Source organism: Patagioenas fasciata, chromosome 14 (assembly GCF_037038585.1).
Source record: "Patagioenas fasciata isolate bPatFas1 chromosome 14, bPatFas1.hap1, whole genome shotgun sequence".
Taxonomy (NCBI): domain Eukaryota; kingdom Metazoa; phylum Chordata; class Aves; order Columbiformes; family Columbidae; genus Patagioenas; species Patagioenas fasciata.
The window spans coordinates 18613806-18749863 of record NC_092533.1 but is presented as its reverse complement, the minus strand read 5'-3'; the positions used below and the strand labels follow the sequence as shown (position 1 = coordinate 18749863).

Below are 136058 nucleotides of genomic sequence, written 5' to 3'. Positions count from 1 at the left end.
CTCACTTTCAGCTTTTCCAATTTTACTCATCTTGCTGATTTTCAGTGTACTAGATGATGTAATTGGCTAATACGGTGCCACCCTCATCACAATTAGTGGCTAATTAGCTTGAAGGCCTTCAATTGCAAATATAATACATGCTATTACTGTAAAATTGAGACAATGTGGAATTGCTGTTACTAACCGTTTCTTTACAGTTACCTCTCAAAAAGTGCTGCTTCTGTACATCTGATCTTTTGGAAGCACGAGAATTATTCTGTCCCTGCCAGGAAACGATCAAGCCAGTGTTAGAGCACAAACTGTACGACTGCAGCTGATCTGACAGTTTATGAACTCGTGTTGCTTTAATTACTTTTTATGTAAAAAAATAAGCACAGTAATTCGGGTTTCTTGTCTCCTGTATTTGACGTTTATTTTCATAAAAGGTTTCAAGTGTTAACAGTTTAGATGCCATGCTCAGTTCTGTAAAAGGACTTCGTTTGGTTAGATTGAAAACATTAACTTCTGAGGCCCTTGAAGATGGCAACCAGTAATCCTGTAAGTAGGGTTCTTTTTAGCACTTTATTTTAAAACCTTGTGGTTCTTAGTTTCCTTTGGTACGAAGACCTATTGAAAGGATATCCAACATGAAATATCTTTCCAGGTATGAGAAATACCAAATTCTTTTGACAGAGTAACTTAAGTGGCCAGCTTCTTCTGTAACATGTAAAACCATCTTTTGGGGTTTTTTAGGAATATGCTTTGACTTAAACTACTAGTGCACCATAAAATATTTGAAATGGGATCATCTGTTTTCTTATGACCCAAGGTTGGGCTTTGTTTCTAGTCTCAGAAATCATGTCACCCCAAGAATTCTTCTCTTTCTCTCCTTTTTTTCCTCTGCTTTGCATACCTGCAAGTTACAGAATTCCATAAAATTGAATCAAGTAGAACTTTGAAAGTAATCTGATCTGAACCAAAATTTACGGAAAGCAGAAAGGGAATGCTCTTCTTAGCTGGGACAATATAAACTTATTGCAGCATCAAAATCTAATTTTCCCCACCTTCAAATAAAAATTATAGAGTATTTTTTTAAAGTGTGTCATAAAGCAATGTGTAGGTTAAGCCTGAGCGAGGGGTTAAACACCCTTGGTGTAACTTAATCTGCTAGACTAGTCCTCTGTTTTTTCTTTTTCAGCAATTGTCTTAATTGCTTCTCTAATGTGATGTAATCAATGTAACTGAAATCTTAAGATGCAGTTTGCTTTCTCTCTGTGAAGTAAATCATGCCCTAGTTTTTTTAGGCGTTTTGTCAATCCCAACCCCTTTATCAAGGAGTGAGGCGTTAGGTGTGGAGGGATTGTTTTCTCTGCCAAAGAGAAAGGCTGATGCAACACGAGCAGATGAATTTGGAGGTTAAACGCTTGAAACAGTGATACATCTCAGAGGGAAAACGTGGCTGTGTCCCTAATAGAGGGCTGTCTAAAATTAGCTGCTTAAATTTGGCCTAATTTTCTGAAGAACAGTGCGTCCTCTTGCTTGCATCGATTGAGGCAAAAGGTAAGCTGAGTTTTAAGAAACTCGGTTCAGATTTTCTCTGGCTTAACTTTGGGTGTTGGTGTCTGTAAATATGGAGTGCCTGGAACCCTTCAGATTGGGGAGGGGCAGGGACCGAAGGGAAGTGTTTAATACAAATTTAATAATGTAGATATGCACTGTTGTTCCTAAAACTTTCCCTAGGGGAAAAAGAAATAATAAATCCTAAGTTATATGCCAGATCTCCCTTTTTGCCAGTTTAGAAGTGTTTGAAGTGTAATGAGCATTACATGTACCCAAGCTTTGGCTCTAGTTTGCAGATAACTTCTACTTCTGTTTATAATATTAAATGACATGTTAGGACAGCCTTAAAGCCTGTTCTATCAGGCAGAATCGGCCACTGAGGCTTTACAGATTGTGCACCCAAAGTCAGAAGGTTTTTTTTAGTGTTTAAAAGACAGTTTTTTAGTGTAGTACTAAAACTTGGTAGAAAGTTTTAAACTGAAGAAACTTCAATAGCTTTGCTTGGGGATTTTGGTTTTTTTTTATCCTAATTGCCAGCGCATTTATTAATTTCTAGTTTCAGAGCCCCCATCTTGTACAGTTAACAAGAACAAGTGGTGCTCTTGTTTTACATGGTAAAATGAGTGAAGATTTCATCTCGCTTCACGTTATATTTCATGTATCGTGTGGTAATATTGTAGCGTAGCTTAATGACAGCACTTCACGGTAGACTTTAAATCCAGGTTTTTCTCCTTTGTGGAAAATGTAAGTTAGGCCTTTAGCGTATGGAAACACTACAGTGACCCTCAATAGTGTCTGGTATCCAGAACGGAGCAGTCCCCGTGCCTTCTCTCACCTTAAACAACCAACCCCCTTCAGAATCAGAATAACCCGCAGAGAAAAAGTAGAAAGCCCTCATTCCTTTGTAGTGCTAAAGCCAGAACTAGACGGAGGTTTCCTGGCTGATTTGGTTTAATTCTCTTTAGTACCATCTTGATTTAGGTCTCCTTTTTTTCTTTAGTATTCCCCTCAGATGGTCAGATATTTTTACATGTCACCTGTATACTCGTAGTTTGTCCTAGCTATGCACTTTCATTGCCTTTAGTCTTTCCTTTCTGATTTCCTTGCAATTCCTTGGCTGCTTTATGGTTCTAAAAACTGGAGTGTTTAGTTTAAATGTTCTTTAAAAGTCTGAGGAATGAAGCAGAGAGAGCGGAGGAAATTCTAAAATTGCTGAAGGAAAAAACTATCAGCATCAAGCTGTAAAAGTTGAAGCTGTGATGACACACATGTGCTGTAGCAGTGACCCGGGTGAGCTTTGCACCTCTGAGGCAGGATCAAGCCCATATAATGCAAGACATTTTCATCAGACACCTTTCACTTGGGTTAGGAGTTCAGAGGTAGGTCCAGATTCAGTGGCTCTTTACAGCACAATAAAATGAGATTTGGATTATCTCTGTCTCTATTTTCGATACTTCAGATTAGAGGAGAAGGTACTGCACTGTGTAATGTTATTTTGTTAAATTGGCTTGCTGTGGGTGGCTGTTAATTTTTAATTATTTACTTTGCTGCAGGAGTGGAACCATCATATCAATGGAGCGACTCACAGCCGACGCTGTCAGCTGCTGCTTGAAATGTAGGAATTTGAAGTACAGTAAACATTCCTGTGGTGTGGGGCAAATACAACTACAGAACGATCAATTATGTTGCACAAAAGAGGTTTATAAAACACACTGTGCCCTGTAGGGAATAGAATCATGGAACAGTTTGGGTTGGAAGGGACGTTTGAAGGTCATCTGGGCCAGTGTCTCGCCACCCTCGGTGTCAAAACAACTTCATCCATGTGTTCACACTGAACCTCCCCTGAATAAAAACATGCAGCTTCAAAAGAGCATCTTCAGAACAAAGAAGGGATCTCAGTTCATAATTTTGGGTCCTAATGATTGATATGTAATGGTTTAAACAGTTGAATCTCAACAGGGGGAGTATACTGTAATTTTTTTACTAGTCACTTGTCTAACGTTTTCATGTAAAACTGCAATATGCATTATAAATTCAAACATGTTATATATAGCAAGAAGCTTCTCATTAAGAAGAGCACCTCTGGCAAGAGATTGTGCTCCCGTCTTGTCGCGGTCAGTGTTAGCGTGTCTCTTATCTGTGCTGACATGGGAAGGTATTGCTGCTTGTATGGAAATTATTTCATAGGTAGAGATTCTCATTTTCTTACCTATTCCTTTTTTGTGTGTCTTTTAAGATACCCAGAATGGAATCCTGACAGTGATTCAGGACATGGAATGTAAGTAGTAATGAATTTTACGATATTTGTAATGGTTTGTGTGAAGCAGAAGATGTTCTTAACACTTGCTGTGAAACAACACACCTCGTTTTCTTTGCCTGGATACCTCCCTTTGTTTTCTACGAGCTGAAGCGCAGCAGTGAAAGTAGCTCAAGCTAACTTTGCCTTGGCTGCTCTACAGAAGTTAGGGGTGTTTTTTGAGATTGAAAGCTTCCCAGGTTTTTTGTTTAAAATGAACGTGTTTTTCCCCCTCTTTCTAGGGGTGATCCCTTTATGTTACAGCAATCCACAAACCCTGCGCCAGGGATTCTGGGACCACCACCACCTCCGTTCCACCTTGGAGGGCCTCCTGTTGGGCCAAGAGGTAACATCAGCAGCTTTTACAAGACCTAGATTCTTGGGGGTTTGATTCTCTTGGTTTTTCTTGCCTTATTTTATTTTTTACCAGTGTCTTTAAACAACAAAACACTCACTTTTTTGAACAGCAGAACTGAAATACTTCAGTCCCTCTGTGGCCAGAGACTGGTACTTGGATCCCTCACACGTATTTTTCCCCTGTCTATAAGTTTTTAGTGTCTGTCTTCTGTTGGTGTTTTTGGTTGTGTTTTTTTGTGAAACTTAAAATAATTCAATGTCCTAAGCGTTTTTTCCCCCCTTAATTTTGTATAGATTTGAGAAATAGATTTAAATAGCAACTGAGAAATGGGAAGATAGATGGTGTAAGCCTTCTCTTCCCAGGAAGGCAGGCTAAGAATCAGGTTCTTGCTTCTCCCTTTTTAAATGGTTCGAGTGACTAAAAGAGCAAAATTTGACTTTGACTTGGAGCCAGACTGTCTGAAAGGCTTTTTTCAGGTGTTTCCTAGTAAAATAAGCATTATGATAGGATTGGTTTAGGTTTAGAAGCAAAAGTAGGAATCTATTCCTACACCAAAAACCTCAGTTGTACAAAATGTATCTGTTAAGGAGACCTCATATCTTTTGTGTATGAAGATGTTTTGCTATGGCAAATCTTAGTCTAAAACAGGAGAGAGTTTTCTTATTTTTTCAATGGGTTTATTCTCCACTGTTTCTACACCTCAGTCTGTGCAGCTCTGTCTCTTAATGTTGAATTGAACAGGATGTTCAGGAAGGAAGCTCGGAAATAAATTAAGTCTTGTCAGACGGATGAAATGATTAGTGTTTTAAACTTGATGCCGTTCTGTTTTAGTATTACAAGTGACTTGAATCTCTTAAGAACTTGTGAAAAGACATGTTAGTACCAGTCTTACAGGTTGAACTAAGCTTGTTCATTCCTTTAATTTCTTAAAGGAGCTGGAAATGGAAATATGCAAGGACCGAGACACATGCAAAAGGGCAGAGTGGTGAGTATTAAAAATTGATGTGTTTTCTTGTTTTTACAAACCCACAGTTTTAGGTACATATGCTTTTTGTTTGCTTTCCTGAAGATCTGTTTGAACAAATGGATTGTCTTTAAAAGGCTTTATTATTTATTTGCATGGAAATGCTGAAGCTTTGCAATAAGGTTGAGGTTTGTTGTGCCAAATACTCCACTGGCCATATTTAAACACTCTTTATGACGAACATACAGAATGGCAACTTTGGCACGGCAGTGTCTTCCTCTCTGGAAATCCCCAGAGGTTCTATGCTGTTCTATATGCATCTCGTTTAGGTTACTGCTGAAGATTTAAAATCGAAAAGTAAATAAATAGTAGAGCAGAGCCTTGCAGACTTTCTTTTTAGGTTAGCTGATGCACATCTCCTGTTCATGCTGTGTCTGTATCCTTTGTCTTCAACAGGAAACAAGCAGAGTTGTTCACATCATGGATTTCCAGAGGGGAAAGAACTTGAGATACCAGCTGCTTCAGCTTGTTGAACCGTTTGGAATAATTACCAACCACCTGATTCTAAACAAAATCAATGAGGTGAGATGGGGCCCTTCACTGCTGCTGCTGGCTCTGCTTGGTGTCTGTAGTGTGCTTAATGGCGGAGCTTAATTATTGTGAAATGACTTACTTGGCTACCAAGCAAGATGACACCGAGGTCATGTGTGAAAGGAAGAGTGACTGCTGTGTTTCTTTCCTGAAATGCTGTAATACTGCATTTTAACTTAAGTAGTTTAAAAATCCTTAGTTTTGGTTGTTCGTAGTTTTCTTGAAAGTACACTCTGCTTTCAAATTCTGTTCTTGTTCTAATATACTCTGAAAACTTATTTGGGCTTAATTTGTATTATGCAATGTCATATTTTGAAGTGTGGAAAAAGTCAATATCGTAGAGAAAAAACAGGCAGCAGTTGAATGTTTTGGATCCAAATCTAGGTGGAATGTAAACCAACCAAGTAGTTCTGTTTGCGCACCTAAATAAAGTATGTGCCGTTCCTGCCAAGTTCTGCAGGGCACTTCAAGTTGTAGCCAAAAGGCGGCTTTTGTTTTTGGTGCAGCTGTTTTTACAGGAAAGCAAAGAAGACCTTGACATTAAAAACAGTGATAATAACAAAATAGTACTGGTTCTTGGAGGAGTAGCAGCGCTTAATTTGTTTGTATGATTCCAGGCGTTTATTGAAATGTCAACTACCGAAGATGCCCAGGCTGCAGTAGAATACTATTCCACAACACCCGCGCTGGTGTTTGGTAAACCAGTCCGAGTCCACTTGTCACAGAAATACAAAAGAATAAAGGTAAAACATTCTGCCTTATTTTAATCTGGGGCACACAGCGTTGCGAGGCTGTTGTGTTTAAGTTATTCTTTATGTACTTCACAGCCCTATCAACTCAATCAAGGGACAGTCACTAATTTATACTTATGTAGCATGTACTACAAAAAATTAATACCCTTTTAAATTTTAGAAGCCTGAGGGTAAACCTGACCAAAAAAATGAGCCACCAAAACCAGAACTTGGCCGCGTGATTCACCTCAGCAATTTACCTCATTCTGGATACTCTGACAATGCTGTCCTCAAACTGGCGGAACCCTACGGGAAAATTAAGAACTACATCCTGATGAGAATGAAGAGCCAGGTGAGTGAGCATCGCGGCGCACGCGGTGATGATTTGGAACTCGGGTTTTTAGCTGTGAAGAGCTGACATGCCTTTAATGGGGGTGTGCGCAGACTTGCTGCTCCAGCACAGATATGGGAATTATTGGGGGTGTAGGTGGTGTTTGCTGTCCAGCTTCCTGCAAAATGTTACTGGAATGGGACCTGCATTTAAATTAAAAAAAGGGAAAGAATAGACCTCAGCTGAGAAAGGTATATTTAGCTTTGAGGCTTATTTTTTTTTTGTTATGTAGATTTCTGGGAGTCTTAGAACATTCTTAAGGCTGTAAAAACATTACCTATGAGATAGAAATATATACTGCTATTACATATTCCTTTAATTACCCCTTATTTTTCATTCTTTAAACAAAGGCAGTTGGGCTGTGGCACTCTGAACATTTAAAAACCCCTGAAGATGTATATAGTATATGCCATGTATATGGTAAAGTGCTTTGGATGTGCGCGTACAATGATTTCTATAAATACACAGGAGTTTAAAGTATTTAGTTCTGAATTTTTTTTCAGCTTTGCTGTCCCAGTTTGTTGCTCCCTAGAGTTAAATAGGAAATTCCAGTGCTTTTTCAGAGTGGTGAGTGCCTGAATCCCCTAATCACAGAATCACAGAATCGAGTGGGTTGGAAAAGACCTCAGAGCTCATCCAGTCCAACCCTTGGTCCAACTCCAGTCCATTACCAGATCATGGCACTAAGTGCCATGTCCAGTTTCAGTTTACAAACCTCCAGGGCCGGTGAGTCCAGCACCTCCCTGGGCAGCCATTCCAATGCTGACCACTCTCTCTGCACAGAATTGCTTTCCAGTCTCCAGCCTCAGTTTCCCCTGGCAGAGTTGAAGCCCATGCCCCCTTGTCCTATTGCTGACTGTCTGGGAGAAAAGCCCAATCCCCACCTGGCTAGAACTGCCCTTCAGGTTATTCTAGAGAGTGCTGAGCTCACCTCTAAGCCTCCTCTTCTCCAGACTAAACAGGCCCAGCTCCCTCAGCCTCTCCCCATAGCTCTTGTGTTCAAGTCCCTTCCCCAGTCTTGTTGCTCTTCTCTGGACCCGCTCCAGCACTTCAATCTCTCTCCTGACCTGAGGGCCCAGAACTGAACACAACACTCCAGGTGTGGCCTCCCCAGTGCAGAGCACAGGGGAAGGATCACTGCCCTTGTCCTGCTGACCACGCTGGTTTGGACACAGGACAGGATACTGTTGGCCTTCTTGGCCACCTGGGCACACTGCTGGCTCATGTTGAGCTCCCTGTCAATTAGTACCCCTAGGTCCCTTTCTGCCTGACTAATGTCACACTTGGGGAGTGAAAAATGACTGGAATCCATTGTGTGACCCCCAGGAAATCCTGCCCGACCTTAATTCACCAGAAACACCAACCCACTTGCTGTCCAAGTTGTACGCAGAAACAGCTCTTCTCTATCTGCCCGTGATCCTTTAGCCCAGATGCGTTTTTAAAAGCTTGTTCAGCAGACTTAGTGGTCGTAGGCTTGTTTCTTGGAGGGACCCCTCACAAAGCAGGGCCGACAGACCAGCAAATGCTGCCTTTCTGTGTAAGGCTTCTCTCAAAAAATAAAATACTATTTAATTTGTTTAATTTCAGAGCTTTCTATGGGACGTATTACTGAATTGAAAAGCTGGGGTATATAGAGCACTTTGATAAATGTAAAAATGTATGGCTTTGAGAGGATGGATCTAGTTGTATCTCACAATTTTGTTTCAGCATTTGGAAATGCTATGGTTTAGGTTAAATAGCTTTGCCTGCAAAAGTGTAGTAGTTCATAGTTGTCATTAGTGTCTATTTTCATCTTTTCAGGCTTTTATTGAGATGGAGACCAGAGAAGATGCTTTAGCAATGGTTGAGCATTGTGCCAACAAAGCGCTTTGGTTCCAGGGCAGATGTGTGAAAGTGGATTTATCTGAAAAATACAAGAAACTGGTGTTAAGGGTAAGTAGTGGGTTTAGGTTTTTAATTGTAGTCAAAGGGGTAAAGTGAAGACAGCTAGTGCTTGCTGAGAATTTTCAAGGATTCACTTTGGTATTTTTTGAACTACCTGAGTGCAGTTACTTAGCATGGGTGGTGTTACAAGGCCTAGAACAAAGTACAAGGATTTTCCTTTCAAATTAAACAAAACCCAGCCAGATTTTAATGAAAATACCTCAATTTAAAATGTTCTGTAATGTGAGTTGTTTTTTTCTCACTCTCCTCTGAAAATGATCAGTGGGTAAAATCAAGCTGGGTGGCAGAATGGTGTCCTCAGGCATTCGATACTTAGTGCTTTGCTTTGCTTTTCACAGCTGCTGGTGGTTTTGTCCATTTTGTTGTACTCTAGTGTACAGAAAAAAGATGAAACATTAGTAGGGATTACTCCTTAAACTACCAGGTTTTACAACAGAACATGTTTCCTGTGTTGGTCACCATCCAAAACCTCTTTCGTTTAGCACCAGGAAGCTTTTTGATCCCTGTTGTGGACGCGAACCCCCAGCTACCTCGATAGATTGTCTTACCTAATTTTTAAAAAGAAGCTTTGTCAAAACTTGGGATGTAACTGCACTTTGCATGTGTAGCTCATATCACAGAGGGAGGTGTTGGCCAATAGTGGGTTTTTTTGTTTGTTTTTACATAATACCAGGCTAATACTCTTGCAATTGCAAGACTTTCTCTATGAGCCTAGGACATTACATAGGAAAGGAGGAGAAATCTGAACTGTCAAGATGTCTCAAACATAAGCTTTCTATTGTGGAGTATGAAGGAATTTTACTGTTGCACCTGATAATGCACCAAAAATAAATGCTTTGTGCAAATTCAAATACTTAGGCAATGCATTGGATCGTTTTCCATGTTACTGCCATATAAGTGGAATTTCCTATTCGGTAACTCACAAATAAGTGAAATGTGGGTCTGCTGAGGCTTTCCGTGTCGCCCACTGCTAACGCTGGGGAGAAGGGAGAGATTCACACTGATTTGTGCCGTCTGTGAACACGGGCTGTTCTGGAGAGGGATGTCCCACTGGATAACTGATAATGACTGTGAGTAAAGGTGGGATTTCTAGGTTGGGAAGGTCCTGTCTAACATAACAGCAGGTTGCTAATTGATAGGTGGTAAAAGTACTTGTGGATTAACGTCGTTGGGAGCGCTTGGCTAGATGGTGCGCTCTGGTCTGATTTAATGCTGTGACTGTTGTGTAAATCATCATTACTGTGACTTACCATTTTTTTAATTGCATTTTAGATTCCAAACAAAGGAGTTGAACTGCTGAAAAAGGATAAAACTAGGTAATTAACTGTTGCTGAAGCATAAAATTGTTTAAAAGAAATACGAAAATACCTTACCCAGAGTATAGAAATTATACAAAAGGAGTCAGGCAGTCTCTAAGATCCAATTATTCTTTGTTGTATCCTGAGATGAACTGTTTCTAGTGCTACCTGCCCTCCTCCTCAAATGCTGGCGTTTTCACAGCCTCTTCAGGCAATCTTTTCCAGTCCCTAATTAGCGTTGCCTTCCTTCAGTTTACACTCGTGAGCAATTGTCCTGTGTTGTAAGGACTGGTCTTCCTTGCAGCCTTTTGCATATTTGAAGAGTGGTATCTTTCCCTCAACCCTTCCCTTTTTGAAACTAAAACACAATCTACTTCAGGCTTGTCTAGAAAAATATAACTACGTCTTTTTAGGCATTTCTGGACTCTGTTCAGATTTACAAGCAGGTATTCTTTATTCTTTACAGAAAGAGAACGTATTCTCCGGACAGCAAAGATTCTCCAAGCGATAAGAAATCTAAGACAGATGCTGCTCAGAAACCTGAAAACGATGGTGCGGAAGCTAAAGCGAAAGAGGAGAAACAAGACGATGCCGCTGAGCCGTCGGGCACTAAAAGCAGCGAACAGGCTGACCCAGACGAGCCGAGTTTGCTCCTGGAGTCAGAAGACGAGCTGCTCGTGGATGAGGAGGAGGCGGCAGCGCTGTTAGAAAGCGGCAGCTCAGCGGGAGACGATGCGGATGTCGCCAGTTTAGCTGATGTCACTACCGAAGAGAAAAAGGAGACAACCGATGATGCGACCGCCAAAACCGAGGGGAATGTTGCAGCCAATCCAGCGGCAAAGAAAAAGCTTAAAAAGGTAATTGTATAGTAAGGTACCTGTGTGGAAAAGCCCGTCTAACTTAAATAGCACACCGCAGTGTTCCACTGCAGAGCTTTTTCTGTGGGTCTTTAAGACACTTGTCTTAAGACAGCTGTCTGAAGAGAAATGGCTGTTAAAGCTCCTGTGGAGAAGATGGAAGATCCCATTGGATGCAACTCACACATGAAATGAGTTACAAATCGCTGTTTCTGTTTTGACAGCACTATTCACTTGTGGGGTTCTACCCATGTTGCTTCCTGGAGGTTTTCTTGCCTTTCTCTCTGCCCTTTTAACACTGAGCAGCCAGGGACTGGTGTTTGCCCACAGCAGTTTCTTGTGAGACCGGCTCTGGTTACTCTTGAATGTTACAATTCTGTGCTCAAAAAATGACTTATTTGGGACTTGAGGCTCATTTAGACTTGGACAGAATTGTTTGCATATCTTTATGCTTAGCTGAAAAGGTGGACAAGTCCATTTGTGGTTCACCAAGGCCTATTTCCAGTTGAGAAAAGATAAATTACTCTGTCATAGGTCATAGGCTACTTGCTGTGAACTTTTTTCCTCACCAGATGATCCCACACTCATGTGTTTTGGGTTTTGTCATGTTTAAATCATATGCAGTTGTGTGGAGTAGCAAAGTTGCAGTAATGTTATTGACTTGGAATGTTGCTTTGCACAAAAGGCACGTTCCTTGTTATGAAAGAACAAAGTGTGAGCGGTTTTCAGTTTTGGGGGATTGTTCTGTCAGGAGGTTCATTGCATGGTGTTGGAATCAATGCTGCCAATGCAAATGCAGTGATTATTTCTTAATATGAGGGTATTTTTTGTTATAACTGACTTGAAACCCGAACCGCCTTCCTTGAAAAATCTACGTTCTTAGAGCACAGATGTGAAGCTAAATCTGTTTCAGTCCTACTCAGATTGCTTGAGTAACATTTTGGATGAGTGAGGCAGGTCTTGAAGGACAAATTTAAGCGGTTTTCCAGGGAATTTGGAGAAGATGTTTCTCTTCTGAAACTTAAGACAGTTGGAGGGGAACACTTAAGAATAAGCTGACATAAGGAAACGGTTTTCTCCACAGCGCTACGTGGGTGGCTTTCCGCGGAGCATGGAGGGTTTCGTCACTCTGGACGAGGTTGGTGATGAGGAAGACTCGGATCATCAGAAACTCCGCAAGTCGGGTCTGGCGCTAAAATCTGCTCCCAAAAACGATGAGAGTTTGGCAGAGATCAAGGTCGACAAGATCGAGGAGCCGGAGCAGGAGAATGAAACGCTAGAAAATGGAACCAAACCCGAAGATAGTTCGAAGGCTGAAAACATTGAAGCTTCTGATCCCACAATGGTGCAGGATGCTGAGAAGAACACCCACGAAAACACAGACACCCAGGACGAGCAGGAAACAAAGAGCATCCAAGAGAAAGCTCTCATTCCGGATGAGTTTCGGATCGGGCCGTACCAGCCCAACGTCCCTGTGGGTAAGGCTGCTTCTGTTCCCTTCAAACACATCGCTGTGCATCGCAGTAGCATTTCTCATTTCATTTGCCTTTTCTTTCTGGCAACATGTTGCCGCTGAGCCTTTCATTGTAGGGCCTCCCGCTCTCCCCCTCCCTTCGCTCCTCCCTAACCCCCTAGTATTTGATTTCTTTTCCCCTCTTATTTTCATACAGTTCTCCATAACACTTTCCTTAGGCAGAAATTAAATTGGAAGAGGTATATTTTAGCAACACATATTCAATTAATAACACAAATCACAATAGTGGTGTTAGTTTAGATTCATACTAAATAATCAGAAACCGATCACAGAATGTTGTTAGTTCTTTTGAAGGAACCAATAAAATGGACCCTTAATCTGAAAGGTTTAAATTTTGTTTTAAAAAGCCTGCACATACTTAGTTACTACCAGGCCCTGGCTTGACTAAACTAAAACAAGGACTTTTACAGATAAAGCAGCTTTTAATGTAAAGTGAATTATGGTTTTAAGATTTAGCTGAAATGACATATGACATATATAGAGTAGATCTCTTAGTTTATTTTGTGGTGTTTACTTCTCTAGGTGTGAATTATGTGGTACCCAAAACAGGGTTTTATTGCAAATTGTGTTCCCTGTTCTACACAAATGAAGATGTTGCAAAAAAGACCCATTGCAGCAGCCTTCCTCATTATCAAAAGTTGAAGGTAAGGCAAAAACTTGTTCATTTTAAATGGTGTGGTTCTTTCCTGGGGGAGTAGATCTGAATGAGAATGGGCTGAGGAAAGAACAAAAGGGCTTTCAGGCAGTGGAAATTGGCTTATTCTAGAACTCTGACTGAAGCCAGACCTCTCCAGGACTTCATCTGCTGAAAATAATCTGCAGGATTCACATTTCAAAGATGGGCCCTAGCAGTTGTTTGTAAATTTGGATCAAGAGGGTGTTCTGATTGAAGGCCAGGCTCAGAAGTAGTGGTGCAGAGTAAATACAGGTAACTCAAATCCCTTCCCGTTGGCCCTTTGAGGGCTTTTTAAAATGGGTCAACGGAGCGTAAGATGTTTTATATTAAAAACAAACCCGTATTTGCAACTTCTGATTTTGTGAGCATGTTTTACAATCTGATTGGATGAGGTATCACATGATTGCATGGCATGAATGATAACGCTGCTTTTAAATATCACCCTGAGAAAGGGAAATGCTACACAAAGTAACAATAATCACGCAGTGTTCACATAAATTGATTTCATACCAGTCAGTGACTGAGCTGAAAACAAACCTGGGGGGCTCTGTAGAAAAGAAGAAGGTGGCGGCTGGGACTCCAGACATTTGCTTCCTCCCTTGAAATAAGGGAGTGACCATAGGGAACCCTAAACAAATGTGCAGGGCCCTGGAAGGCGGATGGCACAGATCAATGGCACAAAGCAAACACCATTAGCAAGGAGTAGGTCAGAAAATCAATTCCCAGGCAGAATCCTATAGCAAGAAAAACCCACCTCATCCATCACCCATAGCTTTTTTTTTCCCCCTTTTATTTTAATTTTTCCATTGAGGTACCTGATTACAGGACTTTAAAGCCTTGATGTAAAAGGGGAAGGGGGGAAATAACCTCAATGTATTAACTTACTGAAATGCAACATGATTTGGTTTGTTTATTCCGTGGCAGAAATGCTTCAGTGGCTTTCTAACATTGGAAGGGTTTTAGAATTGGGGAAGGAAGGGGGGAAAATGCAGATCTGTGGCACAGTGACAAGGCGCTTCTCCAGCGGGAGCTCGTCACTGGGAGAGCAAGGAAACGAACTAAATCGATGAATTGATGTTGCTGCCGAGTGTCATCGGAGTGATGACAAATCCCTCAAGAGTCCCAAACCAACCCGTCTCTGGGGAGGGGAGATGGTTTGGCTCTGGCTTTATCAGTGGCAAATTCCCAGCAGGTAAGTGGCACAACCGCTGTCACAAGCCCAAGATAAAATTGAAATGAATTGCGGTCTGGAAGGCAGAACCAGCAGGGCTGGGAAACGTGTGTTTAGTGAACCTGAGCTATACGTTCGGTGACGTATGGATAACGTGCATCCTAGGAGCTCCAGAGTATGGAGAAGCGCTGGTCTTAGTTGTGACCTTTGCAGTTGAAAGTGACAGATTTTACAACTTGAAAATTTAATTGATGCTTCTATTGTTGATGCTGTGACTGTGAGAAACTCTTGGAATACCTGCAAAATACCATTGCTTTCTCTCAACAGAAAATTCTGGATAAAATGGCAGAAGACCACAGGCAAAAGAAGGAAGCTTAAAAGGATGGATGGATGTAAGGAAAAGAGTGGCTTTGTTTTTAATGTTTATCTTTTTTAAAAGCAGTACAAGTAGTAGGTGGAAATACTGTATTCCTTTTTTGTTCTAGTGAGATAGGCATTAGAGGTCTGTTCATGTGTTTCAATGTTGTAGCAAAAAGCAGACGCAGTTAAGTTAATGACAAAAATTGGTTCTTAATGTGAGAATGGCAACAAGTTTTTGTTTTGACACTTCAAGCTATTAAAGAAAAAATCTTGCACCCTTGTGGAAAGCTCATCTATGGGAAGAAAACTTCATTTCAGTTATGACTTTCACGCTTCAGAAATTGTCTTTCAGTTCCATTCTCAATAAAAGATAAGAAATAACTCTGTATTTTTATTTTATCTAGAACATTCCATATTTCAGTCTGAGCCTGGCAGGTATTTAATTTAGAGTGCAAGGCTGTCGTTGCATTTCACTTTTCAAAAGTCTTTCAATGTAAGTTGCATTTTTAAATGTTGACCTGCAGTTTCTTTTAATGTCATTGCTGTTATATAGCAAATAGCAAAATTAGTGATTAGCTTTACAACTTTGTGATTTTTTTTTTTTTTCCTTTTCGAAGCTCTTGATAGATTTTCCTGTTCAGCTCTTCTGTGTATTTTTAGTGAGAAGTAAATGCCCATTCTCCTCTGACCAGTATTATTTCCTTGAGCTCTTCCTGCTTTTACTTGAATCCTGTAGCTGTCGTACATCTCAAGTATATTCAAAAGCAGCAGTTGAGTCCTGAAATGTACAAAGGTATCTTTATATTCTTCACATGTAATTTTTTCATACCTGCATTTTAAACCCGGTTTTGTTAAAATCTGGTTTTGCATCAAGAACCTTTAGATCTTAATGTACCTGCACATGTGAGATGTGAACAGGAATTTGCATGTGTAACCCGTGTTTATCTGTAGTTTTTGTTATTTACTGCTTATTTGTGAATTCAGATTACTAAAGTGATTTACCAATAAACAAAGCTAGGCAGCAGTGATTTGTTAGAGACGTTCGGCATGTTAACCAGTGTGTCTACTGAGCTCTTCATACAAAGTTGTGCATGTTTAACACCTGTGATTTAGCAGCTTATCCGTAACTTTTCTTTCTCTTTCCTAAAACCTCTTTTGTTTCTGAGCAAATTAAAATGTCACTTGTTAAAACACTGGTAGGTATATTCTGCTGACACTTATTTCTTGAGTTTAATGGTGGTTTTGTCCAAGTTGAAACCTCATCACGTGCGGATAGAAGTGACGAGGGACAATTCTTACACAGAGGATTTGGTGCTGCAAACGGTTTTCCAGTGTGGGAGGCTGAACCCTGGGGAAGTGAATACAGACACAAGGTGGTGTGTTTTGTGGCAGTCCTGAGAACTTGTCTTTCCAGTTGTAACTTGGTGCTGCTGCATCCTCACAAAAAGGGGAGGCGGGTCATCCCTTCTGTGTAAGAATTTAAGTGTAACTTCAAATATCTGGCAGCAGTTCCACTGAAACGCTAATGGGCGGCTAATGCACAGACTATTTAAAAGGCACCTCCAAATTAACGCAGTGACTCACCCTCACACTTCTACACAGATAAGTTACTGCTTTGTATGTCGCAAAGTTTTGCGTTGGTACGAAGTCAATTAAATATAATGCAGTGATACAGTCTTCAAACTACTCCCCAGCTTTCCCAAAGAAAGCACAAGTGGCAGCTGCCCTGCACTCGGCTCTGGTTTGTACTCGGATCCCCGCTTGCTTATGGGGACATTTGTCACTTATCTGTCACCACGAGGCTGCTTCGTTCATCAGCCAAGCAGAGCATTTGACTTCAAAGCAGCCGTATGCTGTTTGCCAGTCACCCCCTTTCTTTCTAACGGTGGCAGATAAAATGTTCGGGGGAGGTGGAGACCTTAAACATTAACTTTCCTTACAACGTGCAGTTAAGATTAATGTACTAAAATATTACAGCTCTCTTTTCTTCTTAAAATACCCTTTGCTTAGCTCTACCTGCATCTGCCACAGCGCTGCCAACCTGTGTTACCACGGGGATTAAACTGCGGGAGGATGTTACATCACATTGAGTGCCTGAACATAAAGAATTCTCAGGTATGGTGTCAGTGGTGTAGTCCAGCTTCAGAACTGAGTCCCTTGCTGCTATCAGCTTCACTTTCTCATACTGGTACATGTCAGATGCCTCTGCATGCATTTTGGAACCTGAACTTTGGAGTCCAAGTGCCACCCTTGAGGCTGCTGCCTCCTTGTGTGTGTTGTTCTGCACAGGGATCGCTGAACACTGGGAAGGAATCTGTTACAGATTTATTAAAATAGAGTTGCAAATAGTTGTGGAAATACCAGTAGTAAGAGCAGAGTAATTTTATTTTTAAGGATGATCCTTGCACAGGTATTTTAAGGGAGGTAGCGTTGAGTGTATGACAGGCCCTAGAGAAAGCTCTGAGGCTTTGAAACAAGCTCGTAATGGTGGCTCATCAACATAAACAGCTCCATTCCAGCAAGGAAACCCAGACTGGGTGTGGAGTTGGTTCTCCCTTACTGTTGATGGAATTGTTGCCTGTGGATTATTGAAGGTGATTTATTCCTGTGCAGCTCAGCCCTTGGTAACACATTTTGTTGCTATTTCCCTGGTTCTTGGGGCAGTTTTCCTGCTTTTTTGGGGCGGGTAGATGCTGAATTTTGACTGCCGGTGGAGTGAGATTGCCTGGGGGGAACAGTGGGGTCTGTCGAGTCTGGTTTCCGAGCTGTGCGGGAGCGCAGGGCGGCTCTGCCCGCGGCCGCACCCTCTCTGCGCTGCTTTAGAGTCATTTCCACCTTACCTGCGACAAAAAGGGGGGAGAATCAAAGGAGAGAATAAAATATTGCTCTTTGGATCCATTTTGTAAATAGGGTTAAAGTCTGGGCACTTAATGTAGACCCCATAAAAACGCGTTCATTATCTCCTGTTTTCCAGTATCGAGCCTTAAAACTGTACGAGTCTAGTGCGGAAACATTCGCTTGGTGGACAGACGTGTTTTCTAGAAAGTGTTATATTCTTTTCCCTCAGTGAAGCCCCGGGCGGGCTGGTGTCCCGCGGGGCTGGTGTCCCGTGTGGTGCCGCGGGCAGCGCCGCCATCCCAGCTGGCGCCACAAGATGGCGGCCGGGCCGGCCCGCCCCGCCGCCCTGCGCTTCCCGGCCTGCCCCGCGCCGCCGCGCGAAATGGCCGCCATGCGGGACTACAACTCCCAGCATGCCGCGCGGCGCAGGGCCGCCTGCGGGCCGAGACGGCGGCGGGACTACAACTCCCGGCATGCCGCGCGGCGCCTCCCCGCCAAGTGCTGTGGCCGGGCGCGCCGCCGCCGCTTCCGGGGAGAGGGGGGGCGGTGTCTATGAGGTCACGCAGGTAGCGGAAGTGACTTCATGTCCGGCGGGCTGCGGCGCTGGGAGGGGAGTGGGGCGCGGAGCGGAGCTGGGAGCGAGCGGCCGAGCAGGCGGAGCAACGCGGAGCAGCGCGGAGCCGGCACCCGCGGCCCTTCACTCTGCGCGCAGGTGAGCTGAGGTGAGGCGGCGGGGTGGGGGCGGACGCGCAGCCCCAGGCCGGCGCTCCCGCCGCGGGGGGAGCAGGAGGAGCCGCCCCCTCCCCTGAGGCGGCGCCGGGCGGTTCCCCCCGCGGGGAGCGGGGCCTGCGCGGCGGGGCCGCCCGTGGCGCCGGCGTTATTGTCTGGGGCTCCATCCGGGTCCTGGCGCTGCGGGGGGGGGGGCGGCGCGGGGGCTGCCGGGACGGACCCGCCGCGGGGGCGGCTCTTGTGGGCGAACAAAGCGGCGGGGGCGGCGGGATCGCTCCGCCCGGGCCCCGCTGCAGCCAGGTGGCCCCACCGGCGACTGCTGCTCCCCGCGTGTGGTCGGCGGTTCGATCCCCCGGCGCTGCTCCCCACACCGCACTCTTTTTTTTTTTTTTTTTTTTTTTTTTTGAAGCTTTGCTGGCACGCTGCTAAATGAAGTAAACTCCAGTGCTACGCTTTGAAATGTTCCTGTCAGCATTGGCGCCCTGAATTTGATTAAAAAATCTATTTATTATACGGAGCGTAATCAGTTTACTTGATAGCCACCACTTGCTAATCTAATTAGATAAGAAACTGCCGGTGCTCCTGAGTAATCACTAATTAATAATCAAGTAACGCTGCCTGCCACAGGAGTTCGAAGCTCTCCTTGCTGCATTCAAACAGCTTTACTTAAACTTCAGCTGCTCCTAAAATCCCACCGTGCTGCTTTTGGTTGCTTAAAGCAAATATCTGAATTTATTTTTCCTGTATTTCTGTTTTAGCGAGGGTGAGGACCTGGGTTTTGCTACACGGAATTAGGCCCCTTGACCTTATCTTTCGGGAGATAAGTAGGAGCGGGTGGATAATCTTCTTTTGGGACTGAGGTTTAAATGCAAAATCTTCAATCCCAAAGCTTTGAATTTTGATGATGGTTGGTCTAGGGCTCTTTGTTGCAGCAAAATGTGGAGAAGTGGGTAAATTAATGGACTTTAATGATGTTTCGGAGTAGTGAGCTCCACGCTTCATATAGAAAATGCTGAGTTAACTGAAACTCCTGTTTCAGAATTTTTAATTACTGACTTAATTCCTAAAAGAAAAATCATGTTTTTTAACATCTTTCCCTATGTATTTACACTGTTCTTCCTGCATTACTTATCCTGTTCTTACTGCATCACCCCCCTCCAAAATCCTGAAACAATCTGGGACTGGATCACTGGTGGAATTCTCTCTATTTTCCTTAGCGCTACTAGTGTTATATTTCCTGTTCTCCTCTAAGGAGCTTTGAGATCCTTTGCTTTCCACCTACTCCCAGATGGCAAGTGGATTATTTTTATTCGCGTTGGTAGTGTCTCCTGTCGCCTGTGCCTTGTTTTTCCGCAGCAGCCGCCTCAGCTGGTGACTTTTTGCAGGACCGAAGCGATGTTTGGCTCTTCTCAGAATCCCTTATGACTGAAAAGCCTGGCTCTAATACCGGCGAAACGAGATTAATCTCGTCCTCGCAAATGAGCACAGAAAGCCAACCGGTTTGTGTCTCAAAACGGTGAAACGTAAAGTGCCCCGTGCAGTAGGTTTTATAACAAGTTGCAGAAAATCAAATTACAAGTGAGGAAGGGACTGGCCTGGGGTTTCCTGGCTGTGCAGGAGAAGTTTTTAGTTGATGTGTTTTCCTGTGGGAAAATGTGAGCAGACTTAGCGCTTCATCAGATAAACTCCAGATGCTCAGGTTGAGCCTCGGATCTTTCTTGAACATGATTATCCGTGTCGTCCTTGGGCAGGGATGGAAAAAGTTGTTTCAGCCCAAACGTGAAACCCGGAGCTTCTCTTCCTGAAGCAAATAACTTGTGTCCTACAACACGATTCCACAAATTAGCCATTTAGACAAACAGATTGGGAGGTTTAGTTCTTATTTTTCCCTTTATGGACTTGTCTGGATGCAGTTTTCTTCAAACAGAAGTTGCCTGGAATTTGACCTGAGTACCTGGTGCTGAGTTATTCACCTCTGTCAGTTCGTTGGTGCAAAAAGCCCAGTGGAATATTAATATCAAGATTTACTCCACAAAAAGGGGTGAAAACACCTTTGTTTGTTTTTAAAATAAGCCTTTTTAGACTCTGAGGTCTCTTATTTCTTTTAGTCTCTCCTGTTTCTTAGCTCGCAAACAGCTGAAGTTGCTGAAAGCGATTTCGAGCCTGAATCGGGGTGTTAAATGCCACGTCTTTTCCTGTTGTGTGTTAAGTGCTGCCAGTAATCCTTTGTAGGTTTGTTTTGAAAGCACATCAGAAAGAACCTGTTTTCTCCTACTAGAATATCCGGGTCTGGCTCTCGTTATTTGTATTTCCTAGGGAGCTAAAGTGGCTTCCGTGCTTGGGTTCGCCTTCGATTTAAAAACCTTGAATAGCACAGACCAGGCAAGTTACTTTTTCTTCGTGCTTTTCTTAATTGATCGTTTGGATGTGATGAGCCCTTGACCTGGTATTAGCAAGAATAACTTTTGAACCAAAACTTGTATTAATTCCATAAGTAACAGGAATGTGATAAGCCCTTGTACTCTAATAACAACGGGGGCTGGATTTTGATACCCTCTTCTCCAAATAAGTAGTTTTTTGATGACAAGGAGCCAAAATGTTGATTTGAGAATGAAATAAAAATATGCAGCTGCATTGTTTCATTGCAAGTTTCTAGCACTAGAAAAACATTCAAGTTTATTTGTTTCAACCTCTTTGCCTCACATGCTTTATATATGATATTAAAAAAAAAGCAACACTGCCAGTATTAGTACTTAAAAATACTCGGCTTTTCCAGTGATGATGTTTGTGCTCAAGCACAGTATAGGACAAACAGCAGCGTTGTCTCATTTACTTCACAGCACAGGTAAGATTTTCAGTTAGCCCCTGAGCTTGGGGCTCTGAACTCAGGGTTCTGGCTTCACACCGGCTGAGGGAAAAGCTGCGATGCTGTTCTTATGGCAAAGACTCAGCCTAAATGTAGGTTTTTGAGTGGAACAGAATGCGATCCCAGCTGTACCCACGTTCCTGGAGCTCAGGACGGGTGCGATGTTGGATATGGGATGCGCAGTAACGCGTTCCAGTCGTGACTCAGCCCATGTTCGTCAGTGGTTCTGCTGTTGTCTTTACCTTCTCAATCAGTGGCTGTTGCTAATGAGGTGGCTGTGAGGGCTGCGGTGCCAGCTCGGAATCGCTGCGTAAGGGCTTCTGGTGAGGTTTCCCAGCGTGGAAGTTGGTTCATATAATCACAAAGAACATTGCAGAGCTGTATTTGGGTAGGATAAAAGTCACACCAAAGTTTCTCCTACGAGTGTCCTTGGAAGTTCCCCCCAAGTGTCACCCACCTCCTGAAACAGCACAGACACAGGGGAGTTGGTTGAAACTCGGCTGGGAGCTTTAAAAGTGTTTTGGAAAACAAATTTTCATTTTGCTTCTCGAACGTTACCTTAAATATTTTTCCACCTGGCAAGTACAAATTCATTCTGGTTTTTTGTTAGTTTGTGGTTTTGTTTGGTTTTTTCCTGTCACTTTCCATTGGTCTGGTACTCGGCATTCGTTGAGGTTTAATTTGGGAAATGAATTTGTCGCTCGAATCAGCGCACAATGGAAGCGGCGTTTGATGTTCTTGTTGCGATCAGCAAAGCTCTGCTCCAGTCACTTTGAGCCTTCCTGGAGCCTTTAGGCGCAGCCTTCCCTTGGGCCGGGCTTATGCCAAAGCAGGGTGATCAGCAAACCTGCACAGCTTTAATGACTGCATTTTTTAATTGCAGACTTCAAATCAAAGGCGCAACCATGAAAGACCCGAGTCGCAGCAACACTAGCCCGAGCATCATCAGCGAAGACGTGATCATCAACGGTCACTCTCACGAAGACGACAATCCGTTTGCGGAGTACATGTGGATGGAAAATGAAGAGGAATTTAACCGGCAGGCAAGCGATTTCCCTCCATAAATACCTCGGGATGTGCTTTACCATTTTCTAGCTGAAGGGAGAGGTGCTGCGGCTTAGCAACTGGGTATCATACTGGGAATCCTTTACAGACAGGGTTTATAGATAGGTTTGCTAGAATAATGGTCCACAAACACCCATTTTTGTAACCTTGCTAGAAAATATGGGATGTGTGGCCTGTTCTAACGCATCCCTTAATTCCCTGCTTGTGTGAGAGGAAGGAAAAGCCATAATTGACAGACTTTATGTGGCACTTTGGAAGGGACAGGCCTTGCTGGGCTACGAGTTTGACACGTGCAGATGTGCCAGTTCTGAGCTGCACACGTCCCTGTGTGTACCTGTCCCCTCAGCGTCGCTCGACAGAGCTGTTGGGTGACAATCCTGTTTGTTGCCTAATCCTTCGGAGTCTCACAGCTGGCCTGGGTTGGGAGCCGTAACTTCGTCTTCCACGTTGCGTCTGGCCCCAGTTTTCTCTCCCGTGGAGGCTGGAACAGCCCTTACCCACTGCCTCTTTCTTAATCAAAACTTGGTCTTTGTGCTCAAGTAGCTGCTTTCTCAGTGTGGCTGCGCTGCCCTGAGCTGGAACAGGCTGTGGCTGCTGCTCGTTCTGTGTGCTGCCAGCAGGGCGCAAAGCTCCTCCGAAATTCAGGTTGCTCAGGAAATCTGAGCTCTCATTTACATGCGCCAGGATGGTCTCAGTGTCCTTTCCTGTTCGGTGGGTTTTTTACCCCCGGGGCCTGTGCTGTGGTTAGCGGCTGGGATGTGTCATTCTTGGGGAAGGAGCTGAGGGTTGTGCTGTGAATAAACTGTTCTTCAGGTCTGGGCTGTTTTTGGAGCAGAGGGAAGGTGGGAGCGTGGGGGGAGAACGGTCGTGTTCAGGCAGGTGACCACCACACGGCAGCCTGCACGAGTTAAACTCGGGCTGGAAAACCGGCAGTACTAACGTCAAGACGTTTGGGAATCAAATGTTATTTTGTACGTGCGGAGCTGCTGTTGGAGGCACCTGGAGGTGCACACAACCACGTACCAAAATGCCGGGAGCGGGGCAAGCCCTGCTGCGGTACAAGCTGGTGGCTGCGTGCCCGCGGCTCTGTGGGACGGGCCGGCACTCCTGGCAGGGACTGGCCTGGCCACTGTCCTTGCTGGAGCATTTTACTGGGGAAATCACCAAGTGGGTGTTTGTGCAGGGTTTGGATGGTCTGGGCGGTGGATCCCAGCCTGTGGTGATGAGTCCCTGTTCCCAAAGCCATGCGTCCTGAGCACCAAGTGAGCTGGTAGGCCCCAGGACCTGGATTTTACAGGAATCCTGTGCTCTGGGGTTAACTTGTTTTGATTTGGTATTTGTGGTGTGGAACTGAATTTCCACTTCAGGACCAAATTGATTTCAGAGCGAAGGATACATAGGAAAACTTGTTTGAGCTTCCATTCGGTGGACTTTTAAATCTGTCCCGAATCCTTTTTCCGCTCCCTCGTGTCTGACAAGTCATTCACACCAGCTTCGATTTCCTCGCTCTCCGCTCTTCAGCGCTGTGATGCAGTACGTGGAAAATCCTCCAGAGCTTGTTTACCCAACAACCGAGCAAAACTTACCTTTCAGCTTTGCAATGCCTGTCAGTTCTGCATCGCTCTATTTGTCCTGCTTACATTACGGCAGGTCCAAATCCTTAACGACAGCTGAGATCACATGGAGCTCCTCAGAATGGTGCTGGTGAGCACAGGGACGCTCCTTGTTCCAGGTGACGGGCACAGGTTGTTTTTCCCAAGAACCTTGCAGGACGTTTTTCCCGGGGAGTGTTCCTGCCCGCGGGTGTTGTCTCCACTTCCCTTCCTCATACTTGCAGTGAGCTCAGTCCAGACTGGTTGGTACAACTGAGATTTTCCCTTGGAACCAAGATTTTCCTCCTCGAGCTCCTGGGTGGTTCTCCTGCCATTCCCTTCTAAGCGCAGCCCAAATTCCTGGGCCAAGGCACTTCTCTACCTTAATAAATCCAAAAGCTGCTTGCTTGTTCTCCTGCAAGTCCTGTTGCGTAGTGAGAAAGAAGGTCAGCCAGGTTTGAAAACACAAATTTGGAAGGAAGACACAAGCTCTTGTTAAGTTTTTTGATGAAGTTTGTTGATCTCGTTGTGTAGATCGAAGAGGAGTTGTGGGAAGAAGAGTTTATCGAGCGCTGTTTCCAGGAGATGCTGGAAGAAGAGGAGGAGCACGAATGGTTTATTCCAGCCCGTGATCTCCCACAAACGATGGATCAAATCCAGGACCAGTTCAATGACCTTGTTATCAGTGACAGCTCATCACTGGAGGATCTGGTGGTAAATTCAGTTTCTCATCCTTTTTCTAAAACTTGACATGTCTCTTTGTCCGAGGCTGATTTTCTGTTGTTGATAAAATCACACGTGGGCTGAGACTCAAACCGCGCCTGGCGCTGGTGGAGGGGAAATGTGGGACGGTTGGGTCAGGGATGTTTCCTTGAGCGATGTCACCTATTCCGTGGTTTTCTTCAGAACCACATGGTGCCTTTCTTAGCCCGTGGCATAAATCCAAGAGGTTTTGGGTATGCATAGCGTGTTACGAAACAACGGCAGCGAGTGGAGCGCGCTGACCCTGTGAAGTGACAGGACCACAGAAGTTTAGTTCGGCACCTGTCAACACTTCAGTGTTGGGTGGGTGCGAGCTGTCTCCTCAGGTCTGCTTTGCATCCTGTGAACTGCGGCAGATCTCTTCCTAGAAATCCTAAGGGGAAAGCGGCTAAACTGTGATTATTCCCCTCTTCCGTGCTGTATAACACTTAATCCAGAGCTTAACTAAAAGGAAGGGGCAGTTAGTGAGTGTTTTCTCTAACAAAACACGAAGTTACTGATACGTAGTGCAAAACCCACACTGTCGCATCGCACGGCTGCTGTGAAATTTAGACGCAAACCCCTACTTTTCTGAACTTATACAGCTACCGGCAGTGGTTTTAGGCTAAATTAAGAACACGAAAACCTGATCCTGCATTACTTGGCGATAAAGAGCTTGTTTTGGAGGTGCTGGCTGCCCACCTGTCGCTGCAGGACACGGTGGAGCAGTTTGTGAAGTGGGAGAACAGTGTAGTCCTGGCATAGAAATTCAAAAAATCAGTGCTCATATACGTGAAATTGCAAGGAGTGGCCTCAGTTCCTGGAACAAGTCTCCTCTTGCTTAAATAAGCAAGAGCTGAAAACCTCATGGCACGTTTTGACAGCTCAGCTCCAGAAACGGCTCTTTCAGCACGAGGCGAAGTTGCTGTGTTTGAGGCGTGCCTGTGGGTTTCTTGTTTCGCATTCCGCGAGCCCTTATCTGACTGAAACGTCCAGGAAAAACGGATAATTCAGGTACTAGCACAGAGGAGTGGGCTTTCCTAGTGCTTAGGGAGACCTTTGGGACATGCAAAACCCCTGTTGTGTACCGGACTGTTACTCTAATCTGTTCCACCTCGAATTGTATTCAGCTGGAAAACGAACCATGGCAAAAACGATTCATCTGGCCTTCTGTTTTTCCCTCCCTCAGGTCAAGAGTAATCTGAATCCAAACGCAAAGGAGTTTGTTCCTGGGGTGAAGTACTTAAATATTTGAGTAGACTGGGCCCTCTCTTGGTGGATGTAGCACAATTTCCACACTGTGAAGCCAGTATTAGAAGATTTAATTGTAAAAGCTCTCTCTTCTTGTCACTGTGTTACACTTATGCATTGCCAAAGTTTTGTTAGTCTTGCATGCTCAATAAAAGTGCTGAGACTGTTATTAAGTAAAAACCTGTCAAAAGTGTAATGGATCCATCCTTGGGCCTGGCTCTGCGGAGGCGGCAGTGAGGTAAGAAGCACCAGTCAAGTTGAGACTAAAGTACCACGTTCATCAAACCTTCTGCAGACTCTGTCTTTTCAAATAGGATTTGCTGAGGATGGTCTGTTTTTACCTAACGATGTGTTAACTGGTGCTAGTTTGCACCCTGATAATGCCTTAACTTAAAAATGAAAGCGAGGATATCTGATTGTTATGCAAATTAGCTAACTTTCCTTTGAAATATTGTTACTAATGTTAATTTTTCCCCTTAAAAAACTTCCGTGCTCCTTTGAAGCAGCACAAGCTTTAACAGCGATTTTACAGACCTGTGCAGAGTCGTAGATCTCAGCTACTGAACTAACAGCCGAGCGACGGGAGGAAGGAATCCCCGTCCTTTGCCGTGCGGTATCATGTTGGAAACGCTTCACTTCCCGATGACGTTAAAGGAGATGTGAGTTTCATCACACTTTCTTCCAAGAACCCGGTTCCGTACATAGCACTGCCTGCGGAACTTTTAGCGTACAACTTTATTAGAGCTGGATTTAACCAAGAAAACCCTAGCATTAGTGATTTGAGTGGTGCTTTTCCCTTGCTTTGTTCAATCATCACTACACAATAGTCTACAGCACGACGACTTTTTTGTTGTTTTTTTTTTCCTTTTAATAAAGCTAGAACAGTTTTGGCTTCTTAAACTTCATATTCGGGTAGGTTAAGCTGCCATACGTGTTCAGTGTGAATAGTGTTTAAGTTGAAAATATTGTAAAAAAATTATATTTTTTCAAAAATATTTAAAAAAATAAAATAATAGTAGAACCGATGCGGTGCCGTCTCGTGAATGCGCGTCTCGCGTGGCGATCTGGTGGGCACGGTGCCCGTCGGGCTGTTTGTCACCCTCACCCCGGATGCTCCGCTGAGCTTGGGCTCGGCTCTTTTCTCTTTTCCTCTCGCTTGGTGCGTTGGTTTGTGCATATTTAATCCCGGGTTGGCTCGGTGGCGCTGGTTCTCAGCAAACGACGCTATATGGAGCGGTGGCTTCGTAACTTTGTCAGGCCCCGCCATTAATCTTGGTTTTGTTGTTTGTAAGCTCTGGGTGAAGCAGATGGGAGCGCTTCAGAAGTGACGCAGTGCTGCAGAACAGGAAGAGCGAGACGAGGCCTTGGCGCGGGTGTTGTGACCACGTTGGGCTCGCTCCGGGTGGAAGAACCCTCGAGGGATTAAGTTGGACCAACTCGTTTTACTGCTGCTCTGCAAAATGCTAATTGCAATCATCTTGGGTTCCTTCCTGAGCGCCACCTTTCCCTTTTCTAACCTGAGATCCGGCCATCCTGGGGTTTCCACTGGCTCGAAAATAGTTTAGACTGGAGCACCTGGAGACTGAGGTTTGGGAAATAACTTACTGTTGTGCCCCAGCTTATTTTTAGCTGGGGTTGGGGCTCCACCAGACGGCCCCAGCACAGCTGCAGCCAGGGTGATGAACCCCAGGCCTTTGGCCACCAAACGCTGGGGCTGGGATCCAGCTGCTTGTGACGCGACCTGGCCATGGGTGGGGGTCTCAGCTTTTGGGTTTTTTTCCCTGCTGTATCCCTGCACAACATGGGGGTTTATTGATGGTGTGAACTTCCTGTGGTGTCTGTGGGGAAAGGGCTGGAGCACAAGTGTGATGGGAGCGGCTGAGGGACTTGGGGGTTCAGCTGGAGAACAGGAGCTGAGGGGAGACCTTCTGATCTCTGAACTGCCTGAAAGGAGCTTGGAGCCAGGGGGGTCGGGCTCTGCTCCCCAGGAACAAGCGCCAGGAGCAGAGGAAACGGCCTCAAGTTGCACCAGGGGAGGTTGAGGTTGGATGTGGGGAACAATTTCTTCCCCAAAGGGCTGTGGGGCATTGGAACAGGCTGCCCAGGGCAGTGCTGGAGTCACCATCCCTGGAGGGCTGGACAGACGGACATGAGGTTCTCAGGACATTGGGCAGTGCCAGGGGTGGGTTATGGGTGGACTCGATGATCCTGAGGGTCTCTTCCAACCAAAATGTTTCTGTGATTGTATCTCCCTTGCAGTCCTGGCCCTGCTGGGTTTGTGCTGGTGACACAGCAGTGCTGGTGACACAGCAGTGCTGGTGCTTTGGCTGTTCTGGCACAGCTGTGGGTCTCGCTCTGGCCTGGTGAGTGAGCTGGGGGTGGGCAAGAAGCCAAGAGGGAATACAAGTGACCTAAAGGGTGTTGCATGCAGTGTGAGGGGCAACGGGCACAGACTGAAACACAGGAGGCTCCATCTGAACATGAGCAGAAACGTCTTTGCTGGGAGGTGCCAGAGCCTGGCCCAGGCTGCCCAGAGCGGGTGTGGAGTCTCCTTCTCTGAGACATTCAAACCCGCCTGGACCCACCTGTGTGATCTGCTCTGTGACCCTGCGTGAGCAGGGCTGGGCTGGGGATCCACAGAGGTCCTGCAACCCAACCAGGCTGGGATTCTGGGATTCCATGCCAGCAACAAACCTGGGCCAGCAGCAGAAGAGGGGGGCTCGTCCCTGGCAGAGCCTGGCTGGGCACCGCTGCACGTGTGGGAGGCAGCGGGTGGCCGCGTTTGCATCGCTTGGTGGTTTTAGGGTGTTACTTTTCCCTTCTTTACTTTCTCAGCTCTCTTTGTCTTGACCCGTGGGTTGTCTCGCTTGTCCTGGGAGCCCGTGGCTGTGCCAGTGCGGACAGACTGGTGGGGCTGTGCAGTGCTGGCTTCAACTTCGGGTTTTAATGCGAAGCCCAAGCCCAGAACTGGGCTTGACCGTTGTCAGCAAGGCCATTGGCCTTCACAGCACAGAAGGGACAAGGGAGCGGTGCAGGACGCGGCAAAAACACTGATACAGCGAGTGGGCTTGAATTTTTAATTTTTGTTTAAATTTGTGATCTTAAAATAGGCATCCTAGTGCCGGTCTGGGTTCTGTGCCCTGCACAGAGCCCACTGGGGACGCAGGGTCACCCTGCCCAAGCCAAGGCACGATGCGGGAATTCCCAGCCCCAGCGGGGGGTTTGTGGTTCCGAGGGCTCTGGCTGGCTCCGGTGGTGGCTAACGAGCTTCAGCAAGTGGCTAACGAGCTTCAGCAAGTGCTGAACAAGTCTCCAGCAGCTACAGCTGGAGGTGGAGCAATGGCACAGGGGGTGAATGTCCTCGGGAGCCGTGGACATCCCCAAGAGCCACCTTTGGGTCTTCCCAGCCGTGTGTTGGAGCCATGCACCAGCAGCCTTGCCTTGGGACTTGGTGGGTGCTCCCGAACCCCGACAGCCCCACGGGAGCTCGGCTCGGCCTCTCTGCGCCGGGGCGCGATCCCTCCCCTCGCTCAGACCTTGGTGCACACTGAGGCCCTGTCCGCCGTGTCCTGTGCGTCTGCAGCCGCCGCACCGCTGCCCTTCGCCCGGGCCTTATACCCGGTGAACACGGGGCAGATGGGCACGTGCCGCAGCCAGCGGCTCCTCCGCACCACGCTCATCCCCACCGGGAAGTCGTAGCTCCTCAGGCTGGCTCTGGCCGCGCTGTCCGCGTGCGCACCCGCCTTCCATTGCACCAGCCCTCGCTCCTCCTGCGTCCCTGCGGCAGCCGGCACCGCATTGGCACAGACCCAGCCCCGCTGTGCCCAGCGTCAGCCCCCTCACCCTGCCATCCCCTTTTGCAGCTCTGAACTAAAATGAATCTGCCCCCAACACCCCCTGCTTCCTCCCCTGGCTCCATGTGCTTTAGTTACCCGGGATGGTGTTGTCCAGGATGAAGGCGATGGTTCCCCCGACGAACATCTCCGTCGTTAGCAGCACCGTCAGTATCTGGTCCAGCTGGGGGACACCTGTGAGAGCACAGGAACTGAGCCAGGCTACGATAAGCCAGATTTGCTTAATTAATCGTTGCTTACCCAGGGTGGGCAAGAGCCCATGAGACCTGCCGTTGTCTCTCCCTGAACACCCAAGATCGGGGCTTTTCATAGCGGGTGGGCACCTGTGTTAATGGCCTTGGGGTGCGAATCCAGGTAGTTTGGCAGCGTCAGCCCGAAAAACATTGCGAAACCCAGCACGAAGAGGTTGCGGGAAGAGTTCATGTCCACGAACTGCAGGTTGGAGAGGCCGACGGCCGTGATCATGCCTGCAGCGGAGACGGCGGCTGCAGCGTGGCCAGGCTGCCCAGCAGCAGCGAGCAGTGTTCGAGCCCGACCCAACCCCTCCAAACCCGTCCTGCATCCCTGGGGCCCCGAATCGCGGGGATACGGCCCAGGGCTGATGGTGACAGTGCTGCGGGTTTGGGGGCGGCTGTGGCTGTGTTACCGAACAAGGTGCAGAACATCCCGCCGAGGATGGGGTCGGGCAGGGAGGCGAACAGCGCCGTGAACTTGCCGATGGTGCCCAGGATGAGCATGATGCCGGCCCCGTATTGTATCACCCTCCTGCTCCCCACCTGCACCGAGACACCAGCAGTGGGTGGTGGCACTTGGACCCCCACCCGAGGGGACTCCCCACCACGTACCTTGGTGATGCCCAGGACGCCGATGTTGGGGCTGGAGGAGGTGGAGCCGTTGCCGGTTCCCAGCAGCCCCGCGATGATGCAGGAGATGCCTTCTGTGAAAATGCCCCTGGGGAACAACGTGACCGGGCTGGTCCTCACCGCTGTGGTGTCCCTGCCCGCTGCCCAGGGTGTCACCACGGTGGCAGGGACCACCAACACTACCTGTTGATGGCATGCACAGGGGGAGCAGGGGCTCCTGCCAGCCGAGCGCAGGAGTAGTAGTCCCCGATGGACTCGATGATGCCCGCCAGCGTGGCGCTGAACATGCCCAGCACGGCCGCCCAGGTCACCGTGGGCAGACCCCACTGACCTGCCCAGGGCAGAGCAGCTGTCAGGGTGGGGGCACTTGGACCACTTTGGGACCCCTGTGTGCTCCCGAGTCCCAGTGATGATAGAATCATTTTGGTTGGAAAAGCCCCTCAGGATCATCGAGTCCAACCATAACCCACCCCTGGCACTGCCCCATGTCCTGAGAACCTCATCTCCGTCTGTCCAGCCCTCCAGGGATGGTGACTCCAGCACTGCCCTGGGCAGCCTGTTCCAATGCCCCACAGCCCTTTGGGGAAGAAATTGTTCCCCACATCCAACCTCAGCCTCCCCTGGTGCAACTTGAGGCCGTTTCCTCTGCTCCTGGCGCTTGTTCCTGGGGAGCAGAGCCCGACCCCCCCTGGCTGCAAGCTCCTTTCAGGCAGTTCAGAGATCAGAAGGTCTCCCCTCAGCTCCTGTTCTCCAGCTGAACCCCCCAGCTCCCTCAACCGCTCCCATCACACTTGTGCTCCAGCCCCTCACCAGCTCCGTTCCCTTCTCTCAACTCGCTCCAGCACCTCAAGGGTTTTCTTGGTGTGAGGGGCCCAGAATTGACCCAGGATTCGCAGTTTGGCCTCCCCAGTGCCCAGCACGTGTTGCACTGGGTCCCCACACCCCTCAGGACACGCGGGTTCTGGGGACATCTGCATGCTGTGGGGCTGCCCAGCACTCACAGGGGTAGGGGACCCGAAACCAGGGGGCCACGGACAGGATCTCCCCCCGGGCGTCTGTCCGGGCCTTGTAGCCGTACGCGTCGGGCTGGCTGGGGAAGACCCCGGTGCGTGTCAGCACGTAGCAGAGCAGCCACACCACCATGACGGCCAGGATGATCTGCGGGGCAGAGATGCATCCCCCACCGCTTGCAAACCCGCGCATGGAAAAAGGGGGGATTTTTGGGGTTCCCCTCAGGAGCCGGCAGCTCTCGGCCGGTCCGTACCGGGAACAGCTTGAAGATCTGGACGCGGAGCAGGACGAAGCCGTGGCCGCGCCGGTAGCCGGGCAGGCGGATGGTGATGTGCCGCAGGTACTGGGCAAACAGCACTATCAGTAAGATGGTCCTGGGGGTGGGGAGAGAAATGAGATCCCTTGTGGCCCCGGCGTGCTCCTGGCTCCAGGGGAACACCCCTGTCCCCTCGTCCCCTGTCCCTGTGCCGTACAGCGCAGCAATGCCCCAGTGGGAGCCGGCCCGCTCGCCCGCCGCCTGGAAGACGGAGAGTCCGATGAGGGAGACGGTGGGGGTGACGGTCAGCGGCCCAATGTAGCTGAGCAGTGCCCCGGGGAGCCCCAGCAGCCCAATGACCACCTCCACCAGGCTGGACACCACGATAGCCCCCTGGATCTGCAGGGAAAGAGGGGCTCAGCATCCCGCTGAGGATTTCGGGGTCCCCAGGGGTGGGGGGGGAGGGTACCTCTCGCATGCGGGGCTGCCACACATGGGAGGTGTTGAGTGGCAGGGTCCAGTTGCCGTAGATCTGCTCTGGGGATGGAGGGGGGTGAGGTGGTCCCGGGGATGGGGGGTGAACCACTGGACACCCCCAGCAACCCCCCTGCCCTCACCTTCAGGGGGGCATTGCCACTTCTCCAGCGCCAGGATGGACTTGGCGGGGACGAGGAAAGCCAATGCACTCGCCTGGAACAGGGGCAGCCTGGGGGGGACGGGAGGGGGACACCTGTGCCTGTGACCCGGGGATGGGCAGGGGGTCCCCACTGGGGCCACAGCTCTACCTGATGCCCACGGTGGTCTGGATGAGGGTGGTGATGCCCACGCAGGTGAAGATGGTGCCGATGAGGTAGCTGACGGTGAGCTGGTCCTTGCCCACGCACAGGCTCTCGGCCAGCAGGAAGGGGACGGCGATGGTGCCGCTGAAGCAGGTCAGGTAGTGCTGGGGGGCACGGGGGGCTCAGCAGGGCTGAGGTGCTGTGGGGACGGGGGGCTGGGGCTCTGCTGGTGGGGGGACCCCCTTCCAGGCCATACCTGGAAGCCGAGCAGGATGCAGAGGTACCAGGGGGGCACATCCTCAATCCTGTAGAGCATGTCCATCTCCGGCCGGGGGGGACCCTTGCCCACCCCGGGGTCCTGGTGTGTGGGGGACACAGCTCAGCCCCAGGGACGGGGAGGACACTGTCCCTACAGGTGGGACAAATTGTCCCACGGGACCCCCTGTGCCCTCAGGGATGGGGGTCCCGGGTGCTGGTGTCCATCTGGTGCTGTTCTGGTGAGTTTGGGGTCCACACCGTGCAGGGGTGTCCCGGTACTCACCCTGCCCGCTGCAGGCTGCTCCTTCCCGGGGGGACATGGCGGGGCAAGGGCTGGGTTCCCGTTCTGGCAGCAGGGCAGGAGCCAGGTCAGTGTTGTCCCACGTGTCCCATGGGAACAGGGACGGGCTCTGTCCCGGGGACACAAGTGCCACCGGGCCACGGCTCAGCACACGCGGCCATCACCTCCCCAGCACCAGCTCTGCCCCCGAGAGGGGTCTGGTCCCAAAACCCACTGTCCCTGTGCGATGATTGGTCCCAGGGGGGTGGAGGGGGTTCCCGGCAGCCCTGGGGTAACTGGGGCACCCTGCAGGTGCCAGCAGGGATGGCACAGCCCGTCCCAGCCTGTCCCCATGCCCCTGGACCTCCCCGCAGTCCCCAGGCTCACCCCATCCTTTGCCAGCCTCAGCTGCACATCGTGTCCCCAAGCTGGACCCCATCGGGGGTCGGTCCCCCTGTCACCCCTTCCCTCCCCACTGCCCCAGGGTGCGGCCAGGGAGGGGACAGGGATGGGGACAGAGGCTGCGTTCACCTGGGGCTGAGCCAGGTCTCCCGAGCGGGTCCCCATCCTCCAGCGATGCGGCCTCGGTGGGGATGTCACCGCACGGGAGGTTTTATGGCCGTGGGAAGGACTTTAGTCACCACCCGGGCCGGGGCGCGGGCGGCGGGCGGGACGGCGGCCATTGGCTGCGGGTTGTGAAACCGGGAGCGCTGCCGTGGGGACAGATCAGCTATTAACTGCTTTAATTCGGGCTGGCACCGCCGCGGGGCCGGGGCGCTCCCGCCATGGGCATTGTGCGGTGAAACATTAGAGCCGGCGGGTTACAGAGTAATTCTTGTCCCACGGGAGTCCGGCGGCACCCGCGGCCATTGGCATCATCCCAGGCACCGAGGGACTGTCGTGCCGGCGGTGACAGGCGATGCCAGCAGCGCGTCCGCCTCCCGCACGCGTCGCCTCTCCCTGGGGACGAAGTCAGCTCCGAAGGTCGCCGGGGCATTAAGCATTAACCGCGCTGCGGCTACAGCTCGTTCTGCAGCGCCTTGGGGGGGGCCGGGCCCCCGGCCTTGCCGTGGGCACAGGCTCCCTTGTCCCCATGGCACAGCAGGTCCCGCAGTGCGGCCGGGCCCCGCCGGTGCGCCCCGTAGATCTGCGCCTCCCCGCGCTCGCCCACGTAGCCGTGGCACATCTTGGACAGCCTGTGAGGAGCCACGTGTGGATCATTGTGCCACGTTCCCCTGCCACAGAGGCGAGGGGACAGTGCCTGTCACCCCCCATTGCCAACCCCACCCCAACTTACCTGCTCGGCCAGGGTCCCCCCGTCACCATCACGCTCATGGGCTCCTGCCCAGGCAGCCCCGGCCCTGCCAGCCGCTTCTCCCCGTCCAGCTCCTGCACCCCGTAACTGCGGGGAGAGCCAGGGGTTGGGAACACCCCGGTACCTGGGGACACCCCGGTCCCTGGGGAGGCCCCGCTCACCTCTCCCAGCCCTGCGAGCAGCTCCTCTCCAGCACCTCCACGTAGTCGGACTCACTCAGTGCCTTCCTGCCCCTCTTCCCCTCTGCCCTGCGCAGCTGCTCCTCAATCTGGGGTGAAAAAGGGCAGAAACAGGCCACTGAGGATGTCTGTGTCCCCAGCACCCTGCTGCCGAGGGGGCACAGGATCTGCACCCCCTTCCTTGCAGCCCCGGCACCGAAGCGCTCTTGCACGGCATGGTGAGGCCATGAGTAGCTGTAAGGGGTTCACTGGCCCCAAAGGGCTTTTTTGTGTTCCCCCAGGGAATCCGGCAGCACCTCTCAGGCTGGAGCATCCCCGAGGGCTCTCACTCCCAGTTTCGGGGTGCCGTGTCCCCGATCCCCACCTGGAAGGCGATGGCGTGGCAGGCGTCACAGCGCAGAGCTTCGGGCATGTGGGGCGAGAGCCGCTCCTCGGGGCTGAGCTGGGGCGCGGGGATGGAGTGGGACGGGGCACTGGGGGGGTCCCCACACATCTCCTCGGCCCCCGTCCCCACCAGCAGGCCCAGGGCCAGCCACGCTGCCAGCGCCAGCCGCATCCTGCCGCGGTGCCGAAAGCGCCGGGGCAGTGGGGGGCAGCTATAAACCCGCGGGCGGTGATGCGCCGGGATGCACCTGCATCCGGTTGATGCCACCACGGCTGTCCCCAGAGCATCACGGTGGGGGGTGGGGTGTCCCCAGCCAACTGTCCCCTCTCTGAGAGGTTTTTGGTGTAATTCAGCTCTGTAATGTCTGACTCCTCTTCCTCCACCCAAGTGGTGGAGGGATGGATGGTGTGGACCATCCTAGGGTGGAGATTTGGGGCTCAGGGCTGGAATTTGGAGTTCAGGGCTGGGGTCTGGGGTTCAGGGCTGGCGTTTGGGGTTCAGGACTGGGATTTTGGGGTCAGGGTTGGGGTCTGGGCTTCAAGGCTGAGGTTTGAGGTTCAGGGCTGGGGTTTGGGGTTCAGGACTGGGATTTGGGGGTCAGGGTTGGGGTCTGGGGTTCAAGGCTGAAGTTTGAGGTTCAGGGCTGGATTTTGAGTTTCAGGGCTGGGGTTTGGGGTTCAGGACAGGGATTTGGGGGTCAGGGTTGGGGTCTAGGCTGGGATTTAGGGTTCAGGACTGGTGTTCAGGGCAGGGGTTTGGGGTTCAAGGGCAGGGGTTTGGGATTCAGGGCTGTGTTTTGAGGTTCAGGGCTGAGGTTTGGGGTTCAAGGGCTGGTATTTGGGGTTCAGGGCTGGGGGCTCAGGGCTAAGGTCTGAGGTTCAGGGCTGGGGATCTGGGCTGGAGTTTGGGGTTCAAGGGCTGGGGTTTGGGCTTCAGAGCTGGAGTTCAGGGTTCAGGGTTGGGGATCTAGGCTGAGATTTAGGGTCCAGGACCGGTGTTCAGGGCAGGGGTTTGGGGCTCAGGACTGGGGTTCAGGGATCACTGTTGACTGCAGAGTCCCCTGCTGCCCCTGGGGACCAGGGAGTCACCCCTTGAGCGCTCCAGGACAGACAGACGGACAGACTGCAGGATCACACAGAATCCCAGGATGTCAGGGGTTGGAAGGGCCCTGGAAAGCTCATCCAGTGCAATCCCCCCATGGAGCAGGAACACCCAGCTGAGGTTCCACAGGAAGGTGTCCAGGCGGGTTTGAATGTCTGCAGAGAAGGAGACTCCACAACCTCCCTGGGCAGCCTGGGCCAGGCTCTGACACCCTCACCAGGATAGCAAGTTTCTTCTCATCTTTCAGTGGAACCTCCTGTGTTCCAGTTTGCACCCATTGCCCCTTGTCCTGTCACTGGTTGTCACCCAGAAGAGCCTGGCTCCATCCTCCTGACACTGCCCCTTTCCATCTTGATCCCCAGGAATGAGTCCCCCCTCAGTCTCCTCTTCTCCAGCTCCAGAGCCCCAGCTCCCTCAGCCTTTCCTCACACGGGAGATGCTCCACTCCCTCCAGCATCTTGGTGGCTGCGCTGGACTCTCTCCAGCAGTTCCCTGTCCTTCTGGAACCGAGGGGCCACAACTGGACACAATATTGCAGGTGTGGTCTCCCCAGGGCAGAGTAGAGGGTCAGGAGAACCTCTCTGACCTACTGACCACCCCCTTCTAACCCACCCCAGGTACCATTGGCTTCCTGGCCACAAGGGCCCAGTGCTGGCTCATGGTCATCCAAGTGCCTCAGCTCCCTGACAGGGCCGCGGGAGCCCCTCACACCCCCCTTTACAGACAATACAAACATGGAATGGATCTGTAGGATTTAATGCTCTTCTCAGCATGTTTATTACTATTTTAGGGAAACTGTGCCACAGCTGTGGCTGGGGGGGCTGGCGATGACCGGGCCATCGTCCCCCTCTGCCAACCAGCCCAGGTCACCCTTGGCACAGGACAGAGAAAGGGGGGCCATGCAAAGGGGTCCCTTTGCTGACCGGGGCCCACGACTTCGAGCCCCTCTGGAGCTGCCATATGCTCACACCAGAAAATACCCTTTATCTCCTGATTTCCATGAGGAGCCGGTGAGGTCTGGCCGGTGCCCGTTACCCCTCGGCACTTTGCCCGCTCCACCGCGGGCAGGGGGTCTGTGGTGCTGACTTTGGGGTTCAAGCCCGGCTGCTCATGAAAGGACACACCAAGCGGGTCTGTCCCCACTGAGAATTGTCACATCGGGAGCCGGGGTCCCTTCTCGGGGCTGGTGGGGGGCTGGCCGGGGCCGGGGCTGGCCCGCATCCCCGTGGGGATGTAGTACAGGCCCTCCAGGTACCCGCAGTCGGGACCCCCCGCAGTGGGTGGCCCCTCACTCTTGGGAGTGGGGCTGAAGGTCCCCGAGAAGCTGGGGTTTTCGGCAGCCGGCAGCTCGGGGTGCACCGGGGAGGGGGCAGCAGGCAGTGGGGGTGCCGGGAGCCCCGGGAAGCCGCTGTAAGGCACATAGGGTGGAGCGTAGACCCCCGGGGCCATGACCATGGGATTGAAAGGAGCCTGGTAGAGCCCGGCATGCGATGCCACCGGTGGGATGAGCACCTCCAGGTACTGTCCCGTCTCAGGGTCATAAAGTGTTTTCAGCTGCGGCTGCCGCGGTGGCTCCATGTAGTAGCATTTCCCGCTGTCGGGATCGACGAGCATCCTCCGGTGCATGGGCAGGTGGGGGGCGAAGGGCTTGGTGGGGCTCTGCGTGCTCTTACTGCTTGGTGAGGGGCCGTCGGTTCCCCTTGGAAGATGGGGGGCGTCCTCGGGGCGAGGCTGGGGCTGGGCTGGGGGCAGCGGCACCGGGCGCTCTGCAGACACCAGGCCCTCGGGGGGACGGGGCAGGAGGGCATCAGGGCCCTGTTTGCTCCAGGGTGCTTCCCCACCTGGCAGGGTCCCCAGTGGGGCGCCGGATGGGTTGGGGACCAAAGAGGAGCCAAAGGATGAGCTGGCCATGTTGGAGATCGATGGGTGCCCAAGGGATGCGGAGACTGGGTTGGTGACCAAGGGGGACCCAAAGGATGAGCTGGTTGGGTTGGGGAGCAAGGGGAAGCCAAGTGATGAATTGGTCAGATTGGGGACTGAGGGGGTCTCAAAGGATGCACTGGATGGATTGGGGACCAGTGGGGGCCCAAAGGATGCACTGGATGGATTGGGGACCAGTGGGGGCCCAAAGGATGCACTGGATGGATTGGGGACCAATGGTGGCCCAAAGGATGCACTGGATTGATTAGGAACCAAGGGGGTCCCAAAGGACACATTGGCTGAGTTAGGGACCAAAGGGGACCCAAAGGTTGCACCACACAGGTTGGGGACCAAGGGAGTCCCAAAGGATGCGCTGGCTGGGTAGGGAATTAGGGGGGTCCCAAAAGACTTGTTGGTGGGGTTGGAGACCAGGGGAGCTCCGAGTGATGTACTGGCCAGGCTGGAAGCTGATGGGTAGCCTAAGGAGCAGTTGGTCGTGTTAGGGACCGTGGGGGCACCAAAGGATGCGCTCATTGGCTTGGGAACTGAGGGGGCCCCAAAGGATGTGCTGGCTCGGTTGGGGACCGTGGGGGTCCCAAAGGATGCGCTGGCTGGGTTGGGGGCTGAGGGGGTTCCAAAGGATGTGCTGGCTCGGTTGGGGACCATGGGGGTCCCAAAAGATGCACTGGCTGGGTTGGGGACTGAGGGGGTTCCAAAGGATGTGCTGGCTCGGTTGGGGACCATGGGGGTCCCAAAAGATGCACTGGCTGGGTGTGGGACTGAGGGGGTCCCAAAGGATGTGCTCACTTGGTTGGGGACCATGGGGGTCCCAAAAGATGTGCTGGCTGAGTGGGGGATTATAGGGGTCCCAAACGACATCCTGGTTGGCTTGGGGACTGAGGGGGTCCCGAAGGACGCACTGGCTGGGTTGGGGACCATGGGCAGCGTTGGCATGGGAGAGGATTTGGGGGCTCTCACAGGAATTGCTAAGTAGTTGGAGTTCTCCGCGGGCAGGTACGGCTCGGTGTCCGCCGGCCACTTCGGTGGGTGCTCCCAGGCTTCCCTGCGCTCCGGCAGCTGCCCGGAGGGACCTTCATCACCGTCCCCGGCTCGAAATGGGGCGGCGGGGGGGCTGGTGCTGCCGGCAGAGCCGCTGCTCCCTGCCGACACCTGCTCGCCCGTGGGTGGCTTCGGCGCGCCGCTCGCCGCCGCTGTCCAAGGCCGTGGGTGCACGTTGCCGCTGGCCGGGGGGACGGCTCGGGGGTCCCCGCCGTCACTGCTGCCGTGCCGCTGCACCGCTGACCCAGGCCCCTCGGTGGCACAGAGCCCCCCGGTGCCACCGCGGCCACGTGCGTCCTTTCCCTCCGTGGGGCTGGGCGGTGGGAGCAGGACGGTCTTCTCGGTGCGCAGCACCGCGCTGCTCTGCGCCGGGGCGGCGTCTGCGGCCGCCGGGGAGCGCCGGCCCACCAGCACATGGAGGTGGGTCTCCACGTGCGGGACCCCCTCGGCCCGCGGCGGCAGCCGGAGCTCGCTCCGCTCCCGGCGCGGGGGCGATGCGGCGGGGCCCTCCGCGGCGGCCGGATCCCTCCGCGTGGCCTGGACCCTCGTGATGTGGACGGGGGAGCCCTGCTGGGGCGCGGCTTGGCTGCCGGCGAGCTGCACGGGACCGTCGGCGTGTGCCGGGGCCACCTCTCGGCCGGTGGCCGCCTGCACGTCCCCGTCCCCTGGCTGCGGCGCCGTCTCCCGCCGGCGGACCGAGGTGCAGTGGATGACGAGCGGGGCGGCGGGCGGCGGCTCCCCGCTGCTCACCGGCGCTGCTGTGTCGGGGGATGCGCCGGCGGCCCCGAAGCAGAGGCTGTAGCTGCTCTTCACCAGCTTGCGCACGTCCCGGGGCTGGGGGACGCGCCCCTTCCCCTTCTCTTCCGTCTTGGGGGGCACGGCCGGCGGGGACCCCCGTGCCGGGGTGCCGGGGCTGTGCGGCCGGGGGGGCACGGCCGGTGGCTTCTCCTCGCGCTGGCCCTGCGGCACCAGCCTCACGTCCTGCGCCCGGGAGGTGAAGAGGCGGCGGGGAGGCGCGGCGGGGCCGTCGGGCTCCACGGGGAGGGTTTGGGGGTGGCCGGGGCGGATGGCTCGCTGCCGCAGGCTGGGCCACGGCCTCGGCGCCCTCTCAAACCGGGGGGCAATGTCCAGCGCCTTCCCCGCATCGGGGTGGGGCTCGAACAAGGCGCGCGCCCGCCGGTAACGGATCCGCTCTGCCGCCGGTTCCTCAGCGACGCCGGGCAGCCGGTGACCCCCCAGCACCTCCTGGTACTTCATCCTCTCGTTGAGTTCGTTGAAGGTCTTCTTCAGCTTGCAGACGCTCTCCCTCGTTGCCTCGCTCAGCACCACCCCCTTGGTGGGACGGGTGGTGGCGTCCCCCGCGGCCACCGTGGCCACCGGCATCCCGCCGCCCCGCAGGTCCTCGGCGGAGAAGCTGCAGTCGGAGCGGGACAGCGAGCTGGACTTGCCCTCCAGGCCGTCGCCCAGCAGGTCGGTGCCGGCGGAGGACGGACCCGAGGAGGTCGAGCTGCCCCGCAGCCCCTTCTGCTCCATCTTGATCCTCTGCTCATACTGCATCTTCTTGGCCAGGACGTTTTTCACCAGGGACGAGGCCGCCCTGGTCTTGCTGGCATCGCTGTCCAGGGAGGCCGTCTTCATGAACTGCTTGTAGTTAAGCCTGAAGTCCTCTCCGATGGCCCTGCCCTTGCTGGGGGGCTCCTTCCTGGCGGGGGGCAGGGGTTGGGGGGCTGGACCATCACCCCAGGGGCCAAAAGCCGTCTCCTTCCTCTCCTTCCTCTTCAGCAGGATCTGGCGCTTGGGGACCGTCCTCTTCTTGCCGTGGCCCTTCCTGGCCTCCCCGCTCTCCAGCTCCACATCCACGCACTCGAACTGCTCCTTCCCCAGCAAGCCCAGCAGCTCCCCATCCACGCCGGTGGGGAAGGGCCAGCCCACTCGGCCATGGAGAGCTGTCACCGCGCCCCGGGTCTCACCGCTGCCCGCCGGCCACCGCCGCGGCCGCCCGCCGTCCTCCGACAGCGAGTTGGAGAGGCTGGAGGAGGTGTGGGAGCTGCACATGTCGAGGTGGGCGCCGGGGAGACCCGAGAGGCTGCGGAAGGCCCTGGCGGTCAGCGCCCGCACCTCGCCGTCCAGCTCGTCCGAATCGCTGGGCGTCCCGCCGAGCATCCCCCCGGGGTTCCGCGGCCGAGCCGGCTCCGCGGCAGTGCTGGTGGCAGCCTGGCGGTCCCCGCCGAGGGCACCCATCCTGCTCCCCGGCGCCGCGCTATTCTTAGCCGCGCTGGACAGCTGAGCCGGCCGCGGGCGGGCGAGGGGGCCGGGCGGTGGGGGGACACCAGGGGCTCCCGGAGCCCAGCGCCCCGGAGCAGCCCCCTCGGCACAACCGACTCGCCGCCCTGCGTCCCGGGGGGGCGTCCCCTCCTCGTCCAGAAACTCCAGGCAGTCCTTGAAGGTCTCGGTCCCCTCCGAGCACAGGGCGGAGTGGTAGGAGGAGACGGAGGAGCCCGACATGCTCTTGGCGAGGTCGTCGCGGGGGAGGCCGGGGAGGTGGCCCTCCTCCTCCGACGCGGACCGCTGGCCGTCCCCACCGCCGCGGAGCCCCTCGCCATCCGTGTCAGCGTGGGGCAGCAGCACGGGGTCCCTCTTCCCGCGGGGCATTGTGGCAGGATGACCCCGGGGGGTGCCGGCCGGTGCCAGGGGACCCTTCTCGGTGCCGGGGACGCTCCGTCAGGGACGCCGGCTCGACCTTCTGGCTCCGTCGCCGTGCGGGCGGCTGGACGCGGCGGGACGGGGCAGCCCCTCGATCACATGGGCCCCAGCGAGCGCCAGCCCGGGGGAGGCGATGCCAAGTGCGTTACGGAGATGCCACTGCTGCCCCCGGCTATAGGGGTCTGCCGGGGGCTGCCAGCCCTATCCCACACCCCCTCACCCCGTGTTGCAGCCCCTCACATCCACAGGAGAGGTCCAGGGTGTCCCTGTGCCCCATGCGGGTACCCGGGCTGTGTCCCCTGGCACAGCGGGGTGGGGACCTGGGGGGCACGGCAGGGCCCTGGGCTGCTGCTCCGTCCCCACCGCGGCTCCTCTCCCAGCTGTGCCACAGGGACAGCGTGTCCCAGGGGCTGCCCCCAAACCCACCCGCCCCCAGAACCTATTGCGGGTGGCCAGGAAGCAAAACTCAAGGCTGCAAATCAAACTGGGCACCGAGCACCTCTGGGACTCACAAGAGCTGAATGATGGACGGCTACCTTTTGCCTCTTTCGGGGGGACCCAAAGCAAGCAGCCGGGGCACCCAGCATGGCAGCAGGGTCTGTGCAGCCTGCCGGACCCAACTGCTGCAGCGGAGCTCGGCCCAGCTCCCAGCGGATTTTTGCAGCGAAGCAGCAGTAGCAGGTGCTCCCTGGCACTGCCAGCCCCGGAGCAACCCGATGCCCAAGTCAAGTGGGTTCATACAGAGACTAAATTTAAACCTTGGCAAGGAAGAGAGGAGAGCTTCCCTGATCATCAGGCTGCTGCTTAACCCTTCTCTGCTGAGCAGGGCTGTGCTTGCCGGTGGCATTTGTGGTCATGGGAAGCAGAGGGGACCTGCCTTGGGCACAGTGGTCTTGTGCAAGAGGGTGTGTGTGGGATTTCAGATCCCTGACTCCCTCGAGCCTGGCTTTGCAGGAGCTGGTGGGATGGAGGAGCTCCCTGTGCTGCCTGGGCTGCTCGCAGCACCCCAAAACCTCGGCTGCTGCTTGGGTGCTGCAGCCACCCTTTGGTCCCCAGGCGAGGGGACCAGCGCTCAACCTGGCACTCCCGGAGTGTCCCCAAGCCCAGGACAGCAGCCCGGCCGGCGCCTCCTGAGTCACCGCTGGCTCTGTCCCCAGCACAGCCGGATCTGCAGTGTGGGGGACGGATGGACCCACAACGGGGGGAACGCAGCTCCCCAGGTCTGAGCTGCCCCCTTGGCCCCCAGCTTGTCCAGACCCCAGAGAGATGCTGTGTCACTCTCCCTCCCGCACTGACGGTCACATCCCGTGTCCCAGCGCTGGTGGAAAAGGGATGTTAGTCCAGCCGGGGTCAGTGCTGTCCTGCTGAGCCCCCCGGCTGCATGGGGGGCACCGGCTGGGCGAGGAGCCAGGGCAGAGATGGCACCAGGGGAACACGGGCTGCGGCACTTGGTGACGCTCTGGGTAAGGTAAAATAATCAGCTCACTGAGCTCTCCCTGGACACAGAGGGAAAGGTCCTCGCGCTGCCGCCCGCAGGTCCTGCTGTCCCAGCAGCGGGTACAAGGCTGATTTAGAGCAGCGACTTGTCTAATTGCTTTAAACCTTCACCTCTTTCCCAGCACTCAGCACAGTTCTGCTGCTGCTGCACCCTACTCTCCGACACTGTCCTGCCAGAACCGAAACTGTGTCAACAGCTGCCACAAGCGGGTGACAATACCGGAGGCTGCGAGGGCGGTTGGAAGGTACCGCCACACACCCGGCTGTTCATCCGCTTCCCAGCCCCCGCACTGGGGACACGGGATGGCCCCGCACGCTCCGCAGAGCCAGTTCTACGGACCAGCCAGTGTGGCTGGTTCCTTCCAGCATCCCCGGGGCTGCCGGGAGCAGGTGTGTGGTGGGAGCACAGAGGAAATAGCGCAGGCAGTCCCATCCCACTGGGGCTGCCGGTGACACACTGGGCAAGAGACATTCCTGTTCTGCACCTCCTGCTCCTTGGGGACATCCCCCTGCTCGGCATGCATCATGATTTCCACATGAAGAAGAGAGAGGAAGGCATGGCGGAGATGCCCAGAGTGCTACTGCCAACCAAAATATGACCATACAATGCTGACCAATATCTCAGGGTGGGTGTCAGAGGATGGACCAGACTCTGTTCAGTGGTGCCCAACGCCAGGGTGAGGGGCAACGTGCACAGACTGAAACACAGGAGGCTCCATCTGAACACGAGGAGAAACTTCTTTGCTGGGAGGTGCCAGAGCCTGGCCCAGGCTGCCCAGAGCGGGTGTGGAGTCTCCTTCTCTGAGCCATTCAAACCCGCCTGGACCCACCTGTGTGATCTGCTCTGTGACCCTGCGTGAGCAGGGCTGGGCTGGGGATCTGCAGAGGTCCCTTCAGCCCCAGCCAGGTTGGGATTGTGTGATTCTTTAGGTTAAGAGGCTGTAAACCTGTCTTCCAGGTGCAGAGGGAACAGCTTGTGAGGCACAAGCACATTACAGAAGAACAGGTGGACCCAGACTTGCTACTTAAATACCGATTTATATTTAAACCAGCATGATACTGCCTGTAGACTTAACACCGCGTTTGCTTATTAACTTGTTCCTTTTGTGCCAGCTCCGTGCTTGCACCTCTGACCCGGGACTGGCACCAGGAGGGAGCGACCCAACCTCAACCTCAATCTGCCCTGGCACAACTCGAGGCCATTTCCTCTGGTCCTGGTGCTTGTTTCTGGGGAGCAGAGCCCCATCCCCCCGGCTCCAGCCTCCAGCGATAAGGCTCCCCCTGGCTTCGTCTCACCGCCATGTGCGATCGCCCTGCGCCGGGGACGTGGCCTGCGCAGACCCCGCCCCGCCCGGGCGGGGCGGGGTCTGCGCAGGCCACGCCCCCGGCGCAGGGCGGCAAATAGCGGCCGGCGGGCTGGGCCCGTCTCCTAGCAACGCGCGCACCCGCTCTCCCCCAACCCTGCGTCTTAAAGGGGCCGCGGCCGGGAATCCCCCAGCGTCTATCCCGCAGCCACGGAAATGTCAAGTCTTCCTGAAAACTAACTAATTAACTAACTAACGAACTACCCAATTGCAAGCCCCTGCTATTTCCGGGGAGCCAAGGGAAGCCGGCCTGCTCAGGAAACACCTTTTTTTCCCTTCAGAGACCCAAAAAATAATTAGAATTCAACTGGATTTTAGCAAGCACCACTTGGTTAACGGCGGCAATGCATTTTTAATATACGATATACCATTTTTCTCCATTTTTTCGTTATTTTTTTCCCCTTATTGAGCAGCGCTTTACAAAAACGACTAATATTTATCACTGAAGGCATTTTGGTGCCAAATGCCCTTAGTCACAGCACACAAACCACCATCTGTAACGCTCCTGACTGCGATCACATACATCTTACCACTTTTTGAATTATTGTGTTTTACCTTCCAGTCTCACCTTCTGCTGCTTGGTTGCAGAGAAGCCTCTTACAACTCCTGCGTGTCTCACAGGTGCTCTCCCACCCCCTAAAGCGCTTTGAGATCTTTGGGTGAAAGGCGCGACCTATTTCAAGTGCGAAATACCCGGTACAAATTCAAGCTCCGCACAGGACGCCATGTAAATCCAATGAAGCCGTGGTGTTCGTTGCTCCACAGCCACGGGAGTCGAACACGAGCCACAGGGAAGATGCCAAACCTGCAACCGAGCCCAACCACTGCCATCTATTTCAAATCTATTCTGCAAACAGTTTAACAGATAAAAAGCAACCTTAAAATAATTCTGCTTTTTATACACACCCTCGTGATGTGCTCAAAACTGGGCAACAGCAGGATGAAGGCTGCCTGCCTTACCTTGAGCCACCTTATTGATCCAGAATAATAAACCCAAACGTTTTTACCCCACGTGTCACTACAACCCCGTCAACACCATTTCTCCTGGTGCTCTTTCCACTCCCACTGACAAACTGCTCAGCTTCCCCAAGTTCTCCTACAAGGCTGGGAACAACTATTAACATGAAAATGCTACTTTAATGAGTCTTTCTCTTATAATTTTTTTAACCCCGCACTTCAGGTAGAAGTAGGTAGTAGTATGTACAGTCTTGCTAGAAAGTTGGGTAACCCAATGGCTTTTTTTACTAGGAACTAAACCACATAATTTTTGGTAATAATATAGTTACTGCATTTACCTGGAGTAACGCTGTTCCCAGCAGCACAACCGTCCTCAACCTGCCTTTCAACGCCTGGTTCTGTAAAGGAGGATCAAGAAAAACAACAGGACACTACGACATGGAGCTGTTTCTTTGCAATACTGATCTCTACAGTGAAACATTCAGAACTGCTCAACAGAGTAAAAATATGCTACATCAAAACCGTACCAGGAAAAGCGGGACCCCTGTAACAGCTGGAGAAGAGTTGGCAGATAAAAATCAGAATTTAACAGCCAGCTTGAAAAATACGCCACTGGAAACAGATGAGAAAATAAATACGGGTGTCCTTCCTCCACAATCTGGCAGATATGGGAATCGGTACCATTCACAGACTCATCTCTTTGTGCGATGTCGGTGTCGGCATCTCCGTGTGTTGCCTCACAACGGAACAGAAGGGGCCCGGTCCCAGTCAGACCAGTACAGTCCCAGTCAGACCAGCACACGGTCCCGGTCAGACCAGCACAGGGTTATGTCCCTGTGACAGCCTGGAGAGTTTGGAGCTCATGTGTTCACCTTCAGCAGGTGCTCAACTCTTCTGAATTCAACACTGCATGTTACAGTCGAACGGAAACACGGCGCCTTCCACCTGAATCCCCACCGTGAAGCGCTGCAGAGCCACACTCGCGCTTCATCCCGACGTCGTCCAGTTGAGAGAATCGCAGCTCCATAGAAAGTACAGAAAGCCAAGACATGTGCGTGCTGTCCCAGGAAGCACACAGCGTTTGGACGGCAGACAAAGCACGGACGAAGACGGGTTCCAAACTACTAGTGCCTCCCACGGAATTAATTTACAAAGTGCCACTGGTCCTTGGAACCAAATCCAGTGTACAGTATATATAACAGCAAGCACCGGCTCTGCAGCTGGTGCCGGCCCACCTCTGCACTTTATGCAGAAGGAATCGAATATTCAGACTCTTTACAAGAAACTCCTTCCCTTTTTATACAAAGGAAAATAAAAACATAAGTTAAACCAGCAATAAATAAAACTACAGAAGGTGTGTGTCCCGCTCAGCCCCCTTTGTGCATCCCAATCAGACTGGAGAGCTTCTCACAGTGCTCAAGTTTCAGCGATTCCGCTTTCTGTTTCAACCGCTCGTCTCTGTACAGCTTGGCCAAATTGGACAAATCAGACTCTGAAAGATGAAAAAGGATATATATATATATATATTAGGATGAAGCCGTGAGTCTGCTTTAAGGAACAGTTTCTCAGTGCTTTGTTTTCCTCATGGCATGGGTTTTTTTTAATTCACTTTGCTTCAGTGAAACTGGGCATGTTAATCATGGCAAGAGGTTTGCCCAGAAGGCTTTATAATTGTTTGGTTTAATCAATTACAGGAAGGTGACAGGGACTCCTCTGAAAGGCCTCTCAAATGTTCTTTGCCTATTTTTCCCCCTTTCTTCTTGAAACTGAAGTAATCCCATTGTTTAAATTATTTCCCCCCAGTAACTGAGAGAAATTTCTTTGTCTGATTAGCTAAAGAAGTCTTAATATAACTTTGTCCCTGAAGAGTAATTTAGATCCAGGATTAGAAGCACCTAAGAGAACAGCAGCGATTCGCTTCTGAAAAGGTCAGAATTTCCCTAAGCACGGGCTGCCTGATGACAATTTTTCAAAGAGCTTTTCTGTATCTTACAAGCCCCTCATTCTATGAAATAATTCAAAGTGGAAAGAGCTTCAACAGGTCCCTTCATGCCTGACATCCCATGTCTCTGTCCCACTGAAATTTAAACCATTTGACCCTTCACCTCTTCACTGAAAAGCTTCACGCACTGAGAGGCATCAACATTTCCTTTTAGATCAGGCATCAGTTTTTAGGTTTTATAATTTAAGTGCCATAAACCACAGCAGATGCCACTTTTAGACGCTGTTCTGCTGCAAAGGCAGGAACGGTGACACAAGTGACAAGACACCGATACATCCGTTTCTGTTGAAGTTTTAGTTAACGTAGTTGGACACCAGCTAACACTTTTCGAGTCACAAACTCAAGGACTTGAATAAAAAGTCGATCTGTTCTTACAGAATTAACCTATGTTCATTTTGCTGGTGCTTAAGAGAAATGCACCCGCAGTGCACAAAACAAATGTACATTCAATGGACAAAATAAACCAAGCTGACGACATGAAGTTCAACACTTAAACAAGAATTAATGGACCCAGTTATGGAACAACAGCTAAGAACTGCCTCAACATCTCCAGAGAACTTCTCCACAACGCTCCATCTTGTATTCGTGGTTTATTTTTACAAACTTGGCCGGACTAAAGTTAGCACAGCCTGGGCTCTGTTCATTACCTGCTCGCTGGCCCAGGCGCTAATCAATCTGAATTTTCTTTGTTTTTTAATTACAGTGGTCTCTTCAGGCTGCTGCTAATTGTGGACCTTGTAAATACATTTGCAGATGCGTGACTAATAAAGTCTCTACTTGGCGCTCAATCACTTCCCCCTCTCCCACTACCAGTTCTGCGGCACCGCACTCCTCGCTCACAGTTTTTGGGAAGGAGAGAACGTGTCAACTTTCAGTCGCACAAAGTCAATTAAAAGGCTTTTTTTCTTTCTGTAAGGAATAGATTCTATCTCTAAGGCAAGCCCAGGCATGAAGCCACAGTGATGGTTATTAATAGGCACATTCTGCCTCGGGGCTGCTCCTGCCAGCACCGATGCTCAGAGATCACAAACCGAGCACACCAAGAACTAAGGGATTGTTCGGGCTTTTATGGTCTCGTATTACGGGTTCTTTTCCAACTTCGGAGTCTATATCTATGTATTTCTCTTTAAAAGAAAGATTAGTAACTTTTATGTAATACAGAACAAAATAGTCTCTGGACGAAAACAAAACTTTTCCCATCCAAAACCTATTAGCAGTTTGAGTCACAACACTGCGCTAGGTCTGGCACAGGATTGAACAAGTCTTGTTGAGAGCACGTGTGGCTCCCACAATGATGCAACGGGTGAAGAAACCATCAACAAGCGCAAAGTCAGGTTTTAGTAGCGTGCTGAGGACCGTTTGACATTGACTTTACTCATTTTAAGGTGATGAGCTCTTCAGAAAAATCAGTCACAACCACCCATCTTCAGCTAGTCCTTGTCATTTGATTGCTGTTCTTTTGTACCGCTACGGAAGGAGCAGGGATTTGCTCTATTTTAAATGAACTAGAAGAGTGGTAATTAACAAATAGCACAATATGGGGTTAAAGTACACGGTTTTATACGCACCACTGATTGACTTTGGACTGATGTGAGAACTGTGAACAGTCACGTTTTTGTGTCCTCCCTTTCCGCATTCAGTTGGTTTTAAAAGCCAATCCCGACTATGGTAAAAAACGCAACCTCAAACTCAGCTAAAGATAGAAAATGCAAATAAGTGCACCAAAAAAGCCCAGAAGCACGCTTTTTGAAACTGATACTGGTCGTGCAGTCCACTGCGAGATCACCAAAAGCACCCAAATAGGGCACACGCTCTGCTGATGAAGTCCTCAAGAAAAACTTGGATCTTCTGATGGAACCAGGCAAAGCAAAAGTTATTCTGCTCCAGCAAAAGAAATGTGGAACAGGTGATGTTTCGAGAACTTTTCTAGCCCTAACAACCTGACAGAGCTAGACAAGGTGGGAGATGATACGTTTAAAGCATCATCGCTTAGAGCTATTCAAGCATAAACACTGCATGGAAACAAAATGTCTCAAAGGGTGAAATCTACTTTCCGCTTGTCTCTCAGAATCAACTGCAATTAATTTTGACAGACCCCCAAGAAGAGTGAATTCAGCGCTCACAGAGATGTGAGAAATACCAGCGCAAGGTCTGAGACGTTCCACGTGTCGGAAAATGAGGCTAAAAAGGGCAGCGCCTTGTGAAGCACAACGGCCGCTGGGTCAGAGGCGGGAACGAAAATCACTTACTTTGCTGTTTCTCCTTCCAGCAGCTGGTCTGAATATAGTCTATGTAATCTTTTTCGACCGTTTTCTCAAGCTCTTGAAGTTCTGCTCCTTGATAATTCTTTTCAAAGTTTTTATCGACATAGTAAGGCACCTGCAAGTTCTCTGTTTCTCTGCTTATAACGTGGCCTATGGACCTGTGAAAACATCGTGAGGAAAGCAGTTTAGCGGTTCAGATGTAAAGAAATCGAAAGGTTTTTCTCCACGTTACCATTTCCAGAGGACAGGGTTTTCAACACCTCCTTTACAGCTGCTTTCTGCAGGACTGCAGCTCCCTCAACCACCCAACAGGGAAATTACAAGTCTCGGGCACAGCAAACTGCGCACTACAAACACAAGTCACTCGGCCCCGCTCCACACCTCTAAAACCACAGTGAAAATACCTAATACTTGGAAATATTTACAAAGAACTGATTCAGAGTTGACACAGCTCTTTCCGAATACTCTGTGTGTGTGTGCTCTCACAGCTCAGTCCAGACACTTCCGAAACACGAGAGCACATTTTATCTGCGGACGGAAGCTCCGTTCGTTTTCTTGTAGTTTTGCTGGTAATTTCTGGCAAACTAGGTCCAGAAATCCACGGGAATTGACGACAAATATAGATATATAGGCAAGGCACACAGCCCAGTACTGTATGATGCAATTGGTTCTGGATTCTCCTGGTTTCTGCATCCTCTAGCAGAAATGAGAATTCGCAGGGGAGATTTGAGTTACACTTTCCTGTAGGGTTTTATAATCATCAAGAGAAATGGGGCACGGAATATCCCAAATAACACCCTGTAGGTAGAATCAACAACTCCGACACAGCCGCTGGATTCAACTATTCTCTTCTAGTGCATTTCCTTATTTGAGCAAAGATACCCAGGCGTTTCTTTTTCCAAACCACCGCCCAGAGAAAGAGGCAGGCGGCCAAAACATGAGGGTTACACTCTACTCAACGGAATCCGGTTTGCCCCTTCTGTTTCCTGGACTCCCCTTTTCCTTCTCTCCCGCTATTTCCCAGAGGTGTATTCTTGCCTTATGTAACAATTGCTGCTAGTTTTTAGGCTTTTGGGGTTTTTTTAAGGATACAATTTAGGGACACAGGCTGTGTACGAGGCCTGACTATCTCAAATCAACAGCAGGAGGGGAGGTGGCGAAGCAAAGAGGGAGAGATTAGCTGCTCCAGGGCAGCGTGGGAGGTTTCACACCCTCCGAAAAAACAAAACAACAAACCCAAACCAAAAAACAAGCAGCCTCTTACGCTGGGTTCACACACTGACATCTTGTGGTAAAATATGATACAGGGCGAGGGGCGGCTATGGCGGCAGAGGGGATCCGGGTAGAAACTGAAGTCATTTTGCTGCAAGAGGGGAGTGTTCGGAGCGCTCTGCTATTGCTCTGTACAGACAGAAAGGCTTTTATTTATTTCAAGGCTTTAATGATCGGTGGAGTGTGACAATTCTTCCAGTGGAATTAGGGGTTTCAGAACAGATTTGGATTTCTATCAAGTGGAACTCAGGTTTCAGGGCAGATTCAGATTTACACTGTCAACTGCACACTTAATTTCTTCCTGGCTTTACGTGGGACCCTCGGCGTGGTCCCCAGTCCCTGGGCAGAGCAGGGCTGAGCTACACCCACATTCCTGCTGCTGGGCCACTGCGCAAAGCCATTTCACACCAGTCAAGAAACGCTCCGGGCTTGGCGCCTCTGTTTGTTCAGCACACAGGAATATAAAGCACGTCACAGTTAACTTCGCAGCAGTAAAGCTTCTTCTCAGAGGCTGTTGGTATTTCCTTATTTACAAAACGATAATGCTTTCTAGAAAGAGCAGGACAGAACACTAACGTGCATTTCGCTATCAAGCCCAACTTCCGTCTACCTCCTTATCGCAAACACCCAAGGGCAGACAAATGTGGTTTTAAATGACTTACGATTTGTAGAATAGGCTGTAGGGTGGGTTAGTGGCCATCAGCTGAGTTATAACCGACACTATTATTATGATGAAAACTGGCATCAACTGAATAAATGCAGAATATGAATTCTGAAAAGAACGACAATAATTAGTGGACAAGGAAAAACACAGATGGAAAAGGATATATCCGCTCACAGAAGGCAGTCTATCATAGATCAATGCATTAAATGTAAACTGAAAGGAAAATAAGAAGCAGCACTTTCAAATTTTGAGAGGGATGACATTTTAATTTCAAAACAACCTTTACTAATAATCTCAGAAAGCCATTTTCTTCCAATTATATTTTCATGACGTTTCTTTCAGCTCCAGCTTTGTCCACAAGGCAATAGGTGCCCACAGCACCGAGCTTGTCACGGACAATCCAAACCAAAGGAACACATTGTAAATCTCATTTATGCCCCCTGCTTTGCGCACATCTTCTGAAGTTTGCCACCTGCATCCTTAAAAATCTCCATCTCTGCTCAAACACTGGCTAAAATGTCTGAAAAGTAAAGGCTTAAGAGATCACATGTAGCATAATGTGGGACAGGATGGATTTGGTTTTTTGTTTGAATGAATTTGGTAGAACAAAAGAGTGGAAAAAAAGTATTCAAGAGAAAACACAGATCTTTATTTCTGCTCTTCACTTGATTTTTCCAAGGAAGGTGGCACATGTGTGTGTACGCCGGCAACAAATGACATCTTGTGTCTCATCTAGAGGTTTCAGCTGGTAGAAATGTATCCCAGACCCATCCTGCCCCAGGCTGGAAAAAAGCCCGCGCAGCACCTGGGCAGAAACCGGGTGCGAATTTACCGAAGGATTACATACCCCACAAGGACAAGCCAGTACTTCTGTATCTGTTATCAGCCCTTATGTGGACTAATTGTTGTTGCACCAGAGCTTGCAAAAAGCCAGGACAACCATTTGAGGATAAAGCCTGAGCATTTAAGCATGAGAAAGTCTGTCCTGGCTTCAGATGTGCAAGTGGACCCCTTGCTCTGGTAAAATATTAATATTTAAGCCCAAGAGATCTCCCTTTCTGGCTACCTGTGGCCTGTTTTCTTCCTCCTCCTGCTCCTGTGTCCACACTCTCTCATTTCGGTGCCTCCGCGGATAATAGTGCGCGTCTCTGGCTACATTTGAGAACATATGGATATTTCCTGTTAAAAGAAGCCAAGAGAGTCGTGATTTTCACCCAGTTGGAGCGCTCACCTGTATTTCTCAGAGTTTCTAGTTGATTATCCATGGCCTGAATTACAGTTGTGAGACTGGAGAGTAAAAAGTGCAAACACGCCTCAGACTGAAATGTCAAAATAATATGTCATTCCAAAAAGTATACCAGAGAAATTTTAAGGTTTGCCCCCAAGCTCATCTTCATTTAAATCAAACTGCAGCAACACACTATGATTCTTATTATTGTATCTCGTATTTTAATATTGGTTTTGTCACATTCCCTTGCAAAGCCGTAGCTTGTGTTGCACCCCCAGGCTCTAAGCAGGAAAGTGTATTTGCTTCACCAGACTCAGGCCATGAATTATGGCTTCCCATAGTTACTGAATACAGTCTTCTACACTCATTTCTACTTTCTCTTCCTTCATGCTATTAATAGTTTCACTTAATGATTTTTATAATAAGTGAAGAGATTTAACAAATGAGTTAAAAAAAAAGTACAATTGAGGATTTCCTTTCCTGCACCCTGAATGCAGCTGATTTATTTTTAAAAATTCTAAACCGAGGAAAGAATTGCATGTGCTGCTTTGATTTGAAGTTTCAATTCCAATTTTATCACCATATGAATATCTTAATAATAGCTGTGCTCTCCTCTTTTGAAATGCAAAATGTCTTTGTGTTAGAGGATTGAAATTTATGGCCTTTTGACAAACAGAAATGCGAATCTATTTTTAAGCCCTAGGAAAGACGTCACATTATTTTACACTCTTACACTGTCCTTTCAGTGTCCCAAAGAATTCTGCAAAGAACGTGGGTGGAAATGACCTTTCCTATTGTGTCAAAACGTGTTTCGTTGTTTGTTCCAAGGCTCCACCAGAGAGCCACGCAAGGCCAGCTTGAAAAAGTAAACTTCATTTCTTTAAAGATTGTTTCTATCATTCAGCACTGCACAGATAATACTTTATCAAGCTGTAAAAATACAGAAGCGAGTGCGGGAAGCAAAGAATGGGGTTTGCAGGGTGCTGAGAAAAAAGTTTCCCCAAATCCTAAGTTTCCCAAGGAATTTCTGCCAGGAGTTCCTTTTCCTTCCATGAGCATTTTTTTTAATGAGAAGGAATTTCAACTTGTAGACTCTACCCATTACAACTGCAGCACGTGGAGAGTTTCCTGTTAGACTTAATGACATTTAACATTTTCACTTTTAGTATTTTTTCCACTGAATAGAGGAAAAATGTGCGGTAAATGCAAAGCCACAAACCTGCCTGCAGAAGCTACAGAAATGAGTTTATCTCAATGCAAACATTTCAGATTCAGAACTCCAAAAAGCCTGGGGACAGCGAGGTTTCAGGAAAACCAGCACAACACAGCAGATCAGCACAAACTTGAGCTCAGGTGCACAAGTTCTACTTAACGTTGTGACAGTTTAAATCACATTCTCTTCTTATCAACTATCTGGACACCCTCTTATTAGTAAGTGTCTTGCCAAGTAGAAACTCTGTGTCGACTTTGCTTATTTGAAAAACAACTGAATGAATGATTTCCTGTAGTTTAAAACTCATTTTTTTATTAGGAAAATGTACATAAATCCAAACCTAAACATGCTTTTGGCAAGGAAACTATTGTTTACTCCCAAGAGCTATCGCTATAAAATTATCGTTTTATTTTCTATTCTCTGCTACATTGATAAAAATTCCCATTTACTTCTTCTACCTGTCAAACCAGCCATGCCCAGTACCCAGATTCCTCCAGCGGCTCCTCGGTTTCTTGTCCTCGACTTTGAGTGCCCCTGTCACCGCAGCCACACAGCAGTCACGTCCCACGAGGGCCACGTCTCGCTGGTGGCCGAGGCAAAATGCACACGCAGCTGTGATTTCTCGGGAAGTCAGAAATGGGAAAATTGCAAACTCAGTGCAAACACTGAGCTCGGCTCGCTTTACACATCTACCCATCAAGTTTTGAGAACAATTTGAGGTGCCCTTAGCTGCAAGATGCTACCACACAGAATAAGACACAGAGGGCTCGTAACTGATTATTTTGAGCCTGTAGTAATGAGCATGGATGTGTGTTGCTTTATTTCACACCTCGGAGGTGAGAAGGTTCACGAGAGCGCTAAGGCAGTCCGGCGGGTACTGTCTTGGGCTCACCATACCTTTTAGATTTACTTTTAACCCAAACTCATCTTGCAGCATCTTTCTACTTTCACTACAAACACAAAAGCCGAGGCTGGACCGAGACGCACACGGAGCTGCTCCAGGTGTGGATCTGCTGCTGTGTTCCTGGATTCTGCGCACCCGTAACTGTCCTGGCAGGCGGTGCTTTCCAAGCTAACAAGTTTTAATTTCTTTACAATACACAACCTGCCGCCAGCCAAATTAACTCCTGTGTTTTCCTAATTATAGAAGCACTGAGATCATGGCGCCAGGAGCCGCACTGCACTGGAACGCAGTCGGGTGTCCCCGCTACATCACCATCCGCAGATACCTCTGGTCCCTTCCCATTTCCACCTCGTTTTACCTCCCACACCCCTGCTGGCTTCAGACAAGAGAGGGAAGAAGAGCAACGACGAAAAGAATGGTCGTGAGCTACAGTTAGCCAAAAGAATGTTTAGGTCTGAATTTATGTACATTTTCCTAATAAAAAAATGAGTGTCAAATTATAGCAAATCATCCTTTCAGTCATTTTCCAAATAAGCAAAGTCGAGACAGTTTCTACTTGGCAAGAGAATTACTAGTAACAGGGTGTCCAGATAGCTGATATGAAGAGAATGTGATTTAAACTGTCACAACATTAAGTAGGACTTGTGCACCTGAGCTCAAGTTTGTGCTGAGCTGCCGTGCTGTGCTGGTTTTCCTGACACCTCGCTGTCCCCAGGTTTTCTGGAATTCTGAATCTGAAATGTTTGTGTTGGGGTAAACTCATTTCTGTAGCTTCTGCAGGCAGGTTTGTGGCTTTGCATTTACCGCACATTTTTCCTCTATTCAGTGGAAAAAATATTAAAAGTGAAAATGTTAAATGTCGTTAAGTCTAACGGGAAACTCTCCAGGTGGTGTAGTGCTGCGGTTGTAATGGGTAGAGGCTACAAGTTGAATAAAAAAACATTGCCTAGCCAGGAATCAAACAGCCTAACCCTTTGTTAGACTAAAATGATCTCACCCCTAACTTGTACTGTCAGAATTCGCCAGGATGGGCTGGGAGGTGAGGAACGTGCCCCGGCAGTGAGAGGAGTCACCTTATGGCAGCCCTCTCTCCTAGGAGTGCTCCTACATGGCAAGGTCGGTCTTTGGGCTTTTTTGGGGAATGGAATTCAATCTGAAGTTTAAACCATGCGTTAAGGGAGCTTTTCCAGGCATAAAAAGCCAGGACGGGAGAAAAGAGCAAATCCAAAAAGGTTTTTGCTCTTTTCAGACGTATAATCAGTTCCCCGATCACCAAGAGAATTTCCTTTACGTCTGGTATCAGTTTTAAAACTGCTGCAAACAGATACCAACCTGTAGGAAAGTGCCCACCAAAAAACACATTGAATATTTCTTCTGGTGTAATGTCCGCTTCGAATTCCGTGTAGTAGTTATAGTGCCTGGCCTGGCCAGTGCTGACGTGCTCTTGGTCGCTTCCGAATTCATCGTACCGTAATCGCTTTTCAGGGTTGCTCAGAACGGCAAAAGCATTTCCTATTGCTGGAGAGTGAAGAAAAGCAGCGTTAGGCCAGTGGACCGCACCGTATTGCCAGATCGCAGTCTTTTACAAGCAGAGTAGTAAAAAAGCCCAAACAGGCAAAGAAAATTTGTGCTCAGCCAAAGATTTGAGTCACTTTTGAAAGCAGCACCTTTGTAAAATAAGTGTTAGGACGCTGGCATTACCTGTGATGGAACCTATTTCCAGCTATCGCAGACACCAGGAGAAAGACAAAAGCATTAAAGTATTGGGAGAAAACTGAAATATTTGCAAAACTGAGGTGAGAGCTCCACTTCAAGAGACTAAAAATGTCACATTTTATCAGATCAAACTGCTCACTCATATAGAAGTGCACCTCCATATACCATTTTCAGCCAACACAAGTTAATAACTGCACAGACTAATTGAAATGCAGACCCGTATTCCAAGTTCTTCCATCAGCAGAGATGCCTGGGAAGCCGTACAGCAGATCTATTTCACACTTTACAAGTGTTTGGTTCATCTTCTTCCTTGCTCTTTGACAGAATGTGGCTGCAAACAAACTCACAGAGAAATACAACCCTAACACACATAAAAAGTCCTTCAAAACCTCTCTGTTTTAATGGACTATGAACAAACATCTTGCTTTCTTGGTGCTGCTGCAGAGAGCTGCTACACTGCATGGAAAAGGCAAAAGATGCGAGAGTTGAGATGCTGACACTGGTGATACAGGTTGAGATTGCAACATTACTGAAAACTCCAGACGCAAAACACTCAAATTTCATCTTCTTGTGTCTCTATTTTTATTCGTGACACAGAGCAGTTATTGATTACACAACACCACGCCCTCTTGCATGTGCCACTATTATTTCCAAGCATCACCCTGAATCTTTAACAGCATCTAGGAACGAGATTTGGGATCTGTTTCCTTTTGCTTTAATGGAAATCTCTATTTTGAGAATTAAAAGGTCAATCTTGCTGAGAAGCTGCGGGATTTTGCAGAGGCAGTGTATATACGCCTATAAAAAGGACAAGCTACATGGGCCCCCACGATGCCTTATATAAATAAGGCGCAGAATTCCAAGTCCGAAGAGGTCTGTCCTCGTTTTAATGTCGTTTTCAGCGCCAGGCCCGCCCCCCCTCACCTTTAAACGCCTCGGTGGCTCCGGGGGCGCGGTTCTTGTCGGGGTGGAATTTGAGGGCCAGTTTTCGGTAAGCTCTCTTCAGCTCCTCCTCGCTGGCGTCCCTCTGCACCCCCAGGATCTCATAGTAGTTCCGACAGCGCTTGATTCTAGAAGGGAGCACAGGGTTACCCCGTCCCCTCAGACACCGCGTCCCCTCAGACACCCCCTCACCGCGCACCCCCCCGCTCCCTCCCGCGCCGCTCTCACCGCCTCACGCCGTCCAGCTGCTCCGCCGTGTAGGTCATGGCGGCGCCGGGGCCGCCCCTGGCCCCTCAGCGTCCCCCGGCGCCCCGGGCCGCCCGCGCCGCCATCTTGTGCGCGGAGGCGGCGGCCGCGCGGGGGACGCTGGGAACGCGAGTCCGCCGGCCCGTCGCGGGGAACGCGGTACCCAGCGCGCACCGCGCGGGGGCGGCTCCGAGTGACGTCATAGCGCATCGGTGACGTCATAGCCTCGGCCTGTGTTCCTCATAAAAAATAGAAGTTCTTATTAAAAGAAAAACCTTATAAAAAAAGTTCTTATCAAAGTTCTTTCTCTTTCTCTATTCTTGCTTCCTTTCCTGGAAGGTGACACCAGGGTAACGGGCAGGAAGGCTTGTCCTGGTTTTGTTAAAAACAAGTTTCTCTTTTAGTGAATTTGCCCGTCGGCTAAAGCTGCATTTTCCTGAAAAGCTGTCGCATTTTATCAGATCAAACTGTGCACTGATATAGACATGCACCTCCATATACCATCTTCAGTCAACAAAAGTTAATAACTGCAGAGACTGATTAAAAAGCAGACCCGTATTCCAAGTTCTTCGGTCGGCAGAGATGCCTGGGAAGCCGTACAGCACATCTATTTCACACGTTGCTTTTGGCAGACACAGCAATGGAATGCGAGGCCATGGATAAGGATGAATGTGCATCCTGCAAGAGGGGCAACGAGAAGTAGCGAACTGAAAACTGATCGAGTATTCCACCCCATTCACGTGATATCTCATATAAAAGTGGGAGATCACAAGGATCTCGTCCCTTTTCCCTGTGGCCAACATTAGGAGAGGACCTTGTGAGTCATCTCTGTGAACTGAGGCCAGTGACAGACTGAACCCAGCTCCGGCTGGCTGCAGAGTCTGTGGGAAGAAGGAGCTGAAAGGAAGGGAAATTAAGTGTGGCACCAGCTTTCAGAGGTGGTTGTGGAGGGGAGGTTCATTAACACTTGACAATTACTGGAATATTTTATATCACAGGCACTTCTCAGCTGCATTTGTGGTATCTTTGTGGGGCTTAATCTTTTTTTCCCTGACTTCACAGTTCACCTCAGGGCCGATGGCTGCTCGTGTCAGGAGAAGGCAGGATCTCGGTACCGCTACTGGGACTCGAGGTGCTCTGGAGGTCTGTGATGCTGAAGCTCGCGAGTGGAAGTCGTGGTGATGGTGGGCAGAGGCAAAGGTAGTTGCAGAGTTGGTGCTTTAGTATGTTACACTGTGGAATAAAGCGGCTCAGACCTCCAGAAACACCCAGCAGCACATTGTGTCTCTCAGGGCCACGCGGAGGCTGGGTGTGGATACTTCCGTCAGCATCGGCCGCTCAGTTTGTGAGGGTGTATCTTGCTGTAGGCAGTAAAATGCAGCGCTAGATTCAGGGAAGAGTGCCTGGTGGAAAAGGATTTGGGGGTGTTGGTGACAGCAGATGAACGTGGGCCAGTGTGCGCCCAGGTGGCCAAGAGGCCACCAGCATCCTGGCTGGTTCCAGCACTGGTGTGGCCAGCAGGCCCAGGGCAGTGACTGAACCTGTGCTGGGACCTGGTGAAGCCAAACCTCAAATCCTGGGGTCAGTTTTGGCCCCCTCACGCCAAGAAAACCCTTGAGGTGCTGGAGCGAGTTGAGAGAAGGGAATGGAGCTGGTGAGGGTCTGGAGCACAAGTGTGATGGGAGCGGCTGAGGGACCTGGGGGGTTCAGCTGAAGAACAGGAGCTGAGGGGAGACCTTCTGATCTCTGAACTGCCTGAAAGGAGCTTGGAGCCAGGGGGGTCGGGCTCTGCTCCCCAGGAACAAGCACCAGGAGCAGAGGAAACGGCCTCAAGTTGCGCCAGGGGAGGTTGAGGTTGGATTTAGGAACAATTTCTTCCCCAAAGGGCTGTGGGGCATTGGAACAGGCTGCCCAGGGCAGTGCTGGAGTCACCATCCCTGGAGGGTTGGGCAGACAGATATGAGGTTCTCAGGACATGGGGCAGTGCCAGGGGTGGGTTATGGTTGGACTCGATGATCTTGAGGGTCTTTTCCACCCAAAATGATTCTGTGATTCGATGAAAGGTGATGGGCAACTGAGTCTGAGCTGGCTCAGGTTGTGAACCAGCTGGCTCCAAACATGGGGTGTTGCACTGCAGAGCTAGTGGAGGCTTGTTCTCGTTATTGTGGTGACTCGAGGGTGGTTCTCGGTGCTATGGTGAGGTGGAAGGTGATGCTGCTGTTCTGGGCTGTCAGGAAGCTCATGGAGAGCGTTGGTGCAGAAGATGGAAGCTTTCCCAGTAAACTCACGCTACCAAACTTCAGGAGCTGAAGCAGCTCAGTATTTGGCTTGTGGCCACTCCTTTTTACACTCAGATAAAACCCTGTCTGTGCAGAGACCTTGTCCTTCACACTTCAGATGAGTCTTTGAGCACGTTTGGCCTGTGGGAAGACAGCGATCTGCCTGCCTGAAGCTCGGTTTTTAATAATAAAGTATATAAGATGGCAATTTGCATTTCAGCAGCACCTTTAATTTACGACTCTCCAAATGCTTTACAGACATGGATTAACACAGCCTCACAACAACCCTGTGAGGTAGGTGGATGTGATCATCCCCACTGCTGCAGGGACAATGAGGACACCAAGGACTGGGGGCTTGGAGCGATCGTGCTGTGTCCCAGCACTTGGCCATTTGTGTCCCGTTAGGTCTTTGAGTTCACGTTGTGCCTTTCTAATGCGTGTGTTTGACTTGACATGGGGCTGTACTGATAACGAGCCTGCGGCTGGCTGGCACAGACTATAAAGGCCATTATTCTAAGGCAGTGGTTTATTAGCAAAGTAGGCAGTTCCTTGGTGCTTCTTGCTGTTGGAATAATCTGAGGATTTGAAGGCATATAAAAAATAGAGTTAGATACCAGCCATTGCACATGGCAGGCTTGAACTGGATCCCAGTTCCCAGGCGAGGAAGCTCTATGGGATGCTACTGTAAAGGTACTGATCAGAAAGGACATAATAATTTAATAACATTATTGTCCATGCTTGGTCTTTCCTCAGGGAAAAAGAAAACAAACAAAAACCAGAAACAAACCTAGAAAGTCACTGCTGGTTACAAGTCAGCTTCAAGCTCTGGATCTTTGGCTTCATAGCACCTGCAAAAGGAACAAAACGTGGTGCATCAGCAACCTGTTTGGGCTGGCAAAAGAAGTAAAGAAACGTATTCCCTCCAACCCAGTCCCAGTTTAGCTTTCAAACAGCTTGAAGTTGTGTGAATTACTTGTGTGGACTGGATCTGAGAGTCCTGATGGGAATGTGCTCCAACATCATCTGTGGGGAGGAGTATGGTAAGCTTGGACTAGAGGGTGAGACCTTGACTTAAGTAAGGCTGGCATCATTTAGTGACAAACCACTCTATCTTAGCTGGCCCTGGGTGATGGCACCTATATACGTGAGGTGAGCTCAAGACCTGGAGTTCAGGCAGCTTGGATAAACCCGAGATGGGCACCCAAACTTTCACCAGGCTCACTGGAACCAGTCTGGGCCTTCAGGAGTTTCATGGCAGTGTTTTATTATATTTCCTTTCTGAAGGAATAAGAGAGCAAAGCAATACCTTGAAGGCATGCTCTTATCTAGCAAGAGTAACAATCCCCAGCAAACTCTCTAAAAAGGGAGGTTTAAAAGACAAACCTTTTCTGATGGCGGGTAGCTCCTGCTGTTGTTCGTGTTGATGTTCTTCATGGAGATCAGGGTGATGCTGTTCTCCTTCTGGCTCGTGCCTGCTGAGCAGCTGTCAGAAGAGAAGGCAGGATTAACTGCTCTGGAAAATGAAATAAAGGAGTTTCTTTGCACTTAACAGGAGGCAAACATGCAAGGCAGGGGACCAGAGCTGATTTGTGTTGCCCTTTGAGCTGCTGTCCTGATTCAGGCTCTCTCTTGGTGCCAAAATCCCCATCCCCTGTCTGAACGCGGGTTCAGAGATCTCTGAGGAAACAAGCAGAGCGTTCAGATTTGGATGCGGTGCTGGTTTTCCTGACAGAAAGCACGGGTATCACCCATGTCACTGCTTGTGGGCAGAATCAAGGAGCAGTCTGGATCTGGTTCTCAGTGACAATCAACTGCAGCCAGCACCAGAACTGGAACAAGAGGAAACATTACCCTGTCCCGCTGTCCCGGGTTTATTTGTCATACAAAGGGAGTGTTGGACCATCCAGTGCTCCTGCTCGCGTATTGCCAGTGTCTCTCTTAGGAGAGAGAGTTCCAAGCATTAGGAAGGTGGAATTTCCCTTTCTCCCTACCCCAAGGGCCGGGATTTGCATTTAGTGCCGGTGAAGACTGGGTGAATTTGGAGGTTAGGCCACCTCAGGGGCTGCAGATCGGCTGGATCATGATCATTAAGGCTATTTAGGAACCATTGATGTCAATGCAAATTTAGCACTTAAATACTTAGAGGCTTTGCTCCCGGTGTCCCTTGCTTCTTTCCAAAGCAGGGTTTATTCCTTTGGTAGGAAACTCTCAGATCGAAAAGTATGAGCAACATATTTTGGTCCTTTCCAGCTCTTGTTCCCTGCTTATTTTCCATGTGCAGCCTCTCTTCTTGGGTGGTGGGTTCAGATGGATCATCCTCCAAAGGTCTCTGCACTGGGGCCACCTCATCCTGCTCTTGCTATTATAGATAACTGTAACAGGCATCTTGGAAGAGATTTTTGTGGACCTGATCTCATCTCACTGAGGCTGCTTGAGATCCAGAACCCAAGTCTGTATCTAGGCAAAGAAAGACATGCAAACTGCTTTTGGAAGGTGATGAGTCTCCACAGATATCAGTGCAGCTTGGAGATGAGGGCCCTAAATATTGAACTCCCACCTCTGACTCCATCAGGCAGAGGATGAGGTGCTACACACGCTCACTCAGGGTTTTTACCTGTATCACAGAAATGCTTCCTTCCACCTGAAATAACCAAAGCAGCCTCTTTTCCTTGCTAAAATTGGTTGTGGAATAAAAGAGGCACTTTCAGTAGGATGTGAATAGCATGAACAGCCTTACCTCTCAGATACCACGGAGGTCCCTGGTTTCTGTTTGTCTGGAGGGAGAAAAACGATGTACAGGTGAGAAAACGTCACAGCCAAGCAATAAAATAAGTCAGCTATATTCAGAATTATGTTGTACAGGGTTATAAATGAAATTAAAATGTGATTAGAGACACCACGGGGGCTACTTGAGAGTTGATGAGAGGAAGTTCTTTAACTGAAGTGACATAGGGGCAGGAGCAAGTGCTTTGCTGCCTGTTGAGGCACTCGCATCCTTCGTTCTTTCAGCAGTTATTAATATCTCTCTTGCCATAGAGCAGCCTTGCCCTCTAGTGGGGATTCCTCCGTTGGATTCCGAGGGAAAAGGAGTGCCAGACTCCGTGACTTTCTCTGGAAATCTGCACCTTTAACTGCAGCAAAGTCGGGACTGTTCCTTTGTGCAGACGAGTCTGGCTGGGGCTCCAAAGATATGGTCCCACCACATTCTGAACTGCTGAATCTGTGTTCCCGTTTGGCTTCAAAGCCTCCCAGCTTTTTAGAAAACATGTAGGAATTGCCAGACCTATGTGGAAACTGATAACTTTTGATTAAGGAATGACAAATCATGCCAGGCAAAATACCTTCCGAGTCCTTTGAGCGGTTGCACTTGAACCTCAGGCTGACCACGCTGACCAGGATGATCACGACCACTATCAGGATAACTATGAAGCTGATGACACCTGGGGATGGAGGAAAGAACTGTCTGTGACTGAAGTAACAACGTGCCTGTCCTCAGCTTCGGGGGTGGTGGGGAGACTTGGGCTGTCATCAAAACTTGGGTAGGAAATCAATATTTTCGTTAAAATGAGCATGCTACACAACAGGCAGAGATGTAAGTAGTCACTAGAGCAAATGGCTTTATCCCCTTGTGTTTTAGCCTCAAAGGGATTCTGATAAATTAAATACTTAATTGGCAAAGCAGTGCCAGGAGGGCGTAAGTTAGCTGATTACACTGGGGATGGATTGAAGTAGATATGCGCTTACTACAGCCAGTAAATCTTATCCTAAAGGTGTATAAAGTCAGATAAATATGTAATATAATGGGCAGAGACAGGCTGAACTCTGAGAATGATGTTATCTGTCTCATAAACCGGTGGCCAAGCGCGGACTTGATTCTGACATTTGGCCTCAATAAATCAAGCTATTTTTGCATGGGGATTCTGTCCTGTTAGACTGCTTCGGGACTTCTGGCTTCCCTTGGAGGATAAGCAAATGATATTAATACTTATGAAGTTAACACTTGACTTCTTAAAATCCTTCTGAATTAACGCTTTTTCCTATAGTGTTACAGAAATGAGCAAATTGATTTTTGTTGCGTGTCTTCAGGGAGGAGGGGGACAGTACAGCCCCAGGCAGAGTGAGTCTCTGACATCTAAGCTGTGCCTATCTTCGGATCTATTGCTCGATTAAGATGTGGCGTCCTTTGCTCCATCCTCCTGCAGTCTGAAGGATGCAGACTTGGCTGCTTCCTGCAGTAATTCAGGGTGGGAATGCAGTCCCAATAGGTTTGTGGGGAAAAAACCCAAAATGTCTAAGCTTCCAGGTGGGTAATGTATTTATTCTAGAACCTGTCAGGGAAAGCAAGGCATAGCACGGGATCATTTGTGCCCAGGTCTTGTCCTAACATGGAGCTGGGGCAAACACTGGTGCTGGGAGCAAGATCCCAAGCTCAGGTGTAGCCATGGTGGACTTTCAAATTGTCTGTCCCTTGGGCAGGGCTGGGAGAATTGATTCAGTGCTTTATTACCTGCTGGTGACAAGGGTTTTCCTTTGCACTTGGAAAACTCCAGGATGAGTCATGCTGAAGGAAACTGTGGAGCCTTCTCTAGGGAAGCATCTTTGATGCTGGGTGTACAAAACAGACCCCCCCTTCCTCTCCCCAGGTCACACAAGACCTTACCAAAAGCTGCCACCGTCAGTGGTGATTTCTCATCTGTCGGAGTGGGTGTAGTCAAGTAGCCAGAGAGCACAGATGTTGGGGTAACTGGCGCCGAGGTGCCTACAAGAGGGGAAAAATGGAACTTTATATAAAAGTATTTCTTCCAAGGTTGGGAAGAGGATTCCTAGCCATGCTAGAGGACCTAACTCACACAAGTGCTTTATTGAAGAGGATAACGATGGGTCCTGGCCAGCCCCATCAATGGTAACAGCGAAGTGACCAAGACCTGTGTGGGAATTGGATTGTCTTGGTGTGGCCTCGTTTCTCAACAGTTTGAGAACACCCGCAGGGTTTTCGGCTGGGGCCCTGGCGAAGAAGCTGAGCCTGGCTGGTGAAGGACTGACCTGGCAGGGTGTCCTGTCTCCCTTCCTTTCACAGAATCATTTCTGTTGGAAAAGACCCTCAGGATCATCAAGTCCAACCACAACCCACGCCTGGCACTGCCCCATGTCCTGAGAACCTCTTCTCTGTCTGTCCAACCCTCCAGGGATGGTGACTCCAGCACTGCCCTGGGCAGCCTGTTCCAATGCCCCACAGCCCTTTGGGGAAGAAATTGTTCCCCAGATCCAACCTCAACCTCCCCTGGCGCAACTTGAGGCCGTTTCCTCTGCTCCTGGCGCTTGTTCCTGGGGAGCAGAGCCCGACCCCCCTGGCTCCAAGCTCCTTTCAGGCAGTTCAGAGATCAGAAGGTCTCCCCCCAGCTCCTGTTCTCCAGCTGAACCCCCCAGGTCCCTCAGCCATCACACTTGTGCTCCAGGTCCCCGCACAGCTGGCAGCACAACTGCATGTTAAAACACAGACTGGCGTGTCTGGACGGACATTCTTTTACAACCTTTTGCCATCTCGGCACCTTTCCTGCTGTGACTCACAACCACTGTTTCCACGCTCAACAAGTTGGCCCAAAGCGCTGCTTTTGTGGAGCTTTACAGGCTTTTCAAGGGCTAGAGGGGATGGGCAGCATCCCTTGGGTACCCGTCAGCCGTTCACCGTGCTGCCGTGAAGACAGCCTTGCTGTTGGCTGGGAAAAGGGCTGTAAAATATCCAGCGATAACCACCTGTCTGTGAGAGAAAGGAGAAGGCACCTTGAGTTGCTGATGTTGTGGTACTCTTGCTGGTCTTGGGCTCTTGACCTGCACAGAGAAATGTAGAATGTGAATCTTTGCCTTGAGTGTCCTCTGTTGACTGAAGGAATTAATGGGAATGCTGGAGAGGAGAACAGATTGATAGTAGTGCTGGTGATACCAGGCTAGAACCTTCCCACCATACATACTTCGTACTATTTTCCATGTCCAAATAGAAACTCAGGGAACCAAAATCCAAATACCTTTGTATAAAGTGTTCAGCTTCTCCAGTCCCAGATGCAGTTTTTGGGCAGATACAGGAATTAAATAGTGGAAGACTGAACCGGGATGGTTATAGGCTTGCTACTGCTCATAAATGTCAAGACTTAAAAAAAAAATCTATTCAAGGGAAGAAATTCTGCAGATTATGTGTGTGGATTGACTGACTGGATTGTCCTTGGAATTACTGAGGATGCTGTCCTGGGTTATCTAGAAGTAATTAAGCTCATTTTTGTTGGGCTACTTTGTACACATGTAGTTCAGCTGCGGCAGGGTAGTTCTGTTCCAGCAAGAGTTCCAGTTATCAGTGGGATAAACTGGCTTCTGTGGACCTGTGTGCTTTGTCACATCTGCTTCCAATGCCTGTTTAAAGGTAGCCTGTGTGTTTTATTCGCAGAGGGAAAAAGAATCCTTTACTGCCTCCTGGATGTGTGTTGAACAGCCAGATTATCTGCATCGACTTAATGCACAGCTCTGGGCCCTGTCGGGAGACTGAAAACAACGCTTTAGAGCTTCAGAAGATCATTTGGAGGTCAAGTGGGATCTTCTTTCCCCCTTTCCCATCCCCACCTTCCCAACAGCAGTGTCTGGCCAGAAGTCTGTGCTGCCTGGAGAAGGGTGAAGCAGCTCCTGGCACCCTGGGACCGGGGCTCCTGTCTTGCAGAAAACATCACCGCATTGGAATGTCATTTAGGCAAAAGGGGAAAAGGTTATGAAATAACAAATCTAACTTGTTCAGAAACTGCATGGAGCAGAACAGTCCTGAGAAGCAGAAACTGCTGCTGGACAGTTTTCTTGCCAGTCATCAATCCCTTCATTTCATCCTGAAATTGTTCTTCTGGCCATGGGCGGTGGGCAGAAGCTGTGTTTTGCTGAGCCTGGCACAGATACCCCATCCATGGGAAATGTTGGGTCTCGCACAATAGGAGCCCTCGCTTCTGGAAGCATCAGCAACAGTTCTATAGCCAAAGATGTATGGAGCTTTTCAGAGATAAAGAAGGGTTATAATTAATAGCAATCTGCTTGGGCACAGGCGTGCTGGTCGGACATCTGTGCAGGCAGAGCTGACCATGGGTTTTCAACCTTGCTTGTGTTGGAGAAGATCTGAGTGGGACAGGGAGAAGCAGAGCAGCTTCTGTCTTGGCCGCTGCAGATTTTTGAGACTGAACCTTTAATGAGGAATTGGCTCAGTTGTCAGATTTCAGACTTCCAACTCACTTGGGTTCTGCCCTTATTCTGAGAAAACTTACTGAATTCTCTTTTTTATACTTGCAGGCTGCATTAAGCAAACTGTCAAAAACAAAGATTGTGTTTTAAATGATGTTAAAAGGGCTCCCTTTTCTTTAGCATAGATCAGTCATTCAAATTCACCCCAGGCAGTGGATGTTAAGTGCATTTTGTCTCGTGTTTTTTCACTGCTTGCATTAATAAGGATACAAGACGCGATTGTGGCTGTTACTGATGGGTCAACCCCAAGATGAAGACAAGTGCTTAGATAACCTGCACCATGTGAACCGAGTCAGCTAATTGCCATGAAATTATCTAAACTTATTCTCACTCTATAAAAGGACAAAGTACCTTGAGGTGGCGGAGCTGATGTGGTTCTGCTTCCATTAGACTTTTCATCTGGATCAAGAAAACACAGGAAAGAAGAATTAACTTTTGAAGCTGCTTTTAACTGTGCTATGGAGAGGTGTTGGGTTTCCATGGGGTAAAAAATTTGGTTTGCATGAGACTTGACAAAATGCCAACTGGTAAAGCCTGATCAGACTTTTTTGATATGTGCTTGCCGAGCTGCTGCCACTTCTGTGTCATGGATACATTCTGTGCTTTTGGGGAGCTGGACTGAGCTGCTCTTTCAGCAGAGACTCCAAAATTCACAATTTTTGCTACTGAACAAGTACCATGGTGCAGACTGGCCCAGGCTTCCCCTGCCTGGGCAAAACGTGTAGTTTTCCATGCTTACCTTGCACAGTCGATGCCAGCAGAGTCGTAGTGACAGGAGAGGACTTGGCCATGGTAGCTGGACCCACAGAGGTGACATCCGGGTGGGCTGGCGGTGTGGATTTTACCGAAGGCTCTGCGGAGGAAGCATAGCATTACTGCCAAGGGAAACACCTGCCACACAGTCCTCAGACTCCTTGGGAGCGGTGGATAATCCGCCAGGAACAGCACAGCCACGAGCAGACAAGGGAACAGCCTTCGTCCTGCTCAGCATCTTGTATAATGTGTCAGCATTAACTTGGGCTTTTTTCAGTGTCCAGAGGTGCTGAGCAGGAGACTCAGGGATAAGTCTGCTTTTTGCCATCATTTTTTTCCCCACATTGAAAATTACTGTATTTTTTTGTCACTGGACACTTTAACTGGCTGGAGCTGCCTGGCACCCCTGTGTATCATCTGTTTGCCTCTTATCTGAAATGCTGACTTTTGTGTTTTATGTCACTGACAGTCCCTAAGCACAAATAATGTGGTCTGAAGGCTCTGTCACCTTCCTCAACCTGCTACACAAAGCTGCATAGTGAGAAGGTGATCCAGAGCAAGATACGGGGCAGAAACCTTTCGATAAGCTCTCTGCAAGGAAGAGTGGATCACCAGCCTGGAATTCATAGGCAAGTTCTTGTCTAGACTTCTCTTGGCTTTCTGATAAAAATGAGAAAATATTGCAAATGGTTCAAATGGTTTTAGGGAGGTGTTTTGTTTTGTTTTGTTTTGTTTTCTGGAAGGAATGGAAGCAGAATCTGAGATCTTTCTACTTTATAGTTTTGGGGTCCCTATGGAGAGGTAGCTATGCTTAGGAAAAAACAAAGTAAGGAAACTATTCAGAGGTCTGTATTACTTCTTTTTATGTCCTTATGAGTGATTGTTGCTTCCATGAAGGTAGATAATAAAGCAACAAAGCAAACCCCCTGACATGAGCTAGAGCTAAGGCGGTGTTCAGTCCCTGTGCAGACACAAACATTTTCCAGTTTAGGACAAGCTTCTCCATGCTTCCCCGTTTTCTCTTGGAGAAATGCAGAACATGTTGCCCTGTTGTATGGGAGGTGCTGAGGGTGTGCAAAGCACTGGAGGTTTAGAGTTAATAAAAAAAACAAAGAAGAGCTGGCTGGATCACAAGTCCTTAGGCCACAGGTCTTCCTTCCTTCCCATCGCTGTTCTCATCTAACCTGCTGCTGCACAGGTCCATTTATTGCTGGATGGCCCAGCTGCACTGTGTGTCAGACCAGTGACAAGCCAGGATGCCCCTGCGCATCTCCAGATGAGCGTTACCTGAGGTGTGGTTCTTTACATCAGGGCTGTGTGTTGTGGATTGGGATTGAGCTGTAAAACAAGCAGAGACACATAGAATCATTTTGGTTGGAAAAGCCCCTCAAGATCATGGAGTCCAACCATAACCCACCCCTGGCACTGCCCCATGTCCTGAGAACCTCATCTCTGTCTGTCCAGCCCTCCAGGGATGGTGACTCCAGCACTGCCCTGGGCAGCCTGTTCCAATGCCCCACAGCCCTTTGGGGAAGAAATTGTTCCCCAGATCCAACCTCAACCTCCCCTGGGGCAACTTGAGGCCGTTTCCTCTGCTCCTGGCGCTTGTTCCTGGGGAGCAGAGCCCGACCCCCCTGGCTCCAAGCTCCTTTCAGGCAGTTCAGAGATCAGAAGGTCTCCCCTCAGCTCCTGTTCTCCAGCTGAACCCCCAGGTCCCTCAGCCGCTCCCATCGCACTTGTGCTCCAGCCCCTCACCAGCTCCGTTCCCTTCTCTCAACTCGCTCCAGCACCTCAAGGCCTTTCTTGGCGTGAGGGGCCCAGAATTGCCCCCAGGATTTGAGGTCTGGCCTCATCAATGCCCAGGACAGGGGCTGACATCTACATGTGCTTCTTGTGGGATCTCCACAGGGGGGGTTGAAAGATGCACCAGAAAGGGACCGTTTTAGTCAATAAGAGCTGAAAGGGTGGCAGGGGCAGGAGATACTGAGGAGGGAGTTTGTTATTGGGGTGGCTCTAGGGGCCTGTGGGCAAAAGGACCTGGGCTCTGAGGGTCCAGAGGGTAGAGCATGTGAACTGCTGGGGATCTGAGACCAAAGATGTGGTGGGATTCCTCTGCTTTCTCTGTGCTTCCTGAGACACCACATTGCTTTCCTCCAGCCGAGGTTGGGGGCAGAGACCAGAAAAGGGTCATCTGGGGCACGGTGCCCTCCATGGCCCCTGGAGATCTGGGGAGAATGGCGATAAATGGGGTGGGCAGAGGTGGGCAACACGGTGTCCTGGGAAAGAATGGGAGGCGGATGGGAGTTCTGAATCTAGTTCTCATCTCTGGACTCTCCGTTTGCTTCCCCACGTGGGCATGGTCACCCACATCCAAACAGATTTATAAAGCAGATGACAACCCAGGAGGTACCTGTTACAGCGTGGATGGAGGAGTTGGCAGAGGCTGTAGTACCTGGAATGAAAGAATAAGAGTATTAGTGGTGTTAACCTATGGTTGTCACACATGAGTGTTCCTGCTGGTTGCGTGGTTTGGGTTTTCCTCATTTTCTGTATGAATGACTTTGAAATACATGGTTTTTCCAAGAGCATTAGCAAAGAAGTAGTAGCAAACACTAAGTGCAAAACTACCAGGTTCTGAGTAAATGAGTACTGGAGTTTATTCAGCCCAGGTCAATTCCCTGGTCCCCAGATGGAGCCGGATCCTTCAGGGAACCACCTTCCCTGTTCCAGGGAAAATGCAAATACATCGGTGGGGTCATTCCCTCCTTAACGAGTGTGTGGATGAGGTGTGTAAAGACTTCCAGGAGCCAATGGGACCGTTCTTGTTTTGTTTCTTTTATCTTTTTCCTTTCTATCTCCTACCTGTGATCCCTCTGTCTATGTGTTTGCACCCAGGGATGCAATGGGGCTCCATGGAAACTGGGACAGAGCCAGGAGGCTGCAGCGAGGGGACGGGCTTGGAGCTGCCTTCCCTGGTCTGGGTCCCAAGTCCTGGGGGTCCATGCAGGGCTTTGCTCTCCCAGGGTTGTAGGTGTTGCACCGAGTCCCTAGTTTCTCAGCTGAAAAGTGTTTCTGCTTGCGTTTTTTTGGGGGTTTTGGTTTGCATTCATGCCAGAGCATCCCTGCACTAATCCCCCGTGTTGCCTACACGCAGAATGCATGGTGTTTGTCTTTAAGCCCCAGCTCCTGGAGTCCTATGGTTAGACGAGATGCCAATTAAAAGCGCTTCTGTTTAAAATGGGAAAAAGAAATGTCCAGTTCCCGTATTTGGAGACAAAACCTGGAAAATGTAAATGCACTTTACAGGCTCAAATCAAACCCAACTAGTTTAACTTTGCAGAGGTGACTTTATCATTTTTGAAATGCGCATCCTATAGTCTAAACCAGAGTGAATGCATAATAAAATGTGGTCTCTTTCCAGACAGGATTTGGCTGTGAAAACCAGACCTGACTTCTCAGACCTTTTCCATGCTTTTCTCTCCTAGCTTACTGGGCAGCAGGCTGGCAAACCTGTCTTGTTCAGTCCATGAAAGAGGAAGTGTGATTAGATCTTTAATTACATAGAGAGGAAGGGACTAATACGTTTTTTCTCTTTTTTTAATCCATTGGGAACAGGACCAGCAAACACGGACCTTACGGAAAGGGAGGCTGAGCAATAGGAAACTGTCTTGACATGAGGATAGCGAATTGCTGGGAGCGATGGTGCAGGAGAATTACAGGATATCGCTCTCTGCCCGTTCTGAAGAGCAGGTTAAATGAACATCAGTCTAGGAACGTAAACGGGGTTATGGACAGATGGAACATCACTTGCTAAATCAGCTCCACAGGAACGTGCGGTGGCTGGGGCTGTTTCCATCAATTACAAGAGTATGCCGAATTTTCTCTTTGTCACTGGGCTTCCTCTTCTTCAGCAGCTTTACAGCACAATTTATGGGCATCGGTTTGCAAATGCCTTGAGGTGCCCTGTAAACATCCAGCACAAAAAACAATGTGCTGAGAACACCGCGGGGGCCAGTGTCCTCGAGCAGCTGCCAAACTCAAGCACCTTCTTTCTCCAAGACTCCTTGCAGAACCCGTTGTCTTGTTCTTCCATGGGGAGAAGTAGCTGCTTGTAATGCATTTGCTTTTTTTAAAATGATCACAGGTGTATTTGGTGTGCGTGGCATGTGAAAGCATCAAGAATTGCTGAAGAAAGAGCTATTGTCTGCATTCAGTCTTTGTTGAAGGAGAAGGGGAATAAAGGTGCTGAGCTGGCTGTTTATTCAGCTAATTTTGCTGCAGCTGAGGAATCTGGGAGCTCGAACAGAGCCTCTAGGGATGGGAGAAGCTGGGAGTGAGGAAGCTGATGCTGCTGCTGTCCCTGACAGACCATCCCATGGGCTTCAGCTCCAGCATCCTTGGCACAAGGGCAAGAGGATCCTGCTCAACAATTTCAACAGCTCAGCCCCTCACTGCAGGTCACACCAGAGCACTGGCTCATTGGGAGTTCTCTGTTTGCAAAATTAACCTGGGCATAGTTGTAAATAAGGTAAATAAGCTTTTTATGTCTTTTCCCCTCCATTGCTTGGTCCCTGGAGTTCACCTGCCCAAGCAGATGCTCACCCAGGTCCTGCCGTGACGGAGCTTTGCTGTGGAGATGTGTCCGGTCTCACTGGGCACTTTGCTCAGGAATATGCGGCCCTGGCTCTATAAACACAACCGCACGTTATCTCAACGTGGAGCACGTCTGGCTCTGATTTCTGGCCACTCTTGCTTGTTATGCCTCCCCTGCCAACTCAAATAATCAAAAGTCCTGTTAAACGAGGTGTTTTCTTTTCGCCGAGGTGCCGAGCATCCCGGTTGGATTTCCTCGGAGGGGGATGGACGTGCGCGAAGCCGGACGAGCCCGAGCCGCGCCGCGGGGCCGGGCGGCAGGATGGGCACGAACAAACAAGAGCCGCGTGTCGCGGCTCCCGCGGGCGTCCCCGGGGGAATCCCATAAAAATGGTGCTGCCTCTGCCAGCCCGGCCTGCTGCCCCCGCCGAGGACCCTGCCTATATAAACACCTCGCAATAATAATCAGGATGCAGCCAGCGCAGCTGTAATTGCAATAAACATCAAAGCCATTCAAACGACTCCCCATTGAGCGTGAGGGCTGCCAAAATACGTGTTGCTTGTTTGGGTGCAAGTGATTTATAGCCGGATTGTGCATTTCTAGGTGGAGACGGGGAGCTTGCTGAGGGATTAACGATGGGAAATAGAACTTTCTGTTCATGCTGTATGGGAAAGCGCCGGTTGCCCAGCGGAGCCGCGGGGCTGCAGAGGAGCGTGTCGGGGCTGCAGGTGCATTTCAGCTCTGACTCAGCACGAGCGGCTGTTTGGTTCCACGGCGGCAGCTGCAGAGCCCCTGTGGCTTTGTGCAGCTCTGCTCCACCAACCTCGCTGTCACCCTCTGCTTGCAGGTTGCAAAAAAGAGACCTAGCAACCTAAAATTAGACTTTTCGATTCATATATTGGCCCATGACAAAAGTATACTGACCTGGGTGAAATGCAGCAGCTGCTGAACAGCAAAAAGCAACAGCTCCCTATTCTTGGGACTTTTGCATGGAAAAAAAAGTCCTGTATTAGGAAACCTGGAAAGCAGAGAGCTCTGCAAAAGCCATAATAATAACCCACACATTTTATGAAGTGTCTAGAAAAGGTGCCTCTGCCCTGAGGGTCTCACAGCTGAACACGTAAGGTGGAAATTGTGGAGGAGACAGAGAAGGGTGGTTACACGGCTGGATCACTGACAGCCTAAATCAGGTCCCAGATCTGCAGAGCTATTTAAACATCTAACGCCAAATGACATGGGGGGGTTTGGCAGCTCAGTGCTGAGAGGTTCTGAATTGTCGTGACTCCGCCAAAGCATTACGGAAAGTTTAGAGAGCCAGCAATTAAACCCGGGTCTCGTCAGCACTTAAAATTAATCTTAGCCTTCCTCTGCCCCTCCTCAAGGGCTGCATCCAGGCCTGGGCATCCTCTCGGAGCATTGCACTCTGTGCCGCTCTCTGGGGAGTGGTGCTGGAAATCAGTTAAAAACCGCTTGGATGTAGAAAACAAGCTGGGAGACAAACAATGTGGGGAAACCGTGTGGACGGAGCGGGCGCTGCCACATCGCCCTGCGTGCTGAGGTCTCTTTTTTCCATGGGAAGCTGTTGCTCCTGGCAGATGAAAGCGGTGTGGCTTGTCTCCCGCCTGCACCCCCACTGCTCCGTGTTTTTTGGGGAGCAAACGCCTGCTCCATCACCCTGCAGCGCCATCACTCTCCCAGCTGCTGACTGGTTCCAGTTCCCTCCCTGACCTGCTTGTTTTTTACTCCTGGGCTCCGCAGTGCTGGTGATGTGGGTCCTGCCCTCCTCCTGGCTGCGCTGCTCCCAGGGTTTGTCCCTGGCTCTTGGGTTTGGAGGAGGAAGTCACTTTGTCCCCAGTTTAATGAAAGATGAGGAGGGCACCTCTCCAGGCCTGGTGGGAGCCAGAACCCAGCCTGTGCTTTTTGCCTACCTACAGATTTTAAAAATAGTATTATTCATCAGCAGATCTCAAAGCACTTTATGGAGAAGGGGGATAAGTGTGAGGTCTGTTTTGTTTTCTGCAGGTGGGAAACCGAGGCACAGAGGAAGTGTCACGAGTTGCAGGTTAGTTCAGCAGCGCATCTTTCCCACCTTGCACAGGCGCCTCCCCAGTGGCCCTCATCAGTTCATACGATTTTCCTCCAAAAGCTGCGCGCTCTAGGTGATCGGCCGCTGCATTTACTTGTGCGCTACACCCGGAGCAGTGTCCGCAGAGATCAGCCGTAGGTGCCCACCAAGCACATCTTGCTTCCCCCAAGTGTGTGGAGTCTCTTTGCTTCCGTTTCCAAGTTTATTCACAAATTTGTGATTCTTTCCAGTCATTCCAAGATTCCCCAGCCCGTGGGGTGTTTGTGAACCACCATGCAGGAACGTGATCTGCTTGGGGGGGGGTTCAGCTCCCACCCAGTGACCCGGGAGACAAGGTGTGCTGCAGACAGGGCTGGTGGCAAAGGGATTTCTCATCATTCCTGTTCTTTCCACTGTCTTTTCTTCAGTGTCCAGGCTGGAGCTCCCAGGGAGCAGCTGAGGGACGTCCCTGCCTGGTGCCACCATTTCAGCACATGGCTCCAGATTTTAGGTGAGTGACCCTGATGATATCACCTAGGTTTTACTGCCAGATTTCAAAGCACCTTATGGAAAATGTCATTTTATTATCTCTATTTTGTATCTGGGGAAAACAAGGCAGGGGAGCGTGGCTGCGATAAGCGGCAGACACAAAGCCCAGTGGTTCTGTGCCTCCATCAAGCATTGTCAGCTGTGACGTGTTTCGTTTCTAATCACACTAATTTCACTACAATTCCAAGATTTTTAGTGATTCCAAAGTCACTTCTAGCTAACGTAGGAGAGGGGCTCACTGAATCGTACGTCTGCAGCCGCCCACCCAAGCTGCGCTGCCCTCAGGAGCGCACAGTCTGCAGTTGTGCCTGATGACGGTGGGAAAGGTGGGGGACACCTGCCCTGGGTCCCCTCTCTTGCCCAGAACCAGTGGCGGTGTCCCCAGCGCCACAAGAGTTGGCTTGGCTTGCTCCAGAGGGCACATACGTGTTCCACACCTCCACGGCCCGTTTTAGTAGAGTTTGCTCGTTGTGTGGGAGGACGGTTGTTTGCTGCAATGTCCATCTGGAGTCTCAGAAAACCTTTTAGGTCTACTGAGCCTCCGTTCCAGAACAGCACAAATGTGAGGACCTAGATCTTGTATACTTCAAATATAATTTTTAAATCTGTAGGGATTATAGGAGAAGTTTGATGGACTATGCACACTTGTTGCTGGTATGCACTGAGCTTTTGTAAACATTGACTCTTGTACAGTTAAGACGTGAATAATCAGCTGGAGACAAGTACGAGACTAATAGATATTATAGAACAGTAGAGTGTCACATTATGGGGATGTAGTCCCTTTTAGCAAAGGGCTAATAATGCAGCTACTCAAAATAATTTATTCCTAATCCACAGCAGCTTGAAAGAACTTGGAGTTTTGGTTTTGTTCGTTGTTGGTTGTTTTTTTAACTTTAAGGCAATAACTGAGCTGCTGGAAATTTTTAAAAATGCTTTGATCTTGCACTTTTGCAAGATCTCTTGCACATTCCTGCAACAAACAGCTCCGCACCAACCTGCCGTCTCATCTTTTATGTAGCCCAAGCCACAAGCTTTGCCTCTGTACGATGCCCCCGTCCCACCCCTGTGTCCCGGGTCAGCAACCTCAGTCTCAGGGAACCCAAAGCAGAGGTGAGCAGGTTCTCCCTGTGCTGTGAAATCCAGATGCATTTAACTGCATCCCTGGTCTGTCCCCTGGTTTTTAGAAGATTTGATGAGATTGAGGGGCAAAGTCCCCTCGAAACTTTCACACCTCTCAATGCCACGGCAGCTGGAGATACCAGAGGGGACTTTGCTTCCTTCTGCTGTGCTGGGATGATTCAGCTGAAAGGTAAAACCAGCCCCCCCGCCCTTAAGTCTACAAAAAAGGGTGAATGGGAGGTTCCTCTTCGTTTATGTGATGGTTGGTCATGCTGCGTGGTGGAGCAATGAGACCTTCTAGCCAAGGCTGGTGCTAGGCAAGGTGCAGATCTGCCTTCCCCAGCCTTGGGCTTAAGCCCACGCCTTGGCTTACCCAGCAGTGGGTTTACCAGTGCTGACCCCTCCAAGGACACCTGCTGTTGACTCACCTACTGTAAACGGGAGATAATTCCTGGAAAATGTCGCTGGCCGCTTTGATCAGATCTGCAGAGTCATCTGCGGGGTTTCGTGTTACTAGAAGGGAGCAGTTTGTTTTGTGAACAAACATTTCTCCTGACCACCTCCTGCTTTCTCTTCCTCCTCCTCCAGCTCAGTGTTGCGGTGGCCGCTCCTTTTTGGCCAAGGAATTGGTTTTAGGCTGCACCAGCTGCCCTGTTTTAAGTGTCTGGAAGGTCTCCTGGTAGCTCAATCTCTGTCCTCTAGCTGCACCCCATGCTTTCAATTATATAAAAAAAGATATATAGACATATGTATATGTTTTCTCATTTTTCTCGTGGTGTTATCCATCCGCTGGCTGCGGCACAGATAAGGAGAGCAGCGGATGGAGCGACAGTGGGAAAATCCTGCTGGGTTCTCATCAACTTCCAGGAGGAATTTTTCAGTGGAAACGTTTTGTCTGGAAAACACCAGCCCATTGTAATAGAAACCGTTCATAGGAAGAGGTTTGTTTGGACAAATTTTCTGCTAAGTGTTTCTGGGGGAGGAAAAACAGGTTGGAAATGTTCCAAATCTCCCCACTTCAGCAACTCCAAAATAACAGTGTTTGAACCTTCCTTTAGAAAGAACTGCGAGAGCGTACAAGTTTCGATTAAGAAGTAATAAATTCATTAATGAATTAATGGACCTGCACAATGTGCCTGCTACCAGGCACAATTCACCCCCCTGCTGAAGCCACAGGATCGTCCCTAAGGAAAAGGGAAATTTTCCAATCTATACTCTCTTACTTCTTATGTAGCTGCTAACTGACTTGTTTTCTGTATTCTCTGCCTCTTAAATATCCCATTATTATCAGTGCAGTGGCTGTAACCCACAGGCAACTTCTATGGTTTAATGAGAAAAACGTCGGATTTTGGGACACACGGATCACTTTTAGGTGGTTGTCTACTAGAAACAGCGTTGATGTTACAGTCTATATTCCTTCGAATGTTTTTCAGCTCCGAGCTACCGCAGCTGTCAGCAACACAAGAGGTGCCTGATGCCGCAGGAAAAGACAACCTGTCACCCTTCGGAGCAGGAAACCGGCTCCTTCATCCCACGCCACCACTCACGTGGGAAAGAGAAGCTAAAGCAGAATTGTCACAAAGGAGCAGAACTATCACAATAAGGATGTGTTCTGTGTGAGTCTTGCACATGGTCTTTGTATTTATAGCAACAAGAGGAAAAAATACCTTTGAGGGAAATAACATCCTGTACATTTAAATGTTCTACCTTTACACTTATTTGACAAAACTCATTTACTATAAAATGCAGAAACACTCAGCAGAAACACTCCTTTTGTTAACGAGGAAACAAGTTCTTTTATCCCAGTGCTGCCAAATAAACCCTGTAAACCTGGTACAGCCACATTTTTCCCAGCAACGTGACTCTGCCACCCCTGGATTTAAAGGCTGAGCTTTCCGATGGCAGCTCGTTCGTGTTCAAACCCCTGGCTGGTTCCCTTTGGTGACCCCCGTGAAGCCAGGCTCCCCAAATCCCCCCGCCAGCACCGTTTCCCCCTCCCAGGGCGCGAGTGCAGTGTCTCACCTGGGAAGAGCACGAACAGCCAGAGCAGCGGATGGACGGACGGAACCAGCATCTTCTCGTGGCTCTGCAGCCCCGCCGAGGCTCTGGCCATCCCGGGAGGGACGCAGGGTGAGGAGCAGTTTGCCTGCCTGGGCTGGCTCTCAAAGGGCTTCCTGTTGAAGAATAGAAGGAAACGGGCTGAATCCACAGGGGAACTGTGTTTTTTAGCCCATTATGGTCGGAGAGGATGTGAGCCATCGCTTACCGACGGCAAAGGAAACCTCGCCATGGGTTTGGTGGGGAATTCGGCTCTCGGAGCAGTGGCACAGTGGGCCTGCCCTGCTTTGGGCCTTGGTTGCTTCTCCATGGTCCTTGGGGTTTTTGGGAGGTGCTGTGTTTGTGGCGAGGGTGTGCACCTCGCGTCCAACCCCCTCCCCATCAGCTGTGGGGCTGCAGGCTGCCCCAGTCCTTCCTGGATGAGGAGCTGCTGGAGGAGCTGGTCCTCCCCACACCTGAGAGGGGGTTTCTTAACATTTCAGGGAGGGATTGGGAAATATTCGCTCCTCGTGGGGCCAGAGTAACTCAGCAGCTGGTGCTTCCCCATGCCCCACACCTCCTTGTGCAGCTCCAGCAAGTCTGGGCACCAGGACACGCTGATTTGGGGTGCTGGTTCTTATGCAGCAGCAGCAGCATCTTCCCCATGCGATGTACAGCACACAGTAGGGTCTGACTTACCCCAACCCCAGCTCCTCGGCAAGGGGGGAAACTGGAGAAACGGGCTAGTCCTGCCCTTCACCTGCCCCAAGGGCTTTGAGGCACTCAATTTCTCTGCCCTGACCTTGGTGCGCTTGTCTGTGCACATCCTGTCTGTCTGTCCCTCGCTGCCATAGTTTGAACTTCAGAGATAACAAGTTACCCCGTGTTGGATGTGAGTGGGTGTTTGTGGGGAGGAGAAGGGTCTCAGCAACCCCATCGGGGAAGGCTCCTGCACCCCCCTGTCTCAGAGGGTCTGTGTGGGTGTTCAGAATGTAAATCCATAGGATTGAGTCTCCTGGCTCAAGAGTCTGCTCCAGCCCCTGGAAAGCCGCAGAGCCCTGGCCGAGGGGCTGTTCCTGCACTGCGTGGAGCACATCGAGGGGTGCAAGGTCCTGGCTGTCCAGGACCGGGAGACAGCGGCAGGAACAGAGGGAGAGATCTCCTGTGTGCTGCACACCTCCTTGCATTCCCATGGGTCCCTTCAAACACCTCCAAAAACCCAAGCAAACCACCAGGCCAAAAGCCACTGACATTCTACAGCGTTCGACAGCAGCCTTCGCTTTCACAAAACCTCTGGGAGCAGCTCCCCCCACCCCCTGTATTTTCCCTCTCGCACAGATGTGGTGCTCAGAGATTACGCTGTAGATTAAGGTTTTACTGAATCCTGAAATGAGAGCAAGTGCCCAGAAGCTCTAATGTGCAGCCAAATCTGCCGGACGCTCAGCTGGATGGGGGAAGAGGCATTTCCCATCCCGTCCTCCTCGTGAAAGACGGAGCCCAAATATTCACCCCAGCTTGTCTGCTGAGAGCCTCCAGGTAGGAGCAGCAGTGTTTGGGTCGAAAGATGGGGAGGTGTTTTTTTTGATGGCTAAAACTCCAGAGGATCCATCCTTTCTGCTCTGAGATGTGGTCGGGGTCACTCTGGGTCTGACTGCATGGCATCCCTGCATCCCAGCATCCCTGCATCCCAGCATCCCTGCATCCCTGCATCCCTGCATCCCTGCATCCCTGCATCCCTGCATCCCAGCATCCCTGCATCTGTGTGAGCACTGACCCAGCACTGGCTCCTGCCTGTGACCCTGAGCAGGTCCCAGGTCCCTGAGCTTCTCCGTGTTCTCCCCCCATCCTTCCCGCCCTGGGCGCTGTGTGGATGTGCTTTGCTCGGCTGTGCAAAGAGCTCATGTGCAGAAAAGGGATTTTTCACACCATTTTCTTAACTGCATTAAATTTTACCGCCAAGTTGGTGGAAGGAGGGAGGTTTCCTGCAGTGACCGGGGGTTGTGTGTGTGTGGCAGAAGGGAATGTCGGTGCTTTCTCCCTGAACAAAAGGGTTCTTGTCCTGCAGTGGGCGAGAGGAGGGTGTTTTTTTTCCATCGAGGGGTGTGTGGCAGCGAGGGAGGGGACACGGCGCTGATGTGGCACCGGGTGAGCAGCACCCATCCTGCCCGTGGGTGCTTCCTCCTCTGCTCGGGGAATCTTGGGGGTGTGTGGCGGGGTGGGGTGACGTGGCAGCCTCTGGGGTGACTCCGGCTGCACCTACACCGGAGAACCAGCCCGGAGGCGTTTCTGCTGCTTCTACTTTGTGCTCTCCAGCCTCCACCGGAGACCATGATTCCCCCGCAGCGGGGAGACCAAGGTACCTCGTGGGGCTGGGGGGGCTCTCCCTCCCTGCTCCTCCCCTGTGCTGCCTGCCCAGGGACTTTACAGCTGTGGCGATGCCTTGCGGTGTGTTTTGGTGGGTTTGGTCTCCCAGGGAGGTCCCCGTGGGGTTTGGATGTGGATCAGGACCATGGGGTTTGGGGTGAAGAAGGGAGGTGGAGCGCTCCAGGGAGGGGTTGTAGAGCCCCACACTGAGGGTGTCTGGGACAAGGGGACACAGGGCATCGCCTCCTTGGCTGAACATGTCCTTGCACTGTCCCTACAACCACCAAAATACACCCTGATCCACCAGCCCCAGGGAAGGGGCACTTTGGGGATGGTCCCATTCCCCAGCGCTTGCAAGTGCAGGTGGGAGCTGCCGGCTGGAGGGCAGGAGATAAGGACATGGGACAGTCTCTGCTCCGTGGTCAGCCCCTTGCACCCCGTGTCTCTGTCCCAGGTCACCGTGCTCAGCCATGAACAACTCTGTGCTCCTCAGCCAGCTCAGACAGCCCGAGCCCCAGGACGCGGCCCCCTTCACGCCCATCTCCATCGTCAGGACCGCGACAAAGAAGCCGGATGCTCTGCCAATCATCTCTGCCATTGTTGTCATCTTTGTCCTCTTGGCTGTCTTCATCATTGTCATCGTGCACTACGGCCCTCAGCTCCGCACCGTGCAGATCACGCTCCAGCACGAGCCCATGCCACAGGATCTGGACGACGGGGTGCACCTCACGGACTGGAAGAAGCTGGGATCCCAGAAGAAGCTGCCTGCCCAGCCCTGCCCGCGGGACCTGCTCGGTGTGGATGTGCCCGGTGTGAGCTGCCAGTGCTCCTGCAAGCATCACCTGCCCTGCGGGAGCACCGAGCCCAACGTCATCGAGATCACCTACCTGTGACAAGGCTGGGGGACACCTGGGCAGGACTCAAGGGACCAAGTCCCACTGGGAAAATAGCAAGTGGGACGTTAGCTTAGCCCGAGACTCACCAATTCCCACACGTGGAGGTTTTATCTCCCCAGCGTTGTGTCTCTCCTCAGGTAGAAGGTTGTGTCACTGCAGTGGCCATCAGCCCCAAAAGGCCAGCCCAGGGGGCAACTGTCCCCAGGTGAGAGCTGGTCCCCAGGCAGGCTCTGGGGCTGGGTCTGCCCATGTAGGACAGCATCAGCATCGCTTCTGTTTTTCCTTGCCGTGGTTTTACCTGTCGCAGGCTGCCCAGGGGTGCCCAGCAGAGCTGTCCTGGTGCTCACCCGGCCAGGGGGCGCTGGGCGTGCGCTCAGCCCCTCGGCAGGAGCTGGAAAGTACATCATCTGTAATCACTTTCCAGATTAAAGATATTTTCATGTGCACTGTGTCCTCATGGTGCTGCTTAGATGGCAAAGAACACCTTCCAGCCCCTTTTTCCTGCACCTGAACCCACCTTGGTGTTTCAGTGGTGGAGCCAGAGGCAGAGGACGTGTCTGGTCCCCCAGGGGAGGTGTGTGACATGGCAGAGGCAGGAGAGGTGACAATGGCACATTAGCCACCCCTTGCCGTTGGCTGAACATCTCGAGGTGTTGACACTGCTGGAGAAATATGTCCATCTCTGGGCAGAGCCTGCAGCATCTCTGTGCATGATGGCAGGGGTGGGGAGGAGTGAAGTCATCTTCTTGTGGTCACCTTGATTGTCCCTGTTGCTCTCTGCTGTCCCTGTGCCAAGGGATGCTCTGCTCGGGGACCTGGGGACCCAGGTGTTTCCAGCATTGGAAGCATGGGGCATGTCCCAGCGGAGGAGGGAGCGATGGGATGGATGTTGATGTGGCTTGATCACCCTGGGCAGAAGCTGGTGGAGGTGGCACCCGAGGAGCAGATGAAGGGGCGACACATCACCCTGAGCCCCGTAAGGCTCCTGCGGACAGCAGATCATGGTGACCTGCCCAGCCTGGGAGTCTTTCCACTGCTGGAGGTGCCGAGCACCCCTTGTGAGAAGAAACTGGTCTCGGTTTCTCCTCCCTCAGTGCGAGCTGGATATCAAAGCCTGTCATCAGTGCGTGGGCTTGGGGGCAGCACAGCCTCTGGGATCACCCGCAAGGATTTATTCTGCTGAACAGTCCCAGGAGTCAAAACACGGTTCCCGCTTCTCCCCTCCCCACACGTGAACAGAAAAGCCAGATCTGTCTGTCCTGTGCATCCCGCACAGATCCCCCTGTGCGTTGTCAGACAAGAGATGGGACTTTTACCTGCTCCCCAGGTGCTGAAGGTATTTCTGACACAGCAGATGCTCCAGCATCCTTCCTCTCACTCATTTCCAGCTTTTCTCACTTACTTTCAAACTAAGTATTGGTTGGACTCGCTGGAAAATTTTGAACTTCACAATAAACATAATTTATATTACTTTTCAGGGGATTGTTTTCTGTTTTGATTGTTTCCCTTTTGTTTTCCAGAGGTGATGGTGCATTATCAGCTTTCCCACGCCTGTGTTAGAGGCGATCGGGTCTGTCATCCCAATTGAAAATCCCTGTGAGTCCCGCCTCCCTTTGTTGTTTCGTTAGGATTTTATATTTCTTCAAGAAGTTAGAACAGCTCTTGCCCCATTTCTGAAGGCTCCCTAGCAAGAAGAGCACTCAGTAAGGTTTGGTGGATGCCGCAGCCTTTGATTTGTGGTTTCTGGCAATTTTGGTGGTCCTGAGCGCGTTCTGGGATTCCCTGAAAAGCGCCTGAGGAGGGCAGGGTATTTCATTCAAGGTTTTGCATTTGTGATCTATAAAAACCAGACCTGATGCTGACAGTAGTTGAAAAATAGTAAAAGACAATTTATTCCACCCATGCCTTCCCCAAATCTCCCTGCAGAGCGTGCCCAGGGAAGATGGATTGCAGAGATAGTTCATCTGAACCTCCCGTTTGGCCTCACCAGGTAGAGTAATCTTTCTGACAGGTTAGCTCAAGCTGTCTAATTACAATGAAGGGGTCTCTATATTATGTACCGCCACGTTTTTCTGCCAGCTGTGGTTTGCAGGGCTGGAGAGGTTCCTTGCACAGGCATGATTTGTCATGCGCCTCCCACCCCCTTTCCTTTTCTCATTTAGGGACTCAGTGCAAGAGCGGTTTGTCTGAAAAACTGGTGTCCCTTCTGTTTATCAGAAGCCGTTTCACTCCATTCCCAGTTCTGCAGAATCAGTATCTTCATCTGCTGGACAATATTTAGCCTGTTGGCATCATTCTGAGTTCCAGGTCTGCCTGCTTGTGTGTTCCCCTGTAGGAAACGGGATAGGACAGGGGGTGGTGGCTTTAAACTGACAGAGAGCAGATTTAGATGAGATATAAAGGAGAAATTGTTGGCCCTGAGGGTGGTGAGAGCCTGGCCCAGGTTGGCCAGAGAGGTGGTGGATGAACCATCCCTGGAGACATCCCAGGCCAGGCTGGACGGGGCTCTGAGCAACCTGAGCTGGTGAAGATGTCCCTGTCATGGCAGGGGTGGCACTGAGGGAGCTGGGAAGGGCCCTTCAGCCCAAACCTTTCTGTGAATCTGTGATCCTGTGACTCTGTGATCTGCATTGCAGTGCCCAGAGTGGCTGCCCCGCGCCTCGGGGACACTGGCTGTGCCCTGCAACAGTGTCACCCATCCTGGGTAAGTCACCGGAGTTGTCACCTGGCTTTTGTAGTCGGGTCCTTTCAGATCAGGGAGCTGCTTCATTCAAGGCAAACTCTTTAATTCGAGGAACAGAAGCTCTCGTGGCAGCTCCCACTGAAGGACAACCGCAGCGGGGAAACATCGTGTTTGCAAAGAAAAGATTAAAAACGTCTAAATATTAATAAAGAGAAAGATAAAATGGGTAATTATTACTAGAACTCATTGATTTGCAGGCGCTGGGGACTCGTAAAGCTCTGATTTATGTGCCAGCGTGCTGTGGCCCAGATCCATCACTTACACAGCGGAGGAGCTGGGGAAATCCCACCCTTGCAATTCACTTTGCCATTGTTCAGGTATTTCAGGCTGTCAAACTAAAAAGCAAATAAACCTGGCAGTGAACGGCGGTGCTGATGGGGCCCCGGTTCCCCCCACATTTGTCCGGTGCTTTGGTCCTTCCAGCCCAGTCCAGGAGCTGTCAATGGCCCCTTCTTCTATACAACCTTTTCTGGAAGAATCTAGCACTGAAGCTCTGGCCTTCAGTATTTTTTCCACCTACTTCATTTGCAAACAGATATTTAGACATAACATTTTAAAATGCAGGAAAAAAATTACTGTAAAACTCACAATAGCGAACTAAATCCTAAAAGCGAGCGACAATCTTTTGCCAGCTTTCTCCTCCAGAAGGACACCAATAGTTATATCTCAACTCTGCTTCTCATTGCTTTTTCCTACACAATAAAATGTCATTTTTACAGATTCTCCTCTTTTCTATTTGGCCAGCCCCACTGCTCTCTGCTTATAGGACTGTTCTTTGCAAGACTATATAAAATACATACAGCTCTCGAGCAGCAGAGGCTGTGCATACAAATTATCAGAGCATTATTACTCTCTGTTCAAATGCCAAGTTTGTCCCAATTTATTTCACTTGCAACTTTCTCCCCCTCTATAATAATAATCTTTTTTTGAACACAAAGTAACAATAACTCTCCTTATGGCACCCGCTGCACAGGGGAGCTCCTGGAGCCCAGTGAGCAGGAGCTGGCAGAGACTTTGCCATCTGCAGCTTTCCTCAAAGCCAGGTTTTTGCCTTCGGAAGCTTTTTAAAACTACCGCACCACCTATTAACTCTGCCATGATTAGGGATTTCTTGCCTCTCCTTTAATTTCCTTCCTAATTAGGGTGTACACCTGCTGCAGGGGGAAGCACCTACATAACCCCTGTGCTGCCACATGGCTCTCAGGGGTGTTCAGTAGGGGTTTTACAGCTGTGCTTGCAGGAAGTTTGGGTTTTGATGCTGCAGGGTTGCTTAAATCTGTGCAAAGTTTGAGGAGGCTCTTCAAGGTCCTACTCAGAAGAATCCTGCGTGTTAGGGCCCTGAAGGGTAGTGGGGTTTGAGAGAGCTGGTTAATGTTCAAGCATCACTTGGGGAATCTTCCTGACGAGGAAAGGTGAGAGAACTGGGGCTGTTCAGCCTGGAGAAGCTGAAAGGGATCTTATTTAGGTGATAAATATCTCAGGGTGGGTGTCAGAGGATGGAGCAGACTCTGTTCAGTGGTGCCCAACACCAGGGTGAGGGGCAACGGGCACAGACTGGAACACAGGAGGCTCCATCTGAACACAAGGAGAAACGTCTTTGCTGGGAGGTGCCAGAGCCTGGCCCAGGCTGCCCAGAGCGGGTGTGGAGTCTCCTTCTCTGAGACATTCAAACCCGCCTGGACCCACCTGTGTGATCTGCTCTGTGACCCTGCGTGAGCAGGGCTGGGCTGGGGATCCACAGAGGTCCCTGCAACCCAGCCAGGCTGGGGTGATCCTGGGGTGATTCCGGGACGACTCTGCGCGCACGGAGCAGCAGCGGGCTCTGGTGGCGGATGCTGCCCGGTGCAGGCAGGGATGCGGGAAGGGATGCAGGCAGCGAGCTGGGGGGATTTCTCCTGCATCTCTCCAGCCCCGGTGAGAGCACAGCTGGGGTACATTGTGTCTGGGGGAGACGTGCCTGGTTTTGGGCTCCCCGGGGCAGGGAAGGCGCTGCTGGAGCAGGTGTAAGGAGACAGCAAAGTCCTCAATGGGGTGAGGCCCCTCGGCCTCTGGGGGGCCCAGTGGGGTGAGGGGCTCAAGGTGGCTTTGAGCCAGTATCACCTTCTGATTTCACAGAAAAGATGAGCACAGGGAGAGCGCCTGGGAGAAGGTCCATCCACCTCTCACAGACCCGTGTCCTTGCTGTTCCATGTGAGAAGGTGAAAAGCATTTCCTTCCTCCAGAGGAAAAAGTCCCAAGAGCGTCCCCAGTCCCTGCAGGCAGCTGAGGATGGGGCAGGTCCTGGGCCACCTTGTGCACCTGCACCTCAAACTTCTACTGCCCAGAGATGGGTTAGGAAAACATTATTTCCTGCTGAAAAGGGAACCCTGTCTTTGAAGGGCTGAAAATCGGGGCTGTTGAGGAAACAGCTTAATCCTGGTGTAAGAGCACAAGCTGGTGAGAAGCAGCGCTGCTTTTATTTGCTCCATCTAAATTTGCAGCTGTCCCCTGCTGAGGATGGTGCCCTGAGGTACAACCTGAGCCTGCAAGAGACCATCCCACCCTGTGGTGCAGCCTGTTGTCCCTGTCCTGACCCTCAGTCACCATTTCCAGATGTGAGATGAGATAAGCGCTGCTTCCTCACACAGTCCGTGGGATATTCAAAGCCCTGAGCACCCTCATGAGGCCAAATCTTGGTACGTCTTTAGTCGTGCTCGTTTTGAACATCTCTCCTTTTGGTGTTGTTTTTTCACTACCAGATTTGAAAACAAACTTCTGTTCCCCGCTGGTTTCGATGGTGCCCTGCGCACCCTGACAGTGCCGCGCAGCACGGGTTGTGGTTCCCAGCTAACGCCAAGCCAACCCGGAGTGACAAATACAATTGGAAAAGCTCCGGCTGTGCAGTGGAACTCAAAATAACGTGGTGGGGTTGCTCTCTGCCATGTGATGGGTGCTGTGTGGTGCCTGGGGAGTTGAGATGTCCCCTGTGTCCCTGTCTTACTCTGGAGCCTGGAGAGCAGCTGAGCTTCAGAGGAGTCAGATTTCCACACCAGTAAATGGCATTTACATCTGCTTTGGGCACTAAGAGCATCACATGGAAGCTGAAGAATACTACTGTAACAATTAAGTACAACTGATGCTCTTCCTGAGTTTTAAACTAAAGGTTTTAGGTGCAGCCAACCTCCTAGAGGTATTGTCTGTGAGGGTCTCGGAGCACCTGTGCATTGGAGATGTGTTTTGTTTTGAGCACCAAGTCTTATTTTACTGTCTGTACTTCTGATGAGACTCAGCTCAACCCTGATTTGCTTTCCTAGTTTCTTTGCTAGCGATACTTTGTCCACCTTCCACCGAGACGCGGCTGGCGTGGTTGGCAGCTCAGCGATGCTTTTGCAGCGTCCTGCAGGCACCTCCCTGCCAGCTGCTGGTGTCCCGATGGCTCAGGGCCACAGGCCTCGTCTGTTGGGATTTATTCCTGAGGTATCGCAATAATTAATGCATTAGCTCCTCTTCTCCTGGGCATTCCAGATCTGTCGTTGGCCCAGCTGGAGGCGGGGACAATGCTCGTCTTGGTGATGGTGACTTCTCCAAGCACTGGGATTGTCACATCAGCCTTTATCTCTGGTGGCTGGGCAAGCTGCTGCTTAAAATCCCATCTGCCTTTGGGGAGAAAAAGGGGCGGTTTGGGGCTGCAGCCGCCTGAATGGGCATCCTCCCCCTGGCTGGGGGGTGAGCACTGCACCGAGTGGGATCTGGCACATGGGGGTGCTGGTGTTGGGGAATATTCCTCCCAGCACACCAGTGGCGGGTTAAGCACGGCGAGGCTGGCTTGTGCTGCAGAATGCTTGGGAGGTGGTGGGAAGAAGGATCCGTCTTGCAGGGCTTTTGAGGAATCCCTGCAGTGCTTGGGCGTAATACTTATTTCCTTTCCTTGGCGATATTTTGGTGCAGTTCTCCTGTTCCTCTCCATCCCTGAGAAGGAAAGGCGTAAAAGAAGGGAGGTGGAAGGATGAGACTCCCATCCAACAGCAGGGCACGGGCTGGGAGACATCCGCTTCTCCATCCGCTCCTCCGTATGCTTCTGTGTCCGTTTCTCTGTCCGCTTGTCCGCCCGCAGCCCCGCGGGCAGTGGTGAGCAGCCGAGCATCCCTTGGGAAGAGCCCGCGGGCCGGCTTCGCTTGGCTGAGGAGGAAGCGAGAACACAAAGCAGGGAAATGACTTGGCAAAGGTCACCTGGAGCTGGGGCTGAGCCTGGGAGTAGCACCAGCTCTCCTGCCACCCCCCGCCACGGCCAAGCTGCCCCGGCCCTTCCTCCTGGAGCGATGAGTGGTGGCACCAACCGCCTCGGGGACAGTCGGCTGCTCGGCACTGGGGTGGTTTGGCTTTTGCTGTTCACTGTGGCAATAAAATTTAATATAATAGAAGTGATGAGAGCTAGGAACTGGGAGGGGAGGTGGGGGATGGAGAGTCTCAACTGGGGAAATCAGCTGTGAGGGGAGGGATGGGAATGGAATGGAGGTATGGCAGGTAACAAGAGGAAACGGCCTCAAGTTGCGCCAGGGGAGGTTGAGGTTGGATGTGGGGAACAATTTCTTCCCCAAAGGGCTGTGGGGCATTGGAACAGGCTGCCCAGGGCAGTGCTGGAGTCACCATCCCTGGAGGGCTGGACGGACGGACATGAGGTTCTCAGGACATGGGGCAGTGCCAGGGGTGGGTTGTGGGTGGACTCAATTATCTTGAGGGGCTTTTCCAACCAAAACGATTCTGTAGTTCTATGGGGGTGCCCAGCAAGGCTGGAAAGGTGGGAGGAGAGGGGCAAGATGGGCACTGGACACCAAGGGGTGCTGGAGGCTGCCTGGTAGATGTGGGGACCAAGATGAAGCTGACGTGGCTGGTGGGACTCAAAGCGCACCACAAGGATAATCTGCTTTTTGTAACAGCCAGTGAAACATCTGCAGTGACCTTCCCTGTCCTAAATGCCTTCAAACACTTTGAGACCTGAAGTACAGCCCAGCTTGGGGTAGCTGGGCTCTTCAGGCAGCTGCCTGCTCAGGAGGGACATGTGCAACATCATCAGGCTGTGCTACCTGTGTGTGCACACACGTGCAGCATCACGGGGGCTGCTCAAAGGTGGGGCTTCGGGGTAAAATCACAAAAGAAACCTCCAAAACTCCCCCAGTGCCCCCCCTCCCATGAGCAGGGACATCTTCACCAGCTCAGGTTGCTCAGAGCCCCGTCCAGCCTGGCCTGGGATGTCTCCAGGGATGGTTCATCCACCACCTCTCTGGCCAACCTGGGCCAGGATCAAATAAGCCACAGCAGGGATGTGGTGGTGCTAAATCAGCGCTGGGTGAGGAGTGATGCTGGGGAAACCAAAGCAAAGCTGAGTCAGGGACAGAGCATGTGCCAAGATGGGGGGAGCTGGCCAGGACAGACGGACACAGAGGATGGGGAGAGGCCTGACAGGACACCGCTCACATCTGCCAGAGCCACCTTTCTTCCCTTGTGCCCATCTGCCTGTGTTTGATGTGGCAACTCTCCCAGTGACTCATTAACTCATTTTGATGTGTCCAGATGAAAATGAAGCAGTGACATAATCAAAAGCCATGCGCTGGAAAAGGTGACATGGGCATGTTGCCCTCCAAACAGACAGTAAAGGCAGAGCAAGGACTGGGGATTACATGCTGGATTTAGACAAAGTGAAAATAAATCAGAGTATATCAGAAATTGAACAGTGTGGGGAGCAAGCCTGTGGGGCAAGGCAGGATCAGAAGTCCATGGTCACTGCTGGTCCTTGCAGACATCTTCCTGGGCCCTGCGGGTGGGTCAGGGACCGTCTGTGGGAATCCCATCTTCTGTAAAACGCATTGTGCAGGTGGCAGCGGGCAGCAGTGATGGCCCCTGCAGGCTGGGACCCAAGGGCACTTCCACACCTCTCCCAGCTGGGAAGGGAGCTGCCCCACCAGCCCCCACCCCAGCCCAGCCCGCTCCTCCCTTTTCCTGTAGGTGGGGTTTCCATAGGAAACACAGCTGGTCCACCTCCCGGACAGACGGACGGACGGATGCTGTTCCCCGGCCGAAGCTGCGGCGGTGGCCATCCCCTCTGCTCCGGGCTGAGCGTTCCAGCCCGGGCACAGCTGCTCCTGGCCATGGCACGGCAAGGGACAACCACCAGACTTGCCCACCATTTCTCCTCCTTTCCAAGCAGTGGCTGGTGCTTCTGGGACTTGGAGGTGGCAGAAGATGCTGAGGCCTCACAGTCGCCATAAGGACGATTTGGGCAGCCATCGGCAGCACGCCAGGGCAGTGCGATTCACTGGCAGCATGCTGCTGCTGCGCCGCTCTGCGCTGCACCTCCCAGCCCTGTGCTGGTGCCTGTTCCTCTGCACCGATGCCCAGGAGGTGGCCACGGTCACAGTGCGGTACCGGGTGTTCGAGGAGGTGCCGCTGGGAACCGTGATCGGGACGCTGGCCGAGCACTTTGAGGGGGGAGAGAGCGGTGAGGCAGCGGACACCTTCCAGCTGATGGAGACCCCCGGGAGGTTCCCGCTGCACGTGGGGAGCGGGGACGGGGTGCTCAGCACGGCTGGGCGGGTGGACAGGGAGCAGCTGTGCCGGCACAGCGATCCCTGCTGGGTCTCGTTCGACGTGCTGGCCGCCCGAAACCTGGCGCTCATCCACGTGGAGGTTCAAGTGCTGGACGTCAATGACAACGCGCCACGGTTCCCCACACCTGAGCTGGAGCTGGAGATGTCGGAGAGCGCATCCCTGCGGACGCGGATCCCGCTGGACCGAGCCCTGGACGCCGACGCCGGCCCCAACGCCCGCTGCTCCTACGCCCTGTCCCGCAGCGAGCACTTTGCTCTGGATGTTGCCTCCAGCTCCGACGGCACGAGGCACGCAGAGCTTGTCGTGGTTAAAGAAGTGGACCGGGAGCTGCACTCCTCCTTCGACCTTGTGCTGACGGCCACCGATCATGGGGAGCCGCCAAAATCAGGTACCGCTTTAATTAAAGTCATTGTCCTTGACTCCAATGATAACAGCCCCGTCTTTGCAGAGAGCTCTTTGACAGTAGAGGTGCCGGAGGATGCCCTGCCCGGGACGCTCCTTGTGACCGTCACAGCCACTGACCCCGACCAGGGCCCCAACGGGGAGATTGAGTACAGCCTGAGCAGACACGCACCCCTGGAGGTGCTGAGCACTTTTGACATCGGTGCCCGCACAGGCAGCATCATCCTGAAGCACCCGCTGGACTACGAGGAGACCCACGCCTACGAGCTGGATGTGCAAGCCCGGGACCTGGGTGCCAACCCCATCCCAGCGCACTGCAAGATCCTGGTCAAAGTCTTGGATGTCAATGACAACGCTCCCGATGTCCATGTCACCTGGGCCGCGCGGGTGCCCGTGCTCTCCGAAGCGCTCCCCAAGGACAGCTTTGTGGCTCTGGTGACGGCCAGCGACCCTGACTCGGGAAGCAATGGGCAAGTGCATTGCTCCCTCAGTCAGGGGTACGAGCACTTCAGGCTGAAGAGGACCAACAGCCACAGCTACGTGCTGATGACCAACGCCGTGCTGGACAGGGAGCTGCACACCGAGTACAACCTGACGCTGGAGGCGCGGGACCATGGGGACCTCTCCTTGGCCGTGCTGAAGCACCTCACCATCTGCATCAGCGACGTCAACGACAACGCTCCCTCCTTCGAGAAGGCCACCTACGAGGCCGCCGTTGCCGAGAACAGCAAAGCACCTGCCTTCTTGCTCACCGTCCATGCCACTGACCCTGACCTGGGTTTCAATGGAAAAATCACCTACAGCATCCTGGATTCCTCCACTTCGGGTCTGGTCTCTATTGACCCCACCACCGGGGATGTTTTTGCCCTCCAAGCTTTTGATTATGAGCAGGTGAGGAGCCTGGAGTTCTTGGTGACTGCGGAGGATGGTGGTCACCCCAAGCTGGCGTCCAACGTCTCCATCAGGCTGGATGTGCTTGACCGGAACGACAACGCGCCCGTCATCACCGCGCCGGCGCTGGTGGGAGGTGTGGCCACGCTCTCCGTCCTGGTCAATGCGGAGACAGGGTGCTTCTGGGTGGCTCCCAGGAACAGGAGCACCCAAGGAACTGCAGCGGTGACCAATGCAACACTCTCATCATGCACCGGAGCCCCGCTCCTCTTCACCATCACAGCCAGGGACGTGGATTCTGGCATCAATGGGGCTCTCCGGTACAATCTGGTGGGTGGGGATGATGCTGGGCTCTTCATCCTGGACCCTCTTTTGGGGCAGCTCTTCCTCAACACCAGCAACGCCAGCAGCCTCGCCGGCAGCGAGCGGGAGCTGGTGGTCCGGGTGAGCGACGGGGGGGACATCCCCTTGGACACCCTGGCCCGGGTCCGCTTGGTTTTCCGGCATCACGGGGCGTTCTCCAAAATCTCGGCCTGGGGACCCGCGTGGCCGAGCCCCTCGGTGGTGGCCGTGATCTGCCTGGCCGCTGTCCTGGGGGGCTGCCTCCTCCTGGCGGCTTTGACCCTGTCCTTGCGCAAGAAGGAGAAGAAGGACGGCATGGCCTACAACTGCCGGGAGGCCGAGGACGCCCGTAGGCAGCCGCAGCTCAAGAAGCCGCACAGGCAGATCCAGAAGGCCGACATCCACCTGGTCCCGCTGCTGCGGGGCCGCCCCCGGGAGGCTGAGCCCCCCCGACCGTGCCAGGGCGATCTGCCCGGCACAGCCGCCCCCGCGCCGGGGGGGTCCCCGCAGGCTCCCCTCCACCTCACCCCCACTCTCTACAGGACCCTGAGAAACCAGAGGACCCAGAAAGACTCAGATGAGCCCCAGGGGACCTTCAGCCTGCCCATCCCGCAGCGCCGGCCCTGCCAGCCCCACAGACCCAAAAATCTGGGGAAAGAGGCTGTGAGCCGCCCGGACGTGCCCCTGCACTGCAGGAGCTTGGTGAAGCCACCGCAGGGGCCTGTGGTACAGTCCCCGTTGCCACCCAGCCCGCCCGAGGATGTGGGGGGACCTGAGCAGCCCCAGCCCCACCAGCACATCCTCAGGAGCCTGGTCCGGCTGTCGCTGGTGGCACTGGCGGAGCAGAGCCCCACCGGGGAGTTTGCCATGGAGTCACCCCCGGTGCAGGTAGGAGCTGCCCCACGTGTTGCTGAAGGTGTGGACCCCCAAAAATCCTTGTTCACCCTGGTCTTGCACACCCTGGGGTGGTGGGAACGTGTGACCTGATGGTCCTTGGTTGGTTTCTTCTCCCAGCCCTGGGCAGAGCTGCCTCAGGAGTGGGGGCTGGATGGGATGAACAGGCACCCCACCATGGGCAGGGTCCCCCTGTGGCCACCAGCATGGGGTGGGGATGGCTGTCACACAGAGAAGAGGACAACCCTATGGGCACTTCCCCAGGAGAGCGTGTGGGCAAGGAACGACAGGCAGAGATGGTGCCAGGGCCAGGTGGGCTGCCCGGCCATTGTTTTTCCCCCCACATGGGGATGCTGAACCATCTGCAGGAGGAGGAAACACTATAAAAAGGCCGGGGGGGTCTGGAAGGGACGTCCTGGCAGGAAGCAGCTTGAGTAGCGCTCGCCGGGGCTCAACAGGCTTTTCCTGCCTTACAGCAAATCTCCCAGCTGCTCTCCCTGCTGCACCAGGGCCAGTTCCAGCCCAAAACCAACCACCGGGGAAACAAGTACACAGCCAAGAACGGCAGCAGGTAAGGCTGGGACTCAGCCCTTTCCTTCCCTGAGCCTGGTTCCCCATGGCTCTGCTGTCTCTCATAGAATCCCAGCCCGGTTGTGTTGCAGAGACTTCTGTAGATCCCACAGCCCAACCCCACATGGTACCACAGGGTCACAGAGCAGATCACACAGGTGGGTCCAGGTGGGTTTGAATGTCTCAGAGAAGGAGACTCCACACCCGCTCTGGGCAGCCTGGGCCAGGCTCTGGCACCTCCCAGCAAAGACGTTTCTCCTCGTATTCAGATGGAGCCTCCTGTGCTTCAGTCTGTGCACGTTGCCCCTCTGCTCCAGCCCTGCTGGCCCCAAGAGCCTCCAAGGGCAGGAGACACCAGGGCAGCAGTTGCACAAGGCAAAACCTCATCACCGGTATTGCTGACTGGAATTTGTGGAGGTGGGTCCTCCCTTCAGGGGATGGCTGGGCTCCTCTGGTCCTGTCTCCTCACTGGTATCCAGGGCTGCTCTTTGCATCCTTCCTTTGGTAGCTCCTTCCATACCCACCTGAGCTTCCCTGCAGCCAGAAACCCTCTGGCCAGCCTTGCTGGGGGAACACCAATGTGTGATGGAAACGTGCACTCATGAGCACAGAGGGTTCCCGCTTTGGAGGCAGCAGAACAAGAACACATTTTCTCATGTCTCTGGGTGCTTTCTTAGAGATGCTGTTGCCTGTTGACATGAGTTCAGGTCATCTGTCCCTGGGCTTTGTGAGGGAGGTGCTAGCAGGGATGGGAAGAGCAGTGGACGTGGTCTGCCTTGATTTCCGTGAAGCATTTGACACAGTCTCCCACAGCATCCTCACAGCTGAACTGAGGGAGTGCGGTCTGGATGAGCGGGTAGTGAGGTGGACTGGGAACTGGCTGAAGGGAAGAAGCCAGAGAGTCGTGGGCAATGGGGCAGAGTCCAGTTGAGGCCTGGATCCAGTGCAGTGCTCAGGGGTCAGTGCTGGGGCCAGTGTTATTCAATGTATTCATCAATGATTTGGACGAGGGAATAGAGTGACTGTCAGCAAGTTTGCTGGTGACACCAAGCTGGGAGCAGTGGTGACACTGGAAGCTGTGCTGCCATCAGAGACCTGGACAGGCTGGGGAGTTGGGCAGGGAAATATTTAATGCAATATAACAAGGACAAGTGTAGAGTCTTGAATATGGGCAGGAACAATCCCAGGTTCCAGTGTAAGTTGGGGAATGACCTATTAGAGAGCAGCGTAGGGGAAAGGGACCTGGGGGTCCTGGGGACAGCAGGGTGAGCATGAGCCAGCACTGGGCCCTTGTGGCCAGGAAGCCAATGGTACCTGGGGTGGGTTAGAAGGGGGTGGTCAGTAGGTCAGAGAGGTTCTCCTGCCCCTCTGCTCTGCCCTGGGGAGACCACACCTGGAATATTGTGTCCAGTTGTGGCCCCTCAGCTCCAGAAGGACAGGGAACTGCTGCAGAGAGTCCAGCGCAGCCACCAAGATGCTGAAGGGAGTGGAGCATCTCCCGTGTGAGGAAAGGCTGAGGGAGCTGGGGCTCTGGAGCTGGAGAAGAGGAGACTGAGGGGGGACTCATTCCTGGGGATCAATATGGAAAGGGGCAGTGTCAGGAGGATGGAGCCAGGCTCTTCTGGGTGACAACCAGTGACAGGACAAGGGGCAATGGGTTCAAACTGGGACACAGGAGGTTCCACTTAAATTTGAGAAGAAACTTGTTCCCGGTGAGGGTGTCAGAGCCTGGCCCAGGCTGCCCAGGGAGGTTGTGGAGTCTCCTTCTCTGCAGACATTCAAACCCGCCTGGACCCCTTCCTGTGGAACCTCAGCTGGGTGTTCCTGCTCCATGGGGGGATTGCACTGGATGAGCTTTCCAGGGCCCTTCAACCCCTGACATTCTGGGATTCTGTGATTCCGTGAAGGACTGACACATCCCAGCTGCATGCTGAATATGTTCCCACAAACTTTATGGTGTTCCCACTACATTATGCTGTTGACATCTCTGGGTGAACTCTCCTGAGGATGCCAGGGCTTCATCACCACCTCACCATGGTCCCCCCTGGTCCGCAGCTACCCAGGCCATGGGCAGACACACCTTTCTCCACTTTCCTCCTCATCATCTCCATCTGCAGAGGATGGAGAGGGAGGGAGAGCTGCTCTGGGTTGTGATGCTTCTGGCCTGGTTCTGCACATGGGCAGCTCCTCAGAATTCACAAAGAAGAGCCAGCAGCTCCCTGTTTGCTCAGGAACTCCCTGCAGAAGGATAAAAAACCCCCTAGGGCAAGAAATCCGGAGCAGCCCCATGTGCAGCCCAGCACCCGGCCAGGCCCGGTCCTCAGAGGGTCCATGGCACTCCTGATCCCAGCCCTTTTGTTCTTGTGTTTTTTAAAAACCCCATAAACTCATTAATTGATGAGGACTAAAATAATTACGCCTTTGGTGCTGGGAGGAAGCTCATACCCCATCTCCGGGTCATTTTTTGGGGGATGAAGACAACCACCTTCACAGCAACGGCCGGGGCAGGGTGCTGAGGGCTGACGTGTGACGCGGGTGCTCTGGCCCTGGCAGGGCCGCGGGGCTGGACGCCGACTGCCTGAGCACGAAGGACAGCGGGCACGGGGAGAGCGAGGCCGAGGACCGCGACTCGGAGAGTGCGTTCGAGCTGTCTGTGCAGCAGCTGGTGGGAGAGGAGCTGGAGACCCTCCTGGAGCCGCAGGCAGGTGAGTTGGCCTCGCCGGGGCTGGTGGGAGGTTCCAGCAGTGAGATCTCCTCGGATAACACACTAATCTCATTTTCAGAAGATAAAACTGGCTGGCCTGTGGCAAGCCAGGGGACATCTCATGTCCTAGGGTGGCTCTGAGAGTGGCAGATGCTTGGGGCAGCATGGGTGGACCTTCTTGTGCTTTTGGAACCAGGCAGTTTACAGCAAAGGGACTTGCTGAGCTTGATGTTGGCTTTGTTTCATGTGTTTAATCACTCTTGGTAGATCTTTCCCATGGGTATACCTGCTGCTGTTGAGCTGATTTGTGAGGTTGACCTGTGTTGTTGCGTAGAGGTGAGGTCCAGTTTAACCGCGCACCATGTGAACTGCTTCCCAGGCTGACCCCAGCCCCTTTGTTTCATGGTGTCCTGCTCCATGCAGAGTGAGAAAGGCAAGGATTGTCCTTGTTGAGTCTCTCAAGATGTTACACACACTTTGAGCCCCATCAGTCTCCTATTTCCCACCAGGGTGAACTAGTTCAGCCTCATCTCCTCTGACCACCCTGTTACTAATTTTATCTTTATTGGGATGTGCTGACCAGAACGGTGCATGGTGTTTGGGATACATCGGCACTGGTGGTATAAGGCAGTGTTTGGTTTGTTCTTCATTCCTGTCCTGCCCAAGCTCTATGTTACCAAACTATTCATGGTGACTCCCAAACCCCTCCTCTGCATGGTGGGAGGGTCATCAATATGCGACGTGTCCTTCCCCATGACAATTATCCAACAGCTGGTGACACAGAAATCCATGGCTACATTTCGCTCATGCCCCTCAGTATTATCAGGTCCTTCAGCAACTTTCTGCCTTTATGTTGTGTGTTTTAGTGGAGTCAACACCAACCGCAGCCATTTCTCCACATCATTTATCACTATGGTGAACGGATGCTCTGGGACTCCACAAATGACCTCCCTTTGCAGGGAAGATTATTTATTCCTACCCTTGCTTCCCAGTTCTTAACACATATTGGTCCCTGACAGAACCTGACTGTTAATTCAGGGACAGCTCAAGTCCCCTGTGTGCCTGGCTGGGGCTCTTCCGCAAGCTCAGATGTCCCCTGTCACCCAGGACCCTCCGCCTTCCTCTTCCAAAGACATCAACAAATTTGCAAAACTCAATTCCTCACCTTGCAAATGTCACATCAGCTCATGTTCGAATAGCAGGGACTCGGTGATCTGCTGAGTCTTGCATGTAATGATTTCTATGGGTCTGCACTGGATTCACCTTCACACACTTGAAAACTCATGTCACACTTTCTACCTTCCCTTCCTCTGACACCACATTCATTTGAAGCAGTAGTTAATGAACAGCAGTTAATAAACCAAGCAATTTCATATCTGAGTTCCTCTAGCACTCTGGGGTGAATACCATCTGGGCCTGACATTTTCTACATGTTCCTTTTATTGATTCGTTCTAAATAATCTCCTCTACTGGCATTTCAATTTGAAAGAGTTGGGCTGACTCATGTCCTGCAGCAGAAATTTCATTGTGGAGCCCCTGCGCTCCTCCGCGGCGAGAGGAGCTCATTGAGGCTTGCTGCTGTTGGTCGTTTTAATTCCAGGATCGGGCATTTTTCTGTGCTGTCTCTTAGAGAACCAAGCTGCTTCTCTCCATTTGCCTCCCTGCCCTTTTATTCTAGCAAATGAAGGGAAGGCTGGGTGAAAGGAGAGCTGCAGGATTCCATGGATTTAAAGCCCTGCAGCTACGAGCAGGGTGGGATGAGGCTGCCCAGCTCCATCCCATGGGTGCACTGGTTCCAGTAAAGGGGCTGGTGGACTTGCTCAGATCTGTCTTGGATCCAGGGAGCATCCTAGAGAACCCGTGTTATGGTCGGGCATAGCCATGAAGTGCCATCTCCCACGCTGCTTGGATTTGAGAGGAAAAACCAACCAACCAACCAACCCTTTTGTCCAGCATTTCAGAGCGAACACCAGTGGCGATGCTGGTGTGGCTCTCTGCCCATGCGGTAGCGCTGGACATGACAAAAGAGGCTGCCTTGTGGTGAAAAACAGTCTTAACCATGAGCCCAGACCTTCCCAAAAAAGCAATGGAGCGCAGACACCGGAGCTGCCGGGCTCCTTCCTCCTCTCCAAACACAAACAGAGCCGTGGACTTGCATCCTGCGAGGGGGAGGAAGGAAGCGCCGCTTGTGCCGAGGAGCATCACAACAGCTGGCTGGGTCTTTGAGCTATTCGCAGCGGGGGAGACGGCGCGATTGATGCATCCCAGGCAGCTCTCGGGCTGTTTGCGTTGAGCGTCGAGCCGCAGGCCGAACTCCCAGCGCTCAGCACTGTCCATTAACACCTGTACCCCACCAGCGACACGCAGCAGCAGTGGAGAGATATAACTTTATTCATTATAAAAACAAAAAAGGCCCCAAACGCCATTGAAGTAAGGCAGTAAAGAGTTATTGGTCAAATTAAACATAGCTAATTACAAGGTTTGATGGTCACAGGACCAGCAGCCTACAGTCTCGGCACAGACTGCTGTGCGCTGCTCCAGAGCTGCAGCATCAGATACTCAGGGAAGGCAGCGGGGCAGCAGCTTCTTGCAGACTGAGGAAGAGAGAACTGTGGATGTTTTAGGGCACAAATGTGGGATTTCAGCAGGCTTGGTAGACCTCTTAAGAACAGTCACTGTGACTGAAAGAAAATACTGAGATCGCAGAAAGAAATTCTGAAAGTCAAGCAACACAAACGACTTTGTGTCTTCAGCCAAAACGAAATCAAACTGCTCGATCTGCCTTTCTCTCCTGACCAGGTTTTGAATCCCAGCCCTCACCCTCACCCTACCCACCTCGAGACAGGATTGGTTTTCAGAGAAAAAGGACTAAACTCTTAGTTGGCTGAGGAAGGAGACCTGTCTTGGTGATTGACCAGGCACTGACCGAGGACCCCGTGTCCCAGGCTGTGGCAGGGCACTGGTTATCCCATCCCTGGAGGGGTTTAAAAGGCATTTAGATGAGGTCCTTAGGGACATGGGTTAGTGCTAGAGTTAGGTTATGTTTGGACTCGATGAGCTTAAGGGTCTTTTCCAACCAAAAGGATTCTATGATTACCCTCTGGATGCAGCACAAGTGTGGGGACCATCCTTTCGGAGGTCACTTTATAAGTCAGAGCCACATAATTATTAAAACGACCCCAGCTCTTGCTGTCTGCTTGGGACTGCTGCGATATTTGGCATTTCATGTCCAGACACCAGTTATTTGTTTGTTGCTCTCCGGCTCAAGGTGTTTCCCAAAGCTGGCGGTGGCCTCCAGCCTCCCTGCGGGTCTTGGCTCCGCTGTGACAATGACACAGCAGCGCCCGTGCGACACATCACGGAGGCTTGTTTACCAACGGCAAAGCTCTACCTTAAAAACAAGCACCCCCATTTCCTTCCCTGCCGCTATTCCAGGCTCACCCTGCTATGGGGTCCTTCCTTTCATTTCCAGCGTGTTTATTCACAGTTTTAATCACTTCTTCTTTTGCCAGCACTATTTTAAGCATGAATATTTCCTTTGTCGGTGCTTATCTCATCAAAATAATGACAGGTTGCAGTCAGATCCCCAGTTAGGACTGGTTTCCTTAGGCTAAGCAAGCCTTGCCTCTTGGGGTCTCCAGCACATAAGCCTGGACTCACCCGTTTTCATCTCAACATGTTTCTCTGCAATTCTGTCATTACAGATCCTCTTTCCTAGGGGTGGATAATCAGATTTGGATGTAACACTCCTAATCAGGTCTCGCCCGACCTAGTAACAACACCATGGATATGTCTTCACGCCACCAGGGAATACCTTGACCAACACATTGCGTGATTTCATTTGCTCATTTTGGGGCAGAATCACATTATTGGTACATTAACGAGCCAGCAGCCAACACCCACACCAGGCTCCTGCTGCTCCTCAGCTGCTCCCAATTGACGAACAACTACTTTATAGCTCAATTTTTCGTTACTAGACTTCAACCACCCAGCTGTGCATTTTATAATGCAGAATTTCATTCTACTGCTGTTATTATTGTTTTCACAATAACCCATTATTTTTTGGTCTCAATATTCCTGCTTAGCAGCAAATTCCCACCCCAGAGTGGCCCTGAAGGGAAGTCCACTAATGACCTTTTTTCCCTCTGATACTTCCCCCCCGAACGCTTTCCATTGTCCTCCCCCCTTTGGCCAGTCCCAAACCCTCACTTTCTCTGGCTTTGCTAACACTTTAGTGAAGTGCCACTTGACGCTGCGAGAAATGAAACAGCAAAGTGATCCTAATGGTTATTATATTAAAAAAACCAAACCAAAAGAAAGCAACAAAGAAACTCCAAAAGAAAACAAAAAACACAGGGGTTTTGAACCAGTTCTACTTTGGTTTTTAAGCTGCTGGTGGCTTATCCCTAGACCTGCTAACAATTAGCCCTCTCACAGCTGATTTCAGGAAGTCTCCTCGTGTTTTTTCCCCTTTAACATTTGTTTTTCTCTTCTTCCCCGTGCTCTCCTCTGCTCCGTGTCTCACCAGCTGTTGTTTCTCTCCTCCAGAGCTGGCCCTCAAGAGGCTGACGGCCGCAGACCCGGCCTGGGTGGCTCGGCTCTCCCTGCCGCTCGCCGGCAGCTACAAGGACAACGTCTTCTGCCCCGACTCGCCGTGCTCGCCACAGGACGAGGACGTCGCGAGGCAGGAGAAACCGCGCACCTTCGAGACCTTCGGCAAAGGCGCCGGGGCTGACTCGAACGCCGCCGGGACGAGGCTGGCCAGCACCTTCCTTTCAGAAATGAGTACCCTCTTTGAAATGATTCTGTCCCAGAAGGTCCAAGTCCACAACGAAACAAGCTCGGGGCTTCTGCGGCAGCTGTCGGCACATGGGAAGAGCCTCAGGCTGGACGACAGTGCTCCTGTTCTGTAGGCAGCTTGGTGGCTGTGAGAAGGAGAGAAGAGTCAGAGCGTTTTCCAGCGTTCGGGGTGCACACGTGCGCTTTAGCGGGGTCACTGTATCACCCACATCTCAACTGATCGCGACAGGTGTATTTCCTCCTTTGCCTCACCCCATCAAATTTCTCCACAACTGATTTCACCTTGTTTAGCTCTCTTCTCCCTGCCTGGTCCTGCCATCCCAGCTTTCCTCCTCTTTCACCCTCACCTTTCACTTCACCATCATGTCACATAACAGCAGGAGGGTCCTTTCCACCCAGGGCAGGACGACTTAGGGGGGTTGTTAGATTAACCACAACACAGCTACAGCCATGTGATTGTAGACTGTGCAACACGAACGATAAAATACTGCAGTCATGGACTTTGCAAGATGCTGCAGAGTTTGGCTCCAGGATCTCAGTTCTTATTTAAATAAAATTGTTTTTTTTCTAACACTACCATCTCTGGAACAAGGTGCACTGTAGGTGAACTGCAGAAAGCCTAAAACGGCAGCTCAGAAAGGGAGATCTGTTGTCTCCCTCTGATCCTTTCAGCTGTTGCGGTTCTACCGCTGTGAACTTAGCGTTTTGTAAAACGCCCTAAAATCAGCACTTCTGCTCCGGCATCTCTGCTCCGGCTGCATGAGGTGCCCACGGTTCCCTCTCCAGGCGCTCCGTGGAGGCCGTTGGATTCCGGAGCCCAGTCCTTGCCCAGACGCAGGCAGCAGATGGCTGGAGTCTGCCAAAGGTAACCTGGGAAAAGGGAAGCGTGAAAACGCTGTTTTGAAATATTCACTCACAAGCTTCGACCATATTGTGGGTTTTCACATTGAGCTGTATGTACGTGAGCTATAAGACAATTTTAGGATAATAGTACGTGTAGGAAGACGAAGACACAGATATTAGCGAGAGGCAGAAGCACAGGGTGCTGTAAACCGCGGGGATTTGCGCTCACAGAGAACAGAAGGAACCAGCTGCACAAGCACCCGGGGTGCATTTGGAGGCTCACAGAGCGGTGCAGGGGCGCAGGTAAGTGCTCCTGGATTGCACACACACAGGGTCCCTTCTGTACCTTAGTTTGTGCCTCCTCACTGCGACACAAACAGCAGAACAAATGTGGGGCATGCTGGCAAAGCGGCTGTGCAGATGAGAGCAGTACTTTTGCCTTTCATCTTTACTACTAGGTTGAAAAAAAACGCGCAGTAGGACCCAGCAGCTGTGATCCTGGAGCATCTCAAGGGTATTTGACCTGCATTCCTTTTCCATGCACCCAGAGGTGACGTTGCCCTGCTTTCAGTGTACACACATGAGCCATAGTGCCAGATAATCACACAGATAATTTAACACAGAGTAAATTGAGAAAGTTATTCCTTCGTGCTGCTTTTGGTATCAAACAGCAAAAGCAAGAGTAAGATTTCCCCAGGTAGACTCTTTAATATCAGAAATATCCACTGTTGTATTTGGAGTCTTCAAAATGCTTTACAGGTGACCCCATGACTGGTAATAAGTGACATGGATGGGTTTGCCCCAGCCTGCTCACACTGCTGCGCTGCTAATAGAAATGTCTGGCTGTTTTGCTTCACAAACAAAACGGGCTCTTGCACCAAAACAACGTCCATGAGCAAAATTCTCACTGTGATGCAGCTGTGCAAACCATGAGGGAGGAGATGCAGCCCTATGGAATTCCTCTGCGTCTTGGGAACGCACACAGAGGGCAAACACACGGCACAACCTCACACCTTCCTCTGGAAACCTGCTTTGATGCGTCTGTCGAAGGACAACCTCTACACAAAAACACATTATAATAAGATGAAAAAGGAGACAAATTCCTCTCTTAGTTCAGCTTCCTGATTCTGTAAACTGCTTTCAACCCCCTCAGCCCTTTCCCCCGTCCTGTTCTGACCAATGTGTAAGCGTGCTGTGGACTATCACAGCGTAGGAAATCCACCCGAGGAATTTCCTGCTAATTGTATCCTGCTTGATAAAGGAAATGGTCTAAGAAAGTCTGGTCTGAGCAGAAAGAGGGACCAGACTAGAAGAACAATATCAGATGTGCTGAGCTCTGGCTGTGCCCCTCCCTTGCTGAATGGAGACCACGGCGCATTCAGGATGGGGCCCTTGCCTTTGTTTTTCAGAGCCCAATCTACACAAAGCACCGCAGCTACAGGAAGCTCGACAGTTTGTACAGATGCCCTTGAACCAGTTTAAACTGGTGTGGACAAATGTCTTTTTCCGGCTTCAGCTGCCCCAGTGGAAGAAATTATCATCCCAGCTGCTTGCTGCTGCCTGCCCGCTGGGAGCATCCCTTATCCACTTGAGTGAAAATGAGCTGGCGTGCTCAGCAAACACGCACAACATACATTTTGAAGCAAACCTTGCTGATCGTGACTCAAAGGGGTGCTCCCATGGGAGAAGCTCACTGTCAGAGCTGGAGGAATAATAACAGGGGACTGCAGGACACTGACAACTGAGGACAGACCTTACTCTCAACAGATGCAGGTGGATCCATAAGCCATATCCCACAAAAACCTGGGCCCTAAGAATCAGAATTCACTCTCTCGCTTGCACAGGTTTGGAAGCAGGTTAAAGTGCCACCATGGCAATGTAGAGACGAGCACAGATGGCACCAGTTGCAGTGCCATGGCGAGAACAGCTAGCCTTGAAGCGAGGTCAAACGGCCTCACAGGGTGCAGACCAGGCCCATCACTATTAGCTGCCATCATCACCATAGGGTTTGTGGCTTGTAAACCTCGCTGGGGAACCACCTGCAAAATGTGCAGGGCTACCGGAATTACAGCCCCAAATCACATCACCATGGCATGGTGGAGTCTATATGTAGCTTTATATAGAAATGCAGTGGCATGGCCTGTAGCAGGGCACCCACAGGGTGTGATCAGGACGTGGGTGCAGTCAAGGCTGCCCAGGTCCTCTTTGCTCCAACCCCTGAGACAGTGGAGCCCTCAGGACAGACATGGACCTGCTGGAGAGGGGCCAGACGAGCCACAGGAATGATCCGAGGCTGGAACAGCTCTGCTGGGAGGACAGGCTGAGAGAGCTGGGGTGTTCAGCTGGAGAAGAGAAGGCTCCAGGGAGACCTTAGTGCAGCCTTTCTGGACCTACAAGGGGCTGATAAGAAAGATGGGGACGGACTTTTGAGCAGGATCTGTTGCGACAGGACAAGGGGTGATGGTTTTAAACTAAAGGAGGGAGATTCAGGCTGGACATGAGGAAGAAATTGTTGGCCCTGAGGGTGGTGAGAGCCTGGCCCAGGTTGTCCAGAGAGGTGGTGGATGAACCATCCCTGGAGACATCCCAGGCCAGGCTGGACGGGGCTCTGAGCAACCTGAGCTGGTGAAGATGTCCCTGCTCATGGCAGGGGTGGCACTGGGGGAGCTGGAAAGGGCCCTTCAACCCAAACTATTCTGTGATTCTATGATAAGAAACATCCTTGTATCAGAAAGTCGAGGGCCAGACAACACGTTGGCATAGGAGATATTACAAAGTTTATTCTCAAAACCCTGGTATTTAAAATCGGCTCCTGTTCTATTAACAGAAAGCTTTCTCTTTCCCCTCACTGCCAGTCTCTCTCCAGCCCCACACAGAAGAGCTGCCTTCCCCTCTGCTTGCCCTTTCACTCACCCACTGCTCTAAGAGCAGCAGAGGTGCAGCTCCGAGTGCTGCAGCTCCAGCGTCACTGCCCTGTGTCCCAGGCCACCGCTCCATCCCGCGCCGCTGAGCCGCAGCATGTGCAGCCCGTCTGCGCTCCACGAGTGCGGCAGGGTGAGGGCAGGCTGCCCAGGCTGCCTGCCAGTGAGGTCTGCAGGCTCAACACCCCAGAAACAGGGGCTGGAGGAAGATGCTCTTATTCCAGGAGGGAATCGATGTTTTGTTTGTGCATCTGAAAGTACATTAAAACAAGGTATTAATGACACATCATACTATGGGGACGGCTTCTCTGCTTCAGCTTGACTGGAAATAGTCGGTAAAAAGTGCTAAGCACTGAAAAGTGTTCCTTTCTGTTCAGTAAAGATGACTCCTTTTTGCCACAGCCCTCCTTTTATGGGGTCAAAACATGATGCAATCCCACGAACCCTCAACCCCGCTGCCTGCAGTACCTTCCACCTCCTCTTCCAACACCCGCAGCCTCTCCCGGGCGTCCCTGTTCCCCGCAGCAGCTGACTGCCGGTAGTGTTTCATCGCTTCTGCCAGGTTCTGCTGCACTCCGAGGCCCTTTTCATAGCAAACGCCCACGTGGTACCTGCTTTGGGCATCCTAGCCAGGAGAAAGCACGGCAATCAGCCTCGCGCGATGGAGAAGTGACAACAGCACAGGAAAGGAGAACACAGAGTCTCTAACACCTTCTTTATACAGTTTACTGCTCTATCTTTGGTCACTTTCTTCAAAGTTTACTCCTCTATCTTTAGTCCCCCAGGCCATATCTTCAGTAACTTAGTCCTTGCTCTGAGCACATAGTGAAGCAGAATTTCTCACTGGCTGTCTCTGACTCTGCTCCTCCCTACCCCTTTCCAATTCACTGATTTCCCGTCTGCGTCACGGGAACAAAGGAACTGCAGATTGTCTCAGGGGTCAGAGCAAAGAGGAGCTTGGCAGCCCTGACTGCACCCACATCCTGATCACACCCTCTGGGTGCCCTATCACACAGAAATCTTGTCCAAACAGCAAATGCCAGAGGTACTTGCTGCCAAGGGCTGGAGGATTCCCCTTGGCAGCATCAGGCTGCCAAAACAACAAAAACAACAGCGCAGCACTGTCTCACTCAGCCCCACCTGATTATATTCCAGAAGAAATTTCAAGCAGCGGAAATGAAGTCAACAAGCAAATAGGTGCGTCAGAAAAAGCACCTGAACTCCTCAGACGTAACTCAAGTGCTGAGAATGAACTAGAGAGTTGAGGATGTCACTGCACATGGGTCAGTGAATCATAGAATCACTGTGGTTGGAAGAGACCCTTAAGATCATTGAGTCAAACTATAACCTAAATCTAGCACTAAACCACGTCCCTAAGGGCCACAGTGAAGCCAAATCCGGACCTGTGATATGTTTACCTGTTACCTTTGACACGCAATGGGAGGCAAGGGGGGTCACAGACAGCAGGAACCAAGGTGATGGTCCAGAAGGCATTGGAAAGATGGCAGGGGTTAGGGGTCACATAGACCTTCTCCAACCAAAAAGCCAGCAATATAACTTGAGGAGTATGACTGCCAGAAACATGATCTACACAAGGCTTTGCAAAATAAATAAAAAAGAGAAAAAATAAGAGGAAAAAAAGGAAGTAAGTTTTAATAAAGCCATGAGAAAAGAACATATTGCAAGCATTGCTGTCTGGGATGTAGCTGGTAGAGCGAGGAACTCAATGAGTGGGTGCTTTGTAAAATGTTGCAAGTCTCAGTTTATGACAGCGATAAACTTCTTCAGAGACAAGATAAACACGTTGAAGGATTGGCACTTCAGATGTGACAAGAGACAGGGTTAAGCAAGTATGAAGTATTCCACCAGCCGTCCCTTACACGATGAACACCTCAGAGACAAGACCACAAGGAGCAGAGAGCCCCAAATTAGCACGGCATAAGTGACTGCAACAGGCTTTGACATCTGAAGGTCAGACCCAGTTTTCCAACAACACTCTCTAATATGGTTTTTATATTCCACCGTTGCACACAGAAAATAAGGGAGGATAAGAAGTAGCAACCAAAGTAAAACGCAGTTCTCTCGAGCGTGGTATTTGGAAGAACACTCGTCAGAGCTCCCTCCTTGGCACAAGCACAGCGCGATGCCCTGGAACACTGAACCCGTGACTTTTTGTGCCTGCTTCCTTTTTGTTGGAGTTGTAGCTAAATGGTGCCGTCCTTGCTTCACCCACATCCAGTATTCTTTTAACCGACTAAGCATAAACTTTACTCCAAGGCAATGGGGAAAGAACAGGCCCATGGACCCTTCTCCCAGCTGCATTCCTGGGGTGACATCCCAGGAAGGTGACACACAAGCCTGACACCGAGGCAGCAGAGATGGGGCAAGACAACTGGGTTCTGAGAACTGTCCTGGCTGTGACCAAAACATGCCAAACACTGATCTACTGTGCGGTACCCCTGGGAACTGCAGTTACCTGCAGGGTTTTCGGTTGTTAAGCACTTACTAGGCATTCAGCAAATGACAATCATGTATTTAATGAGATAATTCTTTGTTCTATTGTGTAGCATACGCATCTGACATCAGGCTGGAAGAAAGGAGTCGATGATGCAGCTGTGAGGGATCTTCAGCAGATTTCGAATGAAATACTGTATCCCGATGTCTGAGCTGCTGTGGCTCCTCAGGTCTAGTCCCACCAGTGATCTGACAGTGGCTGCATTCGTAGAAGTGGGTGAAAACTGGAGAGGCAAAGTCTGCAAGTGACGTAATGTCATTTGGAGTGATCAAACTTACTGTAAAGAATTCATTAGAGAAGATCTCACAAGACTAAGAGTGGGCAACACAGTAACAGAGGAAACTTAGTGTTGACAACTGCAAAGTAGTGCTTGTAGAAAGAAATCCGTGAGTCACTGGGACAGTTTCCTGAAACCATCAAGTCACTGCTCGGTGGCAGGCAAAAGGGCAAGCAATATTAGGAATTATTAGAAGGGAATACAGAACAAAGCAGAGGATCTCCTTGTGTCACATGCCTGGCTTGCCTCTATCCTTAGTCCAGTTTTAGCGTAAGCATCTTAAAATAGGCAAAGGAGAATCAGAAAAATAGAGAGCACTGACAAGCAAAATGGAGCAGCTTAACTACAGGGAGAGACAAACTAAACCAGTGTTCTGCAGGCTGCAAAAGAAATGACTCAGAGAACATACTAAAGGGTGACAGGATACGAAGTATGAGCCAGAAGAAAAGGGAATAGCTATTCATTATTTTCCATTATACAAAAGCTGTAGGAACTGAAGTTAAAATGAACACATTTTTCATAAAAAAACCCATAGCTATTACAATGCAGAACAAGCTGAAAACGACAGAACAATGTAACAGTGCTGGAGAAAAAGAGAACGGTGGGATGCAGAAACCTGGCTGCAAGACATGGGATGTCACACCGCTACTCGTCTGAGCGCTGGGAAGGGCTCAGGGGCAGGACTGCCCCGACTGCGGCACTGCCCTTCTAAAAGAATAAGTCTGGGTCACTTGGGGAGAGTTGAACAGCAGGCCAGAAAATCGCTGGGGACGTGGACAATATGATGTGTGAGGATAAACTCAAAAAATGGGGGAAGGCTGAGTGGAGATTCAAGTATTTAAGTACGTTAAAGGTCCCTGAAAAGAAACAGAAATGGACTTTTCATCCTCTCTACAGAAAGCAAGAAATGGTGAAGAACAGATTCGAGATAGACACAGCAGTGAAGGAGTTTGACTGAAGAGGGTGTAGATGCTCCATAACGCAAGCCTGTAAAATTACACTGGATAAATACAAGTGCTCTGAGAACTACTCCAGCCCAACAGGGCTGTTTCTGCATCCCTGTTTCACGGAGTCTGTGCCCCAGGGCCTGTTTCCTCTCCAAAACACACCAAGGCTCCACAAACAGCGCGGCCAAGTCCCGACACTCACTTCCATTTCCAAGAAGCCCCAAAATCTGCCACTGGTAACCCGCACTGATCCTAAACTGAGCACAGCCATAGTTTGCACAGGGATTGCTTACGCCATTCTTCGCTGCCAGCAGCAGGTACTTCAGACCTTTCTTTTCCTTAGGTTGCAGTCCCCTCATGTAGAACACTCCGAGATAAGCCTGTGCCTGCAACAAAAGCACAGGGTACAAATCAGCCAGGATTCTCCCCATTAATTACTCTGATTTTTTACTGATTTTACAAGTTGCTCAAATGCTGGGCTCGCTGTGGCAAGATGGGTGTGCAAAGTACCCTGGTTGCTGCAGAGCCTGTTGAGAGAAGCGGGGCCGTCTTAGGAAAAATCAGTCTGATGTGGTAAACACAAAAATCACATTTGATCTCTAGAAGTCCACTATATGTGCAGTAACATCACCATACTAATATCACAAGACCCAGAATATTGTTTCCAACGATGCAGTGGAACTCAGAGCCAGAGAACGGCTCCTGTTCATGTTCCAGATGCACCGCCTGGAACAGCGTGCTATGTGAGGAGCAGTCGCTGCCACAACGACTGGTGCTCACAGCAAGATGGCAAATGCCTAAATGCATCTCCTGACGAGTGGGAAAGGAGAGCAGGGCATGCAGATCTATGCGGATGAATCATCTCGGAAAATCACAGATACAAAATGAGGCTCTGTTCTTACTTCAAGCGCCTCATGGCAGTTCCTCCACCACAGCGACCTGTGCTCTCAGAATGGAGATGAATCACAGAATGACGTTTCCAACTGTAGGTCAGTTTTCCTAAGCCAAAGGTCTAATCTCGGTGTCTAATCTAAGACACGTGGGTACCAAGTTGCCTCCTGTATGCAGGCAGGACTGTCTCCCACACGCTGCCAGGAGTACAAATGTACTGGAAGAACTCTGCTTTCAGTCCCACAGATGCTGCTTTCTAGGATGTCTTGTGGCTCAAATCCTTTAGACAGGGCTCTCTGCTGGCCCCCTCCTATGAACCGCCACGCTGCAGGGACTAACCTCTGTAACCCCGGCCATTGCTGCTCGCTCCAGAAAAGTCACTGCCTTCTCATGCCTGTCCCATTCATTTTCAGGTCTGTGGCACAAGAGGCACCTGGCGTAGCGGTACTGCGCCATGGGGTGACAGCTGCTGGCCGCACACAAGTAGTAAAAAGCTGCCTGGAAAAAGAGAAAGACGCTTGTGTGATTCATGTAAATACACGCCCTCAAATGTGACATGACTCCCCTCTGGCCAGGACAAGCTTAACCTCTCTGTCTGGATCTATCATCAGCTGCACGCGCTTCCCCCGGCAGCTCTCCCGCTGAAGAACACGGGATTGTTTAAGTGAGACAGTGACCACGACCGTGCGAGAGCCCTGCAACCACGCTGCCTCCTCGAGTCAAAACTCCTCGTGTTGAAGGGGGTGGCACTGGGCCAACGATACCACAGCTTCCTCCGTGCCAACGGGGATCCACACAATTCCTCGAAGCGAGCCGCCTTTGCAGATCTCCCCGGCTGCAGAAGGCGCTGGTCATGGCCAGCACGCACTAGGTGGCAGGCTGTGGCTGCAAACCCAAACTGGACGGCTCGAGATGTGCGGAAGCCCTAGGATGTGCAGCGTGTTCAAAATACGGTAACATGACAGGTTTCTCCTCGGTACGCTCCTGAGCGCTCGTGGCACAGCTGTGGACCTACAAGACGGCCTCAGAAGCTACGAGCGAGGGGATTGCAGGAGCACAGCTCTGAGGGGATCTCTGACACCGCAAACCCGCAGTTTATATTGTTTCCAGCATTTTCTGATGAGACGTCAGAGACCGTTACACCCACACAAAAGGAGAAAAGCGCCTGTCAACCCAAAAAAGGCGCTTCTCCCGGTTCGTACCACTCATACACAAGCCTACAAGCTGTGGATACCTTCTCCAGGTCTTTTTCTGTGCCTCTGCCATGCTCGTAACACAGGCCCACGTTGAACTGGGCTTTGCTGTAGCCTCGATCTGCCGCCAGTTTGAAGCAGGTATAGCCTATCCTGTAATGGCCTGCTCTCATGCTTTCAATCCCTGAGGAGAACACAATGTAAAAACAGGGGAAAAGAAAACAGACAGAATGTAACCTCAAATCCAGCAACCTCCCCAGAGCTATCAGCCCTTCCTTGGCCCACGCCGAGGGCTCCACTCTCACCAATCCTCACTCCACAGCACCAAAATTGCCACAGGAAAAATGGCAACACTGCCTTTTAGGAATTTTTCTAGTCTCATCGCAAAGGCGGCTCACGGGCTAACACAACGTTTGGTTTGCGCCAAAGCAGCTTGCTTTTAGTGCTGCAACTAGCGGTATATATTGGGCAGGGACTTTTCTTAGATTGTTGCATCTTTCTTCAGCTCTTCTCAGAGCTGCAATTCTGCAATTCCTCTTTCATCTTGCCAAGAAGGCTGAGATCTCAGACAATGAAAAAGGATGCTGACACGCCAGAAGGCTGTGCTGCCATCCAACGGGACCTGGACAGGCTGGAGAGTTGGGCGGGGGATAACCTGATGGAATTTAACAAGGGAAAGTGTAAAGTCCTGCATCTGGGCAGGAACAATCCCAAGTTCCAGTATAGGTTGGGGAATGACCTATTAAGAGAGCAGCGTAGGGGAAAGGGACCTGGGGTTCCTGGTGGACAACAGGATGACCATGAGCCAGCACTGTGCCCTTGTGGCCAGGAAGGCCAATGGCATCCTTGGGTGTATTACAAGGGGGGTGGTCAGTAGATCAAGAGAGGTCCTCCTTCCCCTCTACTCCGCCCTGGTGAGACCCCATCTGGAATATTGTGTCCAGTTCTGGGCCCCTCAGTTCAAGAAGGACAGGGAACTGCTGGAGAGGGTCCAGCGTAGGGCAACAAAGATGATTAAGGGAGTGGAAGTGGAGCATCTCCCTTATGAAGAAAGGCTGAGGGAGCTGGGGCTCTTTAGTTTGGAGAAGAGGAGACTGAGGGGTGACCTTATTAATGTTTATAAATATATAAAGGGTGAGTGCCACGAGGATGGAGTCAGGCTCTTCTCAGTGGCAAACAATGATAGGACAAGGGGCAATGGGATCAAGCTGGAACACAAGAGGTTCCACTTAAATTTGAGAAAGAACTTCTTCTCAGTGAGGGTAACAGAGCACTGGAACAGGCTACCCAGGGAGGTTGTGGAGTCTCCTTCCCTGGAGACATTCAAAGCCCGCCTGGACACCTTCCTGTGCGACCTCACCTAGGCGTTCCTGCTCCAGCAGGGGGATTGGACTAGATGATCTTTTGAGGTCCCTTCCAATCCCAAACATACTGTGATACTGTGATACTGTGATACTGTGATATATGACAGCCCGTGTTGCAAAAAAGACAGAGATGGCTTAATTTCCAAGTACAGATGTCAGGACAACAGTGTGAGCTTCAACCAAGCCTAGATTTAAATATGCTGATATAAATCAGGTGGCAGGATGGGACAAAGGGCAATATATCTCTCAAAGCACAGTTGAAATCGCTGAAAGAAGGCTTCAGTTTGGGCACACGCCATCTCTGCCTTCACACAAGACCTGCAACAATTTGGAGGTCCTCCAAAAAGAGAAATGTGTGGTTTAAGGACGAAACAAATCCAAGTCCACATTACCGAGGATATTCAATGCAATGGAAATGTCGATCCGGAAAATCTGCTGCAACTGGAAAGCAGCTTCCTCTAAATGCCCTCGCTGAGCTGGGTCACCCTGCAGAGTTAAAGAAGAAAACTATTAACACAGCAAAACCACACAAACCCTATAAGAGATTCTTGCTTGGAAACTGAGCAGTGAGACACACTCGTGCTGTACTATAGTTATCAGGAGCATGATGTAATCCACAAAAAAATCTGTGTGTCCCACACAGGCATCTAGTTTGAGAAGCTGTACGGACACTGCTCGCCTCCCCTCTGGCCAGGGACCTTGGTGTAGCCTCTCGGACATCATCGGATCTTTCAGAATTTAGCAAATCCCTGATAAATCCCCTCTTCAAAAGTAACGTTAGCCCTTGTTCACCCTTGTGTATCATGTCAACAGTGCAAACAGCCTCTGCCAAACGTGCACTGACATATTTGTATACGCTGTACACAACTCAAGCTGAGCCCACACCATCAGCTTACTGAACACTGCGCCCTCCTCATCAAATCCTGCACAGCAGAGAAAATGTCTTTTTCTCAGTAATGAGCAGTATTTTTCACTTTACCGCGGCTCTGGGAGGCGGGAGGAGGATTAGCCTGACGTGCAGCTTTAGCTTCCCAGATTGCGCACAAACGCAGTGCCATCGAGCGGCAGCAGCGCACACTGCACGGGGAACGCATGCCGGAAAAGCGTCCCTTGTCACCCAACAGCTTTGCTGTTCGGCCAGCACCCAGAGCTGCCCACGACGGGCAAGAAACGGACTGATCCTCTGCCGAGAGCCTCCTGAGACCTGCCCAAAACCTACAAACAAGCCACAGACTCTTCCTATGGGCCCTGCAGAAAGTGGGGGAGGTCATGGCCACGTCAAAGAGAGGACCCCACTCTCTTAGTGAATTTATCTCCACTCTGGTCACAGTGTCCTTGAAGAATTGCTCAGCTGATTGATTTTTCAAATAGGGAACTCTCTGCAACTAAGACTATGAATTGCAAAGAATTAGCAGGTTTAACCACAATAACAACAGTATAATTTATGGCCTTGTGGCTCCCAAGCTGACAAACTCTCTTCAAGCCCAAAGTGTCTTCCTCCCTATAACGGACAAGAGTCAGTCCTGATTTGCAGCTTTAGGAGCAGCAATACCACCTTCTACAGTCATGGGTTGTCTGGTAAAACCAAAATACCAACAGCACATAATCACCTAGTGAAAGATCGCATCAAAATGCAAATACATAAGAACAGGCCAGAGCTACTGGATAGATCCTTTTCCCTTTCCTTTCCTTTGTTTTTTTCTTTCCTCTTATCCTTTCTCTCCTTTCTTCTTTCCCCTTTCCTTTCTTCTTTCCCCTTTCCTTTCTTCTTTCTCCTTTCCTTTCCTTTCCTTTCCTTTCCTTTCCTTTCCTTTCCTTTCCTTTCCTTTCCTTTCCTTTCCTTTCCTTTCCTTTCCTTTCCTTTCCTTTCCTTTCCTTTCCTTTCCTTTCCTTTCCTTTCCTTTCCTTTCCTTCCCTTCCCTTCCCTTCCCTTCCCTTCCCTTCCCTTCCCTTCCCTTCCCTTCCTTTTTCCTTTTCCCCTTTCCTTTCCCTTTCAGTTTTCCTTTCCCTCCTTTCTCTTTCCCTTTCAGTTTTCCTTTCCCTCCTTTCCCTTTCCCTTTCTCTCCACCAGCACCCCCGTTCCACAGACACCTTATAGGACAGGGATGCCAGTCTGTAGCTCCTGGAACTCTCCTCTGGCTAAAGCCAAGAGCAGCACATCACATCTCTCCTTCTCCTGGCCTCCAGCTGCGCGGGGCAGACAAGAGCCTCGCACACGAGGGGATCGCTGGGGCCACGCTCGGGGTCTTACCGAGATGTTCTGCTGCAGGGAAGAGGCCTCAGGTGCAGCGGGAGGGTGTGAATAACGAAAACGTACCTTTGCGCTGCGGAGAACCGGCCCCAGGCTGGAGCTCTCAGGGATTTGGAACTCCCCTACATCAAAAGAAAAGAAGACAAAAAGCAGGGTTAAGCAATGCTGGATCTTCATCTCTTCCTCCTCTACCCATCTTCTCCACTCCGCAGCTCTTTCCCAGAGGACTGATCACTCATTAAGAACACAAGGAACACCGACCAATCTGACCTTGGTGTCAAAAGCAACCAAGTGCCCCAAGAACAGCCTGGAACCTGCACCTGGCTGACACGCCCACTCCAGAAAGGGCTCCAAGTCTCCATCTGAAGGCACCAAAAGGAAAGAGAATCTCCCAATTCTTCTGAAAGTTTGTTCCAGCAACTTGTCACTGCTGCTTTAAACCTCTGAGCTGCATTTCAAATTAAAATACAGCTGGTTTCTCTCCCAGGCTTTTTTTTTTTCCTCCTTGCTAAAAAGCCCATTCTCCTTTTCAAAGTCCCGATATGACTAATCAACCCCTCTTGATTCCTCTCTGTGGTTCTAAACAGACTGCGCTGTTCACGTCTTTCAGTTGAAGTACTTTTCTGCCCAAGCTGATAAATTTTACGACTTTTTTGCCACCATTCCTGAGTTTTCAACATCGTGGACCCTCTTACCAGTGTCACAGGATAGGTAAAATTGTCTCCTTATTCAAATTCGCAACTGCCTCGTTTGCCTGTACCAGAACTGTGCTCCCATTCCCACTGCCCAGGGCATCACACCGAGATGTACTTGTGTCCCTAACTCCCTTTCCACACAATTTCTTCCCAGATCACAGTTCTGTTGCTGCAAAGGGATGATCAGATGTGTTACTCTGCCTGCATTGCCTGCAGGCTCCGGTTATCAACTCAGAGCACCCACTTGCTCATCGCTGCCCTCTTAGATACGGCGGCACCGCCACGTGCTCGCCCACTATCTGACTGGTTCCAATCAGAATTATCCACCTAAAACATCTCCAGCAGAAGCTAAGCCACCTTGCTCTTAACAGAATTGGGCTGGAAGCGATTACGCGGCATTTACGCCCACGGCTCTAAGAGGACGGTGACCTCCAGCAAAGGGACAGACAGGCGAGGGCTGACTGAGGCCAATAATTAATATTTCAGCCCAAATCCCATGAGCAGCCAGATTCCACCGGATACCTGAAGCCTGAGTGATTTCAAACCAGTGCTGCCAACACAAGAGGTAGCTGTGCCATCCCCTGCCCCCTCACAAGCTTGTGACTAGAGCAGGGAGCTAATACAAGTGAAAAGAGTCCTTTTGGGGGCCAAATTCCTCGATTCCTGGCATGATGTTGCTACACAAGCACTTGTGGCAGCACCGTGGCAGAAACGAGTGTGCAACAGGCAGGATTCTTCTTGCAGTGCACATGAAACCTCTGTTCCAACTGCAGCATCATGATTCCCACACAAACGATTCCCCTCCGGCTGTATTAAAATGTCTTTTATCTGAACAAGCCCCACTCACCCAACGAGCAAGATTTCTATTCATCATTCCATCAAAAGTAATATAATCTGTGAATTTATTAGTTGTGCTTTACATTTGTTTTCAGATGGGGCATAAAATTATCTGATTTTTCTCACCATAAGACTCTCTTATTCTGGTATCTCCTTGATGATGTAATTTGTTTTTTTTTTTTTGCCATGCATAAAGCAGCGAATCTCACGAAGAAAAATCATCTGTATTAAAAATTCCCCCAACTATTTGTTTAAACAACATTAGCACACTCATGCTTTCAAGAAACTTTACATTTGGCATAGACAACTACTCCTCAATCAGAGATTCATCGTTTATTGAGAAAACACGCTGTGATTTGGCCAAATCGTTACCCCAAGAAACAGAAACTCATTCTGAATTTTAGCAGCTTGCAGAACAGCCTCATGCCCTTCTCCCACTGGAAATCAGGTTATTTGGAAGAAAACACAGGGACTGATTGATCCCGACACCCAGCGCTGCCTCCCGAGGACCAGATTAATGAATTCTCTTGGATGGCACCTTTGAGGCTGGGCAGAGCTCAAGTCAAACCCTTCATGGATATCATGATCTTTAAGAGTCGTCTGTTTCCGAGCAGCTCCCACAATACCAGGCACACAAGCTAAACCCAACGCTTACGCTCCTTCAGCAACAAAGAGAAATAAAAGCATCCCTGGCAGCAAAGAATCCCATCCCACTTCAGCAGAATGAGACCGGCTTAGATTAACCTTCAACTTGACATTAATTAATACAAGTTCACCCGGACTGTTTTATTATTTCCCAAAGAATGGTCCAGCTTTGACAGAACTTCATAGAAGCCAGGCTTTGAATGAATTCATTGCTATATTGCACACGTAGAAACACACTAAATTATTCTTAAGGTTGTATGTTCAAAGGACACGAAAGCTGGGAACACCGCAGCTGGAATTTTCTGTGCAACTTCATTTCTACTTCTTTGAACACGTGCTGTGATGCACTATGACTGCGCAGCATTTTCTCCGGGCAGTCTTGCAGCTTTCAGGGTACGGGATGCCCAACGCTCACATATTCAGTGGCTAATAAACAATTAATATTTCCCCTGGTCTAATCAAATGTTGCTGAAAGCCAGCTCCAAATGGGGAATTACTAATCTTCTCATGGACAGTCTGGATTGCTCATCCCAAAACATCCAAACGCTTCACAAGAATGAATTCACAACACGAGCTGGACAAACTCCAGGATTTCTGCCTCATGGAAAATTTTAGTCTTTCCAATTGGTTTCATTGTGCTTTGAAATGTCTGTAATCTCAGAATTGAAATAACGAATTTTACAGTTCTGCCAGGGGTAAAATACAACTCCCCAGGGCAGCATTCGGCTGCTATAACACTGAGACTGGCTGTAATCACCTCCTCCTTCACTATGTGCCTTTAACTTTCAGCAAAAAAGCTTTGACTGAGGCACGAATTGCATGAAAAAAACAATAGGATGCAATCGTGCAGCTGAAGACTTGCTGATAGTACTATCCAGAACGCTATTTATAGTAAGTTTTAGATGAATTTCCTCAAGTTTTCTTTTTAAACACACTACAAGTAATAGATTCTCTCATATTGTGCTACGTTCAAGCTGGAACGGCTCATCTGCAAAGCGGGGATGTTTGGATCCATCGCAAAGCTCTTCGCCACTTGGGGTAACGAAGCAGCTGACAGAAACAGCAGATTGTCGCCGCACATATCCAACGGCACAACCCGGCCTGGAAATTAACTGAAACCCCGAAGGTACGGGCGAGGACGTGGAATTCACTCCAGAAGGTCCTTTGCCAACAGCAAACTGGAGAAGCGAAGGTACATTCTGCTCCGCTTTGAGTTCTGGAGGTCTGTTCTCTAATGGCAAGACTTTGCTACCAGATTCCGCTGCATCATCTGCCAGGCGTCTGGCCTTCCCTTCCTTCTGCTCTCACCCCACTCCGATTTAGCCAGCTTCCTTCTCTTTCCATAGCTAAACACCAGAAAATTAAAACATCCCAAACCCCAGGCAGCTTTTTCTGTAGAAAGCAAAACACACTCTGAGAGAAAGGTATCGCCAGCTTCACTTTATAACTTCCCATGGAAAGATACGCAGGACTTCTCACATTACAAAACTACACGTTTTTTCCGACTCTTCAGTGAAAAATCACCAAATCTCTTCACCCTGACTTTTCTCAATAAATTCCCGCAAAACAGATGCACTGCATAATGTGAGAATGTAACCTGAGGACTTCTGCATTGAGCAAAATCAAATTATTTCTGACATAGATTATCTCTGACAACTGCCAGTCGTAGATGTTTGGGCAGAAAGTGTAAGGAATAGGGATTATAAAGTCACGCTCTCCCTGGCAGAACTTTCCAGCAATCAGCTGTCCTGTGATCTTCTGAGCAGGAGGCTTCGGCTGGACCAATTAAGTTTAATTTGAATGGGTAATTTTACCTAATCACTTCTTGGAACCCGTTTATCCTTCTGGCCTGTAGCAACCAATTCCACAATTTACCTATGCCCTGGCCAAATATGCACTGGCTTTTGCCATTTTTCAAACTCACTCCCAGAGCATCTCTGTGCCGTCTATTAATATGTGCATTATGAAAAATATCGTCCCTATTCACCTTCCCTCAACACTTCTCATTTCACAGAGCGCTAACACGCTCTCTGCCACTTCTTCGGTGTCTATTTGTATGTAATTGTCTCCTTGTCATCTTTTCCTACGCCATTTTTATTACTGTTTTTAAGGCAGAGTATCTTTTCCTTCAGTGTTCAAGATGTGGCTGCATCACAGAACTGCACAAACCTACGATACTGTCTTGTCCTCAGTTCCTTCCTTTACATTAATTAACATTTAATTGGTGTCACTGCTGCTGAGCACTGACTTAACCTTATCAAAAACATATCCACTGTGACTTTAACTGTTCCCTCTGCAATATACTGATTAATTTGACAGTCCTCATTCTGTGTGTGTATTTACAGCTACATTCCCCTGTGTATACTAATTTAACCTACCTTGGGATTACCCTGGTTTTAGTTCCTGTGCAATCTTCTGCTGTGACTTTCACAGTTGACTGTCCTGAATAATTCTGTACTATTTCCTTCTTCTGTCACCTCACTCGTCACCTCTTTTGTCCAAATCACTGCTGACTGTGCTGAACAGAACAGGTTTCAAGAAGACTTGGGTGAATCCAGCAGTAACAACTCGCCATTGTGAAAACTATTTCTTGTCTTTTAAAGAATTACTAGCCCAAGAATAGCCCCTCCATCTTCCTAAACATCAGCTTTATTTCTCCAGATAGCTTTGTTTGAGGTCCTGGCTGAAAGATTTTCAGGGTCTAAAAGCCAGGTCATCTTGCTCCACATGCCCGCTGACTTCTCCAAAGAACCCTTAATAGATTTACAGCTCTCTTAAGTCTCTGCAATGGACCAAGCTGGTCTGAGAAATGGCTTCCTAAATCCTTCCAAGCCCTTTGATTCTTTGATATAGCACACTCATCCAGGTATTTAACATCTCTATAACACAGTTTCTGTCAACTTAGAATTACCTTTTTTGCAGTTCTGGGGCTCATACAACCCCCTTTTTTAAAAGCCAGTGTCCAATTCCCCGATGTTCATTTTTCTGGTCCTACAGCAGATTTAAGCACTGGATTACACACACCATTAGAAGCTCAGGCACTTCATAGCTTCTGAAGAACATCTGAACATGTGGCCTTAGTGACTTGTCACTGTTCAATTTCTCACTTTGCCTAAAAGCTCTTTCATACTGACTCTCAGTAGGAAGCTGTTTGTCAGACACAGACACACACACGTTCACTCCGGAAGGTTCTGCTGTGCCAAGTGAAGGCATCACTGTCTCCTCTTGTTCCCCACCACTTCTCCCAGAGGTCCATGTCCAGTGATCTGCCAGCCAGGCAGTGTATTTCAGTGCTTCTTAATATGCTCCAGGCAAAAGCAGATGGGTTAAACAGTCTAATTGGCAGTTTAGGTAAATTAACCTGGCTGTTTTCCTGGAGCTAATTAGGAGACACGGAAACAAAATGCTCCTCTTGGAAACTGATGGGAACGGCAACCTCTGGCAGGCGATGGGTTTGATAAGCAGTGATGGGCAGTAGTTTAAACCAGCACAGAGGAAAACCAAAAATTTGGAAGAAAGCAAAGAATGAGGAACACCCCTGACCTTTTCTGCAACACCTTACAGCACCTAGTCCGCATTTGTGGGACAGCTTTTTTATGAGCTTCTTTTACACCCTGATCATATGTTGTCCCACTTTTTACCTGCTCCAGCCTTCCTGCTTCTAACAATTTTCCTAAAGCCATTATTAGTGTTTGTAGATCTAGTGAGTCACCCTATTGTAGCCCTCATCTGATATTCCTTGACATGACTTTAAATTTAACATGTTAAGACACGCTTTACTGGATGAGACTTCATTTTTTTAAAGTATATCTTCCTATTTTCAGAAAACTCATTTTAATAAGAATATCTTTGATACCTCCTTCCACTGTCTTATCTACAGCTTGGAAATACATCCTCATCTCCCAGGAAGAAAAGAATTCCTTTTGTTCCACACCAGGTACACAATTCTGCCAGACCAAAGGTGCACTATTCACCCAAACCCTTCTGACTGCAAACATGTGTCCACAGTAAAAGAACAGAAACTGGATGCTGTAACCAGGTCACTAAGGCAGGTGAAGCTGACACCATCTGCACCGTTACAGTGCAGGATCCTCCCTGCCTTCAGGAGCTTTTTTCCTCCTGTCTCTGGACTGATTCACCTCTCCGAAGTTCTGTCTTTGCACTCCAACGCATCGTCTTGAGTGTCAATAAATGGCTGGACACTTCTTGGCTCACAGTTCTGCTTTGGGGAAACTCAGAGACTCAGAAGAAGCTCAGAGACTTCTGCCCCAAGTACCCTACCCCACAGCACAACACACGTACCTGGTTCTGCCCAGCGCTGGCCCTCTCCTTGCTCCGAGGATGAAATCTCTGGTACGACCTCTGCACTTCCATTCTGCAGGAAGCGGGACCCTGGTTGCGCACGGGGACAGCTGGTTGAGGCTTCAGTCCCCACTGAAATGCAGAGTGCAAAACAGTTCCTGTTAGCTGGGCAGCGTCCTTCTCTGCTCCAGCCACAAGGCAAAGCAGGAGGAAAGTTCAGAGAGCAGTGTCTAGGACACAAAACAAAGGTAAGGGCATGCGGGGTACAATGTGGGACCGCACCAAATCGTTAAGAAACAGTGAAATTCCCCTGGCAGATACCAGCCATCACTCTCTTTCCACAGAGGGCTTGAAAGCTGATTGTCAGCTTCTCACAATGGCTTAGTTAACATCCCACAAGGCAGAAACCCTCTCGGACAGCCGGGCCCTCCCACAGCCCCTCCTCACAAGGCAGAGCCGCTAACCTGGCTGCTGCGAGGGCAGCGACGAAAGCCAGAGAGACCTGTGCTCCCTCCTGGTGTCCGGCAACGATCTCAGCCACGAGACCTGTCTGACCAGCTGCAGAAGCAGCGCACCGAGTGCTCCCTGAAGATAAACAGACACGAGTCAAGCAAAACGGCTTCATTTCCATCTTTGTGTCCCGTTTCCGTTCGGCAGCCTGGCCACAGCTCTGTTTCGGGGAGCGCTCCCACCACGGGCAGTGTTCCCTGTCCCCAGCCCCTGTCACACCCCCAAGGGCTCCTGGTGACATCGCTCTGGGCTAGGGACACCCGGGCAGGGACACCCAGCAAAGGGACATCGGCAAAGGGACACCCAGTCAGGAACACCAGTCCATGGGCCCCCGGTCCTACCGCTGCTCCTCACCCAGGTGACGGCCTCCAGGACGCAGTAGCGGGGCACCAGGCCGGGCAGGGGCCGCTGCTTTTCTCCTGGCTCCCGGCCATCCCCAGGGCGCCCATCCCGGCAACCGGCCGCTCTGAAACAACCAGAAAACACCAGTCTCGTGAGGCCAGAACCGAGCCCGCGGCCCCGACCCCCGCAGCAGCCCGCGGGCAGGGGACACCCCTCTCCCGCCGCCGGTCGGGCCCCGGGCCGCACTCACCGCTCGGGGCCGGGCCCGTCGGGGCGGTCGGCGGCGCAGGCGGGCCGGGCGGGGGGCGCCCAGCAGCGGCCCAGCCCGCGGCCCAGCAGCTGCCGCCACATCCCGCCCGCGGGACCATAGAGAGGCCGCGTTGCCGAGCGACGGCGGCCGGGGCCGCAGAGAAGACGGAGCGGCCGAGGGGAGCCGCTAGTCCCGGCGGGCCTCCCGCGGGGCGGCGCTGGCCCCCGCACCGGGCTCCGGGGCGAGCGGGGCCCGCAGCGGCGAAGACCCGGGGAGCGGTTTCGGGCGGCCGGAGCCCGTCACGCGGGGAAGGCTAGAGCGGCGCCTGACCATAGAGAGCAGCTTGAGCGGCGCCCGGGCCGCCCCCAGCGGAGCGCGGGAACAGCGCGGCCGCTGCGGCTGGGAGGAGCTGCACAGGGGGAAGGGAGGGCTGTGCAGGGTCTGGGGTCTCGCTGGATCGGGGTCCCTTGTGATCGCGGCGGGTGCTGGGGGGTTCCCCGAAGGCCTAGGGGTGTTCTCTGGGGTGCCTGGGGTGAGTTAGAAGGGGGGTGGTCAGTAGGTCAGAGAGGTTCTGCTGCCCCTCTGCTCTGCCCTGGGGAGACCACACCTGGAATATTGTGTCCAGTTGTGGCCCCTCAGTTCCAGAAGGACAGGGAACTGCTGGAGAGAGTCCAGCGCAGCCACCAAGATGCTGAAGGGAGTGGAGCATCTCCTGTGTGAGGAAAGGCTGAGGGAGCTGGGGCTCTGGAGCTGGAGAAGAGGAGACTGAGGGGGGACTCTATTCCTGGGGATCAATATGGAAAGGGGCAGTGTCAGGAGGATGGAGCCAGGCTCTTCTGGGTGACAACCAGTGACAGGACAAGGGGCAATGGGTGCAAACTGGAACACAGGAGGTTCCACTGAAAGATGAGAAGAAACTTGCTATCCTGGTGAGGGTGGCAGAGCCTGGCCCAGGCTACCCAGGGAGGTTGTGGAGTCTCCTTCTCTGCAGACATTCAAACCCGCCTGGACCCCTTCCTGTGGAACCTCAGCTGGGTGTTCCTGCTCCATGGGGGGATTGCACTGGATGAGCTTTCCAGGGCCCTTCAACCCCTGACTTTCTGGAATTCTGTGATTCTGTGATCCCCTGTAGCTCAGGGGACAGAGGCCCCTTGGCAATGCACAGGAGGCTCCATGTGAACATGAGGAGAAACTTCTTTACTGGGAGGTGCCAGAGCCTGGCCCAGGCTGCCCAGAGCGGGTGTGGAGTCTCCTCTGAGACATTCAAACCTGCCTGGACCGACCTGTGTGATCTGCTCTGTGACCCTATGGTAGCATGTGGGCTGGGCTGGGGATCTACAGAGGTCCCTTCAACCACAACCAGGCTGTGAAAGAAGGAGCGGGTGGGAGCAGCCAGTTGTGCTGCAGGTTTGGGGTTTCTCTGAGGAGTCCCTGAGCCCAGAGGTGGGCTCCGGGGGTGATGTCTTAATGTAGGGACCAAATTAGTATTGAGGAGCAATGAAGTATACCCGAGCCCGTGATTACCGGGTAAACAGAATACATAGTGGCTTTTCTTGACCTAGAATGGCCTGCAACGAGGGAACATTTGGTTGCACTGCAATTGGGTTAAACAAAAAAACGCATATTGCAAAGTACTTTTCTTATAGCAAAAAAGTATTTTCAGGTGTGTTCAGAAACTCAGTCAGTTAATCTTCCTGGAATTGGCGATGTGATTAATTATATTTGGGAAACGAGTATAAATGCGAAACATTTGTGAATGGAAATGTGTGAAAACTGCATTGAGGGGTGGTTACGGTTTGGGTTGTACACGAACCTGCATCCACGTCTCAATGCTGTGACTGATGGTGCTCGTGGGGACCTTCCTCACCTTATACCTGCTGAATGTCTGTTTCCACAGTTTTGCAACAGGAGATGGCAGAGTTCCCAGCGAGAGCGTGGCGTGCCCGTGTGAGAAAGAGATATGCTTTATATTCTCCTTACCCTGGTGGTTTCCTTCAGAGGTACGAGTATTGCCACCCCAAGCTCATTCCAGCTGAATGCTGTACGTTTGTGTTTATTTCTTCATTCCACAGGCACAGAAATTCTTGGTCATTTTGGCAGTTTGTCTCTCTTTCCAGAATATGGGTTTCTGTTTGCTGGTAATTCCTGTTATAGTTCTTATAGTTCTTGTTCAGTATTATCCGTGTTTTCTGCTTGGCTGGCTGCAAGTTTAGCTCCAAGTGTGGCTTAACATGAGATACATAATCTCTCTCTTTCATCAGCCTAAACGCTTGCTTTGAACTAACAAATTTCTTTTCGTTTGCCATAGCTTTTATTTTTTTTTGTAGTGTCACATGGGATGCAAATCCTTCATCCTTTTCACCCCAGATTTGGCTTAGTACCTTAATTACAAAGTTGTTTAGTTGTCTGTTTTAGTGAGTGTGTCTGTAATTGTTTCGTGTTAGCAGGGAGGTATTTCCTAAGCTACTAAGAGTTTGTTAGGGGTTGAAAATTATATGCAAAGTAGAAATATTGGCATTTTCACTCTAAAATATGGTCTTTTCTTGCTTAGCAAGTTGATATCAGTAATTAATGCTCCAAAACCTGCATTTGTTGGTTTTGGTTCATCCAAACTCTTCCCAGCTAATCACTGTGTTCTTAATGCCATTAGTCCTAGTTTTCTTTTGAGTCCCCAGCCATTTGGTCTTTTCTGCAACCAGCAGGCCAATTGCAGAGCCAGCCTGTTGTGGTCTGTATCGTGAGGAGGCCAGAGGAGCTTGAACAATGTCATTGTGCAGTTGCTGTGTGTCTTTAACTCTCCAGAGGGAAATCAGCCGAGTGAATTTGAAATGAGAGGGGAGTTCTGAGAGACGAAGGGAACTGTCCAGAGCAAGAGCAAAGCTGAGGTAGTGAAGACTGGAGATGCAGGCAGCGTGGAGTAACGTGGCTGAAGGAGTAAGTGTTGTAGAGAGAAGAGACTCGAGCTGTGCAGGCGGGAGGATGGTGTGTTCTGTGCGAGGGCTGCTCCTGGTGTCTGTCTTTCTGGCTCAGCTCCTTCGTGTCCTCACAGCTTGTGGTCAGAGAGATGAAAAGATGTTGAGAGGGAAGGGGCGAGGAGCCGGGAGGAGTTGTTGCACGTGCAGAGTGTCTTGCTACAACTTTTCTGGCTGTTGGTATTTTGTTCCCTGAGGGAAGTGGCCAATGTCATCTCAGGGCCACTTTGAAATGTCACAGTAATCAAGAGAGGATTCTGATGGCTGAACAAGAATGAACATCATACACTGATTCAAGAAGGGGAAGAAGAAGGGTTGGGCAACTCTAAAACGCTCTATTTATCCTGAGTTTCTGGAAGGTGATGGCACAACTTCTCCTGGAAGCTTTGTTTTAAGGATGCGAAGGACAAGCGCGTGATGGGGAAGAGCCAGTGTGGATCTGCCAAGGGCGGTCGTGCCCACCCAGCCTGGTTGCCTTTGTGGTGGGCCTGGCTCAGAGAACAAGGGGAGAGCAGTGGCTTTGTTAAGCTTGACTTTAGCAAAGCCTTTGACGTGATCTCCCACAGGATCCTCTTAGCAAACTGGTGAGGTGTGGGTTGGGTAAATGGGATGAAAAATGGCCTGGACTCTTGGGCCCAGGTGATGGTGATTGGTGGGCTGGCACACAAGAAGAGACTGAGAAAACTGGTTTTGTTATCACACAATCATTTTAGGAAAATAAATACTTTGCTCTTTAGGGAAATAAATGCTGTGCTCCTTAAGAAATGTAGTTATTTTAGTGGGAAAAGGAAATCAGACCGGTTGCAGAAAGCAAGTTAAAAACAAACATCAAAGTCCTAGGAGGTTATACACATTCTGGGGTCTTTTAAAAACCTTGTAATTGCAAAATCAGCATATTTCCAAGTCTTTGATTGTTTCTTTGAGGCACAATTGTCACTGGAACTTTGTTCCCTGGGTGCTGGAGCTGTTTCCTCTTGTCTCATATTGGTCTTCTGTAGGTGAGGTTTCCATCTGCATTTTTATTTTTCTGCATCTTGAGCAAAATGACTTTGCGGAACACATAAGCTTTGATAAACAACAGTTTTTTTTGTAAAGCCAAAGAAATTTCTGGCTAAAAACACCATGCGACTTCGACCAAGTATATTTGAAACATTTTAAGTACAGATGATCTCGTTTCACAGCTCAGAGACAAAGAAAATGTGTTTGGTTTACTTTATTAGGTTTCTTATAATATGTTCATACAGAACCAAATGTGCATACACACACTCTGTCAATAATGCCAACTGCAATTTATTAAGTTTTATAAATTTTTTCCACTAGGTCACTGTATTGCCAAACAGACATCGAATATGGGATCAATGCTGAAGATGGGAAGGCTGAATTTCAAAGTAAACAATCTCATCTTTCTCTTAATAAGTGTATAAGGGGCATTTTTGAGGAAGCCTTAATTAATCATGGGCCTAAAACCTCTCTTAATGCGGCTATATTTTTCTAACAAGAAAATAAAGGGAAGGTATTTGGGCACAAGCAGGAGCTCGCGCGGCCGTTTCACTCTTCGCTGACGGCTGTAAAGCCCCTCAGTCAGTCATTATAATCCAGAGCTGGAACTGGGAGCGCGTTTTGGGGATATATCTTGTTACTTGGCGATGAACTCGGAGGCCCTGGGAGAATCTCGTGGTGTTGACAGCCCCTGACAGTAAATGTCACATGGATTCGGAGGGAGCTCAGAGCCTTCTGGTGACTGCTATGAGAAGAGACGTGGTGACAGAAAACCTGATTGATGAGCCGTGCCATGAGTAGAGGGAGCGCTGTGTGGTGATTGCCTATAATTGAATGGTCCATGGGAGTTATTTCTGGGTTTCCTGTGAGCGCTGACATACGCTCCAGAAGTGTTTGCGCAGGGGAAACCTGCGGGTTTTAACCCAGGTACTCAGCGCCTCCCTGTTAACGCAGCGTTAATAGACTTTAAAACTTAACGGGCTGTTGTAGCTTCATGCCTAAGCATAATAATTAAGCAAAACGACAACTGGAGATGGTCAGTCATGCAATTACCTTTAGAAACGTTCTTTTGACAGTTTTTGCCTCCTCTTTAGTGCCTTCTCCTCGTGGCTCGGCTCTGTGATCTGACAACGCGGCGACGTTGATTATCAAGGTTCTTCCTGATCCTGACGATGTGCTCCTCTGACACGGGCTTGTCGCAGCCACACTCAGCGCAGCGGTGATGCTCCTGGCATTAACCGGGAATGTGAGATGTTAGAGCCCACTCGCCCAGCACAGCATCTGCTCACACTGACCAATTAAATGGGCTTCTCTCTCATTAAAACCCTTATGCAGACTCTGGTATGTCACAGATCTTTAAAATCTCCATTATGAATTCCACTTTCTTCTGGGTATTTTTAGCTTATACTTGAAGAACTGATTATTGTCTCTTGCACTTAAACATATCCATTTCAGCTCCACAGACATCTCCTCTGGGCCATATTCTGGGACCTGAGCTGACTTGAACTCCTGAATCCGTAGGGAGAATTTCAACACAGCTTGAAGCGCTTGGACATTGGAGCTGTGCGAAAAGGAAGAGAAATTGAAGCCCTCCCCCCTTCCCTTTGGTAAGCCAGGAGCACATCCCTTACAGATTCACTTGGTTGTGCCAATTTAATGTGATTTCTTCTGAGGGCCAGGAACCACTCAAGGAAGGCTGACAGGTTTTATCAACAGAATGGAAACTGAAGTGATAAGGTGAGAGTTATTGACCTGATAACTAACAAACAGAAAACTTCAGTGTCCCTCAAGCTAAATATTGCACTCAGCAGGTACGTAAAAGATGGCAACAGCTGTGGTCTTGTCACTGACTGAGAGGGTGTTTTAGTGGAGAGGAGCAGGAGGTGAACTGTGAAAACAAACACATCAGTTTGCTACACACTATTTCCCTCTATTACTTTTAATGAGAGCTAAACTCCAAAATGCACAATGGGACAATAATATTTGAGATAGAAGGAACTCTTCATACAGCTCCTAAATTCTAGACACCCGCTTGCAATTAAAATGATTGCTTACATATTATTAATAGCTCGCCAGTAGTCTGAGGCTGTTATCAGCTATGGGACCAGTTGGAATTTGCCGCTACACAACCTAATGGAAAGTAATGCTGTCCTTGAAGGAACTGAGTTAACAACCTGAACCCACAGCGCTCAAAGGAGTTTGAAAAAGGAGAGAAATGGAAAAAGGTGGGGGAAGCTGTGTTAAAACGCGATGCTGTAGAGGCTGGCGAGCAACATGGCTGGATTTCCATAGTCGGGTGATAGCAAATGCTGCCTAAGTGTTTTTTTATTTATTTTAATTCTGAAATTGTAGCAGGAGGAGGGCAGATGGGAAAGCAAGTGGAGACCTCTAATGAATTATGATTAGAAGTAATGGAAACAAAATGTTCTGCAAGTACAGCAGTCCTTTGTTCCTCTTTTTCCCCTTATATTTTTGCCTGAAAACATAGTGGGATTGTGCATGAAACCCAGCTGTCACAAAGCTCACACGTCCCTTGAAATTCTCATCTGACAGAGTATGAAGGCTTCAGCAGCCGAACTAAAAGGCAGGAGCCAGAGCTTTTGTCTGATGTCCGTCTCCCCTTCCTGGCACTCGGTCTGCTTAGAGCAATCGGGAAAGGCAAATGGCAAGTGTTCGCTTCCTATTCGACTTCTGCAAGTTGACTTTGTTTTTCAGAGGGAAACAGTTTTGTACTTCGTACCGTGTTTGTCATTCTGCCATGTGTCTTTTCTTTTACCTGTTACACTTTTAGTTTCTTCTTTATTTTCCTTTTTTGTTTTTGAGGTGAGGGTACCAGAGCTTCACTTGCTGTTCCAGAAGCAGATGCACCATGAATTCATACAGCGGCAAAATCATACTTTTCTCCCCTAAGAATTCTGAGCTTCTGCTTTTCTTTTTTTTTTTTTTTTGACTGCTATTGAGCAATGAGGTGGTATATTCATAGAACTAGCTATTAAAACGTCAAGATGCATTTCCTAAATGGCGCAAACCATTTCAGAGCCCATCACTCTGTGTGTAAAGCAAGCGCTGCTTTTTGTGGGGAGCCAGATTATAGCTGTCAGGGCTGAAACTTATCTTCTACTTTATCGTGAGCCTGCTGAGTGTCATGAGATCTTTCACTTTTTGTAGTAAATATTATCCTAATTAATTTAGTTTTTGTTGGAAATCTTCACCCTTCCACCTGCTTTCCAGATCACTTCCAAACACATTGAACGCCATGGACCTTCATCCCCGTGGGACTCCACTGATGATCATCCTCCCCTGTGAAAACCCATCCTTTAGTCTTATCTTTTTTTTGCCAATATTAAACTATTATTTAACTCTGTGAGGTCCTTACCTGTAGTGTCTGGCTGTTTAGTTTATTTAAGAGCCTTTGATGAGACTTTCAGTGTTTGAGGTTTCTGGAAGCTTGGGTTGAGTTGGAAATACAGGGAAAATTTCTCAGCTGGATCTATGTTATTTACATGCTTTTGACTCCTTCAAAGAAGTCCAGCAGATTTAGGAGACTCAGATTCCTTTTACAAGTTGTGTTTACTTTTCCTTAATGTGTTACTTTTATTCATGTATTCACTAATTCTGGTTTTCACTAGAGCTTCAGCCAATATGCACGTTAGACTTAGTGATTTGTGGTTCCTTGAATTACCACTGGATTTAGTTTTTAAAAGACTGTTTCCTTATTAGTTACCCTCCAGTCTTTTGATAATCACAGCAATTTTCAGCAAAAGGTTACATGCTAAGGGTATTAGCTCAGCTGATTCATATTTAAAATTCTGCAAAAATCTTGTATGAATATTATCTGTGCCCAGTGAGACGTCCTTATGCATTTTGTCTGGTTTGTAATCTACCCTTAACAACCTTAAATTAAGACAAGCCTTCCTGTGAATGCCTTATAAACAAGGTGCTGGTTTCAGAGTTTCGTGAGATGCTCCAGGTGAACAGAGATTTTAAAAAACAAGAGTATGGGATATTTTGTGATGGCATCATCTTTTCTGAGTGCTTCTTTCATACCTGTACAGCTCAAGATGTGTTCAAGAAGGATTTATTACATTTTTTTTTTTATTTCTTCAGCAAACTGCTTCTAAACCCTTTCTTCGGTCTGCGTTATTGTGCTTTTACATTTAGACTGCCAGAATTTATGTTCTTTTTAGTTTTCCTTTTTCAGACACAACTTCAGCTTTTTGCAGGATACCTTTTAACTTCCAACAGCCTCACCGATCCTGCTGTTTTATGATGCTAGCTTTTTGTTTTTCCTCTCAAGTCTTTTTTGACAGGTTATATGCATTTGCTTTGAGCCTCCAATATAGGATCCTAAAATAGTCTACCTGCCATCTGAAAACATTTTACCTCTCTGGCTGCCACTCTGAGCATTTTTTTAAACAAATCTCCTCATTGTTGACTCCCCCTTCTCTGGAATCGAGCACAACCGCTACATTTGCCAACGTTTCTTCATTTCAGAGTGTGCGATCATGAGTTAGATAAAAGTATTAAGTGTTTTGGCCTAGCCCAGTCTCTAGGAAGGCGAGACATACCAGCCATTAACTTCACTAATGTTAATGTCACTAATTTCATTAAGTGAGAAACAAGGAAGGAAGTGGTTTGCCAGGGCTGGAGATGGGAATTGCTGCCCTGGAACATCAGCTTCTCTCTCCACATTCCAAGAGATAAAATGACAGGTAATTGGGGGGAAAAAAAAGGCAATTTGGGCTGATGTGTCACCACATCACTGAGGTTTGGTACTAAATAGCTGGAGTATTTTTGGGCAGAGCTATCTCCGCTGGGCTGGTGTGAACCAGAGTGAGACAGCGCTCCTGCTGACTGCGTCCAGTTCCCACGTTAGCGGACACAGGAATGAGCTGGTGCACCAAAACATCTGGAAGGGCAGCGAATGCAAGTATTAGGGTTGGTGCAAAAAGAATTGTGGTTTTGGACCGTGAATTTTAAATCATTCTAACTAAACTGAAACATTTTTGCCAATGGGAAATAAGTTTGTTTATTCCTGCAGCGTAAAAATCTGTGCTTTGGGATTTGGTGGACTCTTGGAAAGCGTTTTCTGTGTCCTGGTGGTTGTAGAAGCATTTTCCCTGCAAAAACTTGTTGAGATGCTTGAGGAAGTGGCAGTTGGTTGGCGAGAGTTTGCGTGAATACGGTGGATGAGGCAAAACTTCGTAGCCCGATTTGTTCAACTTTCGAAGTGCTGGTTGTGCGACGTGTGGTTGGGCGTTGTGGAGAAGAATTGGGCCCTTTCTGTTGACGGTTCTTCACTGTGACAGGACTAGAGAACGAGAGCTTAGACTAGTGCGTGAACTCAGTTTGCAGGTAACAAAATCTGGGGTAAGGTCTGACCACAAAAGGACTAAGACTGCAGATAAATCATAGAATCATTTCAGTTGGAAGAGACGCCCAGGTTTATCGAGTCCAACCCACCTCTAGCACTAAACCATGTCACTATGAACCTCGTCTAAATGCCTTTTAAACCCCTCCAGGGATGGTGACTCCAGCACTGCCCTGGGCAGCCTGTTCCAATGCCCCACAGCCCTTTGGGGAAGAAATTGTTCCCCAGATCCAACCTCAACCTCCCCTGGCGCAACTTGAGGCTGTTTCCTCTTGTCCTGTCTCTTTCTACTTGGGAGAAGAGACCAACACCCTCCGTGCTCCAACCTCCTTTCAGGTAGTTGTAAGGAGTTGTAGATGGCAGAGACTGGTTTGCTCACCAATTCTTTTCAGGTCTCTCCAATTCCACAGCAATTCCTTGCAGTTAGCTGTTTACTAACAGCTCCAAAAATGCTTTGAAACCGGTGGGGATAGCAGTCTTTGCCAAGCAGGTGCTGCACTTGAGCGTATGACTAAAGCTTGCTTACTGGGGAAGAACGTTTACTCTGAGGTTGAAAGGCAGCACCACTCAGCTGCTGCAAAATACACTTAAATCCAGGGTGAAGCAAACGCCACCGGTTCGAGTGTAACTGCTGCCTGGCACCAACTGCTTAGCAACAGCGAGAGTGATACGGATACAGATGAATTGACTGTTTTCGAAGCAAGCTGGGTAGGAACAGAAGTAATTAGCTGCTAGCTGATGAAAAGGCATGCTTAATTATTAGTATAATTATAGATATAATAGACCAGGAATTATTCAGTAAAAGTAAGAAAGCCAATATGTTACAAAGAAGGTAATCAGAATGGAAGAGAAAATGACAGCAGTGTGAATTCTTGAGAAGAAACATAAAAAATTAAGATGATAAATCTGGAATCTTTGGAGTTTCCACTCTGACATATCAACTCAGTTTAACAATGGCATAAGGCTATACAGAGCTAACAAGGTCTGTGACTTGTGTTATTTCTGGTTTTACGTGATGTTGATTTAACTGATTGCACCCCAGTGAAGTCGAGCTGTATTTTCATAAATCTCACAACCTGCAGAACTTCACAAGGGTCTTTATTCTCCTTCCAGCAGTACCACAGGACAACCATTTAATTGGATGGATCCTGCGGGAGGCTGAGGTATAGCTGGCTCTGATCAATATCGGTAATTGATAATAATTATTTGATAAGGCAGCACAGCTTTCCCTGGGCACCCTGAGTAAACAGTTGTGCCTACAGAGCAGTTGTGTCAGTCAGCTGCCCTGCCTGCCCGCTGCATCTCAAGCTGTTTTCCGTGGGGAGATGGCTGGAGATAACAGGCTGAACTGCACTAGCAATGACTTTAGGCATGTGTTATTAATAGAGGATGTAAAATCACTGAAATGGGTTATCTGGGGAAGATTTTAAATACAACTCTCCCAATGTCAGAATGAATGTAAGTAGCGCTGGTCCTGCTTTTGTGTCAGGGACTGCACCGGTTGCTAGTGGCAGCAGCTGCGATCTGGTGTCTTCTGTAAGAATCTGGAGCTGAGAGGCCAGGATATATTCAATTTTTTTCTAAATTTTTAGTGGTTTCTAAAATTATGGCAGTGGAATGGGAGACTGGCACGAGCAGTTCTAATCTCGATTCTTTGAGTCTGAGAGTAGTGGCGCCAAATGATAACAAACCCTTTTGCCCATTGCGCTGGTTAGAAAGGGAAATCAAGATACAGAGGTTTTATTGAATTACTATTTGAGGACTAATTATTAAAATGGCTTTTGATTAATGAGCTGCGAGTCAAGCTGCTTTGGCAAATAGCATTTTGATAAGGTATTTGTAAGACAGATAGCCTTAAGATGGTAAGATTAACGTAAAACGCTGTAACCTTAATGTTGATGTTAATGCCAAAATGATGTAAATGTGCATGAGCAATTACTACATGAAGTCACTGGGGTACAGGAGGACAAATTGAGTACTAACTCTAATCAGCATCAGCTGAGCGCAGAATCATTGAAAAGTGAAGCTGGAAGAAATCTCAGCTGGGCACTTAGTCCGTCTCCTCCCACAACAGAAACAGATCTGTTTACAACATTCTTGGCAGATGCAGAACTGTTATTTCTCTTCCATTTTGTAGCAGTGTTTTGTCTGCAGCAGGACTGTTACTGCACCGATCCTGACTCATTGCATCTGTCTGTGGTCTTCTCTTCTTTGAGCACCTCCTGTTCTCAGTCTCTTGCTTCAGGTCATGTTTTCCAGCCCTCTAACCACTATTGTTATTCTTGCTGCTCAGTCTGTCAGCCTTGCCTGAGGAGCAGCACCCAGGACTGGATGTGCCTCTGCACTGAGGCGTTACTAATATGAGTGCAGCAAAAGGACCTGCAAGATGTCTTGCAGGTAATTCTTCTGTTAATGTATCTGTGTAGTGTTTTCTCTTTGCTCAGGGCAATAACCCTTGTGATCTATCAGAACCTTCAGATCATTTTTTTCCAGACCGCTTTCTGCCCAGCTGATGTCTATCCTGTATTTATGCACTTTACTGTTGCCTAACTTAAAACACTATGCTTTTTACAATTGAGAGGGCTCCTGTCTTTATAGAGAACTTGTCCAAGTTGTCAAAAGTTTTTAATACTGTTGTCCCCCATGTATTTGTAGCCACTCTTCACAGATTTAATCTTGGCAGATTTAATAAACACACAGCCCATTCCCTCATCCAGGCTATCAATAAAATATTGAATGAAACTTATGAACAGCTGAGTAACCAGTCAATTTGTCCTTTAAATTTCACAGTGAGCCCTTGGAAACAACTCTCAGAGTGTGCATTCCAACCAGATTTGTGTCAGGACTTCAGCCAGGCCATTCTTGCGCTTGCAAATGTCATGTGGGACAATGTCAGGAGCCTCAGTGACATTGAGGTATGTGGTACCTGCTGCTTCGTCCCTGCCCGCAGTCTCATCCATCAGAGAAGGAAATTAGATTGACTCCGCTTGTTTTGTTCCTGAGGAATTCATGTTGACAAGTACTCATCTCCTTATTAGTTTCTATGCACTTAGAAATCGTTAAACCTTTTGGTATCCTAGTTAATTCTGTTTGACTTGTAGAAGATGATCACTAGTGGTTGCAGTTGTCTGAAAGTATAAGGACTTTGGGGACAGTTGTGAAGGCAGCAGATACAGACCTGTCACCAGGAGAAACCCTGTGCCAAATATAAAATTCCCGTGATAAAGCACAGAGACACAAAAGGTTCTCAAGAGAATGGTGGAAGGAACGTTTTCACAAAAATAAATTATTTTATTTCAGTTTGAGCAATTATGATGCAAATAAGCTTAATTTAAATAAGAAATTTCAGGCTAACTTGAGAGAATTCTGAATGGTTTGAACCATGAGTCTGAAGTCTTGTAGAAATATGATCAGGGTCATATAAAAGGAGGAGTTGGGAAACCTTAATCTTGGGCTGTACTGACATCTTTGCCTGTAATAGATTGGTAGTGAGCATCTAAGAAAACAGAGATTAGCCTAAATTTCATGACCTTTTTAACCTAGAAAGCCTGGATCTCCTCAGCAGAGTGTTTTGTGAATTCTAACGTATATTCACTGTTGACAGGGCATTGTTCGCGGGACAGAATGACCTTTGCACAGCTCAACGAGAAGCACATGTGTGGTGAATTTTAGGATCTCCTGTTCAAGACATCCACCTGACTGTACACTGGGTTTTCCCAAAGCGAGGTGTTTTAATCCTTCATCTTGCAGCTCATCTGCTGGAGTGTTTGATGCTGTGTGTATATTTATATGAGCGCTCCAGTGTTTGAATAAGGAAGAAAGAATATGTGTTCCATTGGTAGGAACAGTTCGCTGTTTTTCAGAAACTTTGAGTTTGCCTGAATTTGATATTCTAAAGGGTAAAAGAATACTACTCAACAAACTCTTACCAATGCTGTGTGTTAACAAGCCTTTGGATCAGCACCATTGCCGCTGTGCATTTTGTTATTACATATAGAGTTACCATCATGGTCGTGCCTTGACCTGTTTGGAACTGCTGGCAGAGGAGGGAAATCA

General features: G+C 50.2%; 10 protein-coding genes across 27 annotated transcripts in view; 4 read left to right on the top strand and 6 right to left on the bottom strand.

Moving 5' to 3' along the window:
• Window positions 1-15903, top strand: part of MATR3 (matrin 3) — a 26022-nt gene extending 10119 nt beyond the window's left edge. For 3 of the 4 annotated variants that reach the window (XM_065848984.2, XM_065848982.2, XM_065848981.2), the window contains 13 exons: window positions 3093-3154; window positions 3776-3817; window positions 4078-4181; window positions 5126-5178; window positions 5614-5739; window positions 6366-6491; window positions 6661-6831; window positions 8671-8802; window positions 10087-10130; window positions 10579-10969; window positions 12054-12447; window positions 13026-13147; window positions 14678-15903. In XM_065848984.2, coding sequence (XP_065705056.1) covers window positions 3093-3154; window positions 3776-3817; window positions 4078-4181; window positions 5126-5178; window positions 5614-5739; window positions 6366-6491; window positions 6661-6831; window positions 8671-8802; window positions 10087-10130; window positions 10579-10969; window positions 12054-12447; window positions 13026-13147; window positions 14678-14728 — 1818 coding nt within the window. In that variant the 3' untranslated portion in view covers window positions 14729-15903. The remainder of the gene's footprint in view (window positions 1-3092; window positions 3155-3775; window positions 3818-4077; window positions 4182-5125; window positions 5179-5613; window positions 5740-6365; window positions 6492-6660; window positions 6832-8670; window positions 8803-10086; window positions 10131-10578; window positions 10970-12053; window positions 12448-13025; window positions 13148-14677) is intronic. The other variant, XM_065848983.2, reaches the window with a different exon arrangement.
• A 2227-nt stretch (window positions 15904-18130) lies between these two features.
• On the top strand, window positions 18131-26817 carry PAIP2 (poly(A) binding protein interacting protein 2). Of its 2 annotated transcripts, none has more exons than XM_065849287.2 (4): window positions 18131-18260; window positions 22027-22186; window positions 24335-24514; window positions 25731-26817. In XM_065849287.2, exons 2-4 carry the CDS (start codon window positions 22049-22051, stop codon window positions 25794-25796), a joined length of 384 nt encoding a protein of 127 aa, XP_065705359.1. In that variant the 5' UTR covers window positions 18131-18260; window positions 22027-22048; the 3' UTR covers window positions 25797-26817. The 2 variants fall into 2 exon arrangements, with proteins under 2 accessions (XP_065705359.1, XP_065705360.1); XM_065849288.2 differs by having other exon boundaries at window positions 18142-18270.
• A 2038-nt stretch (window positions 26818-28855) lies between these two features.
• On the bottom strand, window positions 28856-33724 carry SLC23A1 (solute carrier family 23 member 1). Of its 6 annotated transcripts, none has more exons than XM_071814883.1 (14): window positions 33625-33724; window positions 33097-33159; window positions 32812-32913; window positions 32562-32719; window positions 32394-32482; window positions 32246-32313; window positions 31774-32175; window positions 31511-31667; window positions 30693-30840; window positions 30492-30597; window positions 30293-30422; window positions 29970-30113; window positions 29725-29820; window positions 28856-29570 (listed from the first exon to the last, which is right to left on the bottom strand). In XM_071814883.1, the coding sequence occupies exons 1-14, from the start codon at window positions 33658-33660 to the stop codon at window positions 29323-29325; spliced, it is 1947 nt and encodes a 648-aa protein (XP_071670984.1). In that variant the 5' UTR covers window positions 33661-33724; the 3' UTR covers window positions 28856-29322. The 6 variants fall into 6 exon arrangements, with proteins under 6 accessions (XP_071670984.1, XP_071670986.1, XP_071670987.1 ...); XM_071814885.1 differs by having other exon boundaries at window positions 31774-32037; XM_071814886.1 differs by lacking the exon at window positions 31511-31667 and having other exon boundaries at window positions 32246-32308.
• A 100-nt stretch (window positions 33725-33824) lies between these two features.
• On the bottom strand, window positions 33825-35144 carry MZB1 (marginal zone B and B1 cell specific protein). The gene is made up of 4 exons (XM_065849280.2): window positions 34952-35144; window positions 34570-34676; window positions 34391-34495; window positions 33825-34289 (listed from the first exon to the last, which is right to left on the bottom strand). Exons 1-4 carry the CDS (start codon window positions 35141-35143, stop codon window positions 34112-34114), a joined length of 582 nt encoding a protein of 193 aa, XP_065705352.1. The 5' UTR covers window position 35144; the 3' UTR covers window positions 33825-34111.
• Window positions 35145-36877: 1733 nt separating this feature from the next.
• On the bottom strand, window positions 36878-41798 carry PROB1 (proline rich basic protein 1). The gene has a single exon (XM_071814881.1). The coding sequence runs from the start codon at window positions 41702-41704 to the stop codon at window positions 37226-37228; it is 4479 nt and encodes a 1492-aa protein (XP_071670982.1). The 5' UTR covers window positions 41705-41798; the 3' UTR covers window positions 36878-37225.
• Window positions 41799-46005: 4207 nt separating this feature from the next.
• Window positions 46006-58163, bottom strand: DNAJC18 (DnaJ heat shock protein family (Hsp40) member C18). Its single transcript, XM_065849195.2, has 7 exons — window positions 58007-58163; window positions 57761-57906; window positions 56453-56638; window positions 52842-52954; window positions 51774-51883; window positions 49825-49997; window positions 46006-47065 (listed from the first exon to the last, which is right to left on the bottom strand). The coding sequence occupies exons 1-7, from the start codon at window positions 58042-58044 to the stop codon at window positions 46941-46943; spliced, it is 891 nt and encodes a 296-aa protein (XP_065705267.1). The 5' UTR covers window positions 58045-58163; the 3' UTR covers window positions 46006-46940.
• A 2348-nt stretch (window positions 58164-60511) lies between these two features.
• On the bottom strand, window positions 60512-78817 carry ECSCR (endothelial cell surface expressed chemotaxis and apoptosis regulator). Of its 6 annotated transcripts, none has more exons than XM_065849159.2 (12): window positions 78672-78816; window positions 70733-70774; window positions 69610-69660; window positions 68309-68422; window positions 67921-67968; window positions 66058-66132; window positions 64964-65062; window positions 63645-63743; window positions 63041-63077; window positions 61687-61786; window positions 61091-61151; window positions 60512-60878 (listed from the first exon to the last, which is right to left on the bottom strand). In XM_065849159.2, exons 1-11 carry the CDS (start codon window positions 78760-78762, stop codon window positions 61143-61145), a joined length of 765 nt encoding a protein of 254 aa, XP_065705231.1. In that variant the 5' UTR covers window positions 78763-78816; the 3' UTR covers window positions 60512-60878; window positions 61091-61142. The 6 variants fall into 6 exon arrangements, with proteins under 6 accessions (XP_065705231.1, XP_065705234.1, XP_065705232.1 ...); XM_065849162.2 differs by having other exon boundaries at window positions 66085-66132; window positions 78672-78815; XM_065849160.2 differs by having other exon boundaries at window positions 60512-61151.
• Window positions 78818-80912: 2095 nt separating this feature from the next.
• On the top strand, window positions 80913-83423 carry SMIM33 (small integral membrane protein 33). The gene is made up of 2 exons (XM_065849444.2): window positions 80913-81042; window positions 81505-83423. The coding sequence occupies exon 2, from the start codon at window positions 81521-81523 to the stop codon at window positions 81941-81943; it is 423 nt and encodes a 140-aa protein (XP_065705516.1). The 5' UTR covers window positions 80913-81042; window positions 81505-81520; the 3' UTR covers window positions 81944-83423.
• Window positions 83424-90692: 7269 nt separating this feature from the next.
• PCDH12 (protocadherin 12) lies at window positions 90693-102453 on the top strand. 2 transcript variants are annotated; one of them, XM_065849358.2, is made up of 4 exons: window positions 90693-93797; window positions 94280-94374; window positions 96927-97078; window positions 101626-102453. In XM_065849358.2, the coding sequence occupies exons 1-4, from the start codon at window positions 90909-90911 to the stop codon at window positions 101988-101990; spliced, it is 3501 nt and encodes a 1166-aa protein (XP_065705430.1). In that variant the 5' UTR covers window positions 90693-90908; the 3' UTR covers window positions 101991-102453. The 2 variants fall into 2 exon arrangements, with proteins under 2 accessions (XP_065705430.1, XP_071670977.1); XM_071814876.1 differs by having other exon boundaries at window positions 90693-93825; window positions 101626-101812.
• DELE1 (DAP3 binding cell death enhancer 1) lies at window positions 99451-122789 on the bottom strand. Of its 3 annotated transcripts, none has more exons than XM_071814877.1 (12): window positions 122661-122789; window positions 122423-122534; window positions 122023-122143; window positions 121559-121690; window positions 115080-115201; window positions 113221-113314; window positions 111506-111648; window positions 110611-110769; window positions 109674-109766; window positions 106110-106266; window positions 105634-105892; window positions 99451-102747 (listed from the first exon to the last, which is right to left on the bottom strand). In XM_071814877.1, the coding sequence occupies exons 1-11, from the start codon at window positions 122759-122761 to the stop codon at window positions 105642-105644; spliced, it is 1485 nt and encodes a 494-aa protein (XP_071670978.1). In that variant the 5' UTR covers window positions 122762-122789; the 3' UTR covers window positions 99451-102747; window positions 105634-105641. The 3 variants fall into 3 exon arrangements, with proteins under 3 accessions (XP_071670978.1, XP_065705431.1, XP_065705432.1); XM_065849359.2 differs by having other exon boundaries at window positions 99451-102002; XM_065849360.2 differs by having other exon boundaries at window positions 99451-102002; window positions 115146-115201.
• Between the last annotated feature and the right edge of the window lie 13269 nt (window positions 122790-136058).

What these genes read in the sequence shown, in the direction of transcription:
- PAIP2 (XM_065849287.2), top strand. Translation starts at nt 22,049, where the DNA reads ATGAAAGACCCGAGTCGCAGCAACACTAGCCCGAGCATCATCAGCGAA. An exon ending in AAGAGGAATTTAACCGGCAG is followed by an intron (nt 22,187 to 24,334) that starts GCAAGCGATTTC and finishes CTCGTTGTGTAG; the next exon opens with ATCGAAGAGGAGTTGTGGGA. An exon ending in CATCACTGGAGGATCTGGTG is followed by an intron (nt 24,515 to 25,730) that starts GTAAATTCAGTT and finishes TCCCTCCCTCAG; the next exon opens with GTCAAGAGTAATCTGAATCC.
- SLC23A1 (XM_071814883.1), bottom strand. Translation starts at nt 33,660, where the DNA reads ATGGGGACCCGCTCGGGAGACCTGGCTCAGCCCCAG. An exon ending in CAGACCACCGTGGGCATCAG is followed by an intron (nt 32,483 to 32,561) that starts GTAGAGCTGTGG and finishes CGTCCCCCCCAG; the next exon opens with GCTGCCCCTGTTCCAGGCGA. An exon ending in GATGTTCTGCACCTTGTTCG is followed by an intron (nt 30,114 to 30,292) that starts GTAACACAGCCA and finishes TCTCCGCTGCAG; the next exon opens with GCATGATCACGGCCGTCGGC.
- MZB1 (XM_065849280.2), bottom strand. Translation starts at nt 35,143, where the DNA reads ATGCGGCTGGCGCTGGCAGCGTGGCTGGCCCTGGGCCTGCTGGTGGGG. An exon ending in GCCACGCCATCGCCTTCCAG is followed by an intron (nt 34,677 to 34,951) that starts GTGGGGATCGGG and finishes TTTTCACCCCAG; the next exon opens with ATTGAGGAGCAGCTGCGCAG. An exon ending in TGCTCGCAGGGCTGGGAGAG is followed by an intron (nt 34,496 to 34,569) that starts GTGAGCGGGGCC and finishes CTCTCCCCGCAG; the next exon opens with TTACGGGGTGCAGGAGCTGG.
- PROB1 (XM_071814881.1), bottom strand. Translation starts at nt 41,704, where the DNA reads ATGCCCCGCGGGAAGAGGGACCCCGTGCTGCTGCCCCACGCTGACACG.
- DNAJC18 (XM_065849195.2), bottom strand. Translation starts at nt 58,044, where the DNA reads ATGACCTACACGGCGGAGCAGCTGGACGGCGTGAGGCG. An exon ending in TACAGCCTATTCTACAAATC is followed by an intron (nt 49,998 to 51,773) that starts GTAAGTCATTTA and finishes ATGTTTTCACAG; the next exon opens with GTCCATAGGCCACGTTATAA. An exon ending in CTGGAAGGAGAAACAGCAAA is followed by an intron (nt 47,066 to 49,824) that starts GTAAGTGATTTT and finishes TTCATCTTTCAG; the next exon opens with AGTCTGATTTGTCCAATTTG.
- ECSCR (XM_065849158.2), bottom strand. Translation starts at nt 78,762, where the DNA reads ATGGCCAGAGCCTCGGCGGGGCTGCAGAGCCACGAGAAGATGCTGGTT. An exon ending in GCTGGCATCGACTGTGCAAG is followed by an intron (nt 67,969 to 68,308) that starts GTAAGCATGGAA and finishes TTCTTGATCCAG; the next exon opens with ATGAAAAGTCTAATGGAAGC. An exon ending in CTCCTTTCTCTCACAGACAG is followed by an intron (nt 65,063 to 66,057) that starts GTGGTTATCGCT and finishes CCCCTCTTGTAG; the next exon opens with GCACCTCGGCGCCAGTTACC.
- SMIM33 (XM_065849444.2), top strand. Translation starts at nt 81,521, where the DNA reads ATGAACAACTCTGTGCTCCTCAGCCAGCTCAGACAGCCCGAGCCCCAG.
- PCDH12 (XM_065849358.2), top strand. Translation starts at nt 90,909, where the DNA reads ATGCTGAGGCCTCACAGTCGCCATAAGGACGATTTGGGCAGCCATCGG. An exon ending in TGGAGTCACCCCCGGTGCAG is followed by an intron (nt 93,798 to 94,279) that starts GTAGGAGCTGCC and finishes CCTGCCTTACAG; the next exon opens with CAAATCTCCCAGCTGCTCTC. An exon ending in CCTCCTGGAGCCGCAGGCAG is followed by an intron (nt 97,079 to 101,625) that starts GTGAGTTGGCCT and finishes TCTCTCCTCCAG; the next exon opens with AGCTGGCCCTCAAGAGGCTG.
- DELE1 (XM_071814877.1), bottom strand. Translation starts at nt 122,761, where the DNA reads ATGTGGCGGCAGCTGCTGGGCCGCGGGCTGGGCCGCTGCTGGGCGCCC. An exon ending in GACGGGCCCGGCCCCGAGCG is followed by an intron (nt 122,535 to 122,660) that starts GTGAGTGCGGCC and finishes TGGTTGTTTCAG; the next exon opens with AGCGGCCGGTTGCCGGGATG. An exon ending in CCAGCGCTGGGCAGAACCAG is followed by an intron (nt 115,202 to 121,558) that starts GTACGTGTGTTG and finishes CTTTTGATGTAG; the next exon opens with GGGAGTTCCAAATCCCTGAG.